The sequence below is a fragment of the Limanda limanda genome, chromosome 9, assembly GCF_963576545.1.
Source record: "Limanda limanda chromosome 9, fLimLim1.1, whole genome shotgun sequence".
Classification (NCBI taxonomy): Eukaryota; Metazoa; Chordata; class Actinopteri; order Pleuronectiformes; family Pleuronectidae; genus Limanda; species Limanda limanda.
The window spans coordinates 17,283,217-17,398,230 of NC_083644.1; the positions used below are offsets into that span (position 1 = coordinate 17,283,217).

Genomic DNA, 115,014 nt, shown 5'->3' on the forward strand with positions numbered 1-115,014 from the left:
GATTGTTAGTGCTGGACCCAGTGGATGGGGAGAGGGCTAATGTAATTGTCCAAGCCCTTGTCACTGTTGATATAGGCTCTTCAGGAGGCGGGGTGATTTAGCTAAAAGCTATCTCTGGGCCAAGTAATTAGACACACCATTCAGGGTGGCATTAGCTCGGGCTGCTGCCACTGTGTCCCCCTGCATGGTGTGAATACTCACACAAATGCTCGCATCTCGCTGAGGCTTTATCACGCCACTCTGGGTGTTATTCAAGCCATTAGCAGGGAGCATGGTGTTCCAGGCCGGGAACAAGTGTGTGTGGATTTCTGTGTGTTTATGTGTGCGAGAGAAATAGCTCTCTGCGCGCTTGTGTGTACCGTTTTTCTTCTGCTATCATCATGTATCATCACTATTGGCTGTTCCCGCCACCTGACACGGGCTGTCTAAGATCGAGTTGAGGTGGCGCAACACACTTGACTTCTCAAAAGCATCCTGTGTTCCCCATCTCCATCTGTGACTCCATGCTCTCCCATTAAATTAATTAAACCAATCCAACACTCGGTTCCAAACAGACTGGCAGAGCAGGCGCTGTGCCTCCCTGCTCCACGTGTACTTCAGTGGCATTCTAACCTAAAACCCATGGGAATTGGACTGAAGTGAGTTGGATTGTTTAGCTATACTCACTCCAGGATATAATGCCTTCGGTAGAGGAAGTTTTCCATTTGAGGCCTTGAGATGAATAACAATATGTCCATTCTGATTTTTTTTTTTTTTAACACCAGCCTGGTCAGTCCAAAACCTTTGATGTGCACAGATGACGTGAATCGCCTAAACCTCATTTCGTCTGCTCTACACTATGACTGCTGAAGACTGCATACTTTACTTTACTCATAAGTATTTAATTGCACAGCACAGTGGGAAGTGAGTAACACTGTAACAGCTGTTCTTGGTTCGATCCTTGTTGAGCCAGGGGCTATTCTCTGTGAATTATTTTTCAGGTAGCCTTCTCTGGCTTCCTCCCACAGTCCAAAGACATGCAGTTAATTGAAAATTAACCGGAGTCTCTAATATTGACTGTTGAGTCTGTACCCCACCCTTTGCCCAATGCATGGGTTGTCTCTATGCCTCTGTGACCAGGATAAGCAGCAGAGATCATGAATTAAGTAGTTTAAATTATGTGAATAACACTTTTGTCATTGAGCATATTGTATAAAGGTTTAGGGACAAATTTATTTATTGATGCTTTTAACAAGGAAGATAAAAAGTGTTTTCGAAACAACTTACCGACCACACCTTTGAATACAGTTTTGAGTTACTTTGACATAACATGAATATTATCTAGATCTTTAAAATACTTCAATGCTGCTACTTTGTGAATTTGGTCTGAACACTGCCCTCACCACTGGCCACGTGTAAACATGCGTTCTGCCCTGATGGTGGCCTGTTAAGACGTCAGCCATAAGGACTTTCACATATTTGGCTGTCTCAGGTGTCGGCAGATTGTAAAACAGTGACAATCACTTTGTAATTCTAACAGCCATAAAAATAAAAAAGAAGACTGGTAGCGTTGCTGGTGAGTTAGCTTTACCCTGCGAGCGTCCGGATGGCCTCCGGGAGGTTTTTGTTTAACTTAAGGCCAAGTGGAAAGCACTAAAATCTCCCTCCTAAAAATCATTCCCTCTCTATTTTCCATCACTCACCCCTCTCTCCCCCGCCGCTCTTCCCGCTCCGCTCCCTCTTTATGGGGACATTGGACTCCCTGACAGTTTGTTTTAAATTTGACCATGCAGATGTTTCTCTGGGTGACTGACTTTTATAGTTTAGAAAAGATTATATCAGCTTTCCCTAAGATTGTGTTACTGTATTTGCACAAAAAAAAAGGCCTGGCGATTGGACCAGGAGGGTGGATGTGTGAGGGTGCGGGTGGGGGTCAGAGGCAAGATGGATGGAGGAAGAGAATCAGAGAGAGGAGAAGGAGAGGCTGTGCTGGAGGGATTTGTGCAGCATGAAAGGCACGGGATGAAAATGGGTTTGTGTTGGTTTCTAAATCCTGTTTCTCCCTCTCTGCCTCGGCGCCGCAGACGGAGGAGGGAGTGAAGCAAAGGAGGATGAAGCGTAAAGAGGAGGAGGACGGGGGAGATGGAGATCATGGGGCGGAGGATAGAGTTCACAGCAGCCAGGTTTGGCTTATTGCATTAGACACAGATTCTTTTTAATTTCAAAGGACAACACCAGCGTCAAATTTGAGGATATTAGTTTTTGATAGGCAGCTGGGGCAAAGCACACAGTGGGAGGGGCGGGTGAGGGGGGGCAGAGCGAGTCCTACTTTTTCCCATTACAGGCCACAGAGCTAGACTTTCACTCCTCTCTCCCTCTGTGCTTAGAACTTTAAGGGTTAGGCTATGTCTATTACTCCTGTAAAATCTTGTTTTCCAGGTAACTTTAAAAATTGAAGATTTTGGAAATGTTGTAGTTTAAAGGAAATGGAACTTAAGTTATGTTAGTGTTTTTTTATTTTAAAGGCCCAGAACCGGAAGAAATGTCTCTAATGTCCGGGCAGCAGGGGGCGTAGTGAACTGGGCGAGTTAAGACGATTGTGACGCAGACAGACGCAAAGTGAAAAAGTGCACGTCTTTTATCTGCAATCTTTATATCAGACAGGCTTTTCCTTCCGTATCGGTGTCCAGATAAATCAGTTAGCTCATTCATCCACGTACTCGCTAAGGGCAAAACACATCAGCAGCCACGTCTAATGTTTCCTTATGAAAATATGCAGAATAGCAACAGTAACTATAATTGAAAGATTAAAGAAATGGAAGGCGGCCATCGCGTCTGGTCTGACGGTGGGTCTGAGTGATTTTAATGAGAGATGAAGAAAGGGCGATGTGGAGGTTTGCTTCACAGGTTCAGCTTGTTTGTTTAACAGGGAGCTCAGGTTACCGTCATTAAACCACGGGCTGCTGCTGCACTGTAAGGGTGTAATGCACACGTTATCAGACTGCGTGGCAGGAACAGTTTTGCACTTAACTCTGCGTCCTGTCTGACCGCCGGTCTGGTGACGCCCTGCCTTCTGGTCGACTTGCATCCGACTGATTATCCGATGAGCCCGGTGACGGGCCGAGAGATCAAAAGACACGAACCTTGCTCGGAGCCAAAAATACAGTTTCTCTTCCAGCATTGAAAATAGACGTCTACTAGGCTTTCATCAGCCTGAGCAACACAGGACAACAATACTTCTCCAATGACAGCTCAGCAGCAGCGCTAGCTGGGGTTAATTACAGTTAGGGTTAATTGTCCATCAGTTCCAGTTGTGGTTCTGCTGCATGTAGCAGCATCAAAACGCTTCTTTAAGGTGGCCCTGTACTTACGAGCCATATCAGAGGAAATTGGGCTTAGCGCTGGTAATTTTCTTGCTGCGGTGGCCCACCAGTGCTGAAGAAACGCTGAATGACAAGACACGTCGGCTGTGGTGGACCAACCGGCTTCCTGACTTATCTGCTGCCTGACTGCCTGACTGATGGACTTTGTCTCAGGTATATATGTAAATAGATTTCTTCACTGCTTGTTAGAAGGTATGCCATACATACACTAGTACTGGTTTTCATTCCCTGAGAACCATTATGTTATCGGCTTCACACCTTTTCTCATGTATTGTTATCTGCAGTGTCGAATTCGTACGATTTGGATTTGTTCAACATAAATAATCATTGAATAAACAGATGACCAGTGTTCCGTAGCGTTGTCAATCGCGACAACAGCAGCAACAACTGATTCTCCAGTTTGAGGGTCTGCGTACTGAGTCGAGCTTCACTGAACTTTGAATAAACAGGTGAACAGCTCTTTGTGCAGCCTCAGGTTTCTGCGGGCCGACTCCCGTAACTGGTCTTTACTTGTCGCAGTTACTGCAGGTCACTTTTACAGTTTTGGAAAGAAAACAAGGGCCAAGCAAACAGCCCATTCCAAAGTCACCAGTCAAGCGTATAATGGACTGACTGAAAAATCATCCGTTTAAAGGCCTAATAGAAATACATCACTCCAAATTAGGAAGTCATACTACAAATGTAAAAACCAAATTCAAATTTAGATGTCAAATGATTGTTTACCTGCATTTATTTTAGGAATTTAGGTCAATTTAATTATTTCCTGATCTTTCTTTCGTGTTTTTTTTTTTTTTTTTACATAACAGAGAACAGGGTTAATGTCTTGCATCCATTTGCACTCATGTCCATGGTTTAACTTAAATATCAATGAAGTTAAAATCTCCTGTCTCACGCTTTAAATTACTTGTAACTAGGGTTGCAAAATTCCGGGAATATTCAAAGTTGGAAATTTTCCATGGGAATTAACGGGAATTAACGGGAATAAACGGGAATTAACGGGAATAAACGGGAATATACGGGAATTAACGGGAATTAACGGGAATAAACTGGAAATGTTGTGGGTTATTTATACTAACTGTATTTACCTTGTCATATACAGACATAAATATAAACATTTTGTTTTGTCATAGGCTGATTTGAGCCCTGAGGAAACTTTGGGCACTTGACTATATGCGTCTGCATCGTTGTGTCATTCTTAACATAGGTCTTTTCACAGTATTTACTAATGTACACAGCCTTTCCTTCTACATTGGATGGGATGAAATGTCTCCACACATGAGAGAGTGCACGTGGCATTGTTCTGTAGAATAAGATGAGAATAAAGTTTGTAAAAAAGCACTAATGCAATGCCAGAGATATAAATAGTTAGCCAAACAATTGGAATCATTTGTAAACATATTTTACAGTTGATGGATAAATGAATGGAAATAGGCTAGATGAAGAGATGAACAATCCTCAATCAGCATGCTAATATATTTTCCCCAGTAATATCATGGAAACTTACCTGACTAGTCCTGCACACTACAGCAGGCCTCAATAGCCCTGCTGTAGTGTGCAGGATGCTGGGAATTATCTGTGCATGTGATGGAAGAATGCACAGTGGAGGGTTGAAATTCAACGTGCAGTGTGTGCTGCATTCCATACATCTTTAAAATAGAGTTTTGAATGATGTTTTTATTACTCAGCGTTTAATTTGCGTATTTATTTTTTTTCAAAATTCCCAAAATTCCCTAGCTAAACTTCCCATGGAAAGTTTCCGGAAAGTTTCTGGAAATTTACCGGAAACTTTCCACCCCTTTGCAACCCTACTTGTAACGAATGTAGTATTCAACCAACAACATGTTTCCTTCAACAAGTGGTTTAAATCCTTACAATTTTGTCAATATGCATTAATTGTTGCAAATTATTAGTATATAAGCCTACTTCCTATAGGTCACAGGATTGAAAGGACATGAGGACAATGTGCTGTTGGACTTTTTGGGGGGGACATATATTCCCTGTGCCAAAAAAGTGGCAAGAGAACACTGCCCATGAGTTAGTTCTGCCACCACCTCTTCACCACTCGCTGCTTTTTGCCTCCTGTGACAAGCCCAGATTGGTAGTTTGGAGTAATGTACATGTAGAAGCGTGATTGTCTTGAAACAGATGAAAGGGCATCTCTGCCTTGAACTCTGAGTGGCTTCCATCTTTTTATCATCTGGCGTTCAGCTCGCCCCTCCAGGCTACTCAGAGACGAGGAAGATGGCAGGGGAGACAAAGAGCCTGCACCTCCACCGTCTCGACTTCCCTTTGTTGCGCTCTCTACATCACTGTTAGTCACACATGATTATGCCCTGTCGACTGCTGACCAAGTGTTGCTATTTGCCTGTAATAGCATGACAATCAGTGTCAATCTGTGCCGGGCTTCAAATGTCGTTCACACTGTCTGTCCTCTGACTACGTGTTTTACATATTGTTAGCATACACAGATGTGGTCTCCTCTACAGTCCGTGATCCTTTTTTTACACGTCTATGAGAAGTTGTACATATACGCTGTTAATAATGATCTACATTTTTCCATATAAATACCCAATTGGCAACAATATTGTAGCCTGCATCCAAAGGGCAAACAATTGACTGTCTGCACTTGTCAAATCAGTCTTGTTTCATTGGTGAGTGTGTTGTTTTGAATCGTTTTCACGACCGACGCCAAAGAGGAGATGGAGGCGATGGGTTAAGGAAGTAATGATTGACGGAAGAGAAGAAAGGAGAGGAGAGGGATCAACGTTCATCTGACGCCGACGTCTCGGCTTCACCTTTAATCCGCGGAAATGTATGGAGCCGATGAAGTATAATTGTGCCGCGGTATTTGACCATTAAAATCTCTCAAGTTGCTGCGCGAGGGGCCAGAGAGACAGCGAGCAGTAATCACTATGGGTTCACTCTGCTGATGATGGGGAGGGAATTAATTTACCCTGGAGAAAAACAAATTAAGGCTCTACTCAGTCCGACGCTCCGTCACACAATAGCATATATAAATATTTTATCTTGGGTGATCCAGGTTAACTAAGGTTTAGTGCATCTCCATTTACAGAAGGGCCGGCTCTCCACGCCGTGGCCCCCGCAGCCTCTCAGCTCTCCTCCTGATGAGTGCCTGCTGTCCTCTCCTTCACCTCCCCGTCTTCCTCCTTTCACGTTCCTCACCACCTCTCCATCTTCTCTCCCTCTCTCTCCCTCTCTCCTCTACTTGAACTCCCACTGTCTCTACAGTCTGCGCTCTTTCTCCGTCTCCTCCAGTTGTTGAATGCAAAAATCCAAAATATTTTCGACGCAAAGACCAACTTGCGTGGCTCCGATGTCTTAATCCCCCCTGACACAGATGTATCCTCTTGTTGACAGAGAGTGTGGAGCGCCCCATGAAAAGCAGGATTCAGCTGACACAGAAGAAAATGTCACAGCGATTTATGGACCTGTGTATAAATCAAGTCCGAGGCTGCTATGTATTCTAGAAACAACTTACTTTTCCTTTTTAAAACGGGGTACTGATCCTGTTGGATGTTTCGGATTGCCATAAATTTGCCCTGGCAAAAGCACAGAGTTTGTTATTTCAGCTTCCTCTTTCACTTGCTTTCCAGGCCAACAATAAAAAATAAGAGTGTGTCACACTATATTACAGGAAAGAGAATAATATTGTAAAATAGCTTTCCACTGAATTGGACCTCGCTTAGATTGCTGCTTGTAAAGAAATACCTTTGTTTATAGGTCCCCTGGTCGCCTCCTCCAGCCCACAGTTGGAGAGGTACAGTATTTATCAAATTAATAAAAATAACTGCTGTGATTGTGTCTCAGAACCCATGCTGCGAAATGTACGCAAAGACGTTAAACAGTTTCTTTGACTAGTGGTGGATGTGTTACGTGCTGTATTTATGTCCAAGTCTATACTTTGATATATTTGTACATTACGTGAGTACTTCTATTACATGTCACTTGATTTTTATACTGCACTGTATGTCTTTTCATTTCCCTAAAAAATTAAATTTTTATACCTACTTAAAAAATGACTTTAGTTGGGAACACACTAACAGGAAACGTTTCTTCAACTTTATAACTAAGTTATAAACTTATATTAACACAATTGATCCTTTTTTTATTTGAAAAGACTTAATTCATTTGTGTTTTTTAAGTTGATTAACCATTTTTTGTATGTAGTGTTCAATCAAAAAGATCTAACGCAGCACAGAAAACTTTTAACGAAGAACCAAACATTGTAGAAATTGCAGTTACATTTCCAGAGGAGGTTATGTTTTTGTCCGTCTTTGCTTGTTAGCAGAATTTTTTTTTTAAATTACTCAACCATGTGAATCTGGATCAGGACGTGGATACAGGATTTTATTTCACTTCCTTCAACATTGTGAACGTGTTTTTCTCAGAGAATAATTAATGGCTCTTGATTTAAAATATCTGGCTTCACTAGGGTTCTGATATTTATGAGTGTGGTGCAGATCCAAATAAAAATCTGGATCTAATGAATTAAGATGAGGGAACTGTTGGACCCTGAATTCTAGTTAAGTTCAAATATAACACCTTCAAAATGATATGTAGTCAGTAATACATCAGTATTAATTTGAATGTAATGATAAAATGATGCTTTTACGTTAATTGTGGATTCGATTGAATACTTTTACTTCAGTAAAACTTTGAAGTTTTACTGTGTGACATCACTACATTTACTAATGCAAGATACATCATCACTTCCTCCAACGCTCGGAGCTGCACAGGCACTGAGAAGAGCGTCGTTGTTGTTGTTGCGCTGACGTCATACTGTTGTTGTTGTTGTCAACAAAGTGAGGCAATTAGAGCCCTAGTAATCCAGTAATGACTGTGGTGCGGGGGGGTGGTGGGGTGCACTTGGGCAGGGCGATACCCGGTGTGAGAAGCAGCACGTGCTCCCGCTCGCGTCCCGCCTTGCAGCCATGAAGCTCGTCGCTCTAATGAGAGGGATTTAATGGATTTATAGCGGCGGAGGATTCCTGAACGTCCGCAGGCCCTTGGCTTCTCCGACTAGAAACGTCTGTAATAATTGGTGAGCCGCCTCCACATTAACACGTAGCAAAGAGGGAGAGAAAAAAAAATGCATCGCCTCTTGACTGCTTTCCCACGGCCATGATGAAAACAGGTAGCCTAGGCCAACACGGATTCTGTGCAGTGAGAGGAGGGTTGTGGGAGTAGTGTGAAAATATGTGTGTGAAAATCTGTAGTCCAGAAGAGCAGTCATTCTTTTATGTACTTTTTTCTGCCTCTGTCTAAGAAGTACCAATCTGTCTACATGCTAATAGACAGGAGCAAATATAGTCTACTAATCTTTTTTTTTATTAAAATCTCTAACATTATTACTTCATCAATGTTCTCAAACATCTAAATTTAGCAATTAAAGTGCAGATCTTTTACAGGTCACGTGGTCAGTATAGTGTGCGTTTTCATGTTTTATATTTTTAATGGATCCTAAATTGAATAAAAGAAGAAGAAAGTTTATTTGCTCTCATCAAATATATTTTTTTCTATATTGATTGAGTGTGGTTGTAATGCCAACTGAAGGTCACTCACTCACCCACTCCCTTTTATTTGACGCTACCTCGTTTTAATTTATATTTCTGCCAATAGGCCTTCGAATTGTAGAGGCACAATTCATGGCTTCGGTTGCCTGTAATTCCTCTTTGATCCAAGCTTTTCAGAGCGAGCTACTTAACAGCTTGTCACTGTGTCCTCTGCTCTGTTGATCGATAGGCCTCGTCGGCTAATTTATTGTTAATATGGCCATTGATCAGGAGTCCTCTGGGACCGGATAGGGCAACTAAGCCCAGTTCAACTAAATCCTTCAGAAACATCCCATCATGATGAGAAAAGAGATAAACAGAATAAAGCATGATAAACCATGTGTCACTAGTATAAATGCTTAATTTTGTGTTCATTTAAAACTGGAATATATATAATTTTTTTCCCCCACATGTATTGACAATGGACAGCGATTCTGTCAACATTTATATCACATCCGACCCCAAAAATCCTGCGTCTCGAACCTCACCTGATTTGAATAAATTCACATTAAAACGAAAACACCAGTTACAAAACCATGAGCACTTATTGAGTTAACAAGTTAAATTCTCCTTCCCCTCCCGGCTCACCGCTCGCAGGCTGGGGGAGACTTCCAGGACAAAAGAAACATTTAGCGTGCGCTTGTTTATTCCTGTGCTCACTCTGTATTTATTCACTCCTGTCACTCATCTTTTTTTTTTTCTCCCCCTCTCTCTCTCCACCTCGCTCTCCCCTGCGGCTTTCTCTCACACACAGGCAGTGTGATGGCGCTGCAGCAGCAGAGAGAGAGAGAGAGAGAGAAAGATCTGGGCGACCATCTGAAACCAATTATGGCGGCGCTGCAGCCACCCAGAAACTCAGTGACGGATGGGGATCTTGTATTTATAGCTGGGATAATTGGCAACACTCAGACACACACACACACACAGACACGCACACACACACACACACACACACACACACACACACACACACACACACACACACACGCACACAATGCAAGGAAGTACAAAGAAATAGACACTTTTAAATGTACGCACATAAGGCACAGTTTGTGTTAACACTCCGGGAGAGACGTGCACAGGCCTCACAAGCTGCAGAGCAGTTGCTCACCCTGTGTCAGTGTCGCGTCTCGCTCGCAGTCAAAGTGACACAGCGCGCGCCTGAATCAAAGGCCTTTGTCATGGGAGGACAAATACGACTCAGGGACGGCCATGGAGGCATGTTTGTGTTTTCCACGGTCTAATCAGAGCTGATGTTTACAGCCGACACTGCCGCCCGGACAGGGGTTGTACATCTCGGCTATCTGTCTCGGCCTGTCAGCGCGTCAAAACCTGAATGTGAAAACATATACAAAACACATCTGCCTCTTGTTAGGTGCCATAAATGGCTGCCATGTGGTCTGCTGATAAATAGACCACTCTATTTATTGGAGCACAACAAATTGGCTACAAACACTGACAAGGAATCGAAGAACCGTAAATATTGCGACGTGATGAAATCTTTAAACGTGCTGCAGGTACTTTATGGGGGTCCCGCTCCTTTGGCTTTTTTTTTTATGTAGTTGGAGGTATTTCTTTTGACTGCTTTCTTCTTTCACATACCGCCTTGTTAAATAGGTGGGAGTAGGGGGGGGGACAATGGCACTCTCACACTGAGCAGGTCCAGGGCTGAGAGTGTGTGTGTGTGTGTGTGTGTGTGTGGTGTGGAAGGCTTGGCCGCACTAAAGCTGAGCAGATCCTCCACTTGAGAACGATAAAGAGCCCTGTTACACCCGAACTCTCCGAGAGACGTAACCAGAAATTCCTGAATGAATCGGCAACAGACAAGCCCTAAACCCCGTGTAATTACATATTTGGAGTTTATCGGGGTTTATGCGAAAATGCACAAGTTTCCCTTCCCTGGTGGTCCTTAAACACATCCATATGTCCAGCATGTTTCCATTTCTGCTCCTCCCACTGCTCCCTCTCTCTCTCTCACTGTCTCTTCCTTCCCTCCTCCTTTGCCCTTCCTCCACCCCCCACCCCCCCATTTTCGCTCCATGAAAAATGGCCGCGGCGCACAGACGGATGAGATGACCCGGCGGAGTGGTGTTTTCCTATTGTTAAGTTGTTGTTGACTCTCTAGACTCACAGTGTGACAGATCCAGTTTTGGTGCTTCGGAGCTGCGCCGGGGCCGGAGCTCTCGGTGGAGCTGTGTGCAAACAGAGGAAGCCGCAGCCTGTCCACATCGGAACCGACTGGAACACACACAAGTCTGGGGAGGCCTTCTATCGTGTGTGGGCCATTTTTTTTTTTTTTTTCCTTTTCATTTCTGTTCCTCCCCGTCTGCTGCCTCGCTCTCCTTCTCCCTCTGTGCTTCTCCCTGCTTGAGAAAACCGATCTGTTTTAAAACACGTGCTAAATATTACCATATTTACATTTTCCTGTTTCAAGAAGGCAGCGAGGGAGGCGGGGGATGTATGGTGTTGGTTTTTCTTTTCTTTTTTTTTTGTCAGTGGAAAGGTCCTGGTCCGGGGGTTAGGCTCTGTTTGAAACTTTAAACCTTTTTCATGCTTATTTGTTTTATGATTCTGCAGGGCACAGTGTTTACACTAAGAGTGCAACATCTGGATTAGATAATTTGTTGGGAATTAACCGAGCTCGGATGCTTATCGACCTCATCTGATTACATCTGTTTGATGTTTTCTACCTTTTTTTTCCCCCCTTCCCAACTTTCATTGTTTTTCCGCCTGGTCTGTTTTTGCTGTACAGAAAAATGGAAGGATTGATAAAGTACAGCATTGCCCCATTAAATCTCTCCTGCCACAACTTTACACCCAATTAAATCTCACAGGAAATGTTGGAGTTGACGTGTCAGCAACAATGGCAAATTAATAGATTAAATCTTTAACTTTTCAAGGAATAATCTTGAGGATGTTACCATATAAAACACACAGAAATAACTCACAAATTAATGAAACATTCATCAGTATCTGAAGCATCCTGTCACAGTGAAGAAAGACAAACCAGTAATATTCTTAGTAGTTTCCATGTCTCTCTCTTTATTTTTTCCCTTCCTTTTTCGACTTTTCCCTTATCCCTCATTTTTCTCTCTTAATCACTGTCTCTCTTGTATATTGTATTAGTTGCAACCAGAAGCTACAATACTTCACACTCTTATTTGCGAAGTGGCTGCCACAAACTTGGCAGAGCAGTCACAGTTCAGTATGAGCCTAACTGATCTGCCACTTTAAATTCTGTTGGGGTTTTTGCTGCTCTACTTTCTAAGTTTCACAGTTTAGCACCACTGGTTTCATGTTTTTATGCATTTAGATGATGGATTATTTATAATGTCACACAATAGAAATCCGTCATCAGTTAGACGGGATGACTCGTAGCGTGGTAACTTTCTCTGATTGTAGCAGAGCAGCCCAAAAGTAATTTATTAGCAGGCAAACCTGGATTTACGTGGTTATTGCATCAAAGTAAGAAAAATTACCAAGTTCTCACTTCAATGCATTTGCCAAATCAACATTTTATTAATTTCTGAGTTTGTGTGAATTTTCAGAAAGTTGACTGCATAACAACCTACTTGATGTGACATCAACTTTAAATCACATTAAATCTATAACCACCCCAGGTTTATGGGACATCACTGTGCAGTGCATTCTGGGGCATGGCAGCCATTGAGAGGCCACATATTAATGCAAATCAAAGGACTGAAAAAATAAAAAACACAAACACACAATAATTCTTGTATGTCCCACAGTATTAAGGTATACTTAGAAGTAGTTGAGAATAAAATACTAAATCTAATTAATTGGAAATCAGGATCCCCATGAAATACCGAAGGGACAAAAGATTCCAGACGCTGACGCCTAACCACCTCAGTTGTTTCCAGATTATTTTCTAGCTGTGTCGTCTGTGGTGAGAGCGCAAATACCCCAAATCAGTGTCAGGATTTTAAAATCTCTGGTAGCTCACGTTCAGTTTACCAATGGCCGGGTACGTGACCTGGACATTTATGAACCGCTGAACCGTGAAAACCCAGTCGTTTGAAACGAGCTATGTAAACATTATCAACTCATTAGCTTTCCTTTAGTATTACAAGTTCAGATGTCACGTGTAACTTTCAGTGTTGCTGCCGTCTGACTCAGTTGTCAGTGTCTAATAAATACAAGGTGACAGAGTTGGTTAAATAAAGGCTCAATAAGCAGTTTTGTCAGTGAGCTAATGGACACGTGACAGGACATTTATTTCGGTCTCGTATACACGCCGCTCACTTTTATCTGACTACAACATGCCCCCCCTCCCCCCCCGGCCAACGACCTCTTGTCTTTATCTCTGTTCCTTAAAATCCATTACAAGGCCGCCTGCGCGTCCCCCCTGGGTGATCTGCCCCGTCCCCTCTAATCTGGCCCGAGCTGCTGTGATTCCATCACTCCTGTCGAGCGGCACAGAGAAGATTAGTCTGCTCTGCGTACAACAGATGTGTCCAACACTTGATTTGTGTGTGTTTTATTGACTCTGGCCATCTGTTAATACAGTTGCCGGTTCCTCCTCTCGTGTTTGTTGATGCACGCAGACAGGGGAGCTGAGTGCCAGAAGAAACATGCAGCAGAGGAGAGATGGGACATCGGGAGAGGGAGAGAGTGGGATTTGGGGGTAAAGGGGGGGGGGGGGGGCGACGTGTCATATTAAAAAAGGCTCCTAGTTTAAGTTTGAACCTGCAACCTGCTGCATGTGTAAGGCTTTTCAATCCTTGCTTGGGTCGTGGCATGGCTTCAGCACAGCACACAGCCGGTGTGGGTTGATGAATGACTCTCAGATGTTGAGTGCTTTCATAAAGACAGTGAGAGCTCTGATTCCCTCACTATAGGAGGAAAGTGAACGATTGCTTTAGATATCTGAAATTCTTAACGGTACCATTCCTCGGATTCCATCTCAACACTGTCGGAGCATAAAGAGCAGTTGCTGGCAGCATTCCTCGGATTGTCCATTTGTGTATGTCTGTGCATGTGTGTGTGCTTTAGCCTGCTTGTGTGCATTGCAGGGATTTCTGAACCACGCAAAAGGGACGATAACAGTTGGAGTCACTTGTGTCTTGTGTCTTCTCGGACATTCCAGCCTCCTTTCTGTGTCACTCCTCCTCACAAGTCTTCACTCCCATGGTGTCTTTTACTCTCTCCTCGTGTCTCATATAACGCCTGTCTGAATGCCTTGGAAGCCACAGAGCTTATGAAAACTTTTGCCGCACATTAATTATCCCCCGTCCTGCTAAAATGCCCAAAAGGTGAGATAGATTACATCTCGAAGCTTAACCTATTCGCTCGGCATTGCCGGAATTCGGAATTGCATAATTCAAAATGTTTCACTCTGATCCTTTTCATCTGCTCTTTTTCTCTATCTCTCTCTCTCTCTCTCTCTCTCTCTCTCTCTCTCTCTCTCTCTCTCTCTCTCTCTCTCTCTCTCTCTCTCTCTCTCCCAGCATTCCTCCCAGCAAAACTGTGTGAGAAAAAAAGTGAAAAGGGATCAATGTCGCTCCACGCTGTACCCTCCTCCGCCGTGTAGTGATGATGTGATTTCTTGACACGGGCCAGTCCAAACCCCAGAACTCCGTGTGAACCTGCGCAAAAAGGAGGTGGCGTTCGGCCTAGGTAAACACGTTTGTGAGGGGGGGAAGCCAGGGACACAGCCTGTTGGTCTTAAATGTGCAGGAAAAACGTCCAATAACTGGGCCTGTGGGGAGCGAGCGGCGCCAAGGCTAACCCTCACACGTGCTCACTGGGAGCAGCGTTGGATCACAGCTGCTCTGAGGGACGTATAGGTAGCAGGCAGGATTTGGACGTGGGTAGTAATTTTCTAGGGGACAAGCCGGGGAGGTTCTCGTCACTTATAATTTAACCTAATAAGTCGATATCTTTAAATATAAGCTTAAAAATAACCATGAAATTGCTGCAATAACCTCATGAGAAGGTGATTCAGGATTAAGTCAGTTAATCAGCGGCGGTTTTAAATTACATGTTGAGCTAACTGAAAGCAAATTGACCTCAACTCCAAGAGGAAGACATCGGAGCTTTACACCGACACGCACTGCTGTCCGTCCTCCAGCCCGCTAGGCCGCCCGTCTGTAGATGATATCGATATCGCTCTCTGTGCTTTTTTACCTCGCTGACTCCCGGTTCCCCCTTCAACTTTGACCGCCGAACGTTTAAAGCACGGTCCAGCCGAGCAGCGGGGGGGGTTTGTGGGAGAAAAAACACACAGAGAGAACCCTGTATTCAGCGCGGAGCCAGAGGTGTTAACAGTAGTTGTGTCTATGCGAGGGATAACTCCGCCAGACTGGGGTCAAATATTCAGAATTGATTTCTATTGCGTTGTTTAACCTGTGTGAAGAGCCAGGTGGGCCGGGGGGTTTACTCAGTTACCTCAGATGATACTTTCAAAGACTTCATCTAAACTTTTCCCTCCGTCCTGTTTGGTAATATCCACAAACCCTGCACCTGCCACAATAGATCCATGCAGACTGATAGATGAACACCATGCAATGTTTGTACTGTGTAATCAATATTGTATAATTAATTAAAATGGAGCTAAAGGAAAGTTTAGCTTTGCACAAGCCTTCCACATTCACGTGCACAGTTCCTGCTATCTCTACACTCCACCAGCTCATTCTCTCTTTTCAACCAATCACAGCCGGACACGTTCGCCTTGAGCCAATCACCTGTGGGCTGTCAAAGTTGAATATGTTTTCTCTCCCTCTCCTTTCATCCAGCTGTCAGTCCAGTAATATGATCGATGAGCGACCCACCTCCACCCCTGCACCACCTCATGGTCTCCGGGTCATCTGCCTTCAAACCGTCCAATCGGAAGCCCCTAGTGAGGCGTCCCAAGTTTTTGCTCCATTTTCATCACCACCGCCAGTGACAATGCTCCGAGGGGAAAGTCCTTCTTATACATAATATAATAACATAATATAATGCTTTTGTACAAAGTACCTTAGTCTTAGGAACAGCTTCATGGTGCATGTCTTACTTCCTGCTGTTGTCTAAGCAGCAAAGTCTATTCAGAATCAGAATTCTTTTAATTGCCAAGTATATTTGCACATACAGGAAATTGCCTTGGTGTGGTTGGTGCACATAAATAACAAACAGACATTAAACAACAATATATATATATAAAACAATACAAAACAGAACAATATATACAGTGAGAGAGTTATGGGCACGTACAGTGCTAAGGTGTAGAGATTTTCTGGAATAGGCGGTGACCGTTAATATTCATTAACAAATAAAACAGCTGTGTGTGTGTGTTGTTGTGTGTAAATTCATCTTGTTATTTATTTTCATCTCATTTATTTATTCTCATTTAAGTCTCTCCTAATTAAAATATAATCGTTTAACTAAAAAATAAATAGTACTTAATTCCTTTATTCATAGAGAAAATAAATCCCAAGTCATAATTAGCACATGACTCATATGTGTAAACACGATCCTCCATGATGTCTGGAAAAGATGTGTTTTATATCCTGAGACCAGGCAGCGACGATTAAATATACTGAAGTCATCCACTCTCCACTCGGCCGCCAACCTTCCTCTCCGTCATTGTGTTTTTAGGAAATAAAACCCTTTTGAACTTGTTCTGGTTCAGCCCCGTGGCCACTTGCTCCGTGTCCCTCCCCAGTGCTACCTCACAACCTCCGGGAAGCAGCTAATGCTTTAATTGGCACTTAATTTGTTAATTGACCCCAGTGTTGTAGGGTGGTGGGGTGCAAAGGGGGTGATGGGGGTTTGGGGGCACAGGTGAGAGTGGAGAGGATTGGCCCAAGGTGCGTCCTGTGTCACATCACCGGCGGAGGTACCCATCAGCCCCTTTGAACCGGGACACAAACACTGGAAACACTTTCATCGGGCCGATGTGTCATCACAGCCGGGTCCCATGTATATGTATGGGACTGTCTGAAAATATACAAAGTCCAATTTGCCCGGGACAGGCCAACCTCAGGATAATGAATCACATGTGATGTGTATCTGATATGAGGCCTGAGTCATCACCAGATGTTTCAACAGGATTGCTTCCAGTTTCGGAGGAGACGAGCAGACTTTGAAAGAGAAAACCATCAACTCTCCATCAAGAAAGACAAAAGAAAGACGAGGAGTGAAACAGGGGATTTTGTAAAAACTCTCTAGAGCCCGCGGTGCCTCTGGAAGGTGCACAAAAGTGTTGTTGCCTGTAATTGGGGCTACACATGCCAAATGAGCAAAGTTCTGAGGTCAAGTACAGAAGAGGAAGTAACTCGGGCACCAGGCTTTCAGATAAAAGCTCACAGGTGGAAATAAGTACAGTCGTACATGTGTAAGCAAGCTGTGCCTCTTGTTTGTTCTGGTGTCTGTTTGTATGTCGAAAATGCGGCTCCCAGTGCATAATGTGTTTGCTCAGTTGAAGCATAGCATGTACTCTGGATAATATTCCCTGTCTCTTTCACTTGGCAAAAACACGTATGAACCGGTGTGAATCTGCGGCCCCATGTGCAAACCTGCTGAACACTGACGCATTCACACAAACAGTGGAGCACGCACAAAGGACTGTTGCACATTCTCTTCACATTGATTTTTTGTATCTGTTGCTCACTCACTTGCAGAAAAAGCACATTTTACATTTCGTGATTTAACAAGTTATTAAAGATAGATTTCACGGCAATGTGGGGGGGCTCGATCTGCGTGTGGGTTCCTGTGTTTGCACCCATGTGTGTGCATCAGAGAGGGACGCCCAGCAGGCTTTGTTGTTGTAGGTGAGGGTGAGGAGCCCCCTGATGGGCAGCTGTGGCAGAGGGGCCAGCTTTGATCAAAAGCCCAGGAACAGGGGAGGGAGGGAGGGAGGGAGGGAGGGAGGGGAGAGCAGCAGCAGGCCTGTCCAGTAGAGAGGATAGAGGTGAAGCGGGGCTGCAGGGTGGAGGGATCCTGGGCCGGGACGGTGGTGTTCTTAAGCCTGTGGTGGGACCGTCCAACAAGCAAGAAAACACACCTGCTTCTCTGCTACCACCACACTGAGTCTGCACTGGACCACTCCTCTGGAAGTCTGGTGATCAGGACGCCAAATAGAGCTCAAAGTCTGATGATTATAAAAAGATAACCGGGATTATTCTCCCATATGATGTGAAATTTTCCCAAAAGTCTGCTAAAAGTAAAAACACTTCTGAGTTGATCGCTGAGAGGATGCCAAGTAGTGCCAAAAGTCTGCTAAAAGTGAAACGTCTTTCTGGATTAGCCTCTGAGAGGATGCCAAGTAGTGTCAAGTCTCTGAATGTAGAAAGAGTTCCTGGATTAATCTCGAGATGATGCAAAAGTCTGGTGAAAGTAAAACGGTTTCCAGGATTAATATCTGAGAGGATGACTATTGTGCCTAGTGTCTGATGAATGTGAAAACACTTCCTGGATTAATCCTGAGATGATGCAAAAGTCTGGTGAAAGTAAAACGGTTTCCAGGATTAATCCCTGAGAGGATGACTATTATGCCTAGTGTCTGATGAATGGGAAAACACTTCCTGGATTAATCCTGAGATGATGCAAAAGTCTGCTGAAAGTAAAACGGTTTCCAGGATTGGAGAGGAGGCCAAATTGTGCCACAAGTCTGCTGAATGTTAAAAGACTTGAAAAGAGGCTGTGCTCTGCAGACTATTCCAAATAACTGAATAATGTATTTATTCAATAGGCTCTGGGCCTCGTGTTGATTGTCGACAGATTGAGTTACGTGGAGAATCTGTGGGAAGTCTCGCTAAAGAAGGAGACGACCTAACCAAGGGCATGTGTGCATGTGTGGACAGACAAATTAATTCATGTCGCTTTGGTCATTCTGGCTTCACATGTGCCTTCAGGGAAACATATTTAATTTACACACACTCCTTCCTGATTCAAACCCCATTTCGATCCTTCCTCTTATCTCTGGCCTGGCTGATCATGTAGAGTTGAACAATGATGGTTTACGTTTATACATAATTTAAACATATTTAGTTTCACAAATATGTCATATTGAAAAATAAGAAATGCAAAGCACATCTTTCCTCATGCAATATTTCTGAAACTATATGGACTATTTCATTTTAATAACGACTGGGGTGTTTATAGCAACTGTCTCCACATTGTGGGGATTTCTGCCAAGCTCAGGAGCCGAGACATTTTTCATTCAACAATGAAATAAAGTCATAAAAGTCGACTTTGAAATCCGAGGTGCTGCTGTGATGAAACGAGCGCGAGTTTTCTCTGCCAAGCACAACTACAAACACCAGAGCCAGGCGTCAGTGGCCCGGACTCACTCCGAGAGAAAATCAAATTTGACAAAATAAATTAATACCAGCGCAACACTTCAACTGAGCTCGTGAGGCTCGACTCTGATGGATGTTAAATATTAGTAAGATGTGTTGGCTAAAATACTCTTCCTCTGCTTTTTTAACCATGAGTTAGTGGAATTTCTCTATTTTATTGTTTTCATACTGAAAATAGAGCAACAATTTTTTTTTAATTATTGTTATTATTATTATTATTTTGTATATTTATTTCCGCAATAATTATAGATTATGGTTTTTAATTATTTATTTTTATGTTTTACAATTCATTTGGTTAATAAAAAGTATTCCCCGTTTATATCAAATACTCTTTTTTTGAATAGGAAATAAATGTATGAAATATGAAATATATACAAATAAACACCTATAAAAATTTAAATATATTACATAACATTATAAATGTAATCAGGCCAATCAAATGAATATCAAATAAACAAGTTATTATAGTATATGTATTCGTATGATGTCATTGGTGAGTGAATCAGCAGCAGGGTGTTAATGGAGAACACGTGTAGCAACTTTGATACATGATAATCATTTTTTTAACCCCTTCATTCACCTGCATGAGGTTCAACTTTTTTTCTTACCCTAACACACACTGAATGACGGGGAAATTGGGGACAACGACGGATTAGGACAGAACAAAATATCCAGAGCAAATTAAGAAAATAAATATGGCCTCTGGGAATCGGTGTTAAATGTGGGGCTGGTCAGATCCGCCTTTGTTTGCGGGAGAAACACTGAGTGAGTGAAGTTATGATGAGGTAGTGTGTGGGAGGAGGTGGGAGGAGGTGGGACGGGTGAGGGAGCAGCAGAACAGCAGCCTGGTCCTGATCACTGTGATTTCCTATTAAATAAATAAAAAACAGGCTAAATGACTTCATTCTGAGGCCTACAAATTAAAAAAAGCTAACTTAACTGATTTTCTTTAATTCATTTCTGAAGACAGACTTGTGATTATACAGCTATTTTACTTTATTCTGAAGCCTAGAAATAAAACAATAAACCTGTGTGTATATGCTACTCCCACTTACTTAATCCCCAGCAACAAAGAAATTAAATAAATATAACACGTTTGATTCGTGTTGAGAAAATAAGCCTATCCTATTTAATATTCAAATCAAAATAAATAATCAAGGCAATAATAAATTAAATCAGATATCCTGCTTTTTTAATTCTACACAAAACGATGGTAAGAACGAATGCGTGACTTCTTGGATGCGGGACGTGTTTACAGGCCTCTTCCTCTCTGATGCTAAAACAGACACTGACTTCCGTGATAAGTAAGTATGTGTTGATCTCCACAGAAAACGAATGACGCTTCTTCTTCTTCTTCTCCTTTTCTTTTCCTTTTTTTTCTCGTTGGACCACAAGCTCCGGGCCTGCAGCTCCGCATGCAGCTCGGGGAGCGGTGCTCGGCCCCTGCGCCTGCGGGCCTGCGTGCTGCGGGTTCCCGGGGAGCGCTCCGTGCGTGATGTGCGCCTTGTGGGGCGACTGAAGAAGAAAAACAACAATTAGACATGAATGTGTGTGTCCAAACAAACGAATCAAAGGCCCGTCGAGTTTTGTGGGAAGATGACCGGGTAGGGGAGAGAGAGAAAGAGAGAGAGAGAGAGCTTCGTTCCCCCCCGTCTCTCTCTCTTTCTCTCTCTGCTATGACCCCCTGTTTGAGTCCTGCGGTGCGAGGCCCAGACACACAGATGGGCTGCAGTCTCTCTCTCTCTCTCGCTCTGTGTCTATCCTTTCACTCTTTCATTATCTGTCTTTCAGTCCTACCTGTATTCATATCAATTCAGTCCAGTTTGATTCAACACAAAAACTCGATTTAATCTATCATCCGTTCATCCGTCCATCTATCCATCTGTCCATCCATCCGTCTATCTATCTATCTATCTATCTATCTATCTATCTATCTATCTATCTATCTATCTATCTATCTATCTATCTATCTATCTATCTATCTATCTATCTATCTATCTATCTATCTATCTATCTATCTATCTATCTATCTATCTATCTATCTATCTATCTATCTATCTATCTATCTATCTATCTATCTATCTATCTATCTATCTATCTATCTATCTATCTATCTATCTATCTATCTATCTATCTATCTATCTATCATCCGTCCGTCCGTCCGTCCGTCCGTCCGTCCGTCCGTCCGTCCGTCCGTCCGTCCGTCCGTCCGTCTGTCTGTCTGTCTGTCTGTCTGTCTGTCTGTCTGTCTGTCTGTCTGTCTGTCTGTCTATCTATCTTTCTATCTATATATCTATCTATCTATCTATCTATCTAGAATAAAAACAAAAAAAGATGAGAACATCTGTCTGCCCCACAACAAACAGCAGGCGGTGAGTCCCAGACAAGTAAAAAATAGTCTGTTGTTATGGTTTCCCTGCACACACACGTGAGGATGTGGTTTGTGCTCCATCAAATATAATGACAGAACCAAACATCTGTCATACTTAGGTGTCATACTCAGATGTTAAATAGGTCATGTTGTCCAAAAACAATGTGGCACGTCATGATTTATTAAAAAAATACCTGTTATCTATATTAGAAAAAACAAAACAAAGGTAGAAGTAAATTTAAAGGTGGGAAGTTTAGACAGTATTTGGTATCCCACTGATGTTTTATGAAGCTTGGGATATTCAGTTAAATAGTGATTTGTGTTATTTTTCTCTTTTTATTTAGCCTATATTTAGAATTTAGATGCAAGTTTTAGTGCTTTCATAACTTCAGGGGAAAATCAATTTCAAACTGGGCTTGGATGTGACACAGTTGCTGATTTGGAGTGCAGCAATAAACATGTGTTTTTCACAAACTTGCACTTGAAATGTGTGAACTCTCTGCACAGCTTGTGTGGGCCTGCCGTGGTGAAAAACCTCATGTCCACTTAGCTCCACTGTCCCGACACCAAACTGTCTGAACCCCAGCCACGGTTTCTGTCCCTCCCAACCTCCCAGGCTGCTCAGAGGAGAAGGTATAGAGCTCCAGAAGTGCATCGCGTCTGAATAGACCGGGGGCCAACAAAGCGGTGGAGCCGTGGGGCCCCTGGCCAAGCAGTGTCTATATGTTTGCAAGCCTCCGGTGGTTGAGCCGAGGCGTTACATGGGGGCTTGGGGGGCTCCCGCTGCATTAGGCAGTAATAGGTTTGGGATGACCTAAACGATTAGTTGACTGGGACAATAAATCTGTTGTGTGTTTCTTGGCATGCTGAGGAGAGGATTACAAGTTGTCACACAAAGGAATGCAAATTGCAAGCCAAACTCTCCGAGAGGCCTGTGGAGTAGCCAGCTATTTAGAGCATTTGTGCGGATCTGTGTTTCTCTCTCTCACTATTTTATGTTTCTCTATTAGTCCTAATAACTGTGAAGGGCCTGAGAGTAGCCACTGCATTCATCTCAAATCAATGGCTTTCCCGCACCGGGCCCTATAGACCTCCACATTTGCATCCTATCGAGTGAGATGACCAGCCGGACAATCAGTGTGAAGGCTCTTTCAGGCTGGCAAATGGAAAATCTTTGAATCCTAAGTGACATTTTTTCTCTCTCAGACCTTTCTCTAAAATCCACTCTCCACATTTATTTTCTCACCATCTGAACCCTGGAGGTTACGACTTCTATCTATCTATCTATCTATCTATCTATCTATCTATCTATCTATCTATCTATCTATCTATCTATCTATCTATCTATCTATCTATCTATCTATCTATCTATCTATCTATCTATCTATCTATCTATCTATCTATCTATCTATCTATCTATCTATCTATCTATCTATCTATCTATCTATCTATCTATCTATCTATCTATCTATCTATCTATCTATCTATCTATCTATCTATCTATCTATCTATCTATCTATCTATCTATCTATCTATCTATCTATCTATCTCTATCTATCATCTATCTATATATCTATCGATCTATCTATCGATCTATCTATCGATCTATCTATCTATCTATCTATCTATCTATCTATCTATCTATCTATCTATCTATCTATCTATCTATCTATCTATCTATCTATCTATCTATCTATCTATCTATCTATCTATCTATCTATCTATCTATCTATCTATCTATCTATCTATCTATCTATCTATCTATCTATCTATCTCTCTATCTATCTATCTATCCATCTATCTCTCTATCTATCTATCTATCTATCTATCTATCTATCTATCTATCTATCTATCTATCTATCTATCTATCTATCTATCTATCTATCTATCTATCTATCTATCTATCTATCTATCTATCTATCTATCTATCTATCTATCTATCTATCTATCTATCTATCTATCTATCTATCTATCTATCTATCTATCTATCTATCTATCTATCTATCTATAGAGATAAAGAGTGAAACATAGAGATAGAGATATATGTACTATCTATCGAGAGATGGATAGAGATACATAGATACAGATGCTATCTATATTTCTCTACCACTCTGAAAAGAAAAGAAAAAAGAGATCCAATAAGAAGTCTATGATTAGAATAGATGGAGTGCAGAATATTTTTTTCGTTATTTCAGGATCTGTCCTAGATCTATCCTTTATGTAATGGTGTGTGTATGTTTGCATATATATTGTTAGTTTAATGGACCCTGTAACAGTCCAAAGCTCAGGCTGCAGCAGCTCAGTCCCCCTGCAGATCACACTTGTCTGTCTTCATTCACATCTCCTCCTAGTGACTGCAGGGTGAACTGCAGGGTCAGCAGCCTCCTACATGCTCAACTCCATCAGAAATAACATCTGCATTTTAAAAACAACAATATCTAAACCACTGCATTTTAAACATGCTTGAATGAACGGTAGCACAGTGATTCTCAGTGATATTTTATGCACATTCTACTTCCAAAAGACCGTGAGTCACAAGTCTGTGGCCGCTGTCTGATCCGGGACGGAGAACCTCGCTCCACTCTCGGTGGCCCTTCCTTTTGTCTCAGTGTTTCTCAGTGTTAAACCGGACTCTGTTGTGCGAGCCAACTTTCTGTCAGGCAACAGATGCCTGGGGCCGGGCGGACGAAACCACAGGACTCGGATCAACATGGAGATAGCGGAATTATTCCTCTCCAGTTCTCAGCGGGAGTCGGTCTGACCCACCGCTACTGGAGCTGAGAGAAATCATAGACGGCAGAAGGCTGAGGCTGAGGTTACAGTGCTGTATCAGGCGATCACACCGACACCAGCTCCAACTAACAGTCCCAATAAATCTTGTCTCTTATGTTAACATTTGACTGACCTTAGCATTCTAGGTTTAGGAAATCACTGTTACCACAATAAGCCAGTGACTCAACATGAACCAATGAAGCATTAAGTGATTTAAGCTCATTTCTGCAAGATTGACATATTCATTTATATGCAGGTTAGTACACAAACAATAATATTAACACCAATTATAAGTGATCAATAGAAGCCAGTTTTATCAGCTAAATTAGTGCAGATAAAACCAGGCTCTAATTGTAGACTAATTGTTGTGTGGAGTTTTTGTGGGTTCAATGCTCAAGCTTCTTGCATGGAGTGGATATCCTGTTTAAAACAAAAACAATCCATTCTACACTATAAAGACAATAAAATCACATTTCAAATATCTAAAATCACATGTGTAATTGTTTAATAAATGCATAATAATACATATACAGTGTGTTTCTCATTGTGGCGAGACCTCAGGGCCGGGTTACACACAATCAGGACAACATTCAGCTCCAGGTTTTTAATCTGGTCCATTGAAGCGGCTTCACAGGGCGATCACCTGATTCCTATAATGAGCTGTGATGGTCGATTCATAACTGTGATTGCAAGATTCAGTTTCATGTTTTGACTGAGTGGAAGGCTGTTGTAATTGGCAACGAGTCCGGAAAGTGCACACACACACACACACACACACACACACACACACACACAACACACTAATTTCAAGTTTTTCCAAATCCATACACCCAAACACACACCCACACCCACACACACACCACTGCTACCGCTAATGCACCCACAATGCATTGTTTGCATGTGTTCACATTGGGCCATTTTACCCAAGGTTACCATAGCTTTGTGCCCTCTCCCCCCCTCCTTCACACTGCACAGCAACAGATAGTTTAATTAAAGAACAACATTATTCCAGGACGGCTGCACCCCTCTCCATGAGGAATGCCCTGATTTCAGTGCTGCGTCAGGAGAGAGAGAGAGAAAGAGAGAGAGAGAGAGAGAGAGAGAGAGAGAGAGAGAGAGAGAGAGAGAGAGAGACAGAGAGAGCGCATGTCACTGCCGTTTACCCTCCTCCTATATGTTCCTTGCTCTCCCAGTTGCTTTTAATGGCGCGATTGTAAAACGTCTTGTCATATGAGGGAGTTACAATGATGTTTTACGACCCAAAGCTTTCAAAGATGAGCCGTAATATCACCGCCAGCCCTCCCCCCCCCCGCCATAACTTTCAAAACAGTGTGTGCAAAGAGTTGCATAAGCGCCAGGGGCCTTTATTTTCAGTGCACACTTAAAGATGGACTATGTGTGTTCTGATGTGGATCATAAAGTGGGTGCTTAAACACAAGGCCGCAGAGAGCGGACGGACAGAGATGCATGCTTCACACATACGCCTGAACACACTCGGGCGACCACCAGCACATTTGCACCAAAAAAAACAGAATGAATTTATACATAGCAGAGAATTCCAGACTGAAGAAGTATTTGGGGTGTCTTTGAGAAGCAGGGAATGCTGTATCTTCAGATTTAAGGATGTGTGAACAGAGAGAAGTGCACAGAGAGAGGACAAACAGACAGACAAGGTCAATGGCCTGTTGGGAGAAATCACCTCTTCAGTATTATTTTACCAGGATAAATATATGGTTTGCATTCATTGTGTTTACCAGACGCTGCCGTTTGAATGCTGATCTGCCGGCCGCAGGTGAAGCCATGTCGGCCCCAGTGATGTCTGGGGGCCGTTTAAATCCGTTTTTTCTTTTTTTCATTCCTAATCAACATGATTGTAACCCCTGCAGAACAAAGGCATGAATATCCATTTCCAAGGAAAAGGGTGAGTGCCCTCTCCATGCCCCCCTCACCCTCCTCACCCCGCCGCGTACTGTACTAGTTACCCTGGTAACCTCATGGGCATAATGCAGATCAGGGCGGGGGGGGGGGGGGGGGGGGGAACCAACGAAGCGGCCCCCTTGTCTCCCCTCACAATTCGCCCTGATGATGACTAACACTTTTGTTCATGGAGAGGGCAGGTGGGAGTTACAATACGCTTCAAATCATCGGCCCGCACCCGAGATCTCCCCCTTTAATCTCACCCACCCTCACCAATCCCTCTCTTTTCCTTCATTTCATCTTTCCAACATATTCCCTCCTTCTGTAACTCTGTCACTGTTGTTGTTGTTTTTTTATTTTATTTAATCTGTTTGGCCCTTTTTCATTGCCCCTTCTCCTTTATGTTGATCCTTCCACTCAGGGACGACAGAGAGTCCCACCAAGCTCGCTCGCAGCAGACGCGGCGGCGGTTTGCAAGAGGTCAGTGTTATCTAAACAGACCCATTGGGCTATTTGCTATAGCACCCTCCATCAGGCAGCAAAGCTCTGAGGAATCAGCCCATCACTTCAATCAGCCACGACAGCATACGATGAATTTATAATGGCCGGAGCCAGGGCGAGGAGTGAAATCAGATGAAAACTGAGAGAAAGGGAGGGAGAGAGGTTGCGGAGGACAAGAGATGGAGAGCATAAGAGAGGGCAAAGCAAAGAGCGAGAGGAGAGTTCACTATGTGTCAATGACCACTATGTGTAGGGGAGTGTGTGTTGTTTGTTTGTGGTCTGAAACAAACAAGGGATGGTTGAAAGGGAGGAGATGAACTGTGACTGTGTTTGACGGTAAACTGTACAGTACATGTGTGCCGGGGGTCACAGCCATTCCAGTGTGCTGTACATGATCGCCTTCATGCAATATCTTTATTTGACTAAATGTCCAAATGTACACACGGAAGACGTGCAACAGTTCACGTGCATTGCGTTCATGTGCGTGCGTGTGTGCATGCGTGTTTGTGTTTATTGGCCGGTGTGTAAAGAGAAGAAGTAATCTTATCGCTCCTCAGAGGGTAAGTACATGTGACAGTAGATATATACAAACTCTTGATCAATATCTTGATAGATTGTCAGATAATGACTCTTCAGGCAGATATGGACAATTGCTTCAATATGTATGTTTTCCTGGCTTGTGTGCAGACAGCCTTGGCGAGGGGCCACCATCCACAACTCACGAGCCCGAAAAAGCTGAGCGGCGGTCCGGTCTCGGCTCGGACCGACTGACAACGAGCCGGCCCCCCACTCCCCCAGCGCGGCCTCTGCCCTTTGACCACATCAACCCGGCGCAGTCAGACTCATCTCTCCGTCTTCTCTTATCACCGGGAATCAAACATTAAAAGAGGGAGGGAGCCAGAGTTACTCATAAAGGGGGAGGAAGAGAGATAAAGATACTGAGAAAACAGAAAAGAGGAATTAAAAGGAAAAGATTGACTCAAATTAAAGGCTGGGACGTGAAAACGAGCACAAGGAGTTGAAGAAGCGAAACAGGCAGAAAGAGAATAAGTTGGAAGAGAGGATTGGATTTGGATAAAGGTGAGGAAGAAGTCATGTCAACAGAGAACAAGCAAGAGATACCACGCCATGTCACCTCATCCTATAAGCTTTCGCTTCCTGTCCCTCCAAGTTTGGCATCTGAAACGAGCGGGGCGGAGCCGAGCTGTGAGCAAACACGCCGTTTTACGAGTGTCATTCCGCAATTACCTGTTACCTTGACTGTCGCGGGTTTTAAGAGTGGCCTGGCCTTGGAGTTACCTAGATACACCTGGAGGAGAGCGATAAAAGGAGCTGGGGGGTGTAAGAAACACAGGGGTTGGGAATGAGTTCCTATCTGAGTGGCCGCCGTTTGCACCCAAAACCCCATCTGTCTGTCTGCAGGTGCCATGGCGGCTGGCGCCCACCCACACCCTGGTTATATCGCTCTGTCTGTCTGGGTGTGTGCTCTAATAAAGCCGAGTTGTCTCAGTAGTTTCATCAGCTAAGCCTATATGTGGCTCGGCCAGCCTCCCCTCCATGTACACACACACAGCTCAGGATTTCAGGCAGGTGATTTGGTGATAGTGATGGGTAGGAAAATATTTGATGTCCCCAGCTCGGCCATTTAACATTCTCACCCCGTGCTCTGACCTTAAAGAGTGTGCATGCATGCAGAGAGCGTGCAATGGTTTGTGTTGGTTCGTGTGTGTGTGTGTGTGTGTTTTGTGCTCTCGTGGATCAGCACAGTGCAAAGCTGTTTGTTCGCGTAGCTTTTAGCAGCGGTTAGCGGGTCAGACCCCCACAAACCCTATTTAGAAACCTGCACACACACACACACACACACACACACACACACACACACACACACACACACACACACACACACACACACACACACACACACACACACACACTGTCCTATTAGCAGAACTTATCAGAGCCCATTTGACCTCCACCTTCTCCCTGACCTCTAGCTCCGTCCCTCGGGAGTGTGGGTCAGCGAGGCGAAAGTGTGTGTGAGTGTGTGTGTGTGTGACAGAGTGGGGGGCGGCTCCCCTGTCTGACTGTGAGCAAACACTGATGGTCAAACACACAGCCTCCTCCACCCCTTCGGTCCATCCTCTCTTTTTTTTTGCCTTTATCCTCCTCCTCGGTGACATGAAGCTGTTTGTGTGACTCAAGTTTACAAAATGTCAGTGTTAGATCAGAATTTGAATAGTTCCTATTGTGACTCACGTGACTGACTAAACTTGAAACCAAAGTGCGATGGGATCACACAAGCTGTGACACCCATCAACATGAGCACGAGTAGTCGCACTTCCATTATAGTGTAGCAGTGGGTAGTTGTGGGTCATGCTACATTCATCCATCTCCTTTTTAGAAACAGAGCAGGCTGTCCATTAACTGGTCGCTGGTTTGAACCCAAGCTGCTTCATTCCACATATACCAAAGTGTACTTTGGCTCAATACTGAACCCCAAATTTCTATTGACATCTGTGCTGCAAGTGTGTGTGATGTGTGGTAGTGAACTTGCTGCACATAGCTGCACTTGAAATGTGTGTGTGAATGGATGAATGACAAAAAAGTGCTTTGGAGGGTCATCAGGATGAAAAAAGCGCTCTATAGATACAGAGCGATGACCATTTCAAGATTCAGAACAGGCCAATACAACACCAGGCATGCTGCCACAACCTTAGTGGCATCAACACCACTCTGATACAGCCTCAAATATTCAGGGTATTTCAAAGTAGTTTGTGATGGAAGATCATTTTATTGAAATGCATAGCAAAGTATTGTCTCTCTAGTTTTGTGTGTTTCCTCCATTCCTAATCTGTTCCTTCTCTTTGTTCCTCTGTCTCTCCATTGTAGGGAAAAAGTCCCCCAATCATCTTCAACAGAGCTACTGTCAGATTCCCTCCACCGAAATCTGCCCCTACTCACAAGCTTCCAGCTCAATCACACAACCATTTCCATTTTCACATGTCTAGCTGACGTTACGTGAAGTCGTGGTCCTCCCCTTGTAAACTTAGATCTGTTTCCCTGACTAATATCTGAGACTGCTGGAGTTTGACTGGAAAATACAGGCACATTGCTCAAATTTCCATTGTGTAAACTTTTAAACATAATACTTTCCTTTAAATCTTTCACCTCAACTTTTATTTTTCACCGAGGAGACATCTGAGGGCCGAGTGTCGGTGCTGTCGAGTTAGTTTTCGGTCCAGATTGGGTGAATGTCAATTCAGGAGAAAAACATATTGTGCTGCAAAGAAAAGGGCCAAAGTGAGAGCACCACAGAGGGCTCTCTCTCTCTCTCTCTCTCTCTCTCTCTCTCTCTCTCTCTCTCTCTCTCTCTCTCTCTCTCTCTCTCTCTCTCTCTCTCTCTCTCTCTCTCTCTCTCTCTCTCTCTTGGTGGTCCTTGTACTCCTCCGTCCTGTCTCCTCCAGCAAACATTGGTCTTGAGTTAAAAGGGAACAATAGTATTCTTAATCAGCAGACCTTTCCCCCTCCCCAGTTCCTGGGTCAACTGATGGCCCACGCTGCTTTGTAGCAAGTGAACAGCATAAAATACATGTTTATGAAAAGGAGAATTAATCACAGTGGGTGTCTTTGGATAAAGTCATATTTGTTTTTTATATCCTTTCTCCAGCTCTGTCTAGGAGGGCTTTCATGTGGCTGTAATTACCATATTTCATTAGCGTATGGAGTGACACTGCTGGAGCATCAAAGCGGTTGGCTCTTCGCATGTGCGGCAACCACTGCCAGGGAAGTACACAACTATCTGTTTTTTTCCCAGAATAAATTCGCCCGCGCCTGTTTTTGAGTGCACTCTCTCCCTCAAGCTGCTGTCGATATCAAAGAGAACCCATTCCGCATGTGAAGTGCCCCTTGTGCAGAATAATAAAGTAGTGCATCATGGCAAAAAACTGTGAAACACAACACTCTCACCAGCATCCTTCAATGAACACACACGGACAAGCACGCACATAGACACACGAAGACACAAGCACGCATGGTGTTCCTGTCTCCTTTGTACCTACTTTACTCTCCTTGGTACACATTCACTCCTTCTACCTCTGCACTCAAAAACAAACTATTTTTGCCTTACTGCACATTGGAATATAGAACCAGTAAAGCCAGTGTTTACTATTCACGAACTTAAATGTCGACCATAACATGCTTGTATTTGCTACGTTTCATAGATTTAATAAAGTCATCACAGCATTTTGAATTGTTGTCATCTTTCTCTCATATCTTCTCATAACGCTTCAATGCCACAGAAGCCTGCTGTTGTACACACACACACACACACACACACACACACACACACACACACACACACACACACACACACACACACACACACACACACACACACACACACACACACACACACACACACACACACACACACACAGACAGACACACATTACTGTTGCATTTGCTGAAATATTCCTTTGATACAAAGACCAAGCCCATAGTTTATTTCACTCAGCTACGAAGTAGAATAAACATGGAACTGTGTCCCTGACTCGGATGTCTATCAGGGATCACACATGCAGTAGTAGACTTCTTTCAGAATCTGCCTTTTTAATGTGATATTTTAGTCTGTGGGTTTCAATGGAGTTCCATGATTGGAAGTTTCTAAGATAGATCTTGTACGAAGAATAGCCTACATGGTCAAATAAACAACAGAAATCAATCGTTGGTATTTGTGTTAAAACTAAAAGAAATGAAATGAAAACAGTGTTTTCCTTTATTGTCGTGTGTTTCAGTTTGATCAAGGATTGAACTCAGTGAGGCGCATTCAACCGCCAAGGCCAAAAATAATCAATAAGGCTGCGTTAAATTTCACACACTCATGGAGATCCTCTAAATGTGCCAGCTTTTTTAAATCAAGATCCACTAATTATTCCCTGTGAAAATGTTGGAAAATGCCGCCTTTGAGCTACAGATCCACACCAAACTTCAATGGATTATTTCCTGACCAACACCACATCCTTCCTTCAATCCATTCATTTCTTTGTGTAATCTTGCATAAAGGCAGACTTACAAACCAAGCAACAAACAACAAACAATAGACACGGTGGGGAAAACATGGCTGAAGCTGAAGCAATGAATGAAAAGGAAAGAAGATGAAAACGGCACGGCACAGTCTGACCTACTGAGCGTTAGCACACCGTCACCACTGTTCTGTCCCGGAGACTTGCACCTGACCTGCGTTTAGACACCTCAAGGCCACACGGGCCAAACTCCCACATCTTCAAGGGGCCTCAGACAATGGGGGGAAGAATAATGTCTCAACCAGCACAAACAGAGATGAGCTGCGATGTTAGCAAAGCTCACCAAACAGCACCGCTCAGCCTCCGCTATCAGCAGGATTATCTGAAGGAAGAAGAGCTATCTGCCGCGAGGCTAAACACACTTTTGTTTTCCCAAAGCTTTATGGCTGCCCTCGGCTAGACAGAGAATCAAAGCTCAGTGAAAAACGGGAAAAAGTTCACCACACAGGACCTGGTTCGTGTAGACAGACGTTCCATGCAAAGCATAATTACAGATCCAATGTTTAAAAAAAAATTAAGTAAAGACATTTTGTAAACATCTTTCGGCAACAACCAGACAGAACTACTGCTCCTTTGGTGGCTTTCCGGGGGGGCACGTGTGTACATCTGATTAACAGAGAGACAACAAGGCCCGGCTTTTAATATTGGAGTCATCGGGTGTGTTGGCTGAGCGATAACAAAACTCTTCCGTGTGTTATTGCTGTGATCAGCGTGTGAGCCGTGGCTCAACAATCCAAGCGACACACACTTGAAATGCTCTTAACGGCTCCAGCTGCCAGAGATCGATGTTCACCTTGGCTCCGGTGACTTTCCCTCTGTGTGAGGTATTGATCCAAGATGGGGCAGCGCCTGGAAACACTGCAACATGTGTGTGTGTGTGTGTGCCAATGTGCCAATGTGCATTTCTTCTTCTTTCTCTATTAGAATAATACTGATGGTAATAGGGGAGTTTTCAGGTCCTGGACCTTGAGATCTTTAAAAAGAATTATCACCTTTCTTTCTCCTGTTTTTACCCCCCCCCATTTTTTTAGCAACTTGCTGGGATCACGCTAACGTCCTCTCAGGGCAAAAACGACAGTTTGATTCTTAATCCTTCTTACCAGAGGTTATTTTTAACAACTTCCTGGTCCCCTTTCAGTCAAGTTAATGGGTCTGAAGCCTGATCCACTGTAGGCTTTCTCAGGCCCGGTAAGCCTTAACCTTGGAGCCGACTCCCCCCCCCCCCCCCTCCCACAGGAGGTGCAGGCCAACAGGGAAGGAGATGGAGGGAGTGGGGGCAGGCCAGGGGGTGCAGCAGCAGTGTGGAGAAACCAGGGACCTGCCACATTATATGCTTTAACATGACTGGCAAATCCACCACGGTTAAACAAACTTAACCTTCATTTGTGAAACGGTGCAAATCAAAGGGCAAAAAACGACTTGTGCAAGTAATTACCACCAGGGGAGAGCAACAGGGCAGAGGAAGGATGGAGGGACGAGGGGTGGGAGGGAAGGGATAGGAGGGTGACGGCAGGGATGTGGGGGTAGGGTGGCCGGTCTCAGGGACAGCTAGCCGTTAACAGGTTGAATGGAAGGAAATGGGAATCATTTAAGGTGAGGGGCATTTTTAATGAGTTTGCTCAGAAATTGATTTTCCACTGTAATCTTTTATTTATATGCAGCTGGCGGCATGTCCCCGGCAGAGTGAGGGTCAGCCCTCAGAGCGCCCTGTCAAGCCCCCCACTCCCTCAAACAACACCCCAAAGCCCAGGGAAAATGGTATTCCAGCTAAGGCAAATATTGTCCTGTCTTGGCTTAAGGGGCGAAAAAGCAGTTTGTTCTAAAAAACTTGCTCTTCACTTGCTCTTTTTTTTTCACCATTTAAGAGGCAACTGTTTAAGAGGGGAAGGCTCTTCAGGGAGCTGAGTGTAAAATTGAAATTTGCTCAGTAATTGTTAAAACTGTTCAATTAATTTTGATCAGAAGCATTTAATTGAAAATATTCAAGAGTGTAAGTTTAGGCAGCAGCTTGCCATTTCCACTTTATCCAAATTAGTCTCACTCCACTGTAAATTTGCCTTAATTTACTTTATTTCTAGTGAATAAATCTTGACACACCAAGAGATAAGAAGATAAAATCTATGTAAATGGTGTAAATATAAACACATTCATACATATATATATATATATATTGATATATGAATACAAAAATACACATAATTTAATCTCCTATCATAAACTCCTTAATTCACGGATCAAAATATCAATCAAATTGAAAAAATGTAGTTAAACAATAATAAATAAATGTACTCATAATAAAAGTGACTACTTCAGCCTTAGTGTTACACATACATTTTACAATGTGTTATTATGTAAATGGGTATTTGATCAATAATGGAAAAATATCATTTTCAGATTTATAAACTACGTACAAAACACAATATATAATATTTTATATATCATTTCAGTTTCTGGAAATGCAAAAGGATATGGTATTGTGATAAAAGCTAAACAAAACAGGGACACAAATGTTAAGAGAATTTAGTAGTTTTTATAAATTCTATCATATTTGATAACATACTATTGTCTATATTTTTGTGATGATTGTCTCTTGAACCCTAAACCAGAATAACTGGTTGAGTTTTTTTCATTGTCTTCAAATGATCAACTAAATATTCTCATAATAACTCAATCGTTTATTCTTAAACTTTCAGTTGAGATGTTTCTATAAATTCATTATGAACCAAAGTTAATATCCAGAAAGTTGTGGCTCCCTGTCTCTGTGCAGGTCTTCAGCCTGTTGGATCAGGGCCTTTACACAGGATCTCACCAGCAGCGCCTTCAGCCGTATGTGTTGATGCAGAAACTATGACTCTAGCGCCACTAAGTGGTAGAACTAAAGAGGTGTAATACCGCCATCACTTGACCGGTGTCTTATAACACAGGAAAACTTATATCTAATAAATATTCAAATTGTATAAGAGGTGAGAGGAACACTATAACTGTAGAAATGTGATTCATCAGTTAATCAAACTGATTCATTTAATTTGCAGAACCAGAGTGGTATTGTCTGTTATAATAAAAGCTAGATTATAATTGTTAAATCACGTATGTTAGGAGAGCATTCATCTTTCTTTTACTGACACATCTAAAGCAGTGACTCCTGCTCTGACCTTTACAACCAAATACCATTATCCGTCCTTATTTTTTGTGAATGGTGATAAACTGGGATCATCTTAAGTATTTTCATATAACTAATTTTTTGGTAACGTTTCCTTTCAGTAGAACAATCTTATTCTGAACTAATGAGAGTGTCATCATATTTTTGTTATTGCAAACTCCAATAAATCGATGCCAAATAATGCAAACATGAATGATATTAGTGACAGTTATATTGTTTTCTAATCAGAGAGAAACTGTTGTCATCATTGCCTTCTCAACTTTCTGTACATGTTTCCCATCAACCCATCGTTATTCCGTTTTTTTTGTTAGAACCTTTTCTGACTGAGGGATTTTAATTGTTTGGTGCATTGATCTTAAGACTTGTGTTTATATAACTAATCAGAGCTGTCTCTGTCTTTGATTCAGCCCTAACACTGGTGCTGCAGGCCCAGGTCCCGGTCTCAGTTTCAACCAGCAGGTGGCAGAATGACATCACCTGCTGTCTCTTCAAAAACACTTCTGGACCTTTAACCTGACAGTTATGTTTTATAAAGACATAATTTCTGGTTATTACCTCAACATGAGAGTTGTTTTTTACCCTCAATGAACATTTTTTATTTTATAAATATATACAAATGACACATATGGGACTGTATTTTAAATGAATTACTGGTTGCCACATAATACATCCAAAAAGAGATTACTGTGGTTACTTATTAAACTAAAATGTCTTTAATTTAGAATATAATGAAAATATATATAGAAAGCACAGTGTGCTCACTCTCTTTATGAGGCTGTTATTGATTAATTCTATATTTTTCTTTCAGGTTCTTGCCCATTAACTTCAAGCCACATCATTCTTCTGCTGGACAAGAAAAAAAAATCATTGGACACTTCATCATTTTTCAAAGTTTATTATTTTAATTTTCTTCAAAAAACAAGAAAATATACTCTTTTCTCCCAGAAATAATAAATATACAATATTTATTTATGAACAAAATGCACAATTTACAAAAGTGGCGACGTGAGTGCGTCACTTCCTACACAGCCCTGCTCGACTCTACTGCATTCAGCTCATTTATCACAGAGTTACAGCTGTTATTAGTATGTTCTATCCTCATTTATTAATGTCAGTCTTACTTTTCTATACAGTATTACATGTTTATCAGGTAGAAGTTTCCACCACACAAACTCTTCAAATTGACGGGTCTTCTCTGTGCTATGTGTTTGTTATTCTATCGTAATACTTTCATGAGGTTTGAAGACTCCGACCACGGCTGAGAGCTTATTCCACACTTTGTGAGACTTGACATGTCGGCAGGCCTGAGGCCCCCCCGTGGTGAAGGCAGCAGGATCGTCCAACCTCAGCACGTCAAGACCCGACTGAAATATTCCTCCATCCTCTTGTCTTCATGTGTTGACGGACATTCCCTGTTTATCAGGTGCATTCCACTGCTCTGGTACGGAAGCAACAGTGTCTGAGTGTTTTGCCTGTGAGATAACGCTGTCCTGTGGTCAGGAGGTAAACAGCATGTGTGATAACATCCAGGCTAAGAGACAGGACAGTGTGAGTGTGCCGTGGACCGAAGCTGGCTGAGCTGAGGTTGGACTGGGCGAGGTGGAGGACGGGGGACTGGGCTGTTGCTCGGTGGCGTAGATCTCCACCAGTCTGCGCTGCTCCTGGTGGGTCAGAGGAGGGTCCACGGTCACATAGCCGTTGACTATCCTGACATTAGGTGGCGGGGTTGTGCTGGAGGAAAGAGGACAGAAGAAGTCAGGGTTTAGCTTAAAACTATGGCTGAAACTACAATGGGCAGCAACTGATTTCCAATGACATTTTTTAGCAAGAATTTGTAATTTACAATACAGATTTTCTTTGTCGTCTATGATACTAAATTGAAACTCTTTGGATTGTCGTCTGGTGTCTAAAACAGACGATTTGAAGATGCCACCTTGGAGTGGAGGATATTTGTATTTTTACATCTGACAAGAAACTTATTGAAGAGACTATACAGGTGTTATTATTAAAACGTCTTTAGTGGTGTAACTTAATCTGGCAATAGTTTATTTAACCGAAAAACTGATCTATTTATATATATATATATATATATATATATATACAATATATAAATTATATATATAACCTTGACCTTCTGGTAAGTGGATGACAAGCTCCTCATCCTGACCCACATCTGTCCGGTATTAGCTCATCATGCACCATTTTAAAATGATACAAATTTATTTTCTTGGTGAAATCTTAAATTTAAATGTTAATATTTATTTTTTTAGTCAAAGGCAGATACTACTACCAGATTCTACTTAAATACTTCAACGCAAGTTTTTCATGTTAGATCAGTATCTACATCTAAGTATTACTTCTTAAGAGAATAAGGACACCAGGTTATTTTTTAAAAACAGAAAAAACCCCACTGTCGATGGACATATTAGATATCTCACCCGTCCCCGATGCGAACCCAGAGGTCACTGAAGAGACGAGGTCTGCCATGTCCACGGTGAGCTTTGCGTGGACGCTTGTGTCGTCCAAACTCCTCCAGCTGGCTCAGACTGTCGGGGAGCAGCATGTGAGGCAGCTCCTCGTCTCCGAGTCCAGGGACGTGGTCTAAGTCTTCCAGCTCCAGCTCTGATGAACTGGTCCCCCAGCTGGTGGGAGACACAGTGCTGGAGTCTGGGCTCTCATCACTGGAACCTGCTGCAGGCTCCTCAGCTGGTTTACTCCTGGAGCACAGGAAAGACAGGATAAATGAAATTAGTTTGTCCTCATTAAAAGCTTTCCTGTGATTTATTTTCACTGTACAAATCCGCGTTGTGTCACTAAAACCCTTGCGGTATAGTTAAGAAATAAGAATGTTGTTTTTTTTGCAGGCCTCGTCTCAGACTTTTTAATACTTTAGACTTTCTGCCAGGGAATATTTTTATTTGTGGTGCCTGACCACTTCATTACTTTTCAGTTACAGCCCCTTTCGATCAAGTTCAATCAAGGTTATGAACTCCAAATAGGATGCTGTGCTCTGTAAACACTGCACTGAGTGGCAGAATTACCCAACAGGCAACGTTAGAGGATGTTAGAGGACTCCAGTGACCGGACTGCTGCGTCAAAAATGACATCTGTCCAAAGCAGACCACCCAGAATCACCCGGTCTGCTCACAGACTTTTGCCATGCTCCTCTTTCTTCCACCCATTACTCATACTTTCTCTGCTCTTGTTCTTTCCCTGTCAGCACGGCTCGAAAAATAAATTTGTGCTTCAAGGTGCATATGGGACATGAAAAAAAAAGAAGTATTATACACGTCATGAAAGAAACAAGCAGTAGAAAGTAAAAAATACGGTAAGAGGAGATTCTTAGGTTGACGTCAAACTTCAGTGGTACTAAACATGATAAGTTGGAGGGTTTTAGTCACGATTTCCACTGCTCACTCATGATTAGCATTTGTCTCGTCTGCGATCGTAAATTGATGGTGTGCACGTCGGCTGCAGGCGTCAGAAACACCCATTCAGGTCTTAAATGGTTTTGGTTTGGGCGATGATAACTCCAGGCCTGTGGTCAAGCTACTGTGGAGCCAAACCCAGCTCCAGTCCGCTCTGTCAGTCACTCACTCATATAATCACCCCTGCAGACCTCGTGCCAGTGGAGTCGACACACTCCAGGGCTGAGGCTACGAGCTTCCATAAACACCTCGCCTGCAGCCATCTTGTGGTGTTTTCCCTCGCCTGTCACATCACCTTGTACCGGGGAGCTTCACAGCGTCTGCGAGCAGGCACACGTGTGAGCGTGTGGTCGTGCGGTTGTGTGTGTGTGCAGCATACGTGAGCGTTTTGTGACCACAGTAAGTCAGTCCACTTGTCAGCTTTTAAAACCAGAACCACCGGCTGAAGCCCACAGCTCTGCACGCAGGGCTGAGGGAGATAGGGAGGCTACGGTCACAGCTGTAATTTAGCAGTGAAAGGTTTGTAGAAAAAAGAAAGAGAGAAAAGCCCTGGCTGTATGTTTTTACAGTTCTAAAGAGATTCCCCTTGTTGGGCCTTGTTTTTCCATTTCCCCCATGATTCAAGCTGCTGTTGTTACTATTTTATAGGCCCATGGATCAACCCTGTAGGGGGGCGGCTGCAAAATGGTGCACACACAAACGCACACACACGTTCTTGTATGTTTTCTTTAAGCAAGGACCCTCATTGGCATTGTGCATTCCCTTGCCCCTTACCCTTATTACGCTTAGTCAAACTTAAACCTAAACTTAACTCTAACCCCAACTAAGTCTAAGCCCACAAACAGCCCTTAATCCAGACTTTGTGAGACTTGACATGCCAGCAGGCCTGATGCCCCCTGTGGTGAAGGCAGCAGGATCGAGCCTTCACTGAGCCAATACGTCCTCACTCCCTATAAGGTCTATGATCAAAATGGTCCTTACAAAGTACAAGTACACACACACAGCTGTGTCCTGTCGCTTTAACTCCAACCAAATCCAAGTCACGTCTTCACATCAATGATTCACATAATGACTTGCTTCATGTCCCCCCCCCCCCCCAACATACACACAAAGGTTTGCACAGCTATCCTTAATAGGACTTTGCATTGACGTTCAATTGACATTGGCGACGTCCTAACCGGGACCTTATCCAAAATTTCAACCATAACCAATTCATGGCTAAACCTAACCTTAACTAAAATTCAATTCACATCTTGCCTCTAACCTTAACCAGGAAGTGCCTCATTGGGACCAGGCCTCGGTCCCCATGAGGTATACTGGTCCTGACAAGGTCAGTGTTAATGATGAAAAGATCATAAAGAAGTAACAAAAACGAGTACTCACACACACACAACCACACACACGTACGTCTATCTTATTGACGCATTGGCATAATGCATTTCATAGCCCCATACCCGAGCTCTAACCATCCAAATACCTAACCCTTACCCTAACCCTAAAACCTAGTCTTAACACTCAAACAGTCCTCACTTTCCAAAATGTCCTCAGTCTGTATGATCTATGCTTAAAATGGTCCTCACTGAGATATAAGTACAGGAATACAAACACACACACACACACACACACACACACACACACACACACACACACACACACACACACACACAGTGTAATATAAAGAGGGTTTGTTAAATAAATGCTGCCAAGCCTTTGTGTAAGGTGTGTGAGTTTGTATGTATGTGTGGGTGCAACCCTGCAGGCCCATTACATGTGTTCATGTGTATATGTGTGTGTTTGTGTTGACTGTGGTAACAGTGGCTGCTGAGAACAGACAGGACCTCCACTGGCAGCGCGCCGTTGGCAGGCGGCTGCCGCACTAGTGAGGGAGGTGAGGAAGTTGATGAGCTTTCAAAAGGATTCCTGCATTAGCTTTTATTTGTTACAGAGCGCAGTTTGGACAGAGCCTCTCTCACATTTCATATTACCGTAACATTATCAGACTGATGCTGGAACATAACCACACTCTTCTTTCCATTCATTATCTTGTCAGGTTGGGAGACTGGTGGTCTGGTTTCAAAGTGTAACCTAGCTCTGACTGATCACCTGCACAACACTGTAATATTCAGCTGAAATAAGTTATCATGTTTCTCTCGCTGCTTTTCAATAACACACGTTTTTGTTTCTCTCTAACCACAGTGCTTTAATGAAATTTCACGCTCTGTGATCTGTTACACTCTTCGGTGTGTACTCACTCTGCGACTGGCTCCTGGTAATCCGGCGGCGTGTGGAAGATCTCGTAACCCTCCTGCCTGAGGATGTCCAGCACGCTGTGGTTCCCCAGGAAGTGGCCTATCAGTAGACACAACAAAAGTAGAACAAAGGTCATTACGGAGAGAAGATAGAAGATGTTGAAACTATTTTTAGGGTGGTCTCAGATTTCTTCTCTTTAAGTAGTTTCAATCTCAATTGTGATTCATAATAAAGCATTTTGATGCTAAAAACATCCATCCATCCATTTATAAACTATCCTGCTCATGGACAGGTCACTAGTGTATCACAGGGTTGTTTGTCTCTGTATGTTGTTCCCGCGAAACTCTGGTAACCTGTTCAGGATGTGACCTACCAATGTCAGGTGGGATTGGCTCCAGATAAACCCCCCAAACCCTCAAAGATACACTATACAGACACTATAATACCCGTATTGTCTTCTCACAGGAAGTGGCATGGTGGAAGCACAGATAGAAGAATGTTACCACACATGGTGTCAGCATATTGTGGCAGAGACAGTAACTGCCGTAGAGTGAAGAAAGTAAGAGGATTATTAAGGATCTGTAAGATAGCAGGGACTCTTGAAATGTAAGTTCACTCGTCATGGAGTCGACCCACTTGATGCTCTATAATGACCCCTCATTGTCGACACTCAACCTCCCACCCGCCCTCCACCTCTCTCTACTTTTCCTTCACCTCCTACATGATTCTTTGAGACCAACATCAAACATGCGGGTCCGATCCCCACGCTGATGAAAGCCGTTTTTTATTTCCACCATTAGCCGATAATCCTGCGCGTCACTCAACCCAGCAATAAGCTGTAATGTACCCAGACATCACAACCTGCTACACACACACACACACCCTGACAGCAGTGTTCATATTTGAAGTCTCACATATACACAAACCTACACATGCAAAGAATTTGCACACACTCACGCAGGAATTCAAACGCTCACACACCTCAGCTCTCTCCTGCAGCTTATTAACAACACGTTGACAATATTCAAGCCTTCTTGCTTGCTTTTTTGGGGGGGGTCAGGGCCCTCTGCTTCCACTCAGCTCCTCACCCCTGCCAGGTTTATCATGATAATGTTCCTGATCATTCCTGAAAGTCAAAGAAAAAGGCACGCGGTGTTACACTTTCTTGGCAGCCCAGTTCAAAGGCTGCGCTTGAGAGGCTGCGGAGTGAGAGGAGGCTTCTAACAACAGTGTCGGCAAGATGAGATGGGATTACAAAGAGGGGAGAGTGTGAGGTTCTGACTGAGTAAAGGTGTGTGTGTGTGTGCATGTGTGTGTATGTATGCATACTAAATATCATCATAAAGGAGTTGACATATTTCTTTTAGGAAACCAAAGTACGACAACTGCAAGTGATCTGTTAGAGTTCAAACTAGATCCCTTAATGGGGGAGAGGGAGCTCTATGGATGTTAATGCTGGTGAATGAATGGATGAGGCATAATAACTATGGAGATTTCTTCACTTTTTATTATGCATCATAGACTGTTTGTACAAATGGACGATACAACTGCACCCCAAAAGTGAAGCCAACGCGTCTCAAGTGGGAGGAAGTGAAGATGGATTGTCCATCTATATAATCTGCGACTGGCACCCTTATCAGGCTTATTCTTATTTCTGCCAAGATATGTACTCTCAAAAATTGACACACTATACAAATGAATGTCCAATTCCTCCTCTCTCCCCACCTGTAACATTCTTCCCTCTTTCTTTCATCCCTCTCTCCTGGGGCTTGAGTCAGCTCATTCAGCGAACGCATGCTGACGGATCCATCCCCCTCATAACTGTGTCAAGCAGCTATTTCATTAATTTCTGGGGGAGAAGAAGAACACCTCTTGTGTGTTCACCGGGTGTGAGGTCAAGATGACTGTTTGATGGGCTGACTTGATTTCCTCCACTCGGCTGTTACGAATAACACACACAAACTGTCTGTCTGTGTGTGTGTGTGTGTGTGTTTGTAAGATAAAAATGCAGTTTGCCATCAGCACATGGTTTTCATTTCAGAGACACACCTTCCGTAAATCAAACATTCAGTAAACCTTCAATCTGCTGAGTATTTTCCTTTCAGGATAAACTTCATTTTTTATTTCTCGGATCCTGTAAACAAGCTCCCACTCTCTCCAAACAACTCATAGGGTTAGAAAAATGCTTTGAGTGTTTGATTTTCTGAAAAACTTTATTCATTCATTAATCTTACAACTGTGCTGTGTGTGTTGTTTGTTCCTGTGTATTTTTGTGGTTCATCCTTAGTGTGTGTGTGTGGGTGGTGACTGGGTACAGAGATGATAGCTCTTTTCCGTTTGTGTCTGTGTGTGTGCGTGTGTGTGTGTGTGTGTGTTTGTGTGTGTGTGTGTGATAAAGGCTGGGTTGCAGAGTGTTTGTTTGTGGCGTATCCAGACAGTAAACAGTGTGGTGCTTCTGAAGCGGAGACCAGGCCCAACAAACCACCTCAATTAGCAGAGATATAATAAGAGGTCACACGACTCTTAATTGCGCCCCCTGCTGCTGGGGGAGCTCAGACGCTGAATGCACAGGTAGTACACTGTAAAACATGCTGCTGCTGTGTGTAAAATTATCATCCCTGTTTTGATTGCATTTTGTTGTTGTTGTTTGTTTTCAGGATTACGAAAAAACAACTCACCCGATTTCTATGAAATTTGGTGGATTGTGGTGCATGACCCAAAGAAGAACCATTTTCGACTTTCACTTTCTTTACAACAATTCAAATTAGAGCGTCTTTCAACATTGTACGTGATTTCTCATGAATAATTATGGCTCTTGATGAATTAAAAAAATCTGGTATGTTTCGGAGACTGATAAACAAGAGTGTGTGAAATGAGGAGCAAGTGAATTTAAATGAGGTCTAATAAGGGGACTGTTGGCCACCTAGCCAATTTTACTAAGAATAGCAATCTATGACCTTTTTATGTGAACATGTATGGAATTTGAAAGCCTGTATTTTTTTTTTAGGGTCGCATGGTGTTTTCCTGAGCAAAATAAAGAGGGTTTCATCAGGAAGGAAGACAAATTAAATATCCGCAATGTCCAAATGCTACATAACATACTGACTGCATAGAGTCTTTCTACTAATCTACTTTTTTTTCCTGCTAAAAGACTAAAATAATAAAATGGACCCCATGACTTTTGAATGTCACTGCCAATTAAGCTTATGAAAGAGAAATCACATTGTTATTACAGAGCCTTAATTCTTATTGTTTCTTTGTTCGACGTCCTGTGAGAGCTTTATCAGCACCATCTGCAAATTGTCCCGATGTTTTGCAGCTGGGAGCTGCTCCTCTTTTCCCATGATTAATGTTTTTATTATCATGCTCAGGCACACAGAGCTCTTGGTTGAGGGTTAAGGGGAAAAGATTATGGTCTCATTGTTCAATACTGAAAAAGTCAAAAGTGTCTTGAGGAATTGGACTTGATGTCTTTACTTACTTACATATGTTCGTGCTGAACTTATGGTGTTAACCTCGATCTCCAGTGTCAAAGTCCGGCTGCTTATTTCCACTATTCTGAACCCCAACTCCCCCCTCAAACCTCCAGTGCCTCAACCTCCTAAAACACAAACTTAGACCACCCATTTAACATAATCAAGGCCGTGATTATGTTTTCAATCAGATGCATTAGGCAAATATTCATTTATGAGACAGGATTTATTGTACTGTTGTTCAGTTGGACACTCAAAAACATTTCAAAGTATCTGAGTGTACTTGATTATCATTTTCATACTCATCATAACCTGCTTACAATTAATATGTAGAAATTTAATCAGAGCAGAGCTTCAAACTTCATCATTATTTATATCCCAGCGGTTCATCTAACAAGTGATCTACGGCTCACGCTGAGGCTACGACAGAAACAACAGTACTTGTGGTCTCGTGGCCTCAAACCACTTTCACGCATCATCCATTCTGTTTCTGCCAGTGGGCTGTCATCACTCTAATAAAGCAGATATAGCTTATTATATAAAAATACAGTTAAATGATTAAGTAGAAGCAAGCGTGACTTTTTGTAGTGTGCACTTCCTAACGGTGGGTTCCCCTTCCTGTGGCTCCTGAGTTAATGACTCATTAATGACTCAGCCCTGATTTTCCCTCTCAGCAGCAACGCACTGCGCTCCACATCTTCCTTTGTCCGTCTGTGTTTACTGTTGCCACCTCTTGTTTCTACCTCTTATCTTTCCAGACTTAATTATCATCCCTCGGTGTCTGGGTGTCACTGTAGTTATGTTTTCCATCATCTACTTGTTTTCGTCTCTTCTCTCTCCATGAAATTGTTTGTGCATGTGTGTGAGCACCATGTCTCTCGGGCTGCCACCCATGCAGAATCGACTCCATCCATGTCAACACCACTTTTCTCACATCAATCTTTAGTCTCTACCCCTCCCATCCCTCCCTTTCTGTCCCCTTGCACTATTCATCCACCTCTCTCTCCATCCCCTTCAATATCCTCCTGGGACGACGACCCTCGACATGTAGAGAGATGCTGACAGCAGGAAGAGATTGGATAAATGGAAACACAGCAAGCATTTGGCATGGGAGATTGATCTTAAAATCTAAAAAGCCAAACACACAGGAAGATAATTATGTTATTTTTTAGTTTTTGTAAAAACAAATGTGTTTGCAATTACACAGTGTAAACAATGGATCAGCTGATACGCACTAGTGGTTCAGAAGAAAAATCCCACATGGCCTGCGAGCAGACCACCTCATATGAGAATTGCAGAAACACTAAAAAGAGAATGAGAGAATAGAAGAGGGAGGAGATCGCAATTTAGCAGCGGAGAAAGCGAGGGAGCGCAGACGGAGAGCGTGACCAGAGGGCGAGATGGTTTGAGTTGAAGTACACCCTGCAACCGGCAGGAATGCATGCTGGGTACTGTTGCTACATCGTGGACCAAACAAACACAAGCTGTTGCCTCTGAGCCAGTTGAACAACAGATGAAAGAGAGATGCGAGGATGAGGTATAATAAAATGAGAGAGAGAGAGAGAGAGAGAGAGAGAGAGAGAGAGAGAGAGAGAGAGAGAGAGAGAGAGAGAGGATGCAGTGATGAGAGAAACCCATAAACAGAGAGGAAAAATTAAAAATCTACCCCACCACTTTATGGTTGACATGGGCGTGTTCCTCTTTAGATTTGTTTGGAAATGTGCTCAGGACTGAGTGTGCAAACAGGCTGAGATAATGGAGAAACGTCTACTCATCGCCATGTGTTTGTAAGGGTGCATGTGTCCAACTGGTGACAAATTGAAGGAAAAACTAACATGTAGGGTGATGGACCACCAGGGACCATTAGCCTCAGCGCTCCTCTGCGTAGGTTCTGAACTCCACTGGAGTGATGAACCTCATCTGGTGTTTTGATGATGGCGAAAACAGTGGCTCATAAGTTCATCCACATCCTCCCATCCTAGTTTAATTGATCATAATTATTTAATTCTAAGGTCTAAAAAAGGACATACGTGTAAAGTGTGGATTACACAGGGTGTTTGTGTGCTCGAGTGCATTCTGCATTGGATACATTTACTGTAACAATAGGTTTCTGGCGACAAATCAATGGGTCCGAGTTAGAATCCTGTTTGTGTGCATGTATGACATTTTAAACTCATTGATTTAAATATTTACGGTAAATTCTGACTGCCTTGCCACCATTTTACAGAAAGCCCAAAAGGCCCTTCAAGTGTAGCTTTAGAGGAGGGGGGTCGTGGCAAATTGTCCGTTGAGTTGAAATCTAGTGACTGCCAAACAGGCCATAGTCTACTATTCTCAAGGCCCTTTCTTACGCAAACTAACAACAGCACCACTGCACTTTGAAAGCCCTTCTTCTCAACTGCCCACGCCAAGCAATGACAGTTTAATAGAAACAAAGCTTACAGCCTGGCACAGAATGCACATTAAAAGAAAAGATGATATTGTGCGTGTCTTATTTCCCGAATTATACGACACAATTATGTAGAGACCTCAAGAGGAAAACCGTATCATATCAAAATATTTTGAGTCAGATGGCAGTTAGCTTGTTGAACTTGGGCAATATGTTAAAAACAAACAAACAGAAGACTCAGAGTATTTAGGATTTAACCCAGCAGCCACCATAGCACAAACCGAGGGCAGTGGAAGTTTGTACGCTGAATCCAACGGCCAGCACAGCACGAATCGCTTTCTATCTAAAAGGGCTTCTACTCCATCCATCCATCCATTGTCTTTCACTTATCGAGCCAAGTGAAATCCCAGATGTCCCTCTGCCTCACATTCCAACTCACCTTCGGGTCCCTCCAGCAAGTTTCGGGTCTACTCTCGACTCTCATCCCAGTTTGAAGTGCCCGGCGGCCAGGAGGCATCAGGACTTGATGCCTGAACCTCCTCAACTGTCCAACTGTCCAAGAGCCTATACTCATCAATAACATTAAGTTACCATCATGCTTCATATGGAAGCATCTACATTTGTTTAAATTTTAGTCATGTATTCAGGTTCTTTTAGTCATCTACTAATTTACCAGGCAGTGTGTGTGTGCCATGTGTCTAGTGTATTTGTGTGTGTGTGTTTACTTTGTTTTATAGAGGAAAGTGCCTCCCTGATGTATCCTGCGTAGCACTACCGCTCACCATATGAGTAATGCAGCAAAGATTTTAATAAGGCCAGCATCCCTGCTCCTGGCTGTGCATTTCCATTTACAGTTTTACAGAGCCGGGATCCCTTTATAAATCACCCAGAAGCCTTTGAGCGGAGCTGGGGATACATCTACCCCCATTGCCTCAGAAATAGTTGAACCATTGCCTTGAAAACAGAGCATCACTTTCAAATGAAGTGTAAATCTAAAAAGGCAGGATGGTAAATTCCACCTCTCAGCCCAGTTCTAGATTTGTAGAAAGGGAATAACAGCAGCTCGGAGTCTTACCTCTCACCCCTCCACATTTCTTAATCCTCATCTCCATAATGACTTCACTTGCTATGCATGCAATACGAGGTCCAAGTGTCTCCCTGCTCCGCTCGGAGGTGTTCTGAGGGACAGCTGTTGACATGCAGGTTGTGGTCAAATACAGAGATTAAGGGAATTGCAAGGGGGATCATATCCAGAGGCCGACGGCTGCATGTGGTGGACATGACACCCGTCCATGTCAGAGAAGGCCGGAGGGAGGGCTCAGTGGTTTTAGTGCGAGAAGCTTTAAAGTGATTCCCCGCGTTTAAATATTTAGACTGCGTGAGCTCGTGCTGCAGTCGGTAAAGCTCTCCTGGTGGGCAGAGAGAAAGTCGTGTGGCGGAGGTGGAATACAAAGGTGCAAAGTAATGGAGACAGGAAGGGAGGTGAGCGGCACCTAAAGTGAAGCTAACAGCATTAAGTGAAAATTGCGCCCATTGTTTGTTTTTATTCCCGGTAGATGTCGTCAACTCTCCTGCTGGGGACATGGAGATTATAGGGAGCAGCTGGTCAACTGGAGGAGAAAGACGTATTTTTCCTAGACACTCACACGTAATGGAAGAAGCTCTGGTGTCCTCAAGGAGCTCTGTCTCACGGTCTTTATCTTTCCGTCAGTAAATATATACTGTCCTCTATCCTTCAATTAAAGTTAAATCAAGCATTGAGTTTCATTGAGCAGGTAGAAAAGACTCACACACGTCCTTTTATTAAAAAAAATTATGTGCACGCCAGATTTTCTCAAAGATGGTGTCTGTCATTTAATCACACTGATGAGTGTCCAAGTGCTTCTTTATCCAGTAAGTTTGGTTTTAAATAATTTTAAAATAGGTATTTATTGCTATAAAAATGGGGTAAAACATTATGATTGACAGCTGGGAGTGACTAGTGATTGGTTGAGCATGTGTATCGGCGGGACATCGATATACCACCGCTCCATCTCCCAATCACTACAGTGTAGATTCTGGCTTCAGATGTGCAAACTGGCACTGTTCATATCCAGGATATTGTGGCTTTATATCTGGACAGTGGGAGGACGTTGAGACGCGTCGTTCATCTTTACTTGCAGCTGCACGCAGCGTGAGCTACGCAATGGAACCACAAAGCAGTCTGGCATGCAGCGCATGACGTCACCCCATTCAAACTGAATGAGCAGTGTTTCCGCTGAAGCCTAATAAGTGTGAACCCTGCGTGAAAGGAGTGCATTTTGTGCAATGTCTCGGTCTGGTGTGTGTGTGTTTGACATTCTACAAGCTTTGAGTAAATGTACGTATGTGCATGCTAGTGTGTGAATATGTGTTTGTGTTCCTGCTGAAGATGTGTGTGTGTGTGGTCCCGGTATTAGTCATGTTGTGGGGACCTTAATCTGTTTACACACATTACGGGGACGTGTCTTCCTCATGGGGACGAGTGCAAATAATTTTCAAAAATTCTAATTTCAAGGGGAAGATGTGTCTAAGTTCAGGTGTACGTTAAAGTTAGGTGTAGGTTATGGTTAGAGTAAGGGTGATTATGGTTAGGCAAGTACTAACCATGTTTAAGGTTAGAGTACCTCTCCCAGTAATAAAGTTATGTCTTCCGAAGTCATGGAGAAATGTGTGTGTGTGTGTGTGTGTGTTTGTGTGTGTGTGTGTGTGTGTGTGTGTGTGTGTGTGTGTGTGTGTGTGCTGGCAGTAACCAGAGGTTCACAGCAGTGGTTCCTCAGGACCCAGAGAGCAGCTGGTTTTCATTCTTACCATTTAATCTGCACTTTATTTACACCTGGTACAACAAGGTGAATGAAATTAACTACCACGCAGGAAACGCAGCACCAAGAAGTGAGCCTTTGTGTTCTTGTGTTCTCCGCTCCACATACTTTCTGCTGTGTGCACGTCGGCCAATTTCAGTGCTCAGAGGATCAAAGCAAGCGGGACTGAAGCCTCCATGTGTTTATGAAATGTAGCATTAAGCTTATTGGCTCTAAATAGGGTATGAGATGTTCTAATGGAGTGTGTAATCCTTGAACAAGCTAACAGTCTACACTGATTTCATTAAAGCAGGGAACCCGACCAATTTAGCTAAGAGTTACCATAAGATGATGCCCATGCAAACTCAAAGAGTTACATTTCTGCACATTTACAAAACAACATAAGTGTACATGGGCATTGTGTTTGTGCTAATTTTGTGGCTACAGTATTAGAGGGGTATGTGTGATACCCGTGGCTCAGAAACTTAACAATTTTAAATTGTAGTGAAAATAGGTAACATGGGTAAAAGAAAGATCTAACTTAGGTTAGAATGAGAAAGTCATGAGTGCAACTAAAGCATAAATGAAATGTGTAATCTAATTTCTGTCAATTATAATAAAATGCTAACTGTTACTTTATTGTAAAAACTAATTGAGTTTTTCTGGTTTTATATTGGATATGACATTTTCTGTATTTTTCATAAATTAAAAAACAGCATATTGTTATTGCATTACATTTTAAATCCAAGTGATTTGTCTATAAAATACAATAGATGCATAATGCATTAAAAACAAAAAAAAGATATCTTTGCATGGCAAATACAATAAACAGGAATGTTAGGCCGAACGTTTTCATGTTTTAACACAATGAAACAAAGTCCTGTTGGTCTGAGATGCAGCCTGCTTGATTTATAAAATTACAAAAACAGACTGTCAAGATAATTTATGTTTGTAGAAATGCTGATGGAAAAACTTTTTAAGGGGCAAGAACATGTGGAAATTTGTTGGTTTTCTGTTACTTGAGTGAAACTTTTTTTTTGTACATGGAAAAAAAGACATTCATGAATTTAAAATCAGGCTAATACATATGTGTGACAACGTGCACTGCAGAAAGAGACATTTCACCTTCATGGACAGTGAGACAGGATGCAAGTGGGCCAACGGGACCAAAGAACTGAATGATACGCAATGAGACACATCACTGCAGCAAAAAACACACTATAGGCCAAACCACACTCCTGTTAAATCTATATCTAAATGCGTGCTAAGCTCAGACTGTCATTTGGAAAGCACTAATATCTCTAAATCTCTTCCTCTCTATCTGTCTTCTCCACCGAGCAAAGTGCAACACATGACACACACATGGTATCACAAACTTCGTAAAAGCAGAGGAGACGCTGGAGCGAGGGATGGCGTCAGTTTAATAAATGCGAGACAGCAACAGATGGAGAAAGAGAGACAAATTGAGAAGACCAGAAAGATAGTGGCGTAAAAACAGGCCTACTGCGAGGAGGGCAGGAAAGTAAAGACAGAAAGACAGACAGACACAGACAGGGAAAAGGGCTGAGAAGAGCAGATATGCAGAAAGAGGATGAGCCACAGAGACAAAGTGACATGCACGCCAGGCAGACTCTCTCCCTCAGTCATCACTTCAACACCACAACACCACAAGCGACTGAAAAACACATGGTCCCGCTCTGGCTGCACAATGATACTATTATGGGCCTGCGCCGGTTAACATGCGCTCAAAAATCAACTTTCGCTGAACAAATCCAAAGTGGATCCGACTTGTAAAACAAACAATGGTACATGTGTATCTTTTGACAGTAACTGCTCTTTTTAGCGATAAATATCTCTGCGGATCATCTGACTTTGTGTCGCAAACATACATAAACACACGTGCGAGTGTGTACGTGTGTGAAGTGCTGTCTGGGCCGTGGCAGCGGGAGGAAATTCCATGGGATGTTTTCAATAAGAGCGGGCAGCGGCTGCCAGAGAACTGGCAAATGAAAACCTGCTGAAGCACACCACAGAGCTCCAGCAGCACACTGCCTCACCCTCACAGCGACCCCCCCCCCCTCACACACACACACACACTCCACAGCAAAAATTATCATTTACTTGTTTGTAAAAGAAACTGTATGTTAATTTGTTTGTGTCTGGGACTGGGAACGAGGGCGACAGAGAATTCACGTTTTGGTGAATGAGTGAGCGATTGACGTCTGTGTGTGTTTACAACAAAGCGCTACATGTGCGGACAGTGTGTCTGCCGGCTCACTGCTGGTGCTGCTGTGTCGTTTTTGTGCGATGGGGAAACAGTGATGCGTTCACTTGGCCTCACTACGACGACGTCATGATATGGTGGATGTCTGTGATTGGTCCCCATTACATAATACTTATAGTAATCGTGAACAGCAGTGACCACAGCTACCACAGTTTCAAGGAGGAGGAGGAGACACCGTGAGGACATGAAGGGAAAGACGATGGAAAAGCGGAATTACTTTTTTTTATAAATATTCATTCAGGGACAAAGCCTTAACTCACTTCAGACACAAAATACATTCTCCAAATTTCCAAACTTTCCTCTACGCTAGCTAGCTTACTGGCTGTATTGTTATATATAAATTCAAATATTAGGTAATTTCAGAAAATATCAAACTACAGAAAAATACTGAGATGATGGACGGTATGACGGCTACTCAAACGTGAAGCCAAAGCATCACAATCGCCCCCTGGTGGCTGAGATAGGACATGGACCAAATGAGCACGTCAAATGTAAATGTTAAATAATCCATCTTTATAAAACGACTGATTAGACAGTGAGACTGAACAATGAATAACATTTTTGGGCATGAAATTAAATAAGGGCTTAATAGCTGTTTATAGCTGAAAGTAGCTGCCGGTGACCCCTTTAGTCATTTGATGCAAGGCCTATTAAAAAAATGCTGAGTCTGGGAGTTAATGAGGAATTGCAGACTGACGGTAATATAAACTCAGTGCTTACAAATTCAACTATTCAGAAAATATTCTGAATTACTGACTGGAATATGACTGTTGACTGAGTTGCTGCTGTAGGCCATTGAAATGTTGGCCCGGCAGCCGGCTCCTGTGAGAGGGTTATACTGCTCCGTCAGTCTCTTTTATACTGTCTGGAGTAATTCAATTATGCCTGCTGGAGCTCATTTAGCCTATACCTCTGTAATTTGTTATAATAACCTGTGGTGAAAGTGAAGGAAAAACTCTGTTACAACACGTGTGTGCATGCACATGTGCAGGATGAAGAGGAAAAGGGGGGGCAGAGAGAAAAGAGAATGAAATGGTTTTAAGGGAGGACAAAAGAATACACTTGAGCACATACAAGTACTTATGCTGCAGGAAGGTGTAGGTGTGCACTGAGAGGAAAAGGGGAGGCTGGTAAGTACGGGGCTGAGCTGAGCAGAGATGGATTTCCTGCCTGAACCACTTTATACACACGTTGTATAGTTTAATTAGCCTGTGAAAAAACTCCTGGATTGGACTACGACATCGGTAACTCTAGAGGGCCTTGACCTGAGCGCTGCCCCGGCTCTTTCCCGACAGTCCTGTTTTCCTTCTGCCCGCTGGACAAGGCTCAGACTGGAAATGAGGGGTCCAAAGCAAAAACAGCCCGAGTGGCCGATAACATTTAGCTGTTGTGTGGAAACAAATGCAACCTGATAAACACAAAAACAGCCACCTGACGTACACATGAAAGGACACACAAACAGATGGTTACAGTCACAGAGCGACCGTGATCCTGTCCGACTCGGCGCAAGGATCCAAAAAAAAGTTCCCCAGTCCCACATTATGCTTATTCCATTTAAAAATTCATGAGAATAAGCCATATATCTACGAGCCCGCTGCCTACACTCACACATGTCATTTTAATGTGATTTTTGAGATCTGACCATAAAGATTGGATTTTATATGATCACATTATTATACGCCCACATTTGGCCTCGAAATAGCTGTAATTCATCTCCCTGAGCTGTATTTACTTTAAAATATGTCTGGATAGTCTCAACGCTCACACTTTCTGTCCTCTTTTATTCTTCTTCATTACTCAAAGTGCGCACTGTTGTTAGATTATAATCACGCTCATTTTCCAACGCAGGCAAAGAAAACCTTGAAGAGCAATGAGCGCGCAGTCAGATTTCTTGGAGTCCAGGCCGTCACTTAATCCGACTTGGCATCGCTGGATGTTAAAATTTCATGCTTCATTATGGCCAATGAGAAACTGGGACCAGCGGGGACAGTTACAGGACCGTAAAGACATGAGTCAGCGTCCTAAAGACAGAAATAAGAGACGGGGGAAATGGCTTGTGATTACAGAATGGGAAAGACTTCAATTAAGCCTGATTTATAAATCCCTAAGTGTCTTGTTTTTGAAAAATCTCCATCTAGAGACATGTATAGCATTAATCAAACAGGCAAAATAACCTTTTTTGTTTAATCAGAGACACAACTTAGGTCTATCCAGTGAAGTGCATTTCTCTACTTTATGTGTATGTCTTTGCAGGTGTATAGAAACTAATTGGAAGGGACATGGCAAAGTAAGTTAGACAGATGTTAATCCTACTTGCACAACAATAGTTCAGGAGGAATAAATTGAAGAAATAATGTGTAGTTTATATAATGTACAGATTAGTAAATTGTAAATTGTGCGGATGTTAAAATTGCCCCCTGAATGCCTTTACTGAGACTTGTATTTACCCCATGTATTTGTTTGAAATATCTGGGCCTTCAACTCTTCTTCTCTTCGTCACCGAGCCATGGACTGTATATAAAGTCAGACAACATGCCAGCTCCCCAAAAGTGACCTGGTGGCTGGCTGCAGTATTTGTCATAAAACTTCTCCATGTGAGTGGATGGGACATGGATCAAATGAAAAAGTCAAAAATACAATATAATCAAATTACTTTTTTTTCAAAAATGTTGTCATTTTCCCAGTACGTTTGGTTTTACTTTACTTTACTTATTTTATGCTTTAAAAATCTAGTAACATTTTTTAAATTAGAATCAAGAGAGAAGGCTGATTAAATAATAGCGATTTAAAATGCTGATGTGCTGGTATGGAGGCCCCTAACATCTCCCGCTGGTATGTGCATAAGTACTGCATGCATGATTAAGTATGAATCTGGCTATAAGCATGTGTGTTTGCATGTGTTTATGCATGCAGCGGGCCTATAACTGTAGTGGTTCCTATCACCTCACACTCGCTGTCAGTTCTCTCTCACACGAAGCCGCAGCCTGTAGGTGACCTGACACATATGTTCACCTCCCGTCTATCCAGACCAGGTTGGACACACGGGGAAGCAAACACACAGCTGCTGTGTGAAGGGCAAACGTTTAAAGGAGGCCAACCTGGAGAACATGAGGCTGCATGAGAACGGATTTTAATGGTCAAATGTCTTATTAGGCTGACTAAGTCCCTGCTGGTTCACTTCAAATTCTACATGTGGGAGGAACCTGTCTGTCTGTATTTTAATATCCTTGACAATTCAATCGACTTCAAACTTGCCGGCTGTTTTGCTTATGACCCGAAGAAATGCTGCATTGACTGTGAAGTTTTTTGGACTAACAGAAAACGGTGAAACTGAACTATGAGGCAACAGCAGCTCCATCACAATTTACAACAAATACACCAAGCTGTGACATGAGTTTATCCAAGAACAACATTCATTTATTCATTTATTTATCTGGCCTTTTTTCCATTTAGTAGAAAGCTGCTGTTTGCCTTGCCTTTTCCTGTATGCACTAATATGATGTTGTATTTTTCTTTTCCTTCATGTAGTCTGCGTTGGCTGTTGGCAGTTCACATTTCAGATATTGCTGATGGAAATGTGAACATGCCAGAAGATCAACTGTGCTTTTGTTGCAAAGCCAAACCTGGAGGACATGTGCAGCAGCGTTTTGGAGATCTCCCATCTTGGTCATATGCTGCTCATACTCCAAATGCAGTGTTTGCTCCGGGGAACAACATCACCTCAAGTCGAACTTTTGAGGCATGTAAACACTCTGGTTTGTATACAACTGTAAATTTGTTTGACTTTATATATGCCATAAAATGAAATAAAACGTGTGAGGTAGTTGCAGACATATGATGAGTTGACTCCAGCATTGCGAGAGGACACAACTGTTGCAGGTAGTGCTCATGCTGGACCCACAGAAGTGTTGTGTGGAGTGTGAGGCTGGTTAGAAACAGAAGCTGGATTAACACAGTCCATGCCCATGACGACTGAGCTCCCATTTCCCAGTACAGCGCTGCATCATTTTCATTTGGAAACAAATCATACAGATGCTGCCCTGCAAATAATTGAATATAGCACCATATAATAATAACAAAGTTAGCACCTCTTAAAAGTAATCCTCTGTATTTTCAAAATGTTGTTGACAAAAGCAAAAATGGATAATTGTATAATAGGAAACATGGCAGTTTTTTACTCCCACTCTGCTGTATTTAGCCTGAGGGGTTGGATTGGATTCACTGGGTTTCTGGGGTTCTCCCTTCTTTCATTGTTTCATAAACACAGCGTGTAACAGGAGAAAGTCCTTGTTGCCTCATCTATGTTCACTGAAACACATCTATTTGTTTAAGTGTTATTGCACAAATTCATACGGTTAAAACATCTGCTAATCCCAAGCACCAAGAGAGGAGGGAGTGAAAAAAATGGCCAGAGGAAGGAACCAGGCGTTCAGCATTAATCATACACTGTGGCACACTCACTTGCGTGCACTCTCTCTTCCCACACACTCGAAAACACACGCACCCTAGAGGCGGTACCACCCATTTTCAGATGCACAGACTGCAGACACACAGTTACAGTAAACAGACACACAGACACCCACCCACCACCTGTTTTTGTGGGCAAACACACTTGCACGTGTGCATATTTTGATACACACACACAGTTCCCTCAGGACACGCTACACCATTCAGGAAACATTAGCAACATTAGCCAGGAATGCTAATTGAAACAAACAGCCCATGGTTTCTTTATTTCTGAGGTGGGGAACTGGCTGTAACTGAGACTTCTGTGCATGTTTGTGTGTGTGTGTGTGTGTGTGTGTGTGTGTGTGCGTGTGCGTGTATGTGTGTGTGTGTGTGTGTGTGTGTGGATAAACTTGGATAGACGCACAGTTTTTTTCATGCCAGAGATCTGGGAACCATTGAACACTATTATTGTCCTGCTTTTTCTCCAGTTTAGCTTTAAAACATAAGAGCGAGCAAATTGTTGACCATAAACACACATTAGCCCGGACAGAATCACTACGTAACATGCAAACACACACTCTCATCTCCAATCCGACTGTGTTTGAACAGATCTAATTTAACGCATCACGGAGAAACAGGCCAGAGTTGCTGTGAAGATGGATTTTCACATTGTTTGACTTGGCCGTAGAATGTATATAAAGAGAGACTCTGTGTTTACACTTCCTCCTGCTATCAAGAAATGAAGCCGTAATATCCCAGATATACAAAGGCTGTTTACGCATTTTGTGCCAGAGTCTGTGCAGTAGCGATCAGGGATGAAGATGCTGTAGCATCAACACATCCGCTCCACCAATTGCAAGTCTGAGGATTGATAGTCTCAGCTTTCAAACATTATGTTTTTCCTCTTTTTAATAACATCAAATAACTAATTAAAGATAAAGATGCCAAAAATATGTTTTATTTGATACAGGCTACTTCAGTTTGATAACAGCTAAAGTTTAAATGACAGTATTCATTACTGTGAAAAATTATTTGCCATATGAGTGACTTTTTATTTTTGTCCGTGTCCAATACATTAACATGGATAAGGTGGGGTATATAAACTAATCTGCAGCTAGCCACCAGGTGGTGATCAAAACACTTTGGCTTTGCTTTTGCAGAGATGTCATGTCGTCCATCTTTACATACAGTCTATGGGCCTGGGGTGAGGGGAACCATCTTCGCACCAGAAGATCACAGGTCAGCTGTCAGAACCTATTCCTACAACATCACTTTTACAGGATTTCAGATTCCCTTACCTGCACCAAAGGCAAAGAAGTAGGTCTTGCTTGGGTTCCTCTGCAGCAGCGCAGACACACGGCGGGCCATGCGCTCGTTGCGTTTGTAGATGAGCTCCTGGCGAAAGTAGCTGTCAATCTGTTGGGCTGTCGTGCGGTCATGAGCAGGCAGAGAGCTGTTGATGAAGTGGGGCAGCTGAGAGAGAGAGAAAGATAGAGAATATTATAATTTACTAATACTTTATATTAGAGTGTGCCCAAGTGGGTATGAAACCCGGCAACCAGGTGCGATTTGATGTCACGGCTTGACAGTAAATGACCAATGCAAGAGTCGGGTCAACAGTCTGGTATTTTGATCGTAAATGGACTGTAGTTAAGAAACGTTCTCGTCTCATTGACTCGAAGCACTTATTCATAGCCATATTCACACACACATTCATGCAGTGCAACTATGTGCTGCACTTTATCTATCATACACCTTTCACACAATGAGAGGGGTACACTGCCTTTGTGTGAGTGTGTGTGTGTGTGTTTGTGTGCGTGTGTGTTTAAATGTTTTTAATTGCTGTGTGAAATATTAGTCAGATTAGTCAGAGAGTGCAGAGAGAGGCCACACTGGCTCAGTTCCACTCTTGGCATTTTTTGGCTTTTTCTTTTGATGTATATGCAATAAAATGTGAATTATTGGACGCAGGTAAAATCCCATTTAAAAGATCAGCATGTTCCGCCAGTTCCTGATGTTTTAGCTGCTGTAATAAAGGAGTAATTTCTTAACTAGGGCACTTTCGGGTTGTGGTGCCAAAATTATTTTCCACGTTTTATTGAGTGTTGAACTTTTTTGTTATTTAAAAGTTGTAGGCCATTAGCCCCTTTTCAGTCCACTAGCTTCAGAGCCCCAGGATGGCAATGTCAGTGTATTTGTCTGTTAGCTCAAGATCCACTGTATCTCGAATACCAATGGATTAAAAATTATTGAAAAGTGATGACAATTAAAAAAATATAGTTTATAGCATACACATTTGATACCACCACCCAAACCACAACTACATAGTTTAATACATCTCCTTCATCAAATTAATATTCTCTTTCCCTAAAACCAAGCTTATGATATGGATTCACGGTGCCATGATCTGCCTGGCTCCTGTTTCATTGAAATTCCTGTTTTATTTTGACATTTCTGTTCCCATTCTACTTCCTGTCTTTGTGTGTTTTCCATCCAGTTTTCTGTTGCACCTGTGTCTTGTTTGTATTTATACCCTCGTGTTTCCACCATTAGCACGTCGGACTGCTTTCACCTTTATTTGAACTTTTGAGCTGTTATCTGGACTCTGCACCTCTCCTGCCCACTCTCCCACTCGTTTGCTTGTTTGGACTGCTGGCTTGCTGGTTTTGGACTTTGGCCTGTCTCACCTTCCAGTAGGTCATGTCCTTTGGTTGTTTTGTTTAACTACCAAACTGAACTGGTCTCCTGCAGTTGTTCCCATGTCTTTGGTAGCTTGGGACCAAAAACCACCTCACGAGCATCTCTGCATCTGCCCCTACATGTTAGCTTACTTCCCCCCCCTCCCTTTTTTGGTCCAACCAACCATCCAACCACAGCCATTCTGAGGACACCCAGCAAATAAAATGATGGAGGAATTGGGTTCAGAAAAACAATTTTATTTAAAAGTTAGTTTGGGTCCTTCAAGAAGTGTTTAATCTGGAATTGTGTTTGAGCGTGACAAGAACACACACATGCTCACACACACCAGTGTTCGTCTAAAACTTAAGAGTTACACGTTGACACAACAGTAAAACAGCTGTAAATGGTGCATAAATCAGTGTCGTTGTGAGGTATCTGGATGCTGAGAACATGGGGGGGGATTTATTGTACCACATGTGAACAAGGTGCTGCTCTCCAGGAGTCATCCACAATCTGTATCTGACACATTTCATTCCTTCAGCGCTCGTCCGGCTCTCGGCCTCACATGGTGTTTGAAATGTTCTGATTCAAACTAACACTGAATATTTGTTTCTGTTTTTTGTTTTGTGGATTAAAGGCAAACTCTAATGTCAGGGGAATGAAAGGAAACATCTGGCGGTTGAGCGGCCTTATGGGTAATGTAGGTGCTGTTTTGATACGGCAGAATGATAAGAATAAATAGAGACACTATCTGTGGATGTGCTGCTTCGATTTTGACCTGACAGTGTTGACTTGAATTTTTAATTGGTGGCATTCTCTTTCACCCTCACATTAGAGCAGTTAGATAATATTACTGGGCAGGCTGGTGACATTTAGCCAGGAAATATACTGTAGTTGTGGGATCGGTTAACCCAGCTAGGGGATGGTTCAGTTGTCGACTTTGTCATGTTTCCTCTCAAAATGCATTGTGGCTTGAGATACATAATTACCTCCACCACGGAGGTTATGACTTCATTGCTGTTTGTCTGTAAGCAGGATTACACCATAACTACTGAACCGATTTTTCATTAAAACTAAGAAGAAGGTGGTTATGAGTCAGGGAGGAATCCATTATCTATTGGAGCGGATTCAATGAAGGGGCTGATCCAGGCATTTCTTTTCACTTTTTTGAACATTGTGAGACATTGAACATTGTTTTTTTTGGGATGTTCTGCTCTTACAAATTCAATAGTTTGTGTTCGTATCACTTTTGAACAGCTTGAGCATTAACCTGAGCTTCTTTAATCACGAACCAAATGTAATCTATAGTCATTTCAAGTACATAAATATGATCAGAAATTGTTTAAACGACACAAACTACAATGCAAAGTTAAAAATGTTATACCTGAGAGAAAGAATCCAGATTTTAGCTTGTAGCATGTGAATGCTACCTAATATTGACTCACATTTGGCTGGTCAATGTTTATTTCCGCACCCGATAGAATCCAAACGGTTTATGATTATAGAGCAGATAACATCTCACTTAACTGCTTCTAAACGCAGCAGCTGTGTGGGAAAAGAGCCACATGCACGTAGATATCTGCTGCCTGAAGCCTCCTATTGTCTGTGTTTCTTCAGCAGCTTAGTCCAGGTTGACAGCTCTTCATCATCAATATGAGTTAAAGAGTGTAAGTGAGGAAGGAGCCCTGCGTCTTTGCTCTAATGAGTGAGGAGTGTTTCGTGACGAAAGGAAAAAAGTGTCCGGTCGCAGCGGGGTCAAGGTGGGAGTGCAGCGGTAAATGCAGATAAGTTATCGCAGGAAAGCCCATAAGCTGCTCTCTATCCCGACCTGCACAGGAAATGTGGAATGACAGCAAGATATTTCCTCCCTTCCTCACTGCCTCTTTGCACTCGTTTACTTAATCATTCTGTCCTGCCAGGAATCTTCTATTCTTTCTTTCCCCTCTGATTTGGCTGTTTTAAGTTCTTCTTTTTTTCTTACCTTCTTTCCTCCCCCCCACCCCCCTTTCTTTTGCGTTCACATGTTCTATTTTATTACCATTTCCTTCCTTTTACTTAGCATTTAACCATAGAAACACCAAGGATCTACTTCATGTGAGAACTATGGGAACATTCGATCATCGGAATAATACAGTACTAAGCTTAGCTTTTATAAATTTGATTTTAAATCGTGTGCAAACCATCTGAAGAACACTGACAAAACTGTATGTAGGTAACTTTCCGGCAGTTTTTTTTCTTATATAATGACTGCTATTTCATTTCTATCCATCTTCTTTCTCCTGTTCCACTTTGAAGTTGCGTCACTGATGGATTTGGGACCAGATGAGTGTTGAAATACATTAACCTCTATTGCACAATTCTGCCGGGCTGTGTTCTGTGGCCCATCATAGTCCTCGGCCTAATTTGATGAAGATGGAGATGGGGGAGCAACCAGGGTTGTGGAATGACTCTGGATTAGATCCTATCTATCAAAAACCACCTGCTCTTTTATGGTCCTGAAACTTCCCTCTCTTTCTCTCACACACTCATACCGACTGCAATAGATTACCAGGCTACAGCAGCAAGCACCCGAGTCTGAAATCTGATTGCTCTATATATGTGCTTCGGATGTTAATATGTTGTTATGACATGAGGAAAAGCAGCAAACTGGTATTATTGTATGAATCTATGCAGTAGACCCCTGTAGCCGTAAATGCAGGTTAAACCAACAAGCTCATGGTCCCCAGGGAGTAAGAGATGGATGGACACAGTTGAAGAGAGAGACAAACGGAGAAAGAAGGGGAAAAAGGGAAATATGTGTCTAGTGTTGAGGCTTAACAACAGAGCCACGGTGACATTTGAACTGTCTGAACAGTGCGTTGCTCACTTGTATCTGTGTGTCTCTGAAACATGCAGTTGAGCGGTGTTTGATATCATAAGGCGTGCTATGTTTAATGGCACTTCAGGATCATCAAGGGAGGTTTGACACAATAAAGGTCTTGAAGTGACTCCAATTCGAGGTTGGGGATACTGCGTGTGCTGTCTTTACCACGTAAGTGTTTATAATATATATTGAATGGCCTTTCGACAGCAGAGCTGGGTGTGAAGACTGATGAGCAGGCCATCGCAGAAGAGGCGGAGGCTATGTTAGGAAACACAAAGTTGGAGGGGGACATATGGTGTATTTAGTCCAGAGCTATTAAAGTGTCAGACTATCAAGTAACTTGAGGTCGAGAGGGATTAATATGGTAATATGCAGTTTTGTAGAACTGACGTGTGAGCCTAAAACTTTGAGGTGACGATAGCGTAATAGCAGAAGCGGGTACGAGGCGTTTGCCAACTTAAATTGAGGGTCTGACAGATTTGGGTTCTTGAACACCATTACAGATGTTCTTTGGACAGGAGCTGCTAGTAGCTGTTATGTTTATGTGAATATTTTATTGTAAAAGATTCAACTATTTTGGTAAAGAAAACAAAATGACAAATTTGCTGCAAGCCTTTCTTGCCCTTGGTTGAAAAAAGAGATGAGTAAGATAAGTTTGTAGGGAACTGGGAGAGAGTTTCTGATTCCTCAATGATATTTGTGCATATATTTATCTTTAGCTGTTGTACAGATCTTTATTGTTTTATGAATGAGAGTCAACCTGAATCCACTCATTGTCACTTCACACAAAGAATGAACGTGTGGGCGTGCAGTGGTCCCGTCAGGTCAGGACGGGCCGTTAGAAATTATGTTTGGTTTTGACCATGACAGCCCACACTGTTATATGGGGTGAAATGTTAATAGGTACACTTTTCTATGTTTAGGACATAATGAGAAATTTAAATTTAATTTTTAATTTTAATGAGCATTTTTGTGGCATCAGAACAAGTTGGGTTATGCTTTGCAAACTGGATGTTGCTATATTTTAGAACATTTAGAAATTCCCATGTATAGTAGTCCAGTAGATAAAATGAAGAAAGTCTTCTGTTTAATGTCTCCTGCCAGTTTCCCTGCAAACCTGTTCCTCATCTACTCACCTGACTGCCGTCATGCAGGCTCTGCACATCAATCTCCGCCAGATAATTCCACATTGTATCTCCAGCCCTGAATCTCTTTGTTTAATGGAAATCACCACATCTTTAAAAAGTTAGGTGATCTGAAATCGAAACGGGAGACCAACCTGTGATGTGTCGTGGTTGAAGATGATGGAGCTGAGGTCACCACAGTTGTAGTGTGTGATGAGGTCCTCAGTGGTGAAGGAGCCCTGCAGGCTTCCTGCTCGAACGCCCTCGTGCTGCAGCAGAGTCTGGTTCAAAGCAAACAGCACCTGCAGGGAGAGAGAGAGACGAAAAGTCAGGAGGGGAGCTGTTAGATTGAGCATCCGCAAACTCAATTTTCTCTGCTATGTGCCAAAGAAGAATTTGCTTTGATGGAAGAAATTGTGCAAGCTGTGTTTCTCCTTTTAAAAAATCTTATATGACCTCAATGTACAATGAAGTAGTTATGCGGAGTGTTGGGGAAATTAAGCATTTTCATTTCTTCAGGATATTTTCATACACTTTCCATACAGGCTGACTACAGGTAAAACCAGACCACGAAAGACATGGCAACACTCCTCAGACTGTTCTGATCGAGGGAGAGAACAGGGGGGAGAAAGGGAGACAGAAAGACAGAGGGGCCATTTGAAAATAAGCCTTCTCTCTCTTTCACCAGGACCAGGGTGCCTAAAATTTATGGCGCCCATTAAAATCAAAAGTAAACCCTCTTTAGAGAGAATTTACAGCGTGCAGCCGCCAGCTAGCCAGCCCAACGACTACACAGCTGTCCTGGACACAGGGGGTTAACCTCGCAGCTCCCGCCCTCTACAATCCCACGCCACTTCTGACTGGCCTGGAAACCGGGGACCAGGTTGTCAATCACCCTTAAGCTCTCTTTCAAGAACCAGAGGTGTGTTTGAAGAGGAAATGTGTTTTTCTTTCTTTTTTCTTTCTCTGCTATGCTACACTAGATTTCACACAGAGCTCCGTTGCACCCAGGGAGACAGGTTGAGTTTGCTTGATTAGGACAAGTGACTCGACTCATCATGTCCTCAAACCAGACCAGTGTGATCCTTGTCTATGATCCCAATTACCAAGAAACCTGACTAGTGCATTGGAAAAATACTGCAGGGAGAACGTCAGCATCCTGGCCCCGATGATTTGTGGAGAAGCTTAAGGCCGATTACAGCTGCTCGACTGATTGAAGCAGATGTCAAAAGGCTGGGTTGTAATTCACGCAATTAAGTTATATTCACGCAATCATAAATGTCCACACTGTGCATATCGAAGGCTTCAACTCCAGGTAACCTTTACGCCGGGATAATCACAACCAAGCACTAAGCTCAACCTTGTGACTCGGAGGTCACTGTGTTTGCGAACCAGTCTCGTGAGGCTTTCAGCTTTTAGTGTTTATTCCTATAATGCGAAGTGACAACTGATGAGCTAACACCAGATATAACTCTCATTATCCCCTTTCTGCTCTGAACCTTTCTCTTTCGCCACTTTCACTAGAGAGTCTCCATCGTCCTCATCTCTCCGAGCACCGGATCCTGAGCCCTTCCTCCAACCAAGAACTTAGTCTGACCTTACTTATTCATTTAGCATACATACTTCATCCTGCATATTTTTTTTATTTTACTCTCAGCTCCACTTTGCTGCCCTGCCAGAGGCCCATAACCCAGGAATGGGTCTTAATCAAGCCTATGACCGTTTCATTCCTAGAAAAAACACTTCTCCCAGGTCATATCTCCACACCAGACTTCCCAATCTCAGAAACTCCCCTGCTGGCCTAGTAATGGCATTATACCACATTTCAGCTTCTAGTTCCATCTCACATAAGATTATTTTATTACTCTTAACTTCAGGGAATGTCAGGATGTGATGCCAGGCCCATAGAGGCTTATACCTGCCTGACTAACTAGCTACAGTAGCGCCTTCTGCTTTTGCAGATGCTGATTCTGTGCCAATAATTTGCCACTGCCCCAAGTCCTTGACCCACAGGGCTCTTTGCCACGTCTCGAGGGTTTTTCCAAGAGAAACACCAGGGCAGGCTGCATGGGCAGAGTCAAGGTCCGGAGTTGGCAGAGCACACACACCTGTGAGGCATCTTGTCAAGCAGCCAGCTTCAGTTATTTCCCTTACCATGGCAAAATGCACCAGACGCGACAGACGGGAGGCTGAGGGCATTGACAAAACAGCAAGTCCTCATATTTTTGGTCTAAATAATCAAATATTAAGGTGACATATATGCGTATGGGAAAAAAGTAATAGTTTTAGATGCATGTGGTCCAGGTATTGCTCATGTTGTGGGGACCTAAGTCCATTTACACGTCACATTGTAGGGACTTTTCTTCCTTATACGTGTAAAAAGCAAGTTTCCATAATGTAAATCAAGTAGTAAGTATGGTTAAGGTTTGAGTAAGTCTCCAGGAAATCAATGTAGCTCAATGTAAGGCCCTCTGAAGTCATGGAGATGTGTGTGTGTGTGTGTGTGTGTGTGTGTGTGTGTGTGTGTGTGTGTGTGTGTGTGTGTGTGTGTGTGTGTGTGTGTGTGTGTGTGTGTGTGTGTGTGTGTGTGTGTGTTTGTGTGTGTGTGTGTGTGTGTGTGGTTTGCTGTTGAGGGAGTCGCTATTTCAATATTGTCCATCTCCCTGGGATAGAACATCACTGCAGCTGTAACCATGGCGCCTGAGTTTGTGCTGAGCTGAATGAGTGCACATGTCAATCAATGTGAGAGAGGCAGAGGAGGGAGAAACAGGGGGGGGATGGAGGAAAAACATTCCGAGTGTGAGGACCTGCATGTATATGCATAAGTGTAAATATGTGTGTGTGCATGCACTCATGCTGACTGACAGAGTGGGTGTTCTCATGCTGAAGAGGTCCACTCACTCTGACAGACTGGATTTGTTTCAGCTCGGCCTTTTCAAGGTAACTAACATTGACTCCGTTCGCCACATGCTTTACTACCACAGGTCTCTCTTTGCTCTTTTTTACAAGTCTCATCTAATACATGCGTGAGAAACAGCAATTTCAATTAAATAAAAGCTTTATAAGAACAAAGCTGGAAGGAGCAGAGCACACGGATGGTCTTGGAACCTGCGAGCAGAGCACAGCACTCCAAAAATTCATTAGCGAGCGTTGGAAAGAAAACAGAAAGACGGGGTCAGGCTGGAGGCGGGAGGGGGAAGGGGGGGACATGAAAAACATTTTAAAGAATCAGACATCTTTTATGTTTCAGTGGGAAAATGTCATTTATCAACATGTGTGTGCTTTTGCAGCAATTGACCTTGAAGTGTGTTAAAATCCTGGCTCTTAGCGAGCCACAGCGTTGGCTTGTTTGAAGGTTTTTACAGGTCTGAGGCATATAATGAGAAGGTGCCGATGACAAGGTGCTGGAACAGAGAGAGCTCACTCTTGATGACTACATCACTCCCCTATTCCTCCTCAAGTCTAAATCGGAGAATGCGAGTGATGGATGGAGCTAAAGAGCTTCAGGCTGGGATACAACAGGAGGAAGTGTCAAACTGTGGAGGCCAAACGTTGAACCCTGCAGGAGAATATCTAATACCCAGGATTACTGTTACTGGACAGCTATAAGTCAGTGAAAGAAACTGAAAGAAAGCAAAGAAATAATCGGCATTAGCCGTTAATACACGGATCAAGAAAAACTAAATGCTGTCATATGCATGTCCTGTCTGCTTCAATCTTTCACTGTCAACTTTCCCACAGCAACCCTTTCAATTTCTCCAGCCATTACTCACTTGTTCTATCTCCGCTGTGGTGAAACAATGAGACACTATTCCACTTTTCCTGCAAACTCGCAAAGAAAGAGGAAAGAAAGGGAGCTGCAGTGGTACAGGGAAGACGGAGAACAGAGAACAAACGCCAGAGAGGTGAAGGTGTGAGAAAATGGTATAAGACAAATAAAGCCTTGTTCTCTATGAGAGGAGCATGTGTTGTACAGATGGAGATTCTTCAGATTTTGTGTGCTGGAGAGTTTGAGTTTCGGTGTATGGGTATAACCAGACAGGTGAAGGAAACCCTGGTGCTGTCTGCCAGCGTCGGGCAGGAGAACTGAAAGTTTTGTTCCGATGCACATTTCTCCTCTTTTTTCCCCTGCTCTACTGCATTTCTCTGTTTGTCTGCCCATGCGTTTTCCTAGGTTTTTCCTTCTCCATTTATGTCCCTGTAAATTAGGAAAGAAACTACTGTGTCTTCAGTGAACCATTTTATTATTTTCATCAATATGCAATTCAGCCAAACAGGCTTCGATCGTTTCTTCTTTTCTTTTTTTTTGTGGAACATGCACCGCAAAATTATCAACAGATTATGATCAGCCATTGGATCCAGACCCCTTAAAATGAAACTTTACCATCAGAACATATCCTATTATTTCATCATTTCATTAGAATCCTTAAAAATAAGTAAAAGTATAAGCAGCAGAACATATTTTTCATTCTTCTTATTCTGTCTTATCTGATCCCTGGCTCCCATTGGGAAAACCACAACTTTACTGCACGCAACAGGTTGTTTTACTGCTAAAGGGACAGAATTTCTCATGGTCTCTAACAATATGGGGTAAGAAAAGTGCTGCTATCCTCGTTACTTCTCTTTTAAAAAAACAAGCACATATGGAAGAGAGATAAGAGAGACGTATTCCAACATTATCTTTGTGGCAGAAAGCAGCAGGGCTTATGGGAAATGTGGTGTCAATTTAAAAAAAAAAAGTACAGATTAAATAAGAGCTATCAATCACTGAGAACATGGTGCTGTGTTTATGGCGTTCACAGCAAGACCTATTAAAAACAGTGCTGCACTGATTTACCATTGAAGTCTTATAACACTGTCAGAGAAAAACAGATTCAGCACAACCTGGCACATGCATTACCCACAATGCACCATGGCCGCTGGCATTTCCGTCCGTGATTCACGTGTGTTATGGTACGAGCAACTAATCTAGCCTGTTGCCTTGTAGCCAATAGTTCAAGCAAAACAATTATAGGGCGTAAGGGAAAGACTTTTTGAGGATATATTTTGGGAGTTGGAAAGAAACTAAAGGCGAATAAGATGTAACATGAACATGAGCAGCTGCTTTCAGCCTTTTAAAAAAAAAAAGGAATGGTAACACATTAGGATTTTAGGGGGAGTATTGCGAGTCAAAGTTCAGTTAAACTCTAGCCTGACGTTTTCATACTCATGTTTCTAGTCAGCATATGAGTCTGATACCGTTCCATTGGGCTGTGATTATTGGGCGTGTTTCAACCGAACCAGGAAAAAAAATGCCCATCGCTCAATTGGATAGACCTACAACCATCAGAGCAGCGTAGTATGTGACGTATGTTGAGCGACGCATAGTTGTTGTCCACAGAACTCAACTGCACTCACGCTGGAAGAAGTAGAAGAAGAAGATGAAGAACGATTTTTGCCGGTGCTGTAAAAAGAATTTGAAGTTACAAGGAGAACTTACTAACACGATCAGCCTCATCGACACATCTCAGCTCTCCAGCGGCAGTCATGTTTGTGGAAAACAAAGTCAACCCAAGCGCTCTTTGATGACGTTGTTGATTACGTAACTGTTGATCATCTGTCCATCATCGTATAAAGCCGGCCCTGACAATTTGATTTGTCCGAACAGAAGCTGTTCAGAGATAATTTCTCCCCAACGGAGCGACTCCAGACCGAACTTCCCGCCCAAAAAATGTTGTGGGCGGGACTAAGTTCGTCTGGCACCCAGGCTAGTTAAACTCTACACTAAGCCACGAAACAAAAAAACAATGTTTATTTGCCCCTTACTCACGTAAATTGCAAGTAAACAGGAGGCAAAGGTTCGCCACAGCTACATTTGCGTATATGGGAACATGCATGAGGCACATTTTCACAACCTCCTCAATCATCGACTGGTTTGTTGTTGTGAGACAATCTCAGGCAACTCAGAGCTCCCCTCTAGTGGATATACTGCTTAAAAACCATTCAAATGTGAAAAAGGCACAGAGGTATATGCGCAGTGACAATTGCATTATTTGAAACGGATGTATCTTTTTTAGTACGTAAAAGCAGCATGAATGAAAAGTCTTACACGTTGTCTCTTTATCTCTATTTAGTCCAAACTGTCTCAGGGTAGTTGTGTTCCCCTCGACCGGTTTCGTCTCCCTGAAAGCCACTTGAGTTTCATCGCCTGAGAAAGAGAAGAACTAGACCCCTGACCCAGGACACGCACTGCTGGGCTCCACTGGGCCCAGCCAGCTTCCCCCATGGGCTCCAGCTCCAGACGGCGAGAGGAGACTGGGTTCACAGCACCCCGGGGGTGACCAACGGGAAGGATGTGGGGAGTTGAAATAACATCCAAGGCAACCCAGGAATAGGAGAAGTGCGATAGATCTCATCCCTGTTCCGCACAGAGCGACGTCCAAAAAAGGGTGGATACCAATTTGTGTGAGTGCACTTTCCCTCTCACAGCCACAGCATAGAAGCATAAAAGAATTCATAAAAAACACCCCTGCATCCAGTTTCTTTTAACTTATACCATCTCAGTGTGACTTCATGCCATACTGTACATGTCGGAGTGGTGGGGGTATTTTAAAGGTCTGCTTTTGTCTGATCTTTTCGTCCAAGCTGACAGTGAAAAGCACCTTGAGTACATAAGGGTGAAAAGATGGTGTCACACAAGACCACTTCAAAGTGTGGACAGTCTTTCATTGTTGTCTCCTACAGTTTTATCAACAAGGATCCTCAACACTTTGGGCTTTTATTCTCCTTATGGGGAATCATGTAACCTGTCCACAGCGTTTAAGGCAACATTCAAGCAGAAAAACGCCTCAAATGTGACCTCCAGCGTCAGCGCAGTGCCAAAATACTTTTACAGCCCTTCGGCGCCTTTCGTTTCATTTGCCCATTCGAAGGTAAGCAGCACTTTCAACTCACCACATCTGGCATGAGCTGCAGCAAACCAGAGCCGTGCTTTCTTCCAAAACTTTATCCCCGTTAATACCCACAATATACACAAATCACACACATGCACGCACACTCACAAACACATACAGCCACCCATAAGCACACACGCTAATGATTATAAACATGGCATTCCTCTTTGAGCAATGCCTCTGCACAAACTACATATTGCAGGAAATGAAAAAAGGAGACTTCCTTCCTTCCTTCCTTCCTTCTTTCCTTCCTTCGTTCCTTCCTTCCTTTCTGCTCTCCCTCTGTTTTACTAAGTCTCTCACCCTGCCTAGTCTACCCCCTGTCTCAGCCTAGGAAATCCAGGGATTACCAGAGGGACAATCCCAGTGGCAGAGGCCTGCTGCTCCCTGCTTCCACAGAAAGCCTCTCTTTCTTCCCCTTCTTTCTTCCTCCTGTCCTGTCTCTGAGGCAGGGGGCAAGGGTGTAATCACGGGACATATCCCTATCTTAGAGCTGAATGGTCCCTCTAGCCTTCCACCTTCTCTTTGTTTATTGTTAAGTTCATTCTCTCTCCATCGACCACTGCTCTCTCTTCTCTGCAGTCTCGGGTCCACTTGTTTGTCTTTTTCCCTCTGATAAAACCAGACCTATAGGCACCCCCCACCAACCCCCACATTGCATGCACCTCTCCAGCCCACCGAGCCTCCTTTCTCTGCTCCTAATAAGAGCCTCCAGTGAATTTGGGGGGGGGGGGGGTCACCCCAGCTCTACCTACACTTGTCCACAAATAAACCCTGCTGTTTGACTTGGCAGCACTGCCGCTGTGCCAGTCATCCCAGCTTTCCTGCCTCCCAAGAAAAAAGAGAATATAATAAAGTATCACTTGATCCGGAGTGAAAAAGCACACAGCTGCCCACAAGCAGAGGGCGTGGGGTGTGAAATGGGGCCGGGGAAATTATAGAGGGAGTTTGTGCTAATTTTAGTTTTTTTCTCCCAACATCAAAGATCTGTTGAACAGGAACAAGCATGTGTAAATACATGAGCAGAACAACACAGCTGCCCATTACAGGAATAACAGGTAAATGAGACAGGTGGGGAAGTCGAACTCTGATTCCTGTCTGAAGGCAACATGTGAGATCAAGATGTTTAATCGTAAAGGTTTATTAAACTAAAGCTGCTATAATGGGTCATTTGTGTAATGTTAAGGGGTGGCTAATAGTAATCAGTGCATTGATAACTGTAATCCCCGGCCAAACAGTCCTCTTATTAAGAATTAATTCACTGGAATAGTATTTTATTTGGATCTGTTCACATGCAAAAATATCAGTCCCCAAAAACAGACTTATTTTCTTTATTTCTTTCTTTCATTAAGATCCACAAGTTTTTCTCTGAGAAGTCAACAAAACTGTTGAAAAACAATTTTAAAGGAGAGTGGAAGAAAAATCCTGGATCTGGCCCCTGATCCAGATCTGAACCGGTTTATTGGGGTTTTCCCTGACACATCCTCCTATAACCCAGTTTCATGGAAATCAAATCAGTTGTTTTTTGCATAATCCAACTAACAAACAAACAATAACCTCCTTGGCAGAGGTATTAGTAACCTCACTCTTTAGTTCCTCTCAGCTCTGAGGAGAGAGAGGGAGAGTGGTGCAGAAATTTCATTACTCACAATGTTTTGATTCACTCTCACCTCTCTCGTCAATTTCATTTCAAACTACAGCAGACAGATGCTTTCAGCAGGAAAAACACTCTACAGTCTGAGCTGCTCAGCACCAAACACCCATCAACAGGCAGGGGAAGGTTGTGGAGCACTACAGAGATATAGAATAAATTGAACTTACATCTGTTACGGACCTATAAGAAATGGCTCGTGAGGCCCGGAACACATCAAATAAACGAATCAGAAACAACTGTTGCCACTAAATAATAACAAATGTTTATTGGTTGAAACAAATATTTAGAAAGGCAACAAACCAAAAGGGTTGGAGGTTCCCGGCCAAAACAAACAAAAGAGAGGGGAACACTGAGCCAGCCATCGGCCGTCGAAGTCAGTGTTCACCCCCGAACTAAGTCTGCCTAAATAACCCACTACCTAAATGAAAGAAAAAGGTTATCCGAAAACAGGACTACCGGGAACCCCCGAACCAACTACCAACATAACAAAAGCTCAAAAGGACTTCTGGCATGGGGGAAACCGGAGCCTCGGTCTCCTCACCCGTTCACCTGCATGGAAGAATAGAGAGCGAGAAAGAAATTCACAGCCTCCTTAAGTCAGCTCCAGCTGACGAGGTGATGAGTCTCACCTGAGGACTGGCTGCGTGGAGAGAGAGAGAAAGGTGGAGAGAGAGAGAAAGGTGGAGAGAGGCACAAACACACACACACATTCTCACACAGAGCCCCACCTCCTGGCCACACGTAACAACATCCATCATGTGGCCAGAAATGCAACCATAATCAATGCTATTACTCTGTTTGTGCTGGATGGAAGCAACTGTCTGTTTAGTCAATGTTTACAACCTGTTGCACTGCTCCAAGCAGCCAAAACAATCCATCAAATAAGTTAAATAAAAAATGATATCTCAGCATAGGTGCAGTGATACTCAAAACGATGGGTCATTGAGTATTTTTATGAGGTGAATAGGTTTTGATAATGAAGCTTCCAAAAAAGGCCTGAAAAGGCTCCTATAATATTATCTTATAAAAATAAGTAGAAATACAGATGGGTATCAGGTGAATTTCCTTGGCTTCATAAGTCAAGTATCATTTTCAAACTTTTTAATATCGTGATCTGCTTTATTCCAAGAAATGTCCTATAGAATCATCGATGCACGTTAGCTTCACTCGAAGCAAATAAAATGATCTCACCCACCGGCACATCTGTCAGATTTCCCTCTGTTGTTTTAAGGAAAATAAGATTAAAGGCCTTGCTAAGATCGAGCTAGATCAGGTCACTCTAACCTTATCTCCCCCTAAAGCTCGTAGTCCATCACTAACATCATGGCCTCCACTAATCCTAACACATTTCACAGACTGCTTTTTTTTCTTCCAAAGGAAAAATTCTCATTGAATTCCACTGGATTTATCCAGCTCCCATTATGATGTGTGATGCTATCCAAACCAGATGAGCTGGGTCTTCTCCGCGGCATGAGAAAGGAGAAGTCAGAAACAGCCGTCTCTACTTAAAAATGCCTCCTCTGCCCCAAACCAGGGCCCGGCCACTCTCTCTTATCTCCGTCCGTCTGCTTTGGTTGGACTAATGGCTTTAGACAGATTAATTCCAAAAGAATGGCTTGTCCTTTGCAAAGTCCACATCTGAAGTCCGGCTGAAACACGAGAGCAGTTCATAATCTAATGCATGAACATAAATTTTGTAATGGAGGCAAAACCGGATCCAGATTGAGAGGAAGAAAAAGCAAGTGTCCAAAAAGTTAGGAGCTGGTCCAGGTGACTGAATTCATTCCTTTTAAAAAGGAGGGATCCTTGCAGGGGTTTGTGTGTGTGCGTGCAAGTCCAGCACGCACGAAGGGGTTCAATCATCACACATCATTCGGATTATATTCAAATGACGTCATTCCAAGTTGAGTCGAACTGATTTTTCCTTAAATAAATCATTTTCAGTGCAGGCTTGTGTGTGCACCTTAGCTCGCATCCAAGACTGATTTGTTCTTGTTTGCACTATTTGACAAGCAGATTGGATTTCTCCTGCAGAGTAGCAGACACTTAAGTAGCATAGAGTGTAATGCAGCAGATCGTACATATTACAAAAACTACACATTTACTCATGAACGGGATATGATTGAGAGGCTTTAATGTATGAGTTAAAGTCTGCATGCTGTGCCTGTGTGTTTCAGTAGTGTGTGTCATCAGAGGGGTAGAAGGTGAACGGAGGTAGAGAAAATAAGAGAAAGATGACATGAATAGAGAAGAAAAGAATGAGGAGGAAAAACTGAAAGACGCGCAGCAGGAGGCATAATGTAAAAGAGTTAGAAAGACAAAAGGCCAGATGTTTACAGTTAACCATGAGGGATAAAAGACGAGAGAAGGGAGCAGACCCAATGCACCTCTCCTCCTCTTCCTCCTCCAGGTCTGGAGCCCAGCTGGCCAGTTTTATCCTTAACACTGTCTCCTCCTCATCCTCGCAAAGCCTCTCCATCCTCAAGCCTGTCCCTGTCCGTCCAGAAACGCATCGCGTGTCTTCCATCAGTTCCCAAAACCTTTCTCACCAGCCGTCCTCCCTTTCCTCAGCCACCTTTTGCATTCTCAGTGACACATCTGTAGATTATACAACCCTTCATGTCTCCCTCAGACCCCATTCCTCTTGCTCCTGTTCTCTCTTTCCTTTCATTTGATGGTGGCTCCCCTTTCACCACTGTCACTGATCTCTGTTTATTTGGCTTCCACGTCCTTCCTCCTTCCCGTGCTCCATTCAGTGCACACTTGCTCTCTCTGTAGGACCATGCATTTGTAACTCAGTGCTCGTGTGCATGCATGTGGCTACGGAGTGTTTGTGTTTCCACATGTCTGTCTTCACTACAGAGTTTGTCAAACTGCACAGTGCTCCGACTGTCTAAGAGTGCAGCAGCAGAAAGAGGAGTGCGTGGTCCAAACCTCCTCTCCTCTCCACGGTCTTGGCTCTCTTAGCTTTGATGCTGGAGCTAACGCGGCGTAATCCCACACAAGCGCACCATTTCACGGCAAATCAGCAGGAGAAATGTTCAATTTCATGCAAGCATATTCGGCCAGGAGAAAAGCAGAGACGGAGCAGGATCGCAAAGTAAACGCTTCAGGCAGGAAATCGACAGTAGAAAAGCAGCATATGTGTGTGTGAGAGGGTTAGATAGGAGTTTCTCAGGGGTGGAAATCCCACTGTGAGTGGAGGGTCACATTAAACTGTCATTTCAGTCCAAATAATCTCCTCATTATGAACAAGCTGGTGCAGATGGAGCATGGAGAGGGACTCACAAACATACACAAACATACACAAACATATACAGCCTATGCCAATTGGTTTGCCAGCACTTAACGACTGAGGGGCCGCCAGACAGACAGAAAAGTGTCTGTGGTTTTAATTTGCTGCGTCTTCTCTCCCAGTATCCAGAGAAAGATTCACCTCCCACCATGTCACATCCAGTCTATTGTAATTTGAAGTGTTCTGCGTAAAGTTGTGTGCATTCAATGGAGAGATCAGTCCAGAGGGTTGTTATCTTGGCAAAAGAAGGGGAATGTACCTAATGCTGTCTTATTATGTGGTCAGCTTGCCTCCTGCAAAAACTACATTTAGCAATCACCAGGGTTTTTTTTTTCAGAGTGTGAGGGAGGGTGAGCCTTGCAGAGTGTTTGTTTTTGTTTCTCCATGTGTTAAATACAGAAAATGTAAAGTGTGGGTGGGTAGGTGGAGATTTTAGAAGGAATCTTATTAGAGCCGGTCCATGTAACAAAAGGCCATGTGTAGTAATGTGTAGGTATTTACTTCTCGATAGTGTATCAATTATTTTGTTCCCGGAAATTAGATATGACTCATTTATTACAGCTCTAAAAACCTGCCCTACACACACACACACACACACACATAAACACATACATACCATAGGAGACAACCTTCCTATGCCCTGGCCCGACGCCAGACCTCGTGAAAACTCTTAACCATCTCTCGTATTTCTCTGTGTCTTTCTCTCTTTCTGTGTAAATGAAAAGCAGATGACGAGCAGAGCAACAGTCAGTCTATATGAACTGCACTGACTGACTGACTGACTGAGGAAATGAACAGTTGCAGGCTGTTCTATTCCTACACAGGTTTTCACATGGCTGCCAACGACCTTCACAGAGAAGTGGAAGCTCCACTGATGATGGAGACAAAAACAAAAAAATTGAAAAGAAACACAGGGTGAAAGCTGAGGGGATAAAAAGCCTGTAGGAAGAGAAATGGGTGTGTGAAGATGAAAATTACGTTTAAAGTGGTGGAATAATATCGATTCTTAGGATGCTAGCATGCTTTTTAATCCAGCACACACACACCTTTCCGAGGCAGGACCTGTGTCTGGTAGCCATTTCTGTAACACTTAGAAAATGATCTGACATTTATTTTAATTTGTGTCTTTATTTAAGACGAGTGAAGTGGAAAGTAGCGATGGGGTGAGAGAGTAGGCAAGAGACACGCAGTAAATGGTCTGCCTGGTCGGGAAATGGTAATCAGGGCATATTGTATGTGTGGAATTATCCAACTTTTCTCGTAATCAAACGACTTGAACTCTGTGCCTTTGTCGTCCAGGAGAGTCTTTCCATATTTAAAAGGTTGTGTCTCCTTCCTCTAATAGTCCAGGCAAAGTAACCCATTTTGGAGCCAAAAATAGAAGTAATTGTAAAATAATTTTTTTCAGCATAGATCATTTCTATGAGTTGTCCAGAACAACATACTAAAAGTCCTAAGAAATCCTAGTTGAGGAAATATGTTTAATTCCCATCAATGTGTGCCAATAAGGCCAGGCAACAATACACCCTCAAAGGGGCTATTTTTTCCTTTACTCCTATCTAAATGAAACTTTTGCACAATGAAAGTAGCCATGAAACGTAAAAAATTTTGTATTACAAGTTTCTTTGAAAATGAATTTATGTATGTATTTGTCATACATATGAATGGTGTTTCTGCCTATGCAAATTAGGACATATTCAATAAGTGTGGAGCTCATGTGCTTGTCAAATTCATTTCAAAAGAAACTTGTAATACAAAAAAAGTTACTTTTCATAAATACCTTTACTATGTAAAGTTGTATTGTGGTAGGAGTAAAGGAAAAAATTAAGCCTATTTGGGTGTATTTGGGGCATATTCGATTAGTGTATAGCTCATTTGCATATTCCAATTCATTTTCAAAGAAACTTGTAATACAAAAAATGTTACGTTTCATGGTTAATTTCATTGTGTAAAGTTTTATTTTGATAGGAGTAAAGGAAAAAAATAGTCTTTTTGGGGTGTATTGTTGCCAGGCCTTATTGGCATTCTTTGATGAGAATTAAACATATTTCCTCAACTAGGATTTCTTAGGACTTTTAGTATGTTGTTCTGGACACCTCATAGAAATAATCTATGCTGAAAAAAATTATTTTACAATTAGTTGGTCGTAAAACGCTACACTGCCTGGACTATAAGACAACCAGACAACCAACCCTTCCAAACAACAGCAAACCTTGGATTTTGGACATAGTTGGACAATTTGTCAATTGAAATTCTTTCTGTTCAACCGTCACCTGCCCCTTACTCATCAGATACATGTTAAAATTTACTGCAACCTGAAAATCTCTAAAACAATCATTCTTAATAGGTAACCCTGAGGGATGTAAGAAATGTTGCTGATAGTAATTGGGTGTTTTCCTTTGGTGCAATGAGACTTTCCTCTGTAAACTGCCAACGAGTGTGTTTAAGACATCAACTAACTTCTGATCCTTGCGTTTTGTGCAATGAGCCATTCCAACTTTGACTTGTCAGCAAAAAGTACTTCCATTGATCGGAATATGTTTTAATAGTTAAGGTTGTAAAAGCGGAAATAAGTTCATGAAGTTAGGACATCAGAAATACTCCTTTATTACTCAGAAGGTTTAGTCTTCACAGCAATGAATTCATGGGACTTCACACTGACAGCTCAAGCTTATGCTGAAATTTGAACTCTGAAAGAATTCATCATGTTTTACGAACCACAAAAAAATGTGTCCGTCTGCAACTTCAGAGCAGTTTATCCTATTTTGTTTGAGGAAAGAAACACATGTATTTGTAGGTGGAGACGTGTGATTGCTTGTGTTTGTCTGTGAGCGACAGAGAAAATGTAGACGAAGGAAAACAACAATATTTATGTGTCTGTGTTTGAGGAAGAGGAAGAGGACACAAAGCCAACGTAGAGACGGAGCAAAACACACAAACAAACAGACAAGAAATTTTACAGATGCATCAAGCGGGAGAGAGAGAGAGAGCCCAGAGAAAGGATATGGGAAATAACTGCTCTGCTGCCAGTGGTTTGGAGGTGGAAGGCAGAGTCCTGACGACATGTGGTGGAGGGGATACAGTAACGCTGGCCGTGGATTAGTAGCTCTTCCTCTCGCTGGCCTTGGGTAAGAGAGCTGCTGGCTGTCACATCAGAGACGGAGCATTTAACTGCTCTCATAAGACTCTCATTATTTCATAAATCTGCACTTTAGGCACTTTGCCCTGTTGATTTGAGCCCAGGCCAAGTCGTAGAGAATGTTTTTGCAATCTCACTTAATTTATTTACAACCTTGGTTCATTTCTGTGCGTTCGTGTCTGTATGTACTTGTGTGATCGTGGGTGTGTGCGAGAAAGAAATTGAGAAAAATCGGAGAATCGTTGCAGACGGAGCGAAACCCTGATGAAAGTGACTGAGCTTTGTCGCTCTTTGCTTGTTGCACTCGTGAATTTATCCCTACAGTTTTATTTTGATCTGTCGTATTTTTGGCTGATCTTTTATCTCTGGATTATCTTTGTTTGTAAGAGTCTGGTGCTGTTACTATCCTGTTTGATTTAATGACTTTCAAACTTAAAGGTGACATATTATGCTTTTTCAGGTTTTTTTTTAATTTCCTCTCGTTTGCAAGGCTTTTGTGGATGTAATAGGTTCCGAAAAGTTAAAAAGCCAAAAGTGTCAGTTAACGGGAAGCCCTCTCTCCCACAGAAAACACTGCTCCTGGAACACCTCGTCAGTAGTTCAGTCAATACTTCATACACAATGTCCCTGATGGCCAATCAGATCAGACTGGGCTTTCAGACAGTAGCTGAAAAGAGGGAGAAAAGTGAGAGCATGTAAACACTTTTCAAGTTATATCCCAAATCAAATTTATGAACCAGAATATGTGCCTCCTGGACACTTGCAAGCATACCAAAATTAAACAAAAATAATATTATGAGAAAATGAACATGTGTTTATTCTAATCCGTCTTTGCACCTTACTGGAAAAAACTAAAAATGTCTGCACATGCAAAAATATACTATAACTCTGTCAACACACACTTAAAATTATTTCTTTCTTGCTTTCTTGTGAGGTGAGCACATTTGGAATACACTTCCATATGTAGCCAGTCTCGAACCACCCAGAGCTCTCAGCCTTGTAGCCTCCCAGGGAAACTGCTTGGTATGAAGAAATCCAATATGATTAAGACTATGATTGCTGCCTCTAATAGTTTTAGCACCCATACCCTCTATTAAGGAAAACATTGGGTTTGGACCACAGCTCAACACAGGCCTCTGACCGAGGGGATCAGCCTGCAGGAAAGAGACATAATTCAGTGTTTGAGTGTGTAGGTGTGTGGGTCGTAGATAACTGGGCACACACATCTGTCTATGTATGTCTGTGATTTTTTTTTTGTCTTATGTATGTAATTGACTCTTAGTGTGTTGGCCTGGCAGCCCCCACTCAAGGGCAGAGTTTGTCAGCCGTGCTGAGGGCTTGTGGTCACCCTGACCAACAGATCACAGGATTGTGGCTTTAAATGGGCCACAAATCATCAAACAGGCCACACTGATGGAGAGGAATGCTGCTGCAGACGGGAGGAGTACTGGATAAACAAGATTACAACTCATGCAGCTCGTCTTCAATGCATAGAATAAAACCGAAAAAAAGAATGAGTGATCTATTGGATGTGGGCTACCATAAGAACTACATAATGTAATGGGAAATTGTATTCAACATTTCTAACATGCTAGTTTTAGAGTGTAGTTAGACAATTTTGGTCCCCAGAGCATAAGTAACACCCACACGCACACACACACAAACACCCGCACGTACATTTCTTCTCGACCCTGGCCTAACCTCACTGTTATCTCTCTCTGGATCACCGCAGGTCAACTGTCTGCTCGGGCTCTGGAGCCACAGACACACAAACAAACACATTCTCACAGTCCCGCATCCACACGTGCACAAACACGCAGGCTATGCGCACTTGTCAGATTAATAGTCCTCGGAGTCTCACCACATACAGGAAACAATTTCCCATCAAAGCTGCTGTGATTTTCCAGATTTGTTTACTTAGTCCTTGTTGTAAGAGATGATCTTCAAACCGCCGGTCTGAACTTTGTCTTTGTGCACTAACGTGGTCTGAAAAGAGGAATTGCTTCATCGTGGCCCTGCCTGTTTTTATGCGTATTACTTGTGGCAGAGTCTCATCGTACGTGAGCTTTCTCTTTTCCAAGTTCTGCTTCCATCTCACCACACTCCCTGCTGGGCCAAAGCCCATCTTAATTAACACTGGATTTTATTAGATCACTGTTGATTTAGGACCAGCTTCACATCGGCTTTGAAGTGCTAGATTCAAGGCGGAGGCTCCAGCAATGAGACTGTTATGTGACACACACACACACACACACACACACACACACACACACACACACACACACACACACACACACACACACACACACACACACACACACACACACACACATACAGATGTGAGTTAGTGAAAACACTATCTGTCAAAGTCATCTCAGTAGAAGTGGAGCCACATCGCACAGTGCCAGTCTCAGTGTGTGGGTGAGTGTTTATGTGTTCTCCTGCATGCATGAGTGTGTGTCAGTGACCCAATCGTCAAAGTATGGTTAAGGGTGAGTAGCCATGGATTTAATGGCTACATACACACAGACACACACACACACACACGCTTGTGGACAGATGCCTTACACATCTCAGGGTTACAACAGAAGAATAGGAAAACAATGCTAGTACTCTGCAGCCCTCACAAATAAATACCCCGTCCACCACAGCCATTGTTGTGAAAATACCAAAAAGGATGTAACACACAATTAAACAAACCCTGGTATAGACACTCATACATACACAAACACGTAGGCTGGAACTCAAAGATGAAGAAAATCCCGCAGACACACACTGATGTTTGCAGTAACCTTTTGAAAGAATGTTTACCCCGCCGAGCAAAAACCTCTCCGTCTCTCCGCTTTCACCTCTTTTTTTTGTCCTCCTCTCCCCGGGTCACCATCTTCTCCTCTCCACCTCATTTCCTCTCCCTCCCTGACCCCCTGATCACTCCATCTGCTTCCCCCACACCCGCCGCCATCCACACCCCCACCTGGTTCATTTCAGGCCAGGCTGGCAGTGGCCATGGCAACGCTCCAAGAAGGTGGGTGAGTCAACATTGAGCCACAGAGGCCCTTCTCTCAACCTCCGTCTCTCGGGGGGTTATACTTCCCTGAGTGATGGACTGACTGACTGGTGAAGAGGAGAGGAGACAAGAGTGGATGAAGGGAGAGTAAATGCAGAGGAAAATGTAAAGTCCGTTAAAAAAAGTAAAAAAAACATTTAACTCTGGAGCGTCTTTATCTCAAAAGCAAACACTCAAACAGGGGAAGTCATGAAAACAGCTTAGATCGTTGAAAGTGGAGACTGGAGCTGCTTTCAAACATGGGCTGAACTATGGATATGTTGATGCTGCAGCACAGCTATATATTATGTTTACCATTTGACTAAGAGACAAATAACATTGTTGTTCTCGCACATCATGTATTCCGATCTGGACACATGTCATTTAGAAACATGGATGTGAACCGTCAACAAGGGAAGATCAGATCTGATTTTAAAATGATGAACTGTGCATTGAGGCTTGTGATGTGACTCTGAGTTAAGATTGAATTTAGGTTAGAGACAGATCCTTGTTTGGCTGAAATGTCCCATTTTGTGTGCACTATCAACATGTCCATTGTTCTGTTGCACAATTCACATCCTCAGTGTATTTGATCATTTTAATTTAAAAAGTCCAAGGGCCCCTGTCTATTGTTTGTTTGTCAGAAGGATGACGCAACAACAACTGATTGGATTTCTACGAAACTTAGAGGAAGGACGGGACATGGGCCAAGGCGGAGCCCTTTGAGTTTAGGGTGGATCCGGACTAAGGATGCAGGAATCACTTTCTTTAACCTTGGAAGCTAGGTTTGTTTTAGTTTTTTTCACATTTCCACAGTATCCTTTGGATGATGATGAAAAGATTCAGGTAACAGACTGATGTTCATGAGTGTGTGCAATTTGGTTCAAATCCAAATCCTGATCTAGCAGATGTATACGTGGTTTTACAAGAGGAATGTTGGACCCTGGCGGAGGTATTCGCTCAACTGAGTGCCATTCTAGTATTTCCCACAATATTACATATTTACATTCAAGTAATAAAACCCTCTGTCATCTATGAATAACTCTCATGGCCCAGCAGTAAAAAATATAATAGAGGTTTGCAAGAGCAAGAACATGCTAAGACTGTAGATCATGTGTTGAGAACAGAGCATTTACATCTTACAGCTATAGCGTATTGTTGTTTTTCTAATTTTCATGATTTCTTAATTGTTTTTTTCACTACTTGTTTGGGTTTTGGCAAAACCAATGTCTAGTTAGATCTAAAATAAAACAATATACATACTGTACATGTAAGAAGATGAAGAGGGTGAATGATTCATGGGACTGGGGTTCGAGTCCAGCAACTTTTTATAAGGTCAGGTTGCTGAAAGGCCCTTGGATGTATCCCATGATTGTCAGAGAAAATGGAATTACATCAACTGTCTGTACAATGAGTCACATTGCGATCTTTAGCACACTAATCAGGTTGACCTCTTTGCTCCCTGGAACATGGCTGCAGCCATCACTCAGGAAATACCTAACCATTAAAGATCCAAATCAATTGGTGTGTGACGCATTGATAGTTCAGGTTGGTTTCTTATAGCGTGACCAGGGTTGTTCTCTCAGATTAATCAATTGTTTCCGTAACCTTAACCAATAACTTATATTAAGCACACCAAACTGATTCATTTCATTTTTGGGTCTTAACTTAACCAAATGTTAAACATAGTGTTGTCGAATATGGTTTTTGGAAGGATCTGTTCTCCTGATTATAGTTTATGTTTCACAAGCTGTTTGTGAAAACTTAAAACATATGTTCTGTTCTTCACATTTTGAGGTATTTATTAAAGATATTTCGGGGATTGTGATTCAGATTCAGTTACTTCAAGCCTGCTGTTTCATAAGGTGTTCACGTTTTTCTGTCTCCTCCCGGGAGGTGTAAGTGAGCAGCAAGTTGGGAGGCAGGCGAGGACAGACTGAAGGAGAAAAGAGGAGCGCAGAGTGGAGGAGATGCAGTGCGTTGTTATCTGGCTCCAGTGCCTTGTTGAGCGTGTTATGGTTCGTGTCAGTTAACACTCACGCCCAGTGTTCCCCCCCCCTACTGTTGCCAAAATGGTGGACGAGGTGTCTGTGTGTGTGTATGTAAATGTATATCACCGTCTGCACTGTCAGTGTCAGGAGTCAGACTGTCTGTAACAACACACACACACACACACACACACACACACACACACACACACACACACACACACACACACACACACACACACGAGAGGCGAGTCCTGGGATGGGTGACACAGACACATGTTTATCATTGAGGGGATTGGTTGGATTCCTTTCATCTGAAAATGGCTGACTGTTCCCTCGCTCCCAGCCTGACCCCCTTTGGCTGCCTTTATCTCCATTTCACTCTCTGTCGCTCTCTCACTTTCTCTGTTCCCCTCCGGACAATTTCTCTTGGGCACTTTTTCGTCTCCCCTGTCTGACTCTGACCCCTCAGCCTCTATCTGACTTTACACCCGTTTTTTAAATTCTTCTCCGTGTTTCTCTTTCCTTACCCTCTGACCCATCTGCTTCTCATCTGCGCTCATATAGACGAGCGGAGAGATGATGGTTATGGCCGTGATGTGAGTGAGGTTGGATGGGAGCACTTATCCTTCCGTCTTCCAATCAGATTCCTTAAAGGTTATTATAGCTGACTGGATCGTGCATCTAAACAGTGGGTGTGTGCAATTAAACTCTTGTTTTTAAGTGGGTTTATGTGGGCGCATTCCTTCATGCATGTGTGTGAGAAAAATATGTTATTATTGAGTTATTAAACTTAACCAGGGACGTTTGCCTTCTCGTAATAAATGCACACAGACCTTTGGCACGCTCTGACACCAACTCCCAACCCTCACACACACACACACACACATGTACACATATATACACGCAGCCGTTCGATGAGCTGTCAGTCCCTGTTAGGCTTGGCATTCTCGTAAGCACGCGGTTTGGATCGCCTTCCAGAGGACCTGAACTCGGGACCTTTTCCCCCCTCAGAACTTCCAGAGAGCGACAGAAGCCAAGGGAGGGAAGCGGCGAACATGAAGGATAGAAGACAGACAGGAAGGGAGGAGCCAAGGATGTCTCTCGACGTCGGAGAATTTGAAATTAATCATAAGTTGAGTTATTTCTTATGCTGCGTTTGATTAATGATTCTCAGAGAACGTTCCTAAACAACTCTGGAGTACTTTGTACCACTTTAAATAATAAAAATCCTCAGTTTTATGAAAGACCCACAGAGGAAGAGAGAAATCAAGCTTACCCAATCACATCTACACCTTGTGAACAATGTTACCTTTAGTTTCAGTTACATTCCTGCCAAACGAGCCCCTGAAGAACTTGTGGCTGATTAAAAGGAATTTATTTGTGTTTCTGTGGGAGGGAAAGTGGAATCGAGTTTTTCTTTTACAAGAGGCTGATCAGCAAGTTCTTCTGGGTGGGCAGTGCCGCCCCAGAAAAGCTTATCCTCGCGCAAAAATCCTTCGAAACGATTTCATCCACAATCTTTGGTTCATCAGGGAGCGTTTTGAGTGGAGAGGAGCTTCCACTAACACAGATTCCCGGAGATTTCTCACAAAAACTTGGCGCCCTCCCAACCCAAAAAACTGCCGCCTCCTCAGTCCGCACCATCCCAGGCTAGCCCGAGTGAAGACGGATGGAATTCCTGGAACATCTTGCAGACTTATATCAAACGTCACACTCTGCGAATCCTTTTTTTTCTCATCACAGAATCTGCTGATGGTTTGGACAAATAATCTGTCAGTCCCAGCGGAGTGTGATCGGTGTGTGTGTGAAGGTCGGCGATGAGAGAGAGATCAGGCCTCAAGGGTTTTATTGAAGAAATTAAAATACAAGTGATATACTAGAATGTAGATTCTGCTTTTTCAGTTAAATTTTACGGCGATTATCTGAATACCACAAACAGAGGAAAAATTTGCTGTGTGGGGGTCCTGGAAAACAATCCATTGATCCTTATTTCCTTCTATCTATCCACCCACCCATCCATCCATCCATTATCTATATGACTTAAACTTTGAGGGTTTCCGAGGGAGCTGGAGTACAATCTGGACAGTATCACTTATATTCACACTTACATTTAGTCTCCTATTAAACCCCAATCTGAATGTCTTTGGACTTTGGGAGGAAGTCAGAGATGCTTGACAAATCCCACACAGACATGGGAAGAACATACAATCTCCACACAACAAACGAGGAACCTTCTTGTGCCGCCAACATTAGGAGACAGCTCATATCAGTGTCTCTTTGATAAAAAGTTCAAATAAATGCTCTACATTGACTTACAGAAAGACATAAAAGTAACATAACACACATAATACAAAAGTAGATTGAATTTAACAACTAAAGATCTCATGCTGTCTACTGATATTTGAGTCAGAAGCAGCTGAAGAAACTACAGGAGTAGTTTTATTCTCCCCGAAATCAAAATGAAAGGCTGCCTTGTAATATCTCTGTCTGTTGTCTATCTCCTCTTCCAACATGTCCTGTTCTACGTCTCAGTCTCTTTCCTCCTCTCATCATCCTCATCTTTTGGGTTTCCAGGGAGCGTTCCAGCTTTTGTTTGAGTCCAGGGCTGTTTTGTGTAAACAGCAGCCGGCTTGAGGTAAGATAGATACAAAGTTTATGTGGTTTATATGATCTGACAGATTTTCATAGACCAGTATTCCTCCTCTGATTAACACGATAAAAATAGATCTCTGTGGTTTTCTCTGGTTGTTTTTATTCTTTTTGGGGGTTTTTTGGACTGACATAAAGTGCATTCCTATTCATAACATGTGCTCGACTTTTACGACAGCAAGGCCAATGAAATGATTTACAAAATCTTTAGTTTTTCAGTAAAAGTCTAATTTATTGAAACCTTTTGCACATGCGAGCTCGCTCTCTCTCCCTTTATCTGGCACAACTCGCTTCTCTTGGCAATAAAGCGTAAAACTAAACCATAACATGACAGAACACACAAATTACGCACTCCGCTATTTGTAGAGCGGACCCAACATTTTTTTACAATAGAAAAAATTTGCTAAGGTCAAAGGTCATGTCTTTTTTTATAAATGCCTGTTTTTTCCAAGGAGACTTGACACTCGTCTTCTCTTGTATGTGGAAGCAGAAATAGGGTAATGTAGAAAAGCATGCACACACACTAATGTAGAAAAGCATGCACACACACTAACACACACACACACACACAGTGCTCTGCAGTTCTAATCACTGATCTTCAAAAATTGGTCAACAGATAAAAACAGTGAAAGTAATTTTGTGATAACTTTTACTCCTTAAACTTTTATAACCTCTGCAGCTCTACAACGCTGAACAACTCTTTTCTTGAAGCAACTGTCGGAAAATATAAATCATTGCAGATCATTATCACGTCCAAGGCAAAGACGAGCCAATGTCTTCCCTCTGACCATCACCCAATGGTGTGCAATTTTGTCAGGCTCATAATTAATTGTATATTGGACTTTGTATTGTACTTTTATTGGATAGCATTTCTCCACAGTGTATCATTCCCGTTTGAGTTTGTGTATAATCAGTAGCCAGTTGGACATTCATCTATAGATATTCCAGAAATGACGGCAATTACCGCTGTAATTTCCACATAATTGAGACTTAATTCGTGTCAGTCTCAGGAAAAAATAACAAGACCTCAAGACAAATACTGGGACGAAATGATTAATGAGAAGGGAGTCAGAGCAAAGACCACAGATTTTTTAAAATTCTTTCAAGAGCATGAAACCCAGACTGCACTTGAGTCCTGCAGCCATGTGTGGCGACGGCAGTGGCGTTACAGTAGTGGTCATCTGGGACATTGTGTCCAAAACGTTGTCGCCACTCTCATCCATTCTCCAATCTTCCGATCATTCAGCGTATCCATCCCCCACATCCCACTAAATACCGTGGCTGTTAGCATGCATTAAAAAGCCATTCACACTGCTCTCAAGTGCTTGGGTTGGCCGTCACCAGAGCTGACTACAGAGGCTTTGAGGGGGCCTGGCCTCCCTCGCTCCGTCTTTCCCTGTCTCTCTTTCTCCGTGTCTCTCATGCACTCTCCCCCCTCGCATTTTGGCAAGCGGATAAAATAAACTTGTGTTTCCATTCCAATTCTCATTTGCTCTGAGCTTCTCTAGCTTTTGGCTGACAATAATGGCACGTTTGTCTGCACCGACTGTCTGTCAGGCCTCTGACGGCCGCCTGAGGCGTTGATGCTATTACCTGAGAGAGTCAACAGCAGAAGAATATTTCAAAACATGGAATTTGTTCATGTGAACCAGAGGATGGTTTGGCTCACACTGCACCCACTACGTATTGTTCATATTATCAGGTTCGGTAAAGTTGCAGCATGACATTGGATGATGAGGGCCACCAGCGTTCAAGACCAGTGGCAGAGGAACATCACCGTGGAGCCCTTTACTCCAAACACCATCACTGCAAAGTAAAATTCCACTACAGGAAGCCAACAAAATTACTAACACAAAAAACTTCAAACCAATTGGTTGATTTAAAGGAGACATATTTTGCTCATATTCAGGTTTATAATCTTAATTGAGGTTATTTTTTGAAGGAAAGGAAAAGGTTTATATGCTCTAATGTTCAGAAAACACATCGGTTTCATCAGACTGCGGCAGCTCCTCTTCTCAGCCTCTGTCATTTGATTACAGTGCATGAGAGAACTGTCAATTTTACATAAGCAAAAAAACCACAATACACTAAAGATACTATATGGTTAAGAGTTTATTATTCTACAGAAACAAAAACGTAGCTTTATATCGATGAAAAGCTTCACTGGATCCATCATCATCCATAAGCTATAACTTCTACTTTTTATTTGTAGGGTCACAGAGAAGCTGGAGCCAATCCCAGCAGACACTGAGCATTCACAGGGATGACACATAGAGACTTAAGAACAATTCACACTCAGATGGACAACATGCTCCACACAGAAAGGCCGAACCAGGATTCAATACAAATTAGTAACAAATGCTCTGATTAAAGTTGCTTTAAATAAGTGGTACCAGAAAAAACATGAATACTTTTTAAATGTGTAAAATTATTTTCTATACAATGAGCTAGAAACTATTACAAACATGCCTTTACCTGAACCAGAAACCAGCTGGAAATAAAAGACCTGACGATATAGGAATTGAAGTATTTCAGGGTAAAATATGGTTGCCATTCACATTAAGTGGTTTATTATGGGATGCTGTTACTAGCTGAAGGCAGGTGGTCTGGCACCGAGCTGACAGGGGCATCAGAAACCAATAAGTGCGTCTGCTTACACACCGACTTTCTGCAGCCAAGTTAAACTCACATATCTGAATGCTGGTACAGTGCGTACATGAGATTTGTGCCTGGCTCTTTATTCTTCCTGACACCCTCTGATTGTCCGTCTCCTCAGCTCAGCTGCAGGAATGTTCGCTTGTGCAGAATCTGTCTGTTCCCAGAGCAAACATCAGCTGAGGAAGTTTTATTTCAGCAGGACAGTTTCTTTCTCTTATTTAACAGTTCAGACGTGGATTGCTGTTTTAGTAAAAAATATTTAATTTGACTGTTTTTTCATTGTGATAGGTCTGGTTGCCAGGAAACCAGCAGACACCCATGGAAGTCAAAGACAACATTTTGATTAGTGAGCCAGACAAGTTTCTCTTCTTGTTTCAAGTCTCACTGGAGTTGACAATACTTTGTTCATTCCCTGTCCGTTTACATTCCCATGGTTCCATTCGTCCTGAAAATACGGATGTGTACCTGATCCTGGTTTCCATTCCAGTCGGTGGAAATATTGTACCTGGACCCAAACAACCATGGGCTGCACACGGACGTCCACATAGGTGTCCGTACATATCCTAGCAGACTTTTGTAGATGAGGACATTGACATCATGAGGACACGTAGCAGACTCGTGAACAGTGAAACCATGAATTTGCCTTTAAGCTAAGCTGATCGGCTGCTTGCACGGTATTGGATATGAGAGTGGGATCAGACTCTTGGCAGGAAAGCAAACAATCGAATTTCCCAATATGTCAAAGCACTGCTTTGAAATTTTATTAACATTCTCGCAACAGAAAAAAAAGTTGAATTGTGTATATCAGCTGCGCACTTGCTGTGAGAGATTTTTGAATCTTAAAGCAGACCATGCATTCATCATCTGTTCAGTGTGTGTGCAGTGGTGCAGTAGCTCGGCCCACAGCCAGGCTTTCTGGAAGAAACCAAGATTTATATCCTCAAGTGTCCTCAAACCACATTGAACCTCTGGAATATATGAGTACCGTGCAAACATAATTTAATTTAGTCGACGCAAATGAAGCATTGAAAATCTGCATCTGGATGAATGTGTGTGTATTCAATATGCTTTGTGTAACTGCCCCTAAAGAAGCGAGCTGCAGACATTCCCACGTGGACCCACGACAACAAATTTTGTCCGCGACAAAGTCAGCCTCCCCACCTGCTCACCATTAATAAAGGTTTAACTCCATCAAACATTTCCCACACAATCTCACAGCTGTGATTCACACACCGGGCACACATCCACTCCAGCCACCGCTCAGGCTGACATGTTTCCCTGCTAATCTGTTTGCACAACTCTGGTGTGACCGCAGGCCAATTACACATCGTCACATGATGCACACCCTCAAGAGAACCGGGGAAATAAATGTGCAAAGAGCCACCCACTGAGAGCACCTCTTGCTCAACTTGGACTCCCTCTCACCCCGTTTTTCCTCACCCATGAGCCTTCTCCCCCATCCTCCCCCATCATTCATCCGATCCCCTATATCTCAACCTCTCCCCCCAGCCCAGTTTGTGGCTGTAATAACAGCTGCCCATCATTTGGGCTCTTCCTAAACAACAGCACCCCCTCGGAGACCGTGGTCCCAATACGACTCTCGTAAGTAAATTTGATTTCTCATCTCATTTACCTTCCATAAACTTTGCCATATGTTTGATATTATATTTAAACTGTTCCAGTGGACGCCAAGAGACCGTGTGCCTTGGGAAAAGGTAGAAGAACTGTGTTGGAAAAACTCCACTGGAGAATGACAGGTGAAATTGACCGTGATGTGAGGGAAGCTGGGGGGGGGGGGGACTCACACTGACCAAAAGGAGAGAAGTGAGAAAAACCTCACAGAGGCATCGTTTATGTGTTTTTTTATTGTTGTCTTTTGTGTTTTGGCAAAGAGGAAACTGTTGAGTAGAGAGAGTGAAAGGTTTCCTGTGTTATTGTTGCTTTTGCTCCCTCCAGTACCCCCAAATTGGACTATTTTATTTTCCTCTCCTCTCTTTCCCATTTTGCCAGAGTAAAGCTTTGGGGTTATTCCTGTTTCTTTATCCCCGCTGCCTGCTCCTGTCCCTGATCTTTGACTTCTCTTTCTCGTAATCCCCTTTTCTTTTGGTTCTTTCTCTCGTGTTAAGGATTGACCAGGTCACACGTCAACAGCAGGGCAGCCAATTTTATCATTATTTTGTATCCCTTTTATGTGCCAAATGGATACGAGTTTTACCCAGGATAGAAACTGAAAGAGTTCAGGAGAGTGGACAGTATGTTAGTGTCCTTTACCTCATTTATCTTCCACAGCAGTAGGTTTTTTTTTTCTTTTCTGGTACAGGTGGTAAATCAATACTTTTAAAATTGTTACGTTGCCTAAATGGTGCCAGAACCAATACTTCTTCTGTTACTGTTGATGATAAGCTTTTTTTATTGCTATAGAAAATTGGAAGTAAGCCTTTAAACTACTAACTTTTAACAGATTTACGCCAACACTGCCTCCAAGGTGTAATGTTAAGTAGACACACAAGCAAATCTGAGCTGGATATGCTCCTTTAGGTATCCGTTGTGTAGGATTGCTGCACCCCAAACTTTACAGTAGACTAATTTTATATCGCACAAGAAGTGAAAATAATCTCCATCAATCCAAGTTTTCATTCAACAATTTGTAAATTTGCAAGGTCCAAGTGTATACGGCCTTAGTCGTTCCAAGGAACTGAAAAAGTCATGTTCAGCGGCAACGCTGGAGAAGAGGGGGGTTGCACCGGGGCTTTAGTCAAAAGGATGAGGTCATCCAGAGGGCAAGGATAGGGCAACCAGCTCGCTCTGTCAATCTGGCTCAGAGAAAGCTCTGGGAACTCTAATTTGAAAGGTGAAACAAAGGCCTGACTGCACAAATAAATCGCTGAGCTACTGAGTGCAGGCCGGGGTAAAAACAGATTTATTGACCAGTGGCTGAAAGATTTTGATGAGGACCTTGGAAACCGAAGGCCTGTTTCCATCGGTCAGGTTTTTAAATGCAAGTCCGACACTTTGCTGATTTAGTCCCTACTAAAGCTGATACAGCATTTGAAAATCAACCGAACGCACATGAAGGCATCAGCATATTGTGCACCCACACAGCTTAATTTCATTTCAAACGCACAGGCACAAAATAGATCCCTCTGTCATGCGTCACAGGGAGGAGCGAGGCTGGAGCACAGAGGAGAGCGACTGAAACCAGGTCTGTAATGGGAGGAAGAAGGTTTGTACAGATGGTAACATTTTTCAAATTGGTGACTCAGCCGAGTGAAACCTGTGAAACTCTGAGTCCGTGCTTTCACTTATCTCCAAAGTAATCAGTCCCTGCAAAACTGCGGGTGCTGGTACCAGAGCACGTCTGTCTGACATCTTGTTAATTGTTCGAAGGCCTGTCTCCTGATTCCCTGTCTCTCTACCATCTTTCTTTCCTGGCCGCCCACCAGTCAGTCAGATTGTCTGCCCTCCCTCCTCCTTTTTCTCAATGATTACTCCCCTATTCTATACAACCCACCCTGTCTGCCTACTTAGTGTCTTTCCTGCGTGTCTCTGTGCTGGTTTATCAGTCTGCCTCGGAGGTACTGTTATGGAGGGGTGTGTGTGAGTAAAGGGTGGCGGTGTACCTGATTGTGTCCTGGGGGCGGAGATTTATGTGGTCTTTAATAGAGTTTACGAGTGGAGCCTTGTTTCAAGATCTCCAACCAGCAGTTTTCACATCAGTCAGGGACTTGGGGACCGAGTCGTGCCCAGTCTGTCTGTGGCAGCCATTGTAGTTAATTCTTCTTAAGTGCCTCTATATTTCTGAATGAGCATGACATCAGTGGTTTACAAGACTCAACAACAGTATTACCTACCTCATGAGGCAAATAAAGGACATGTGTCTCTTAACACGAGAGATTCACCTAAATGAAAATAAAAACAACTAGAATGGAATTTGGTAAAGGGCATAACTCCACCATTTTGTTTTCAGCGAGATTCATGAATTATTCTCTGAGAAAAAGTTGAAGTCAGGTCCCTTCCCCTCCACACTAGTTATGGAAATAGGTTGAAAAGTTTTTGTGTAAAAGAAAAACACACATAGAAACACTGACAAAAACATAAGCACTTTGGCAGAAGTAGAACTAGAATGGCACACAGTAGAGCCCATACCTTTGCCAAGGGCCAACAGTCCCCATTGGAAACCACATTTAAATCAGTTAAATCTGGATTTTTATTTGGATCGTCACCAAATTGAAAACACTCACAAATTGCAGTCCTCTAAAATCCATGAATTGTTCTCTTTGAAATGGCGAAACATGCAAATCTCGCAATGTTAGAGAAAGTGGGAAAAAAAATACTTGATCCATACATTTTTCCAAATCCACCCCAAAATTTAACAAATTTTTTTTGGCCCATGTCTCATCCTTATCCCAAGTTTTGTGGAAATCTATTCAGTAGCAGCGTAATCCTGCTGACAAACAAACCAGGGGACAGGGTTGAAAACAATGTTAAAGACCAAGTACCCAGTTATACTCAATCTGCTTTGACTTTGCTTTGATTGTTTAATTAAACCCTCCTTCTAATTCACCTCTCTATGTGTGACACACACTATTAGCAAAAAAAATGGTTCCCCTCTGACTGGAGAAAAAAACCTCCATAAAACTTTATTATTTCTCTTCAAGGATCATGCAAATAAATGAGGTAAGAGTGCAAACGAGCGTGAACAAGTATGTTTTGGGGAAAAGGGGGTAAAGAAAGGTGAGAGGTGCAGGGGCAGGTTGTAAGTAGAGCTGAAGTGGTCCACTGGGTTGTGTATAATGGGGACAGGGCAGAGGGGCCAGCGAAGAAGCATGGGTCACATTAAAACCAGGTTCAGTGAGAGGGCTCCGCTAATGCTACCTAATCCCCGACAAGCCTGGCTCAACACACACACACACACACACACACACGCACGCACACACACACACACACACACACACACACACACACACACACACACACACACACTCACTCACGCTCACTTGTTCTCTGCTGGCACTTATTTATGACTGTAGGCCAGTGGTGTGTAAGAGGTGTGGTAGTGTGTGTGTGGCTGATGTCACAGGCAGGCAACTACACTGAGTTCATCTCGGACCACCGAACATGCCATAATGCACTGGCAATCTTTTCTTCCACCATAAAGATAAAAAGTCAGGTCCTGCTGTCTCACATCCTATGTTTATTAGCAATAATTCAGGGTATTAGTTATGGCTGCTGTGCATTTATATTAACTTTAAAGATAAATGGTGTGGACAGAAATCTAAATTCTAGCTCCAGCTCTTTTGCAGTTAAAAAACTTCAGAAATCCAGCCAGCATGTTTCAACAGAAACACTTATTGGATTCTTGAATATCTTCAGATGTTCAAGCCAACTTCACATGGTGACTGGTGAGTTGTTAACATGTGAGAAAGGAGCCAGAGTTTCAACCATAAACAGAAGATATGGTAGCTCCCAAAAATCTCTCAATCACCACCCGGTGGCTGGCAACAGTATAGGTAAAAATGTCACCTCCTCCATGTTAAGGGATGGGATGTGAGCCAAGTTACTGTAATACACGTCAAATATTTTTTCTCAAAGATTATTTCTGTCATTTAATGTAGTTCTTATCACGCCGTTTTGCTGTTAATTTGGGTTTTCTTATTTGAAGTCATAAAAATGAAGTGAAAAAAGTGACAAAATGATTGACAGCTCCAACTGATTCATGATTAGTCGAGTCCGTGTATTAGCGGGACCTTGATGCCGCGGGTCCCAATCTCTACTTCAAGGATCTAAATACGCAAAATGGAGGCTTTCGTGTTCTGAATATTTTGGCTTCATTTCTGGATAGTGGGAGGGATAGGTCACATGTTGTCCATCTTCATACACAGTCTATACACACTTCTCTCTCAAGCGTTCAGTCTTTATTTCTTCTACTTTGAAATTTGAGTCACAACAAAAAGTGCAACAACAAAAATGTTTTTTTTTTCACCTGGAGAAACAAAGCTATAAACTGTTGTTCTGTTTTCAAAACCCCTCCCACAGTTAAAACAGAATAAAGTCGTGAGGGATATAATCTAAAAGAGAGAAAAGGCACAAACTGCAGCAGCACACACTGTGCTCCGCAGATCTGTACAGTGATCTGCTGCTGTCGGCAGGGCTAACCTGGTTAAACAAAGGTTATTAAACAACGCCGTCCCAAAAGACAACAACATTCCAGAGGGGCCAAGTGGGTCTCCGAGGAAATCAGTCAGTCACATTCCTGTCTGTGATCAATCAGCCTCTGGCTCACACAACCTGAGATTAACCTCAGCCTTTATGGAAACTACCTGCCCTTCCAGCAGAAAACACAGCCTATACAATTTACTACAGTTTCCCTTGTTGTGATGAGCTAATATGTAACATGCAAATATGGTGTGTGTTTGTGTGTGTGTGTGTGTGTGTGTGTGCGCAGAGGGAGGATGGATCCACAGTGTGACAGGAGCAGAAGGGACAGAAAGGAACTCTCACTTTCTCCAGCAAAGGCAGAATGTGGGCGAAGGGAAAGATCTGGCACACTGGACGCCAAAGTATGGAGGAGCGCTCGGACCTGCTACACTCTGCTACTCAGTCTCAGCGACAATATGGTGGAGTCATTACGGCCGGTCTCTCAGGTACTCGAGTGAGAAAAGGGATGTGACCTCTGTTGGACTGGAGTTTATAGACGAGCAGAAAAGCAGGTTTATTGATTGTTGAAAGTTTTTAACAAAGTTCAGCAGAATAAAGAAGTCCACCCGAGCAAGACAAACACTTTTTTTCTCCGCATCGCCACATGATTTATTTGTTCGAAAAACTTGCCACTGTCAACTTTGAATAAATGAGTAAGTGCAGGCAAGTGGAGAGAGTGAGGCAGACTTCGTTTTTCCAGTTAAGAAAATGCTAAAATTGTGGCACTTACTTTAAACGGAACATTTCTTGCAGCCACAATGTATTATTCTCCCATCAACATCAAACTCAAATCGTGGCTGTAACATGTTTGTTTTTTTTCTTTTACCTCTAATTTCTCATTGTATAAATATGAATCGAGAAAAAGAAACTGGGTTTCAAAACAGTTGTCAAGTGCACGGTGTCCCGGTTTTCTCTTCGTCCATATCTGCCTCTCTACCTCCCTCCATCTCGCCTCATCGTGCAGTGTTCTGGCCAGCACATAATTGTCTAAGTGCTTCTGGATGGCAGCAGGCTATTTGGTCATTAAGGGGCCTATTAAGTTATTAGTGCAACAGTGGGACTGCCGTCTGCCTGCCGACGGGACCAGATGATCGACCTGATACGTGGAGCCCTGCAGTTTTCCACATATTTGCGCAGGTAATTATAGCTTAGATGTGAAACACCCTCAGATGTCACACTTAAAGAGGGGATACACGTCGCCAGCACACTTTAAAGGTAATCTCCTCTTCCCCTTCTCCTCCTCTCCTTCCACCTTTTTTTTTTCCACCCAGTGTTTGTGTGTGTGTGTATGATGGTGTGTGTGTGTGTGCAGATGAGCAATGGTTTAGCAATGAGACAACCAGAGCCTCAGGACACGTCAGGGAGTAAGATAGGGAGCGAGAAGAACTGAAATGAAATCCAAAAGGAATGAGGAGGTCAGAGAAAAGACGAGCAAGTGCAGACACTAAATCGCTTTTTCCATCAGTCAGACTCCGTCCCTTCAAACCTAAACTTACACACCCGTCATGAAATGTAAATATTTGGAAATGGGTAAGGTTTGGTGTTACTTAATTCCTCCCTTTAAAGATGTCCTGTTTAGGTGAACACGATCCAAGAAAGACAAAGTATTCTGCATGATTTGATACAACGCATGGGAATCGTATTTTGATTTCATTTCTGCTGTTTCTCTTAGAAACCATGCCCAGTCTTTGGAGACGTTCACTACCCTGGGCCCAGACTATTACAGTTGCTTGCTTACCATAACTGCACGTCAAGAAGCTGCCATGCACGGCCAGAAACTTCTGGATCTGTTCAGAGAAAAACATTCCTCCTGGATGTGTGCTGTATTTTACTTTTACTGATTTAAAATCATTTTCAAATCATTGACTTCTATCCCTGGGCTATGCAGTCCAATCTGAATTGGAAAACCAAACACAACTACAAATCACAAAGAATATCTTGTGAAATAACAAAGACTTATGGGAAACTCTGTTGGGTCTATAGGGAGTGTCTCTGGCTCGGACGGACACGATTTTAAAACTCAGAGTTTGCTGTTCAAGACACCAAGTGCCTTTCATTATACAGTTTCATTCATACAGTGTATTAGAAATCCTAAACATCATCCAGTTTCAGATAATTTATCCTCAAGAAATACATTATCATGATACTTCAGTTACATCTCCAGGATTTAAGGCGTCACGCTGTGACCACAGCACATGTTAGACTGCAGCGTCAGCTTCAGTGCACAGGATGGCACAGGAGCTGCCCTGATGGAAATAGACATGTCCGACCGACAGTGAGGCTGTAAACAAAGATCCTTCTCACCAGGAGGAGGACAACCCTCCTGCTGGGAGGAAACTGGAGTCTGTCACCTACGGCGCCACCATCTTTTAAAAAACCTTACGCAGCCCCTTCTGCAGCACTGACGTGGCAACATGAGGTGTGCCGACAGCCATTGAGCCATTTCTGTCTCTTTCTCACACACGCACAATCTGTCTCTCACACAAGTCTTAGCACAAAATAGCTCGAGCTGATGGAAACTCGGCCTGACCAGACGCCGAGCCAGGTACTCTATCAGATTTGGGTGCTGCCTGCCTGTGCCTGCTCAGCAGTGCCCAGACTGACCCCAGCAGACTGCCAGTCTCCTCACCGCTCTGCTGCTCCGCGGCTCCACAACCACCTCCCGCCATGACCTTTGACCCATGCCCAGGGAGACAGGCGCCACTGACATGATGTAATTTCTCTCCGACATGGGCCAGTGGCCTCAGCTGCAATGTGACCCAGGGAAAATAAATACGGGTGTTTATTTGGTGAGAGAGAGAGAGGCCCACAGGCTGGAGCCACCTTCAAGTTTCCAAAAGGTAGCTGCGCAATAAATCCATTTTTGTTCCGCGTCTTATCTCCAAAAATATACAGTATGTAGGTGGAAATAAGCCACTGACGTTTGATGCTGTTCACCATTGTCATGGTGCTGACTGCTGAGAGAGGGAATTTCTTGTTTCTAATTCAACAGATTTCAAAATAACCTTGCATCTTCTGAGACATTATTCTAATTGAAACATTACATTTACTTGATGAGTCATGATGGTAATTTAGGGCTCCGAAGAGGAAGTATAATAGGTGATGTGGAATCTCTGAGATTTGGTTGAACTGCTAGCTCCCTCTGAGACACTAAGGTTTCTCCAGCCCTTCCCAATCAGTGCATTCACAAAGACTTTGGTACTGGTCGGCTCGCCCAGTTGTCAACTTACATCAACCTCCACGGAAGTAGAGAAGAACCATGCATCATGACCCGTCTTTGTTTCCACAGAATATAACCTCCCTCCCACAGAGTCATCCACACCTCTCTGATATCTAATGGGACCATAAAGAAGCCTCAGACAGACGGGACTCTTCATTAGAGGTCTACGCAGACTCTGGCAGACTTAAACGTCTCCTCGTCTCTGCTATCACCCACCTCACCAAGGATCACTGCACTAAAGCAGCTCCGCCCCCTCTCATCCCCACAGAGGTTAATTCATTTACTGCAGCACTTTTTGTCTAAAAACAACATCCTCTAAGGTCACAGGTTCCCCCGCACGACAACGTAACCCGCAGAGCTGAACAAACCTGCCTGTCTCCCACTACAGCGCTTTGCTCCACTGCCAGGTGCCAGTGACGAATCCACATTGTGATAGATGATAAATCACCAGCGTTTATATTTGTAAAAGCTAAATTACAGGATATTGTAAGCAGCTACTTCTTTATTGAGAACAAATAATATGTGGGCCGGCAGAGTTTGGATCCTCTCCCAACTTCCCTGTAAAGAATCGCTCATGTTTCAGATTAGCGTTAGTGGTGAGACGATGTACATCAGTCTCTGTGCATTCTCAACCCCTCGGCTGCCTTGGCTCTCTCTCTCTGCTCCGCAGTCAGTCTCTGTCTCTGCCTTTCCCTCTCTCCAGTGTCTCAGTTCCCTTTCTTCTGATTCCCACCCACGCATATTCTCTTTGACTTTCTGTCTATCCATCCTCCTCTGACCTCATCGCTGTTGCAGTGAAGCATAGAGGGATCCAATCAACCATAGTGTTCAGATTAAATCACAAATTATTATAATTGAGAATAATGGTTTCCATGTCAGTTTCAGTTGGGCTCTGAATTGTGCTCATACATTTCTGGAAACCAGGGGGCTGGAAGTTGCACACCGGCAGTGCTCGTGCTGTGGAGGGGTGAAACTCAAGTTATCCGTGATCCCATTTTGACAGAATTTCCATGGCAATAAAACTCTTATCTGAATTTGAGCACCTGTCTTGTAAAAGTTTTACTGTCCACTGTAAATCCAGAGTATTCTGCCTGGGCTTTTGAGCACTGAGGAATGATAGATCATGAAGATCGAAGTGAAACACAATTTCTCCAGGAACATTGACACAGTTTCTACAGTTGGACCAACTCGGTTACAGTGTCATTCAAGACAGTGTTGCCTTTAGGGGCCTCGCCTGCCAGCATATGTCACTTAGGCTGATAAAAACAAGGGACATGAATACTTTAAAAACAAGAAAAGGGCACGTCCACAGGAATCACAAGACTACAAAAACTGCAAAGCCTTCCTAACAGCATAACCACTCGTCCTCTTCATTACTGAGAAGCCCATGGGCCTTGCTGAGCTTATTTCTAGGGGCAGTAAAGCTCTCAGGCATGTGCAGGGCATGCTGTGCGGTTTTTGACAGTGTCGTTAGGAGGTGTTGATGAAAGCGGAGAGGCTATGAGCCCACTGCCTCTCAAATTAGCCCCAGAGACCTGCGACCCGTCACATGTAGGCTTAGGTCTTTCACAGATTCTGTTGCAATGCACCACCAACGTGCACGCACCGAGTTTTGCAGGCTCACATGGCGCCTTCGTGTGTGGCGTTCCGCGCATGCAAAGCACATGTGTTCGGTTATGAATACACACACACACAAACACACACATACGGAGATGTTTTTCCTCCTTAATGCAGATGAAAGGTTGTAGAGGGAGTTGAAGAGAACATCCTCATCCCAGAGGGACCTCTAGTAGTTGGAAGAAATATCTCTTTCTATTTAACCCAGGTGACTCAGCTTTGAAAGCATTAAGTCATCTAACTATAAATTAAACATGGATACACTCCCTGTAGATGGTGTATTTAGTCTTAAATACTTACATCTACCTCATAAACACAGTGTATATGAACGACAACTGATTGCAGTGAGAGTCTCATGTTTCCACAGACACTCAGACAGACAGGCCGCTGTAATGAAAGAGAGAACTATCCGCTCTTCTCACCTTTTCTTATCTTTTCAGGATGTGCGTTACTCATCCTGATCTCTTCCTTTGCAGATTCAGCTGTTGAGTGTTTGTATAGTGAGGTGGAGGGGAATCCATAACCGTAAAGCTGTCTCGAGCAGAAGACTTTTAATCACCCTGTCTCTTCCTATATTGTCTTCTCCCACGTTCTCAGGCTGTTGCTCTCAAAGACGGAGCAACACCCAAAATCTTACCACATACACTCAACTTTTACAGTGGATTATTGAGTCCAACTTGTTGTGTTCAATGCTACAAGCAGATGGATACACAACTCCAGGGTTTTCTCATGACCCCTCGACTTCCCAGAGTTCCCGGTGTATCCACTCAAAAATGTGAAAACAAACGTCCTCTTACCTGAGAGAAGTTGAGCCCATTGAGGGGGTGACACTGCTCCTCCACCCGCTCCACTGCCCCTGTCGTCTTCCTCAACCTCTCAGCTTCCTGAGCCAAGAACAGGTCCAGCACCGGCGTCCCCCTGGACCGGATGTCCAACTCTGTCAGCGAGTTGACCATCAGCATCACCCACACAGGCCTTTTCCTCTCCCAGTTTCCTGCTATGGCGTTGAACAGGTAGTCGGCATACAGGCCGCGGCCACGCTGGTCAGAGGTCATCCAGTAAGGCATCATGTGTTTGACGTAGTCCAGGTGGCGTTTGAGGCGGCGGTACAAGTCCCGAGGTAGCAGAGTCTGCAGGTTCTCCCCGTGGGGCAGCAGCTGACAGCTGGTCAGCTTAGAGATGGTCCGAGGGTCGGTCAGGTCCAGCTCAAAGAAAACATTCGGGCTGTTGTAGAAAGCCTGCTTCGAGTTGTCGGGCATGAAGTCCCAGACTCGTTTGTAGGGGACGTGGATGGTGCCGAATAAGTAAGAGGGCGGATGTGGAGGTGAACGCTTCACTGTCCACAGGAAGGAGTTCATGTCACTTTGCTGTGGAAGAGTCCGAGGCAGGAGAAGAGGGAAGAAAATACAAGATGAAGGCAAAAGATTTTGAGAGCAAAAGGAAACAAAAATACCAGAGCCATCACACTGGAGCAAATCACCTCGCCTTAAAACTAAAGCTGACACATTTTCCCTCTATTGTGGTTTTCTTTCTCATAGGCTCAGGTCAACGAGTGAAAGATTGAAATACCATTTTGAGACGACGGCAACTGAGGTGCAGTGCAGGGAGTTTATAGAGGGGCCTTCTGGGCTGCAAACAGACCCCCGTGTATTGTTGAGGTGCATACCTCAGTTTGCCAAAGCCTCTTTTGGGCCTGGGAAGCATTTTGAAGGCTGCAGTGCAAATATACTGCAATGGGGCTCGTAAAAGCCCAAAACTGAAAGAAACCTGCTCTCCTGCTCTGACCCCTCTGTGATACTTCAGTTTGTGATATTATTTTTTTTCACCAGTCAGGGAGATGTGGTGCTGATAGCCTTAAGTTCAGCACTGCATTTTGTCCTGGATGTCTTACACTACAGGAAGTGTTTGTCTATTGCGGTTATCGTACAAGACAATGTCACAATGGAAATGAAATAATCACAGCCACTTTAAATAAGAGCATGTTCCATTTAAAATATGTTTCCTGTTAAGTGCTCTGAAAATGTGCTGCGCATGTGCATATAACTTTGATGTAGGCATTATTCAAGTATGAAGGGAAAAAAGAAATTTGCTTCTATAAGCAATATCAAACTTCTGGCGTCTGACACGCGTAATCAGGCATTTGAGGGGACGAAACCCATTATTCTAAAATAAAGTTATTCTTAGAAATTGTTTACTTCTCAAAATTTAATCAAGATTTCCAGCAGCATGTGTTCCAATGATACTGCACGCTGCCAGCGCTGCCTCCTGCCACATAAAACCTCTCAAATACAGCTGCCAAGAAGGCGAGTGAAGTGGATGTTCTGTTATCATCATAATTAAGTGCACTGACATGTACAGCCTGTATTTCTGGCACAGCGTCTTTCTAGACAAAATAAATCTTAAAGTGCAAGATTGAATTTCAAAGCACAGTTCAGTTTGGGTGTTTAAACAGAGCTTTTTAATTCAACTTTTTACATTTGACGCTGCAGGCTGAGGGTTCAGAGACATCTCCAATTTTTTTTCTTTCATTTTTTTGGTTTTTGCATGTGCAGCTAACGAGCAAATGTTCGCTTGTAGGCCCTATACCCATAAAAGCACACTTTTGGATATGGAAAGTGCAGCTTGTGTGAATTCTCCTGCAGGAGCAGAGGGTCGAGGTCCCCTCAGTGAAAGCTGCGTGGTCTTCTCTGGAGAGAGGAGGCCCGACGCTCATGCACGCAGGCTTTTTTCTTTTAATGGGGGGGAAAATGACTCTTAACAGAAAACAGAGACCACTGTACTGACGCATTACAAATCACATGAAGCGAGGGAGCACGGGGCCCTCTGTGATCTCACACAGCGGATCCGTTCTCCGCACATAATGCAATAACGAAACAAAGGCCTGTGATCTGTGAACGAATCCTCATGACAACCTCAATAACATTCAGCCTCACGGGCGCGACCGCAAGTGTCTGCGGAGGTCACAGCTCCATGCCCGTCGAGCTGTTCCACCACTGAAGAGAGAGACGCGTGTTGGATGAGATGTTTGCAATCATGATTTTGATTAACTTTTTTTTTTTTTTTTTTTTTTTTGCTCCTGTAGCCCACATCCACAATACCACCGATAAGTCCGATAAGCGGTTTTCAGAGGCCGTGCGTGTGCGTGTGCGTGTGTCTGTGCGTATGCGTGTGTGGTGCTGGAACACGATCACCTCTCTGAAAGGTCAGAAAGGTTTTTTGCACATGAAGTCAAGTCAAGTTCCCCGCTTCTTGCGTTTGTCACATAGACAGTCGGGCAGTGGGCGAGCGGTGCGGAGTTCTATTGGCAAACATCAGTTCGTTTGTGAGGCCCCGAGTCTGTGGAAGCTGGATCGTCTCTTATTTTGAAAAGGTAACGGTTTAAATCCCTGGACATAAATTATTATCAATAATCGGAATTATTATTATCATTATTATCATTATCATTATTATTCTTATTATAGGGAATCATTAGGCTTTCTTCTATGGATCCAGATTATACCATCATTGTAACATTAGATTACATTTATTATCCCACTCATTTAATTTCATTGAACATCAATTATTTAGCGCATAATGAAATGTGTTAATGTATAAAATGTTGAAACATTTGAGCGAATCCTAGCTTTTTAATTCATAGGATTATCAGTTACATTTAAACAAAGAATACAATTAAATTACATCAAGAATTGTCTACATAATTATGATGATAATATAATTAATTTAATTATTCACAAGTGTAACTGTTCTCTCTAAACTCTGCAGGCTAAGTAACGACCTGTCAAACATGGGACTTACTTGTCAGCCGCTGTTTTGTGTTGTGTGTGCGTGTGTGTGTGTCAGGTATTATCAAACATGATTATGTCCTTGACTTAAATAAAGTTCCTCCAACACGACTCACCGACTTCGGTGCGACGCACTGCTTGGGTCTGTCGGCCGGCCGCGCGCCCCAGGGTGCCGCGGCGTGCAGCAGCGCGCAGAGCAGCACCCAGCGGAGACCCGGAGACCAGAGCATCGCGTCGAGGGGACCGGACTCCTGTGACACTCGAGCTCCCACCACACTGTGACTTCTCTCCCGTGTGCTCCCCTTGACTTGTCCTGTCCTCGTCCCCCTTGCAAATAAATCAATAGTTGAAAGTGTCACCGGTGGCCTCTGGGCTCACATGTGCGGCTCGGCTCGGGGACCATTCCGCCTCTGCGCCATTCCTGACGCTGCCCTTCAACTTTTCCGCTGAGAAGAATCGTCTCTGGAGCGTTTCCTGTCTCCTCTCGGTCCCGAAGCACGAGCTGAAAACTCTTTGGAGAGTTTGGCGCGGTGCGCTCCGCAAGTTTGGAGCGTCTTTGACTGTGGGAGAGAGAGAGAGAGAGAGAGAGAGAGAGAGAGAGAGAGAGAGAGAGAGAGAGAGAGAGAGAGAGAGAGAGAGAGAGAGAGAGAGAGAGAGAGAGAGAGAGAGAGAGAGAGAGAGAGAGAGAGAGAGGTGGGACGACTGGAGTGTAGCCCCCTACCCCTCCACCTCCACCTCCCAGCCCCCAACACACACACACAGACACACACACACACACACACACACACACACACACACACAGCCCTGCTTCTTTTAATAAGAAGAGGGGGCACAGGTTCAGAGAGGGATGACAGGTTCAATGAGTTGAGTTCCACAAAAAAGTGTTTACTGGACGATTCTTAAAAAAGTTAAAACCTCTTGTACTCTGAGTTGGGACTTTTCCTAATCCTCTGACTGTCCTGCATGTGAAATCAGAAGAATATGAGGCCAACAGGCTGGAGGTTAATGTCTGTCATGATGATGATGATGATGATGATGATGATGATGATGATGAGGATGATGATGATGATGATGATGATGATGATGATGATGATGATGATGATGATGATGATGAGGATGATGATGATGATGATGATGAGGATGAGGATGATGATGATGATGATGAAGAGGATGATGGGGATGATGATGATGATGATGATGATGATGATGATGATGATGATGATGATGATGATGATGATGAGGATGAGGATGAGGATGAGGATGAGGATGAGGATGATGATGAGGATGAGGATGAGGATGAGGATGGTGATGAGGATGAGGATGATGCTGATGATGAGGATGAGGATGAGGATGAGGATGAGGATGAGGATGATGAGGATGAGGATGAGGATGAGGATGAGGATGAGGATGAGAATAAGGATGAGGATGAGGATGAGGATGATGAAAACATTTAATATTCAGACAGGGTCCAAACAAAACACAATATAGATATTAAAATACACACAAAAGCATAAGATAGGATAAGATGAGATGAGATGAGATGAGATGAGTTGAATCTTTATCGATCCTCCATAGAAGAAATTCACGATCAACACAGCAGCACAAGGAAGTAACAGTGCAAGGCGGAAATGTAGTAAGAATAAAAATAGAAATGCTGTTAACAGTAAAAAGATAAATAGAAATAGGGAAACGTCTTTATGTTTAAATTAATACCAATGCCTAATATAGAGAGAACTATAAAAACACCTTCATAGTTGTGTGATACATCAATGAGATTTCATATTAGGGCAGCTTGGAAAGTGTTGTTTATCATTTTCTTTTACCTCAGAGATTTTTCTGTGTGACCTCTAGCAGCTACAAGAAGCTTTTAACCACATTGAAAGATCCTTCTTTATCTTAAGTGTAATGTCTGTGTGGTTTGTGTGTGACGGTTGAAAAACGTGCTGTTATTTCTCCTTTACTTTAAGAAGGACTATATGTCCTCGGCAACGCAGGGCCTGGAGGGCAGGTGGCTTTACACAGCTCAGGCAGCTCGGAGCTTTTGTTTTGTTTGAATTTCCTCAGACTCATTCCAGAGATGTAAATGAACAATTTTTCATATGTTGTCATGTGCTTCCTCTTCACCAGGGCTCCATCCATCTCTGTCCTCCTGTTTTGACAGACCAGGGTACAGTGTGTGAGCGCACGCTGCGGCACAGAGCCTCAGAGCCTCAGACGTTTACGTGCATGATTAATGGCCACAAATAAATAAGTCTGAGTAAAGACAACTGTGAGAGGTGTTTTATTTATTTTCCGCCTGGCGTTCGTCCCGAGACGTATTAGTCATGAGCGGTGGATATGTGAAATAAACGCTGGATGATGAAAGAAGCCGCCCCCCCCCCTCTCTGTAGCAGGCAGAAATGTCAACGCTCCACATATACTCGACTATGACCTCAGTTATTGTCCAAATGGCAGACAGTGTGACAGAGTCAAGTAGTGGGAAATTTATCACAGGGACCCCTCAAACAAGTGGCAGGCCGGAGGCAGACGGACCCGGACACAAGCAGTTCTTTGTCCTCGGACCATGTTCCCCACTCCTCTCCACTCCTCTTCTCACCACTCGGCGCTCACTTCTCTTACTGGGCCGCTCTGTCCCCGTGCCCTCGTTGTAGTTTCCGGTCAGATCGAGGCCGATTGTGCCGAGCGTCTTTGATCAGCTGGTGTTTCAACACGGCTTCACGTTGTAAAACTCCCACACCTCTGCCCTCTGACCCTTGACCCTGACTAGTTTAACTGGGTGCCATTCATCAAGATTTGATCATCTGAAAGGCTAAAAATTTGTGTGTCTTGGATGTATGCATCTGCACAAGAATGCTTTTAGATGTGTGAAGGCAGCAGGTAAAGGAATGGAACCATGTTGATCTAATCTTTTAGATCAACATGTCCCCCCCCCCCCCCCCCCTTGTGGCTTCTCGCTCTGCGACGGGGTTTCAGTTAGCGGTTTTCACCCCGCTCTAATTTGGCCACCTGTGGACTCCAGGTACCTGCTCTTTAACCACACCTTGCAGAGGGCCTTCTCTTTGAAGGAGCTTTTCCACATTCCTTGGCCGTGCAAAAAGCGCCGGCTTATGAGCGGCTGACTGCAGGAGATTCCTGGACAGGAGCCAGCGCTTACAGCATATAGCCTAGCTGGGGACGAGAGGAGACTTTAAAGTTAATGTTCCGCGAGGAGGCCACAGAGACGCACACATCTGGGGAGGTGTTAGAGAGGGAGAAGGAGAAGGAGGGAGACTAGAGGAGGTGGGTTGAGAAAAAAAAAACGTTTTTTCTTAACTGTTAAATTAAGTATATCTGCAGAAAAAATCAATGCTTTCCACCACTTTTATGGACTTTGCATATTTCCTCTTGAATGTGTCCTTTATACACAGCGTGCACCCCATGTGGACACGCCGACAAAAAGCTCACAGGCCGGGAGGGAGAGAGCGAGGAGACCTTATTAATGTCTGTGGCCCTGCAGCTCTGTAAGGATCCTGTGTCTACTTGTCCTCTCGGCTCCACGGCAGCTCGTCTGTCTGATGTTGTGCAGAAGTCCTGCCACAAAACCCCAACATTAACCCCCCACCCCCACCATTACTTGTGTATTGGTCTGTAATGACAGAGCCACTTCTATCACAACAGCTACCACTGCTACTGCCACACCACATGAACAAGGAAATACTTCTCATCCACATCCATTAAGCTGAGGATGAAGCGGTCAGTGGGGCTGCTGATGCAAAATATGTGCATTTTGTTTGTTATGCACACAGGGACCCCTAGTGGTGTGAAGAAGAATTGAGATTATGCACAGTGCGGACTGAAGAAAAGAGATGGTTGACCTGAGGGCAGACAGACTCGGGTTCAAAGAAAATGTGAGTTAGATGGATATGAAGGAGCGGCTCTTAGCTTCAGGCAGCCATACTTCTCAAAAACACTGACTGACAGAGCGACTGCGAAGGCCACACTGAAGGTTCTCTCTCTCTCTCTCCCTCTCCCTCTCCCTCTCTCTGTCTGTCTGCTGTCTCTGCTCTCTGCTGGACTACACATACACACTCCCACCACTATCTCCACCCGTCTATTGCACAGGCTCCAATATCCTCTGTCCCACTTTGAAGATATTGAGGAATAATATTGACTGAGTCTCGGGTGAGATGTTATTGCGGTTTCCCTTTCCGGATGACCTGGGAAAAAAAGGAAAGTATGGGAAGTGGTGGAGGAGAGGGGGAATAATTCTAGGAGGTGGACTATGTCAAAAGAAAACCAGGACCGGTAGAGATGAGACTGGGACCTTCAGCTGGTGTTTGTGTAGCATGCACGCAATGATTTAGATGGTGTTTACTGACAACACGTCTGCATCAAGTTGTTTTTTCAGCCATCCCTGCAGTGACGTCCCCCCCCCCCTGTGGTCGTGTCAACACATGCAGTGGATGGCAGTCCGTCTATCTTCATCATCCAGACTGAGCAAAAGCAGGTGGGGGTGAAGATTAGAGGAAGAGATAAAGTGACGGAGATCACAGTCAGGGCTGTTTTCCCAGGAACAGGGTGTTGGACAGTTTTTCATGAGTCATTGTTTTGGAGTGAAGTCAAAGAAGAGGACTATGAATCTGAAGTGATAATTATTTACAGTAAGAGATGAATGTTGAGTCATGTCAGAGGCACTTTATCAATTTAACTACGGACATTTGAAAAGATAAACTTCAAATACAATTTAGTTTTATTTATTTTATACGTTGGTTAGTGGAATGTCACAACTCTATCAGCACCTTGTATCAAGGCAGTTTACAGCAAAATAGCCTAGCAATATGTGGAGCAGGAACAGTTTGTATAATTAGTATTTGAGCACAGTGAACATGATTTTTATAATGATAATAGCAACAATCCCAAAACCTATTAATAAGCTCTTTGAAATATGATGGATCTTGTTCATTTAAGGCCTTGTACATAAGGAGAATGATTTTAAATAATAGTATATATAGCCAGAAAACTAACTTAAGAGATTTTTCCTAAGTTCCTGTTAGTATTAGCACTGCAGTGTTTTGGATCAACTGGAGATAATAAAGAGTTGCAGTACTCCAGTTTAAAAGCACCAGATGCATACTGGACTAATTTCTCAGCTTCCTTTCCGCATGCTTCTAATTTTCATAAGATTCTGCAGGTAGGAGAAGGCCGTCCTTCCCTATTTTTTGTTCGTTAACGGACGAAACTCGGTCAAAAATATCCACAAGGATATTGAGGTCAAAGTAAGGCCATCCAACATAACTATACAAACAGATAATGTGTACAGTATTTAAGATTTAAGGTGCAAGTACAATAACTTAAATTCAAGACTTTACACAAGACTTTGTTTGTTGTTTGTTGGCTGCTTGCGTGTTTGTTTGTTTGTCAAACAGTTGCAGGTGTTGTTTCTGAAGAATTTCCATTTTGTGACAGATTTGTTATACATATAACGTAAATAGTGTCAATAAGCTGTCAATAAAGGATGGGAGCATTTTATATAGACACACCGATGTCAAAATAAAATAATAATTTTGGGAAACATACTCCATGTTGAGGTTTCCTTTAATATACCAGACACCTGAGGATGACTTTCCATTCAAAGATAGTCGCTACATAAACAGTAGAGCTATGCACATCGTCAACGTGGCTCCTGTCTTTAGATTTGAGTCTAGCAAAAACTCTGATCATAATGTTTGTTTTTGCTCTTTTTTACACAAATGTGTACACAGTTACTGATCTTCTTCACAGAGAGACGTGTCCTATTTTGTTTTCTAGAGCCTCTAATGCTCTCACATCAAAGACTTGGCCGGCACACTCATCCCATGATGCACCATGCTCTCTCTTACTGCATTGTGAGTAATTGTATTATCCGTAGCGGGAAGAAAACCCCCTTCCCACCTGCTATCTTCTCTCTCATTCTGCCCCATTTACCCCTGAGAGCCGAAGCAGGAGAGGTGGAGGAGTGAAAAGGCTCTTCCTGCTGTTAAGTAGATCATCTGCCTTTTGGCCATGCGAATAGTAAAATAATAAGATATGGAGGAATAATGATGTTTCCCCTCTTGTCATCGCCACCGCCACAGTGGCACTGCAGCCAATCTCAGCACTCGACAATAGACTTATTCCTATTTCCATAGTAATAATATTTGAAAATACCGTATATATACTGTAAACACACACACTCATGCATATATGATACTGTTGATATCCATTGTTGATATTCTGTTTGTGGTTTATCCATGCAGGGGTTCAACAGAGGCTCCCAGAGCCAAATAAGGTATTTTACGCTGACTGGGGAACACAGCATAAACAGCATGTGTTATGATACCATTAAATCCAATCCTCTGGTCTGCACTGGTGTGCAGGAACCAAACACGAGTTCCAGCCTGGAGGATCAGATGAGCTCCTCTTTAAGTCGACAAAAATCTGGATTTGGACTTGACCTTCTTTTGAAGACGGTCATCTGCTCTAATGAGGTCCTTTGAAGATTATCTTATTGTCCGAGGGGCTTTTATGCCACATGTATAGTAAATTCATGACATCAAAGGTGGCCATGGTAAAAAGATATCACACTCAAAGATCAACAGAGATGGGGAAGCATTGCTCTAACCACCGTCTGGCCACATTGTTTTCCTACACAATTTTCTTCCTTGCTTCTGTAATGTGAGTTTGTAGATTTGGGAAGCAAAGCTCGGCCTTGACTCTGAGTCAGTGCTGCCTCTGTTGTCGCGGATGGGGAAGGTTCAACTTGGTGGCGATGAAATTCTAACCACGTTTATACTCTGTTTATTTGGTGTATGTCTAGCACGTCTCTGCTGTAGACTATGGTTAATATAGCTCTGTTTGAGTGGGAAGTTTCAGTCTGCTTGAGTTTCATTAAACCACATCTGTGGGGCCAGGTGTCCTCTGGAAAATTCACTGGACGTCAAATATATTAATCTCTATAAACAGATTCTCCATGGGAAAATGTCGAATCTGTAGAGGAGGGACACGAGTTTGGGGCTGGAAGTTTGACCAATCGTGGTAAACAGTTGCGTGAAGAGAAGAAAGGCTCACACATCAACTAAAATGCATCTGCTGTTTGATTTCCTAATGCAGCATCAGAAAGAAGCTGATGGACTCGGAAGTTTGAAACTTCTTGATTTAGCTGCCCAGTTTAAGAGAAATATATGATGCCCCTTCAGATAAATCCTCTTCAGTCTCTGTGATTAACTAGAATGTCACCAAGAAGAACGCATACCTCAGCCAATGCCTAATAACTGAACTCAACCAACAAATTTCGCACACTAATACTATCAGTTCATGTGCCTAATTTTTTAAAATCAAGAACTTGAAATCATTCCCTGAGAAAATGCAAAAAATCCAGGATCTGTTACCTGATCTGGATCCTCACCAAAGTTCTTCCCTGACCACACTTACCATACCAAGTTTCACCATAATCCTTCCTTTGCTTTTGTGTAATCTTGCTGACAAACCAACCAACAAATGGAAAGGGGTTAAGGTTAAAACATAACCTCTTTGGTAGAGCAAAAACTGGACCAGAGGAGTCAAGTCAGAACCTGAGAGGGAGAGGGGCTGAATAATGTGAAAGTTTTTTTCCAATACATAATATATTGTTTTGGTAACGGAATATGACATTTCATGCTTCCTCTCCATCATCTGAAAGCCTGCGTCGCTTTCCTGCAAAATCTCCTTTGGTCTTTATGGTCTGTTTATTTTCAAGATCAATGAGCGGCTCAGTAACACTTGGCTGGTCGGCTCCCTCAAACCTGAACACTCATGTCCACGTGTCAGTGTGGATGTTCATTCATCTAAATGTGAGACGTGAGAGGAAAATTAAAAAAGAGACAAAGGGAATAGGTAGCAATAGAAAGCACTTGACCTGAGGAGACACCGGAATATCAGAGAGGAGGAGGATTAAGTCTGATTAATGATTTTGTATTGATACAACACAGATATTAATTAACTGCTTTAAAGTTCGCTGTTAGTGTCTGATATCATATGGTTTGTAGACAGATGGCAGAGGAGGAAGAGGAGGTATCAGGATCTGATTCCGTGTAACAACCTGGCTGTGGACTCGCAGATAAACACACAGGAACAGAGCAGACACACACACTATATAAATACACACTCTCCATACTTCTTTCTGATCTCCAGGCTTCGTTCCTACTGCTACTCTTCACTCACACATTGAGCTGTTCTTGTGCTTGACAGGGAGCAGAGGGGCTGTCATCAGGCCCAGAGCTTGTCAAGAAGCAGGCCGTGCTACCACGCTACACACACACACACAAACACACACAACACACACACACACACACACACACACACACACACACACACACACACACACACACACACACACACACACACACACACACATAGACACATTGACACACACACACATGTTTGTACAGCTGTCTTAGTGAGGACACTCATTGGCATAATGCTTTCCTGAGCCCCTAACCCCAACCATACAAACTAAATGGCTAACCCTTAACTTAACCTAAACCTAATTCTAACCCTAACCCGAAAACCAAGTCTAAAGCCTAAAACCTAAAACAAAGGACCAGCCAAATGGTCCTCCGTTGGTTGTAGGCTCAAACTGGTCCTCACAAAGAAGCTGTACAAGAACACACACACACACACACACACACACACACGCACACACGCACACACGCACACACGCACACACACACACTGATATAAACACGTGCAGACGCAGTTGAGACGTGTCAAACAGCATGGCTTCTATGACAAAATACATACACACTGCATTGTGGGTCAAGAGGCACACACATTAAAAAGCATGACCCTTATGACTGAATACACAAACACACACGTACGCACACGCGGAGACAAATACACAAGCAGTCCTGCAGGAAAGGTCTGAGTGGCAATTTTCTGCCTCTTCAGCTGATCCTGAACATGTGTCGAGGTTATACTGTAATCGACTGTAAGAGACTGAGAAAAGAAAATACACCAACTTCTCCACCTCTTTCATTTCTACATTTATTTATGGTCGTGCCCAGACCACTCCTGGGGCCGCCAGACGTGTGTGTGTTTAGTTCTGCTGTGTGTGTGTGTGTTTGTGTGTGTTTGTAACCCTGGTATTAACCACTACTCCAGTGCATCAGGCAGATAATACTTAAATATTGTCTTTGATGGGTTCTTTATCTAATGGAGCGCAGATAAATGTGCTTTGCTTTGGGAAACCAGGCTGAGAGTATAGCCCAGGTCCTTGTGGTTTGAGTGTAAAGGAAAAACATCATGATGACAGCCTCCAGTCTCCACCTCTCCGCCTCATAGAAGATAAATTACAGCCCACACTGAGCTCTGGTGCTCAGGTCCATGACCAGGGACGCCACTAACACAGAGGGAGCAATACAGAAGCAAACTGTATGAGTACATGTGTATCCTGCAAGCCTTTACAATTATACTGTACGTAAAGTATATTATAGTTACTTAATAAGATAAGATAAGATACATTTTTATTTATCCCACACACATGCACAAACATGCACAGACACACTCATGCAATTGAGGGAAATTTGTCCTCTGCTTTTATCCCATCTGGTGCAGGACAGAGAATGTGGACATGATTCGGTTATTTGAAGTTTGCTACAGTTTTTCATCATAAGCTCTGTGTAATATCAAGTTTTATTTAAAAAGCACATTTAAAAAAACAACCAGGTTTGACCAAAGTGCTGTACAATCAAACATAGAATAAGAGAAGATAAAAGCAGAGATCATCATAGAATAGAGAGAAATAATCCACATTAGTAGTATTAAATTGTTCAAATGTGAAGACATTTATGAAAATTTTTTATCCAAAAATCTAAAATCATGTACAGTCATATCTTCAGGAGTTATTTGTCAAAAACAATTCTGTTTAAAATCAGTTGTATTTTCCCAACACATATTTAAAAAAAAATGCTGTATAGCACAAAACAGATACAGCTGACTTCATGAGGCTCTGTACAGTGAAGGTTGAGCATTCCATCCAATAGTTTTTGAAATATTTTACACAAAACTGAAAAAAATCCACTATTATATTATATACTGTATATTTCCGTTTCGACCAAAGTAGTAAAACAACCAATCAATGTTGTCATCAATATAGAGCAATAAAAACTTTTAATATGTAATTTTTAGTCTAACTGCATTTGCATTGGACATGATGCTTCATTTATTTTGCAGTATATTAACTTTGAAAGTCTCCAGAGTTTTCCAGCCACTAATAATTTGGAAACATCCACACTTTGTGTAAACTTTAAGGCTTACTCGCAAGGGAAATCTGTTTTTCTATTTCACCGCCATCTTATGTGGAATTTAATTTATGAAAACTTAATAGTAAAGTATGTTTAAGCTCTTTCACTCAGCTGTGAAAGAGCTTTAATATGCCCAGGACATCCATCCTTTACAGACATGATTTCAGCGGTGACCATGCTGACCACTGGGGCTGCACGGAGGCCTGACAAGAGCGGCCTGGTCCAACTGGCGAGGGTTAAAGCATACATTACACTCCGGGGAGTTCAGAACTCTGCAGCCCGCTCACTGAGACAGTCGGTTGATTTATGAGCCCGAGCTGCCCGGCGCAGACTGCTGGGTCGAGGCACGCCACCATGATTAAAAGTCACATCCGAGCCAATGCACTGGCCGCTCACTCAACGCTCCGCACACGCCCAGAGATGACTACGTTGTGTTTTGGTATCGGGAGACTCTCAAGCGAAGTTGACAGAGTAGCATTTACAAAGTAATTTGAGTTCGCAGAATACAGAGTCCACTGTTCCTGTGAAGTGGTGTTTGGATTTTTGTACCCCGTAAGTCTCTCCCTCCCTTGCTGCCAGTTAATCTTTGCCTCCCCTCATCCATACACCATCCCATCCCTGCATTCACAAGTAACTAGATATAGTGAAGTTTGTGCACTGAAATTTTCCAGCCATTCAAAGTCAAATGCTGCAGACAGACCACTTACGCACTTACCTTTTTATGCTACGCTGAAAATGGTCTGTGCAAAGAGCAAAGTTTGTTCATGAGGCACCTTTCAGAGACACAAGTCACAAGATGCTTCACAATTAAAACGATACAATTAAAAAGAGTCTGGTAAATGAGGGGAGCAGATATGAATATATATAAATTGCTACGTATTAACAAAATGCCGGTCTGAACATTTGTTTGAAAAATTCTTCGAAGAGTCTAAAGAGTCTACCAAGTCCAACAACCTCAAGCTTATTGGGAGACTGTTCCAAAGCTTATCGAGGCTACCGACTGGAAAACATAATCCCCCTGAGTCTTAAAACGTGTCCGAGATACAGCTTACTAAAAAAGTGCTGGGTAGAGCCACACAGTGATAATCTCTCAGAGGATGGTAAAATGGGAAATGGCGTGCTGTCAACCATGTGGTTCAGTTTGGCCGACTGAGAGAAAAAGGGAGATAACAATATGGGTGACGCAGGCTTCAGCAAACCACTCATACTGCAAATAGACAGATCCAAAACCAAATATTTTGCAACAGCAGCAACCAGAGTGAGTCTCTGTTGTTCAGTCAGCGGTTAGAACCTCTTGACTTCGTCCAACAGATATTGAAGCTGGAGTAAAATTACCATTCGCAACCATGCTCTAATTTCTTGATTTAAGCTCAGAACGGGGCCGTTTTTATCCCATGAACAGGGCACGGCCAAGACGCCATGGCAGGAGGATCTGAGGTGTCTAGCATTGCTGTACGAGGTGAGAGGTTATATAAGAGGGAGATATATATATCAAGTGGTGAGCTGATGGAGGGAATCATAGATAAGTGTATGAATGCAAGGATATGGATTATATAACTTTTTTCTCAGACCCTCTTAATAAGAAAGCAGCGTTTTCAATTATTTGTAAACAGGAGGTGGAAGCCTGATGCCTTGAGGGAGTCACGGCAGTTCAGCCTGGATGGTATTAGTGCATGAATGACTTTAGATCAGTGGGTGATAAAAATGCTTTATTTGGGTGAGAACAGAATTGACCCGTTGAAACGTATGGTAAGTCACTC

The 115,014-nt window shown here is 43.0% G+C and overlaps 1 protein-coding gene across 2 annotated transcripts; it reads right to left on the reverse strand.

Annotated features, from left to right (window-relative positions):
• Positions 1 to 36,403: 36,403 nt before the first annotated feature.
• Positions 36,404 to 103,207, reverse strand: trabd2b (TraB domain containing 2B). Of its 2 annotated transcripts, none has more exons than XM_061078745.1 (7): positions 103,094 to 103,207; positions 99,993 to 100,562; positions 62,952 to 63,098; positions 57,429 to 57,603; positions 40,719 to 40,815; positions 37,477 to 37,752; positions 36,404 to 36,769 (listed from the first exon to the last, which is right to left on the reverse strand). In XM_061078745.1, the coding sequence occupies exons 1-7, from the start codon at positions 103,205 to 103,207 to the stop codon at positions 36,535 to 36,537; spliced, it is 1,614 nt and encodes a 537-aa protein (XP_060934728.1). In that variant the 3' UTR covers positions 36,404 to 36,534. The 2 variants fall into 2 exon arrangements, with proteins under 2 accessions (XP_060934728.1, XP_060934727.1); XM_061078744.1 differs by having other exon boundaries at positions 37,477 to 37,755.
• Positions 103,208 to 115,014: the final 11,807 nt, after the last annotated feature.

Bases quoted from the DNA above. Each gene is read 5' to 3' on its own strand.
- trabd2b (XM_061078744.1), bottom strand. From the start codon at position 103,207: ATGCTCTGGTCTCCGGGTCTCCGCTGGGTGCTGCTCTGCGCGCTGCTG. The intron at 57,604-62,951 runs GTTGGTCTCCCG...TCTCTCTCTCAG, and splicing joins TCAACCACGACACATCACAG to CTGCCCCACTTCATCAACAG. The intron at 37,756-40,718 runs GTGAGTACACAC...CCTGTGCTCCAG, and splicing joins TACCAGGAGCCAGTCGCAGA to GAGTAAACCAGCTGAGGAGC.